General features: G+C 37.9%; 16 protein-coding genes, 1 long non-coding RNA gene and 6 pseudogenes across 25 annotated transcripts; 20 read left to right on the top strand and 3 right to left on the bottom strand.

Annotated features, from left to right (window-relative positions):
* The first annotated feature begins 1,217 nt into the window (after window positions 1-1,217).
* LOC148918542 (putative germin-like protein 2-1) lies at window positions 1,218-2,067 on the top strand. The gene is made up of 2 exons (XM_089049054.1): window positions 1,218-1,388; window positions 1,529-2,067. Exons 1-2 carry the CDS (start codon window positions 1,274-1,276, stop codon window positions 2,065-2,067), a joined length of 654 nt encoding a protein of 217 aa, XP_088905180.1. The 5' UTR covers window positions 1,218-1,273.
* A 740-nt stretch (window positions 2,068-2,807) lies between these two features.
* LOC148918541 (uncharacterized) lies at window positions 2,808-4,257 on the bottom strand. The gene is made up of 2 exons (XR_016125488.1): window positions 4,170-4,257; window positions 2,808-3,539 (listed from the first exon to the last, which is right to left on the bottom strand). It is a non-coding gene; the product is annotated as an uncharacterized LOC148918541 (long non-coding RNA).
* Window positions 4,258-4,315: 58 nt separating this feature from the next.
* Window positions 4,316-6,300, bottom strand: LOC148918540 (uncharacterized; annotated as a pseudogene).
* A 4,896-nt stretch (window positions 6,301-11,196) lies between these two features.
* Window positions 11,197-13,446, top strand: LOC103325269 (tubulin beta-7 chain). The gene is made up of 3 exons (XM_008227424.3): window positions 11,197-11,703; window positions 12,020-12,289; window positions 12,485-13,446. Exons 1-3 carry the CDS (start codon window positions 11,310-11,312, stop codon window positions 13,153-13,155), a joined length of 1,335 nt encoding a protein of 444 aa, XP_008225646.1. The 5' UTR covers window positions 11,197-11,309; the 3' UTR covers window positions 13,156-13,446.
* A 1,665-nt stretch (window positions 13,447-15,111) lies between these two features.
* LOC148918539 (putative germin-like protein 2-1) lies at window positions 15,112-16,189 on the top strand. Its single transcript, XM_089049048.1, has 2 exons — window positions 15,112-15,349; window positions 15,462-16,189. Exons 1-2 carry the CDS (start codon window positions 15,151-15,153, stop codon window positions 15,995-15,997), a joined length of 735 nt encoding a protein of 244 aa, XP_088905174.1. The 5' UTR covers window positions 15,112-15,150; the 3' UTR covers window positions 15,998-16,189.
* A 1,354-nt stretch (window positions 16,190-17,543) lies between these two features.
* Window positions 17,544-18,319, top strand: LOC148918538 (putative germin-like protein 2-1). The gene is made up of 2 exons (XM_089049052.1): window positions 17,544-17,655; window positions 17,784-18,319. The coding sequence occupies exons 1-2, from the start codon at window positions 17,544-17,546 to the stop codon at window positions 18,317-18,319; spliced, it is 648 nt and encodes a 215-aa protein (XP_088905178.1).
* Window positions 18,320-20,184: 1,865 nt separating this feature from the next.
* On the top strand, window positions 20,185-21,281 carry LOC148918537 (putative germin-like protein 2-1). Its single transcript, XM_089049051.1, has 2 exons — window positions 20,185-20,378; window positions 20,500-21,281. The coding sequence occupies exons 1-2, from the start codon at window positions 20,267-20,269 to the stop codon at window positions 21,033-21,035; spliced, it is 648 nt and encodes a 215-aa protein (XP_088905177.1). The 5' UTR covers window positions 20,185-20,266; the 3' UTR covers window positions 21,036-21,281.
* A 1,239-nt stretch (window positions 21,282-22,520) lies between these two features.
* Window positions 22,521-23,447, top strand: LOC103325265 (putative germin-like protein 2-1). The gene is made up of 2 exons (XM_008227418.2): window positions 22,521-22,635; window positions 22,744-23,447. The coding sequence occupies exons 1-2, from the start codon at window positions 22,521-22,523 to the stop codon at window positions 23,277-23,279; spliced, it is 651 nt and encodes a 216-aa protein (XP_008225640.2). The 3' UTR covers window positions 23,280-23,447.
* An 879-nt stretch (window positions 23,448-24,326) lies between these two features.
* On the top strand, window positions 24,327-25,476 carry LOC148918536 (putative germin-like protein 2-1). The gene is made up of 2 exons (XM_089049050.1): window positions 24,327-24,512; window positions 24,643-25,476. Exons 1-2 carry the CDS (start codon window positions 24,401-24,403, stop codon window positions 25,176-25,178), a joined length of 648 nt encoding a protein of 215 aa, XP_088905176.1. The 5' UTR covers window positions 24,327-24,400; the 3' UTR covers window positions 25,179-25,476.
* Window positions 25,477-26,087: 611 nt separating this feature from the next.
* On the top strand, window positions 26,088-27,089 carry LOC148918535 (putative germin-like protein 2-1). The gene is made up of 2 exons (XM_089049049.1): window positions 26,088-26,318; window positions 26,440-27,089. The coding sequence occupies exons 1-2, from the start codon at window positions 26,204-26,206 to the stop codon at window positions 26,973-26,975; spliced, it is 651 nt and encodes a 216-aa protein (XP_088905175.1). The 5' UTR covers window positions 26,088-26,203; the 3' UTR covers window positions 26,976-27,089.
* Window positions 27,090-32,685: 5,596 nt separating this feature from the next.
* LOC148918534 (wall-associated receptor kinase 2-like) lies at window positions 32,686-34,065 on the top strand. The gene is made up of 2 exons (XM_089048649.1): window positions 32,686-33,730; window positions 33,854-34,065. Exons 1-2 carry the CDS (start codon window positions 32,686-32,688, stop codon window positions 34,063-34,065), a joined length of 1,257 nt encoding a protein of 418 aa, XP_088904775.1.
* Window positions 34,066-34,119: 54 nt separating this feature from the next.
* LOC148918533 (wall-associated receptor kinase 1-like) lies at window positions 34,120-39,072 on the top strand. Its single transcript, XM_089048648.1, has 5 exons — window positions 34,120-35,317; window positions 35,429-35,486; window positions 36,343-37,239; window positions 37,330-37,373; window positions 37,639-39,072. Exons 1-5 carry the CDS (start codon window positions 34,181-34,183, stop codon window positions 38,917-38,919), a joined length of 3,417 nt encoding a protein of 1,138 aa, XP_088904774.1. The 5' UTR covers window positions 34,120-34,180; the 3' UTR covers window positions 38,920-39,072.
* An 8,593-nt stretch (window positions 39,073-47,665) lies between these two features.
* LOC103325359 (putative wall-associated receptor kinase-like 16) lies at window positions 47,666-51,251 on the top strand. The gene is made up of 3 exons (XM_089049053.1): window positions 47,666-48,604; window positions 48,722-48,901; window positions 49,911-51,251. Exons 1-3 carry the CDS (start codon window positions 47,749-47,751, stop codon window positions 51,131-51,133), a joined length of 2,259 nt encoding a protein of 752 aa, XP_088905179.1. The 5' UTR covers window positions 47,666-47,748; the 3' UTR covers window positions 51,134-51,251.
* A 1,474-nt stretch (window positions 51,252-52,725) lies between these two features.
* LOC148918532 (uncharacterized) lies at window positions 52,726-53,823 on the top strand (annotated as a pseudogene).
* An 11,087-nt stretch (window positions 53,824-64,910) lies between these two features.
* On the bottom strand, window positions 64,911-66,527 carry LOC148918531 (uncharacterized; annotated as a pseudogene).
* Window positions 66,528-68,582: 2,055 nt separating this feature from the next.
* LOC148918530 (wall-associated receptor kinase 1-like) lies at window positions 68,583-71,162 on the top strand (annotated as a pseudogene).
* Window positions 71,163-74,919: 3,757 nt separating this feature from the next.
* LOC148918529 (wall-associated receptor kinase 2-like) lies at window positions 74,920-76,152 on the top strand. The gene is made up of 2 exons (XM_089048647.1): window positions 74,920-75,823; window positions 75,962-76,152. Exons 1-2 carry the CDS (start codon window positions 74,920-74,922, stop codon window positions 76,150-76,152), a joined length of 1,095 nt encoding a protein of 364 aa, XP_088904773.1.
* A 99-nt stretch (window positions 76,153-76,251) lies between these two features.
* Window positions 76,252-77,480, top strand: LOC148918528 (wall-associated receptor kinase 4 pseudogene; annotated as a pseudogene).
* Window positions 77,481-79,437: 1,957 nt separating this feature from the next.
* LOC148918527 (wall-associated receptor kinase 5-like) lies at window positions 79,438-82,616 on the top strand. Its single transcript, XM_089049047.1, has 3 exons — window positions 79,438-80,615; window positions 80,761-80,925; window positions 81,182-82,616. The coding sequence occupies exons 1-3, from the start codon at window positions 80,210-80,212 to the stop codon at window positions 82,402-82,404; spliced, it is 1,794 nt and encodes a 597-aa protein (XP_088905173.1). The 5' UTR covers window positions 79,438-80,209; the 3' UTR covers window positions 82,405-82,616.
* Window positions 82,617-82,807: 191 nt separating this feature from the next.
* On the top strand, window positions 82,808-85,810 carry LOC148918526 (putative wall-associated receptor kinase-like 16). The gene is made up of 3 exons (XM_089049046.1): window positions 82,808-83,744; window positions 84,052-84,231; window positions 84,606-85,810. The coding sequence occupies exons 1-3, from the start codon at window positions 82,808-82,810 to the stop codon at window positions 85,778-85,780; spliced, it is 2,292 nt and encodes a 763-aa protein (XP_088905172.1). The 3' UTR covers window positions 85,781-85,810.
* A 16,736-nt stretch (window positions 85,811-102,546) lies between these two features.
* LOC148918525 (putative wall-associated receptor kinase-like 16) lies at window positions 102,547-106,239 on the top strand. The gene is made up of 3 exons (XM_089049384.1): window positions 102,547-103,952; window positions 104,164-104,334; window positions 104,866-106,239. The coding sequence occupies exons 1-3, from the start codon at window positions 103,088-103,090 to the stop codon at window positions 106,086-106,088; spliced, it is 2,259 nt and encodes a 752-aa protein (XP_088905510.1). The 5' UTR covers window positions 102,547-103,087; the 3' UTR covers window positions 106,089-106,239.
* Window positions 106,240-106,671: 432 nt separating this feature from the next.
* On the top strand, window positions 106,672-109,464 carry LOC103325261 (putative wall-associated receptor kinase-like 16; annotated as a pseudogene).
* A 1,042-nt stretch (window positions 109,465-110,506) lies between these two features.
* LOC103332555 (uncharacterized) lies at window positions 110,507-119,065 on the top strand. 9 transcript variants are annotated; one of them, XM_089048919.1, is made up of 9 exons: window positions 110,507-110,632; window positions 110,733-111,015; window positions 112,701-112,767; window positions 113,706-113,773; window positions 113,968-116,335; window positions 117,207-117,338; window positions 117,442-117,553; window positions 117,712-117,799; window positions 118,789-119,065. In XM_089048919.1, exon 5 carries the CDS (start codon window positions 114,776-114,778, stop codon window positions 115,862-115,864), a length of 1,089 nt encoding a protein of 362 aa, XP_088905045.1. In that variant the 5' UTR covers window positions 110,507-110,632; window positions 110,733-111,015; window positions 112,701-112,767; window positions 113,706-113,773; window positions 113,968-114,775; the 3' UTR covers window positions 115,865-116,335; window positions 117,207-117,338; window positions 117,442-117,553; window positions 117,712-117,799; window positions 118,789-119,065. The 9 variants fall into 9 exon arrangements, 3 of the variants coding, with proteins under 3 accessions (XP_088905045.1, XP_088905044.1, XP_088905046.1); XM_089048918.1 differs by having other exon boundaries at window positions 117,164-117,338; XR_016125401.1 differs by lacking the exon at window positions 113,968-116,335.
* Window positions 119,066-122,899: the final 3,834 nt, after the last annotated feature.

Genomic DNA, 122,899 nt, shown 5'->3' with positions numbered 1-122,899 from the left:
CCCAGATTCCATATACATCAATGATCATGGATATACATTTGTGCTAATCTACTCCAGAAATGGGAACATTGCTGGTCAAAGCTTCAACTGCGGTACAGGGATCGAATTACTTGGATTTTGCCCAATATGGTATGAGGAGATGGTTTCACTTTTCTCCTCTACTTTTCCATGTGATAAATTATTAAGCTCTATTCTCATTCCTCTAATGTTCGTTTGGAACAGCAATTGTAATCTCATTTTGAGCTCTTTCATTTTGTTCTTATTTGGGAATTGAGATGGTATCATGGTAAGCATGCATGTACTCTCAGTCTCAGTTTGTGGCACTTCATTGTCAAATAAAAATCAATCATCAAATTTCAGATTTGCCACAGGACCAATGAATACACCAAAGTGGAGAAAAACATTAAAAAGGGTAATTTCCTAATCCGGATTCCAGATGGAGAAAACACACTAAATAATGGCTGTGCATACATCACATAGTTCATACATCTATCTATCGATGAGGAATCGGTGGACCTTTTGAACCTTTCATTTCAAAAGAATTTGATCATCGTTTTTTCTGTATCCTCTAGCCACCGCACCATATGAAATAAATAATTCATGGTTTGAATTTGCCTTCGGAAGGAGTAGGCATTCATAGAGATGAAGATATATTTCATTACTTTACTATCATCCTTTTCACACTGTGACTTAGTCTTGAGGAGAAGCTGGCCAGAATCTGCAAGTGGATAGAGACATGGGCAATATAACTTATAATCTCACCATATATCAGCTTTTGCCGGAGCAAGGCATGTGCAAACAAACAAAAATAGATGCCTTATTATTATATGGTTTCAGAATTCTGTAAGCTGCTTCTGAATCCTACTTTTCATGGTTTGTTATTGATTTTTAAAGTTTATTTTATTATTACAAAATTAAATTGGGACCCGGTTAATTTAGCAGGATACTTTGTCTTGATACGTTTAACATATGCAGAATGAGCATTTACTCAAATCACAAGGAATAGAAAATTAATGAAGGAACAATTCTTAGCTGAAGTGTACGTTCAGTAGACTTATCCAGTGTCTATAATGCAGGGCCGGCATAGCTTTGTCTATTATATCTTTGTTCTTCATTCAGAATCATAACCAAATTACTACTACCTTCTCTATAAATAACCAAGTTTGTATTCAATTGCTTCACATCTCTCTCCCTCTCTCTCAATCCTTTCCGTTTCTCATTTCCAAGAACTTCACTTAAAATCCCATCCCATAGAAGAAGGTGAAAAATTAAGATGGCAAACCAAATGTTGCTATTGACTACTTTGCTAGCCGTGACATGTGCTCTGGTTATTGCTTTTGAGCCTAGTCCTTTGCAAGATTTCTGCGTTGCTGACACTACTAGCTCAGGTTTGGATCGAAATTACCGGTTTATGTATGCTTTAATTTGCATTTTGAAAAATAAGTATCCTTCTTCTTCTTCCTACTTGATTTTACAATGACTTTAATTTTATGTGTTTTGTGTTGTCAATTGAACTTGTGCATCACAGCAACAAGAGTGAATGGGCTACCTTGCTTGGACTCCAAGCTAGCACAGGCTGAGCATTTCTTCTTCAGTGGACTTCACATCCCAGGCAACACCTCAAACCCTGTTGGTGGGAAAGTCACCCCTGTCAATGTGGTTCAAATTCCAGGACTCAACACACTCGGCATCTCTCTGGCTCGCATCGACTATGCACCCTGGGGCGTTATCCCTCCCCACACTCATCCGCGTGCCACAGAGATTTTGACCGTCCTAGAAGGCAGCCTCTATGTTGGCTTTGTGACCTCAAACCCTGACAACAAGCTCATCTCAAAGGTCCTTTACAAGGGTGATGTGTTTGTGTTCCCAGTTGGGCTAGTTCACTTCCAGCAGAATGTCGGCAATGGAAATGCCATATCACTCTCTTCATTGAGCAGCCAAAACCCCGGAGTCAACACCATTGCTAATGCTGTTTTTGGAGCCAATCCTTCCATTCCAGATGATGTTTTGGCCAAGTCTTTCCAGGTGGACAAGTCCGTAATTAGCAGTCTTCAGGCAAAGTTTTAGATGTTTTCCCTGGAAAATAGTTTCTCATATTTCATATTATCCCTCTGTTTATTATTGTGAATTTGCATCTTGTGAGCTGGATTTGTAGAAGTGTGAATTAAAATCTCCATGAAATCGAATGGTTTTATGAAATTCTTTGATATCAATCTTGAAACATATCTGAATGCCCCTAAGTGAAAACATTCTCCCAGAAGTAATTTTTCATTAATTTTTATTTTATGGAAAAAAAAAAAAAAACTACCTGGACATTAAAAAAAATAGTCAAAAAAAAAACCCTGAATATTGGGTTTTCGTAGAAATTTTCAGCCACAGTTTTCCAACGAAGACAACGCAATAGACCCGGCAATCCGTGTGGTTCAAGACATTTGGACAGAGAAAAATTTGTTAGCCTTGTATTTGAAAACAGCAGTAATCCAACTACAAACCAGCAAATTCATAGGCTAACAAGAAGTTGTTACTTACTCACACACTCATGGCCAGAATTTTTCTTCCTCCTTGAATAACAAATAATAAATAAACTGTTCTTTTATATATTTCACTTACAACCCACATACCAAATCATGAAATAGGCACATTTGCGTTATGGAATCCATGAATAGAACTCTACAAATGTTTTCATTATTGTGTTTCCCTTTACTTCCTGATGAAGGCAAGAACCTTTGTGCCCTAGACCTGCCTGCATTTCTAACAACCTAAGAAGTGAGATTTTAGGACCAAAAACAGGACATAAGAGATAGATATATGTGTTTGTGTGTGTATACACACACTTGAATGTTTTTAAACTCAACAGAATTTAGTGGCTATAACTGGTTTTCATAACTTGCTTATGATTTGAAAGGCATTGTTTCATGGAATTTAATGGTTCATGCATTCACTAAGACAAGGTCTTTAAACAAGGTTTCGAGATTTTCTTGGATATTAAGAATGCATGTAACAGATATGATGAGAGCAGATGTTTTAACCCTGTTACTCTACCCCGCATGCTTGCATCCTCTGCTAGGAAGTTAAACCTGGACGATGGACCATCTCCTCAATATATCATCTACAACATTGTCTGTGTTTGTGTGTGCAATGACTGGGATGCACAACACCACTGATAGCATTAGCGTTAGCTTCATAGCTCAGTTAGTGATATCAACAACTTCTAGGTGAATGTGTTCGTGTGTGTGTAGTGCTCTACAAGTACCTGAAGCATGGAGTTTGGAGAATGCAAAATGAAGTCAATAGAGGCTGCAAATTGTTTAATGAGATGGTGGGAAGTTACCCCATGCTGTCTAGTTGATCTTCTGTGCAGAGCAGGGTTCGCATGTCAGGAAATGGAGTTCATAAGAGCATGCTTATCTTCCTTAGAAAAGACTCACAGATTAATCTGATTGAGAAGTAGGTGGCAAAACAAAATAAAGAGGTCAGGTACTCAAACTCATTGAGCTCATGCCCTGTTATCAACTTCTGTGGAAAGGCAGCTCAATAAACTGCGAATTGCAGAAACAAGAAACAAGAATCATCAAAAAAATGCAGAAATCAGTCACCAATGTAGTGTTATCATAAGAAAGGAATTGATGACAACATGGAAAGTGAGCAGCTAAATCAATATCTAAAGAATGGAATGAAAGACCACAGCAAATGGTACTAAATTAAAGAAGGTGGAGAATAGATCCAAGGTTTTTGAGAAGCTTCCAAATGCTGGGTCCCTGTTATTTTATTGTTTTCTTTTTAACCAATTAGATTACAAGTGCCTTGACATAAAGCATAAAGAAGAATTTCCAAATAGAACTGCAGAAATTAGAATAAAAGGTCGATACATTATTAAAAGCACTCAATGATGAGTTTTGATAGGTAAATCCATTGTCAACATTCCTGTTCAATAGAAGATAATGATTGTGTGAATCCCGTGATTGTATTTGAACAGGTGATCAACTATAAACGCGGTCGTCTTCTAGTATCATCATTTCTTTTTCTCACACTAACACTACTTAATTGCATTCAACTTTTCCAATCTTCTTCTAAAAGATTTCAACCTAATTAAAAGTTTCAATTTAGACTTCAGAAAATAAGAAAAAATGAGGATGATTTGAAAAATTAAGCTTATTGAAGTTTCTCACCATCTGTGTAACAAAGTCGCCAATACTTTCGGAGCAACTTTTGGGGCAAACGAGTGTCTTCTGGCCAGTATTTTCTGCACCCCAGTCTAGCAGAACAACAGATATAATGAAAAAATGATTTGGCTATCACAAATAAACGAAATCAATACAAGGAAACAAGAACTATGTACTATTGATTTGTATGTGTAACAATTTTACAGTTTTGAGTACAACACTTGCTGGGTATCCAACGAAAAGGTTGGAATTTCTATCACACTGAGCTTTCACATTCAGACTACAATTGAGACTTGAATTCAAGAACCCTATATCTGAAGGAACATCACTATAACAACCACATATATTCTAACTTGAGACTGGGACAGAACACCGGCATATTTTTACCGATCTCCTCAGGCTTCCAGCCAACTTCGGCATAAAGCAGCTAGTGATTGTAAGCATCAGGGCTACAATCCGACTCCGAAAAGTCCAGCAAGAACAATTAGAAAGAGAACCAGATACCCTAAATTCCCTTCTCTTCCCTTCCTTTCAACAATCAAGGGTGTTTCTCCCCCAGCCAATGATCCTTCGCCAAGATCAGAAACTCCATCAAATCCTTGGATTTCACTTTTCTCTTCTGCAGAAAACACTGACATGTTTTCGCTTTCCTGTTCCTCTTGTTTCACATCTTTATGGTCTTCATGTTCTTCACATCCCTCTACCTTATCATCTCCCATGTGACAAGAAACTTCACTGCTTAGGAGAGGCTCCAGCTCCGGTTCATTTTGCTTACCCTTTCTGCGCAACTTCTTAGGCACAAATTTCTTGATAAGTTTTGATTTAATGTTAGAATTTTTGCCACCCTTACTCTTCTTATCTGCTATAAATTCACCTCCATCTTCACCACCCTCCACTACCTTTATCTTCTTATAATCCTTACCAAGCAACTCAACCAAAGTTCTTTCACCGACTGCCTTTTCTGCACCCACTCTTCTCTTATCCACCACCGTCCTCTTCTGATAATCCATACCAAGCAACTCAACCAAAGTTTTATCACCAACATCTCTCTTATCCACGACCCTCTCCTTCTCATAATCTGCACCAAGTAAAGCAATCAAAGGTCTGTCTCCACCAGTTTCATCAACACACACACTTCCCTTCTTGTTAGACTCAACAATCTGAATCTCTCCAATAGCAGAGTCTGAATCACTCGTAGCATCAACCAATTCAAACACAACATCCCCAGTATTTTCACATATAATCACCCCCTTCAAATCCTCACTCTCATGAAAACCATTCAGAAACAATAAAAATGAAGACGCCCTCTGAGCCATGTTTTGCAAAACAGATTTCGCTTTCGAGCATGGTTTGAAGAAACAGGCCAAGTGCTTACCCGCGTATTCAAGAAACAGAAGCAGAAAAGCAGACAATGTGACCCCAACAGCGAGCTTCTTGGTACTCAAAGCCAAAACCACCACCGCGAACATCTTCAACACCGCCAGCAAAACCGCTCTCCAATTCCCACCGACGCATTGCTCATCATCAACAACAATCCGACTCTCAACTTGAGTCTCACCCAAAACCCGAAACTCACCAGCTTCAACACCGCGATCACCTTCTTCCCGGCTCAAACTCTTGACCTTTGGTGAACTGGGTTGCACCAAAATCCCGAAATTGCCCGAACCCAGTTCACAATTCGCCGTGATCCGATCGTTGACCTGGTCAGCCGACCGGTTATTCTTCTTCCTGTTCTTGTTCTTTTTCGACGGCTTTTTCAAGTGATCGCGGTTCTTGACGAAGAGGTCGACGAGGGAGGTCGGAAAACCAGTCTGGACCACGAGTCGAACCGCCCCGTTTCGGTGATTGGAGATCGGCGACGAATTGGGAAATTCGGTTCACCCGCATCTTCTTCCACGGAAGCGGCATGGTCAGTGAAAATTTGGGAACAAAAAAACAGAGCTTAAGAATTGGTTTCCAGAGGAAACTCAATTTCTTATTTAGATGTGAGGAAAAAAGGACTTTACTTTGGCTTTATTTTATAGCAGTCCGTCGTCCCTTGTTTCTGAAAAAGAATTGAACTTTAATGTTAACAATTTAAAAATTAATAAAAAAAATTCAGAAAGGGGTTTGCGAAAGTGAGAGGAAATTATGAGCAGAGTAGGGTAGTTGAAAGTTGAAAGGTTGAAACTTTGAACGCGGTGCGGCTTCTTATGAGTGGGGAAGAGAGAGAGAGAGAGAGAGACTTGAGAAATTCCTTTTCTGTCTTTTCTGTTTCTGCGTTTCGGGAATTTTATTTTGTTTTGTTTTGTTTTCGTCGTGGCTCTGTGGAAAATGGGATTGAATCCCCCAAATAATAAAAAGCTCTCGTTCGGTGACATTTCTGTTCCCGTCTTCATTTTTCAGTTAAAAATTTTGGTTTTCTGTTTTCCCTGGGTAAAAGAGAAGAGTGAGGATGGGATCAATAACAAAGAGAACTACAACAAACAAAACGGTTTCAAAATTGATTTTAGTTTTCATTGTAAAAATTATATGTATTTGTTATGTTGAATTGCAGTGAACCGTTAATTTAGTTATTTATTTGATCATAAACTTAAATTCTTAAAGTTCGATGATATACAAATGTTCGATTTGGAACCTTCATATTTACAGTGAACATTCACTTTAAGAAGTAAGTCCACTGGGCGGTTTGAATAAAAAGTCCATTGTAGTGGTTTTCTAAGTCATAGTTAGATTGAAGTTCTCTATCACCCTTTTTAATTTATGTTCTCAATATAATCATACTCCCAAAATCCGCTCCCCAACGTCGCTTATAGTGCTTATTATTTTAATAAAGCATCTATTAAAAAAAAAAAAAAACTTCATGTTCTCTAAATTTGATTATATATCATCTTTGAGAGGTTCCTGCATGATCACGATTGTTGTTTTTGTTTATTTGTTCTCTTATACTCAGGTAGATAGTATAAATCATATTTTTCCCGGATCTATTTTGGATGAGGTGATGGGTGTGGCCGCAGGTGCTTTTCCAAGTGGTGGTGGTAGGGTTCATCTAAGCTCATGGGTTGTGTTAGGGTATGTTGGGTTTGTGGACTTTGTTTGGGCTTATGGCTAATTGTGGTGATATGGACTAGTAGTTTTCATGCGGCTTTTGTCCCATATTAGTTTTGATTTTAGCATATTAGTTTGGCACCCTCTTGAGATTGATATTTTAAATGTCTTGTTGATGTCTTTAATTATATTGTTAAAGTTTATCTAATGAAGTTTCTATTTGATTTTTTTTTATATATTTTTTTTAAAAAAGGACACATATTAACCTAAGATGTAGTTTTTGAGTACTAGGAGGGCATGGATGTTAATACATGTCAACTTCAAAATATTAAATGAATTGAAATAGCACTTGAAATAGCAAAAGAAAAAATCTCTCTTGAAATCTCCCTTTGGCCAAGTGGCTAACAAGTGTAATTTGTAAATAAATATCCCATCCAATTGAACTTCCTGATTATTTTATTATTGTTATTTGTTTTGCTATCCAAGAGTGATCGACCTAACCTTTGTCTAATACGCAATTCCCATCTGGTGCTTAAAATGATAGAGCCCCAAAATTATAGAAAACCTTTGATAGGTTGTTTGTCTAGATAAGAATTTGCTTACCTCTTCTAAAACAAAAATAAATTATTAACAACAACAAAAACTCATCACATCATATAAAACTGGCATGTGTAGGAACAAATTTCACACCCAAAAAAAGCCAATTTTATCACCTTTTCAGCCTTTCTCATATGTCCCCCACTCCACACTGAAAACCACTTAATAACATTGTCGGACTAGGTTAAGATATTTCTTAGATGGGACCCCATTACCGTGTTGTGATTAGAGAAATTTAGAATCCAATGGCAGCCATGCTTTTGTCACACAAAGATAAACAATAAAAAGAAAAGGGTCAAAAGTGATAATGGCCAACAGAGTTTAGACTAATAGAGATGACATTAACTTATAGAAAAGAAGTCTCAGGTTCGAACGCTTCACAATCTTAATTGTATGTTTGTGTGTAAAAAATCTCACTCTCTTTTAGTTTAAACTATCGCGTGTATTAGAAAAAGACTAAAATGAGAATTGAAAAAAGAAATGAAACCAGGTCAATAATTCATCGTATAGATTCCATGCATTATTTACTAAAATAATGTAGTTTGTTACCATCAACTAAAGTATGACTACGATGGTTAGAAAACAAAACAAAAAATATAAAGTGTATGTGGTTAGTGTGCATGTATATTCTTATGTTTTTTCACAAAAAGCCATGGACTCTTTCTGAAAAAGGGTTGATCTTTCCTTGCACCAAAAAAAGCAAAAACAGCTCAATTGGTCTTAGCCTGTGATCGTGTAAAATGGGAAAATCTTACAAGTTTTGGTGGGATTCTAACTTTATCAAGTGCGTATTTGTTTATGGTTTTGCATTAAACAACAGATTAAATTTCCAAGTTGGGGTTTTCTCGTCGAACTTATGTGAAACGTGTGCTTAATTACCCGTTCAAAAAATTTACACAAGGGAGAGCTTTGAGAGAGTGTATACATAGACGCATCAAAAAAGAAAAACGCACGTTGAATTAATGATGATGTTTGACTGCATTTTTATTGTTTTTACTCATTTGGTCACATGCTTTTTGATTTGGGACAGCTTGTTACAACTAGTTTCCTTCTTTACTACTGCAAAGTACAAAACACAAAAGCAAAGTTGAAAGCGTGTAAATGAAAACGAGTTTGAAACTTTGAAAATAAAAACACATTAGAATGATGTTAGTTTTACATGCGTAGATAGGAGGTGGGTTTGTGGCTTACCAACATGATCAAATTTCAGATTGAGCTTGAATTAGGGGCTCAATTTATATGAATTCAACTTGGATCCGCTTGAATTTAAGTTCGTGACTTCAATTAAGCAAGCTGAGTTAGCTTAGGTTATCTATTCAACTTGCCCGACTTGTATTTTTAGATAGGAGAATTTTCATGCAATAAGTATAGCATTGTGATATCTCAAGCCGTCACACAATGTAACGTGAAAAAATTAAAATATATTACAATACATGATTGATTTGGGAATACTCCACAATGACATCCCGATATAGGCACGTTTCTCTACCTAAAGAGAGCTAGGTTGGTAATTTAGAAACTATACACCACATCAATCTAACACAAAATCAACAAAAGGGTTGTACCACCTAACCATGAACTCCCTTTATGGAAATCAAGCTGGAAAGCACACTTCACGGTGCCATTCTACATTGGCCTCTCCATTTTGTACTATAAGCCTACAAGTGGAGACGAGCTAAGTTCCATATCAAGTGGGAAAAGATATTGACCATCTTCAAGTGAACAACAAAATCTCTTTTGTTTAACAATATCATACATACGCATTCATCATCTGACATCTGTATTCACAATGAGATTATAATTCGAAAAAATAAAAAGAAAAACGAAGCCAAAATTATAAAGTCTGAAGCCCAAAACTTGTTAGGCCCATCAAGCAACAATGATATGGGCCTATAGCCTAAGCCCAAACTTCCAAGCCCAATATATTGAGCACGCATAGATTAATAAAGAGAGAAATCTAATAACTAGTAGGTCAACAAACTTCAATTTGAAGAGTTTGATTTGCTACTAACTAAGAACTAGTATGAAAGATCGGGTGTCAATTTCATATTTACACTTCAATTGCAATCCTATTAGTTTGTCCTCATATATTGGTTATATTTCCCTATCGTGTTTGTATAAGAACAGAGTTATGAATAAGATTGATTGGATCCCATCATCCATTGTTACAATGGCATCCATCAATTCCAGAACTAAAGCAACTAAGCTGGAATGGACCCCCTCAAATGATGGCAACCCTTAGCGTTCATGCCATTGTGGCTAGATCTTTGAGCAAATCCAATGTAAATTTTGAAAGGTATATTGTGGAAAGTGTGTGGGTTGGAGTTTTAAGTAAAGCTCTTTGGTTGCAATAGATGCTTGATGTTTGAGCATACAATTGGACATCTATGGTTTTTTTATATTATAAATATGGTTGGGTTCTAATCAAGGATAATCATGATATGATTCTCTCTATATGAATGATGTCTCTTTTAAGTTGTAAAAGATTGATTGGTTTTCTTTATAATGATGTAATCATTTGATTTTCAGATGGATGATGGCACTTTCATCTTTTATCATAACATTATAGAAATTCAATAAGCACAAATTGCATACATAGATAATTAGTCTTCCAGTAGATGAAGATATTTGTTGAGCCGTTACTGTAGAGGAAACATGTTTCGCTTTCTTTAACATTTTGCACTTTAGAAAACTTAATATGCACTATTATAGGTAGAAAGAGAACCAATTTCTCAGTGTAGCTCTAAGTAATTACCACCCATCACGATAATAGAATAGGAAATTACTTCTCCTAATTTGATCAATAAGATTTTCTGAATAATATTTACTAAACTATTTTAAGAATAACTTACATAACACGTATGCCATATATCGTGGGTCATTAGAATAGAACATTTACAAGATATTCTTACAAGATTCTGTATTGTCATTTGTTTTCATTGTTTCATCATATAACCAAATTTGCAATGTAATTTTCAATTACATAATTCAAATCTTACACACATTTGCAATCGAAATAGAAAGCACCAACTATAGCATATTAGGTGGCTCTCCCAAAATTCAGAAGAGAAACAATTGAAATAAATTACCCAAAAAAGCCACGTATCAAGCTTTTATTGCTTTTGCCCATTTTGTTTTGCTTGAAGCAAAGGCAAAAATTCGGTGGGCAGTGGGCACTCCCTAATAATTCTACAAAAATTCCAGCAATTCAATTTATTTTTAATATAAAAAAAATAAAGAATAAAATCTTAATTTCACTATGTCGGACAACACATCACCCAAAATTAGAAATTCCGAATCCCCACAAAAAAAAACATACCAATAATAATGCAGACACGATTTCCCCAAATACCCCTACATAGTCCCCATATTTCCACGCCACCCACCCTTTAAAATACAATCTGACGCCACATTTCCCCACTGCCCGCTCCTCTCCATTCAATCGCGGCAAAACCAAACCCCGTCTCGTAATATTTTCCCTCCCATTTTCCCGGAAACCAAACAGAACTCAGACCAGCAAAAATGAGAGAAATTCTTCACATCCAGGGCGGCCAATGTGGGAACCAGATTGGGGCCAAGTTCTGGGAAGTGATCTGCGACGAGCACGGCATAGACAGCACCGGGAGGTACAATGGCGACTCTGAGCTCCAGCTAGAGCGAATCAATGTCTATTACAACGAGGCCAGCGGCGGAAGGTTCGTTCCACGGGCGGTCCTTATGGATCTGGAGCCTGGGACCATGGACTCGGTCCGATCTGGCCCGTTTGGGCAGATATTCAGACCCGATAACTTCGTCTTCGGGCAGTCTGGGGCTGGAAACAACTGGGCTAAGGGGCATTATACGGAGGGTGCCGAGCTTATTGATTCTGTGCTTGACGTGGTGCGCAAAGAGGCCGAGAACTGCGATTGCTTACAGGGTATGATGAAAATGATTTCTGGTTTCTTCGAAATTTAGTGGTTATTTGATTTTACTTTTGCGAGTGTGATTGAATATGATATTGTGGTGCCTAATTATGTCCCATGTCTTATATGGGTTGGCTTGAATGTCTTTATAGCGCTTAATCATGGTTAATTTTTGGAAATTGTAGGCTTGTAGCAATAATAATTGTGATGTTACAATTAAAAATGCTTAATTTGTCTGACCGGATTGTGCTTCTGTTTGGTTTAGAATTTGAATGGCTGATTTGGATGTTATGATTCAAAATTTTAATATTTCCATTTTGTTTTGAACAGGATTCCAAGTTTGTCATTCTTTGGGTGGTGGCACTGGCTCTGGCATGGGAACTCTTCTTATTTCCAAGATCAGGGAAGAGTACCCAGATCGGATGATGATGACATTTTCTGTCTTCCCATCTCCGAAGGTGTCGGATACAGTTGTTGAGCCATACAATGCTACCCTTTCCGTGCATCAGCTTGTCGAAAATGCCGATGAATGTATGGTTTTGGACAACGAGGCTCTGTATGACATCTGCTTCCGTACTCTCAAGCTTGCCACCCCTACTTGTAAGTCCATATCTTAATATATATATATATATATAGAGTAGCTGACAATGGTTATATGATAAATTAGTTTTCCTCAGAAATTGGCATCTTATAAAGAAACGATATAAATTGTGTGTGCACATACGAATCTTAAGTGATAATTGGAAGATATGCTATGTGATCCTTTTGACATATTTCTTTGCATTGTGATTGCAGTTGGTGACCTTAACCACCTCATCTCTGCCACCATGAGCGGTGTCACATGTTGTCTTCGGTTTCCTGGACAGTTGAACTCTGACCTTAGGAAGCTTGCAGTTAACCTTATCCCTTTCCCACGGCTGCACTTCTTTATGGTTGGGTTTGCACCCCTAACTTCAAGAGGATCGCAGCAGTACAGTGCTCTGACCGTGCCCGAATTGACCCAGCAGATGTGGGATGCCAAAAACATGATGTGCGCAGCTGACCCACGCCATGGACGTTACCTTACTGCTTCTGCCATGTTCCGTGGTAAGATGAGCACCAAAGAAGTTGATGAACAGATGATTAACGTCCAGAACAAGAACTCCTCATACTTTGTTGAGTGGATTCCCAATAATGTAAAGTCCAGTGTGTGTGACATCCCACCCAAGGGTCTGAAGATGGCGTCCACTTTTATGGGGAATTCGACTTCTATTCAGGAAATGTTCAGGAGGGTTAGCGAGCAGTTCACAGCTATGTTCAGGCGCAAGGCTTTCTTGCATTGGTACACCGGCGAGGGAATGGATGAGATGGAGTTCACCGAGGCCGAGAGTAACATGAACGATCTGGTGGCTGAGTACCAGCAATACCAGGATGCAACAGTGGAGGAGGAAGAGTACGAGGAGGAGGAAGAGGAGCTTGGTGCTTGATGTATCTTTGTAGTTTCTCAGTTTGTCTAAAAATTGGTATGTTGTTGGCTTACTTTGAAAGGGTGATTGTCTGGTGCTCAGTCAATTTAGATTTGATATGATGTATGGATTGTGGGGGGTGAGGGTAAGAGATGGGTTTTTGGTAACAGCGCTTTTGTGTTGGATTTTGTGTAGGGCATATAATGTGAAGCTTATATTTCAATGATGGATTTTTCTGTCTTGTAACATATGGTTATTGTAATATCGATTCTCTTTTAAAGAGTTCTCTCTCTACAGAGATTTTAAAGGAAACCCCGTGACACCTATCTTTTCCTTTGCCCTATTATGAATGAGTTTGGTTTTGTTTTGCTTTTTGGAGGAGGGAAGTATACGAGAGAAAGAAGGGAGTAAGATGAGGGAGGTGGGCAAGAGACGACAGAAAATTTAAAAATAATTGAAATTGTCTTTACGTGTAATTTGTCTTTTTGGGTTAATTACTCAAATGACCTTCAAATTTATACCAAATTTACATTTTAGTTCCTCAATTAAATTATTCGTTCGGATGGCGTATGACCCATCAACTATATTATTATTGGTCCTATCATTACATTCTATCAATGTTGCCATTAAATGTAATAATCGTCATATCTTCCCCAAATAAGTGATAAAGTGGTAATAAATAGGTGAGAAAATAGTACAGTAGTGATATGGTGGTGATAAAGAGGTGATAGAAATTGCTGTTTATGTTTACATTTTGTTTCTTCTTTTGTTTCATTTCTTCTATCTTTCTTTACTTGTTTATAGTATCCTAATTGTATTTTACCATTGTCCTATTAAAATCTCTCTGTAGTCATGCATGATCTCCTCTGCAAATGCTAGAACTTTAGATTTGAAGTGATGTGAATGCAGCATGGAAGTTTCAAAGATTTTGTGACGCAAAAATGGAGGCAGACACTTGGTTTTGCTCTTGATAAGTCATATGGGTTAATTGCTCCTCTAAACCAGTGGAACCAAAATATTTTTGGACACTTGAAACGAAAGAAAGCTCTTATTCTAGCTAGATTGGCTCTTTTAATTGGAGGATTTCTTGGTACTAGATTATAATGCATTGCTTGATGTTGTATTAATAATTGGCAGGCACAAATTACTGTGCTAATCATCCAATTAAAAATACCCGTAAGTGTACAAATCTATTGGAGTATATATTTGTAAATATGGGATTGTTCCAACGAGGAACTGGAGGCTTATACAAAGTTCTAGTTTGAGTACATAAATAATACTTCTTTAACATAACACAAAGGTAAAATACAATTAGGATGCTAGAAATGAGTAAAGAAAAGTAGAAGAAATGAAACAAAACAAGAAACCGAAGGTAAAACAAACATCAATTTCCATCACCCCTTTATCACCACTGTATCATCTATGTATCACCATTTTATCACCTATTTGGGGAACATAAGATGGTTATGAACGGTTTTACCCTTACATTTGACGGCAACATTGACAGAATGTAACAGTAGGACCATTTGAATGAATAATTTAATTGAGAGACCAAAATGTAAATTGAGTATAAATTTGAGGACCATTTGAGTAATTAACCCTTGTGTTTCCTTAAGAAAAGTATGCAATTTGTAGTTTCTTTCTTCCAATCCTTGCTGGGCAAAAACGTAACACTAAAAACGAACAGCAAATACACAACTAAAAACATTGACAAAAGAAACTGAACTGGTCTCCTTAACTCAATCTCAAGAATAGGCCAAAGTAATTACTAAATTTTATGAGTAATACAAGCCTCCATTAACTTTGACTTGGCTATTCTTAATTTCTTCTCATAAACAGAAAGGGAATCATTTCAATGCCGGCACCGATGCCGTTGCCTGAATAAAACGAGGTAAAAGATGACAAGCCTTTAGTTAAACAAATTGTCACACACGGTTTCAAGCCTAGACTTTTTCTGTGCAGAGAAGAACACAAGAGGTACGAGCTAGCTACTTCTCTCCATAAAAGCAGCAACATATGGTGGTCTTTATCCACAGTTCAAGTTTATCCTTCTTCACAAAGTTTAAGTGTGATAATAGAGAGCCAAAGAATTTCCAAATTACAATGGCCTCTCAGTTTCTGTTGTTGGCATTCCTTGCCATAACTTGTGCCATTGCTTCGGCATCTGACCCGAGTTCTCTTCAGGATTTCTGTGTGGCTGATTCAAAAGCCTCAGGTACCTAGCTAGCTAGAATCATATTCATATATTATCTATATTATGAAGATAATATCAATCAGCTAGCTGTAATTATATATGGTTCTAATGTAATTTTCTCATTTGATTTCAGTACCAGTGAATGGCTTTGTCTGCAAGGATTCTAAGCTTGTTGATGCCAATGACTTCTTCTTCAGTGGACTTCACCTAGCAGGAAACACCTCGAATGCAGTTGGTTCACGCGTGACCCCTGTTAACGCAGTCCAAATTCCGGGACTTAATACACTTGGCATCTCCATTGTGCGTATCGATTATGCCCCGTGGGGTATTAATCCTCCACACACACATCCTCGAGCCACTGAAGTTTTGACAGTCCTGGAAGGGAGCCTCAAAGTTGGTTTTGTCACCTCCAACCCTGAAAACCGCCTCATCACCAAGGTGCTTCAGAAGGGTGATGTGTTTGTGTTCCCAGTAGGCCTTGTGCATTTCCAACAGAACGTTGGATATGGTAACGCAGTTGCCATTGCAGCTCTCAACAGCCAAAATCCAGGTGTTATTACCGTTGCAAATGCAGTATTTGGATCAAAGCCGGACATCTCTGCTGATATTCTTGCAAAGGCTTTCCAAGTGGATAAGAACACAGTCTACAACTTCCAGTCAAAGTTCTAGAGTCCAATTTGAAACCTCTGATTCAATCAAGAGGGACTAAAAAGGGTCATTTGAAGTGTGTATTAGTGTTTAGAGAATCGTTACGTTTCACTTAGGGGTGCAATCATGTTTGTCTTGTATTTTGTTTTTGTTATTTTAGGAACAAGGTCTGTTATTTTGTTTGATGCTGATACTTCATGAAGATAATTTGTTTGTGCTCATACACCAGTATAATCAAAGTTGATCTATTATTTTGTTTCATTCTATTGGTTTGAGTGATAATCATGGACATTGATACTAACTTACCACACCCGGAGGTCATGCCATGAAAATAATTTTGAGTAGATTTGATTATTAATGTAATAATTTTACCAAGGACTTGTAAATTTCCATTTTTGCTGATAAGAAACCTCAGTGCCCTTCTTTCAAGAATTGGGTAAATTTCCAATTTTTGCTGACAAGAAACCTCAGTGCTCTACTCTATAAATGAATGAAATCTGATGGTTTGAACTACAGCACATTGAGTTTTATACATAATAATATGGTGTAGCCTTGAGTTCGGCTCTCGACGAATTGAGAGTTGAATCATAAACCTTGATCCCTAAATCAGCAGGAGATGGTATATTGAAGTATTGTTTAATGGCCTGTTTTTTTACTCCTTTTTCTCTCTGTTTTAGGGATCAAGTTTTAATGGCTTGTTTAGACTTGTAACTCATAACTTGGAAACTAAGGCATTGCTAAGACATGCATGGATGCGTCTATTTGGTTAGAGGATGGTCCTGCAGCTTGGCTTAAATTAATGCATTTCTGATGTCTCATGTACAAGCATGACTGAATGATGCATGTTAACCTTTTTTTATTATAATAAAGTTTCATACTTTTGTGTGGAAACTACACCAAATTGAATGAGTCCACACCTGCTGTCCAGACATAATATATCCTTGTTCAAGTCAACGCAAGGCAACTGGATTTCAAACCAAATTTGCATGAAACAAAAAGAAGCCTCCAATAGATTATCTGATACTTCCCAGCTGTATATAGAATATTACCAATTGTGTAGTATATAACTATAACATAAATTCTGAATGACAATAAATCTATTCATTGCAGAAAGAGCAGAGAAATAGGTGCCGAGAGTTTTATAAAATTTATTCTAGAAGCCCTTTTAAATTTGTGAGTAATATGATACGGCCTCCATCAAATCTGATCCGGCTAAAGATTCTTGTCACAAAGAGAAAGGAACCCTTCCTCAATGGCAGCAGGCCAAGCACCAATGCCGGCACCAGAAAATTAAGGTGATCAGATAAGCGATGACATGCAGCTTTATATGAAAAACTTGTACTATAGGGTTTAAAAAAAGACTTTTTCAGAGCACAGGACAACAAAAAACACGTAGAGAAGAGATCCCTTCCCTCTATAAAAGCAGAGACATAGATATGGTTTCAATCCACAACTCAAGTTTATACATATCCTCACTTACAAAGTTTAAGCAGAGTTGCTCCATCTCTCCGCTTCCTGTCTTGAATCTTCGATATATAGTGTGACATTAAGATAGAGAGAATTTCCAATGGCCTCTAAGTTTCTCTTGTTAGCATTGCTTGCCATAACTTCCTCCATTGCTTTTGCATCTGACCCGAGTTCTCTTCAGGATTTCTGCGTGGCTGACGCAAAGAACTCAGGTAACTAGAATCATATTTTCATACATTTCTGCTTGTATTTGCAGAAAACATACATCTATAATATGATCAAATAGTCAACTATATCTGTATCTAATGTGTCTAATATAACTTTCTCATCATGATTTCAGTACTTGTGAATGGTCTTGTCTGCAAGGATCCCAAGCTTGCTGAAGCCAATGACTTCTTCTTCAGTGGGCTTCACCTATCAGGAAACACATCAAATGCAGTTGGTTCGCGTGTGACCCCTGTCAATGTAGCCCAAATTGCAGGACTTAACGCTCTTGGTATCTCCATTGCGCGTATCGACTATGCACCATGGGGTATTAACCCTCCCCACACACATCCTCGAGCAAGTGAAATCTTGACAGTCCTGGAAGGGAGCCTCAAAGTGGGTTTTGTCACTTCCAACCCCGAAAACCGTCTCATCACCAAGGTACTTGAGAAGGGTGATGTGTTTGTGTTCCCTGTCGGTCTTGTGCATTTCCAACAAAATGTGGGATATGGTAATGCAGTTGCCATTGCAGCTCTCAGCAGCCAAAATCCAGGTGTCATTACCATTGCAAATGCAGTATTTGGATCAAAGCCCGACATCTCTGCTGATATTCTTGCAAAGGCTTTCCAAGTGGAGAAGAACACAGTCTACAATTTCCAGTCGAAGTTTTAAAGTCCCATTTGGAACCTCTATAGTTCACTGAAAAGGGATGTAAAATTCATTTTAAGTGTGTATTGTAGTGCTTAGAAAATTGTTTGTTACAGTTTATTTCGCTTTGCAGTCGTGTTGGTCTGTCATTGTGTCTGGTTCAGAATCATTTGTTTGTGCTCACTTAGAAATGTACTCAAGTTGATTTGTTTTTTGTTTGATTCTATTGCTCCAAGAAATAAAAATTATGGAAGTTTGCTACCATATCTGGAGGCCATGGTTGAAGTATAGTAAATGAAATTTAGCCTGCTAGCAAACGTCCATGCATATCTAACATCTCATGAACAATTGGAAAGAGGTCAGGAAAAAACCTTTTTAGATTCCTGCCATGCCATAAAAGATTTAAGGGCTTAAACCAATCAAATGATGATCTAGAAATGAAAAGACCAATGCAATTAAAGGAGAATAGAATTTCTGCTGAATGGAAAAGTGAAGTAACAAGCCTAAAATCAAAGAATGAGAGCAATTGGGAATCCTGAAGGTTACAAACTAAGCTAGGTAACTGGTAGGTTGGCGGATCATGAACATGCCTCCAGCTATGAGACTGGAAGATAAGGCGGCGACAAAGTGGTTTGTTGCTAATTAAAACACTTTTACTAATGAAATTCTGTTTTGTTGTGTCAGAATATACCTGTAGAGATGATATGGTGAATTCTTCTCTACGGATCATTAGTCCAAAAAAAAATAAAATTATCATGAGGTATGTGGTCACTAAAAGAATTTGTCATTAAAAATCTATGCAGGAAGTAAGCCTTTTGAAATAACTTTAGCAAAGTTTTAGCCGCATGCTAAATTCTTTGTCCGTTTGGGTAAGGGTGGATTTGGACTTGGGATCCTAACTCCAAATCCAATTGTTCAGTTGTGTATTAATTGACTGGATTTGGATTTAGGCCAAATCCTCATAGAATTTAATAAGCCAAAGTGTTTCAAATACGTTTTAAAATTAGTTATTTGACAAATCCTCAGCCCATCTCGACTCACCGATTCTCTCTTCTTAACCCTTCAGATTACATTCAATTGTGTAAAAGGATTTGCATGGTTGTCTGATGCAAATGTTGACAGATTTGAAGTCTGGGATGAACTTCACTATTATTGGTCATGCATGCATATTTACCTACTTTTGTGCCTATACAGTTCAAGGTACCAGTCCTACTCTTTTCAAAATTCATGTTCTTTTAGCGATCATTTAGTTTGTTTATAAAGAATGGTTTGCTGCTCAACAAAATTAATTAGAACAAGGGCAAGCTTTCTCAGGCTCTGATGATTTAATCTGATAGACAGGGGATTTCGGAAATCCTCAAGATAAAGCAATTTGGTGGAGCTGATTGCAATCGTGTTATTATGATGGAGTGATTTCCGAAATCCTCTGTCTATCATAAATCATAAAATAATATTTAATGATACAGCAGTTTAACAAATTTTTAAATGTTTCATACTTTTGTGTGCAGAACTACACCAAATTGAATAAGTCCACATCTGCTCCAGACATTATATATCCTTGTTTAAGTCAAAGCAAGGCAACTGGCTTTGCCTCTCATCAAATCTGACCCAGCTAAAGATTCTCGTCACACAGAGAAAGGAATGCTTCCTAAATGACATCAGGCCAAGCACCAATGCCGGCACCTGAAAATTAAAGTGATCAGATAAGCGATGACAAGCAGCTTTCTATGAAAATTTGTACTACAAGGATAAAAATGAAGACTGGACTTTTTCAAAGCATAGGACAACAACAAACACGTAGAGAAGAGATCCCTCTCTCTATAAAAGCAGAGACAGAGATATGGTGTCAATCCACAACTCAAGTTTATATATATCATTGCTTACAAAGTTTAAGCAAAGTTGGTCCATCTCTCTGTTTACTGCCTTGAATCTTTGATATATAGTGTGACATTAAGATAGAGAGAATTTCCCATGGCCTCTAAGTTTCTTTTGTTGGCATTGCTCGCCATAGCTTCTTCCATTGCTTTGGCATCTGACCCGAGTTCTCTTCAGGATTTCTGCGTGGCTGATGCAAAGAACTCAGGTAGCTAGAATCACAATTTCATATATTTTTTGTTGTATTTCTGCAAAACAAATACATGCATACTATGATAAAATGGTAAACTATATCCGTGTCTAATGTAATTTTCTCATCATGATTTCAGTACTTGTGAATGGTCTTGTCTGCAAGGATCCTAAGCTTGTTGAAGCCGGTGACTTCTTCTTCAGTGGGCTTCATCTAGCAGGCAACACATCAAATGCAGTTGGTTCGCGTGTGACCCTTATCAACGTAGCCCAAATTGCAGGACTTAACGCTCTTGGTATCTCTGTTGCCCGTATCGACTATGCACCATGGGGTGTTAACCCTCCACACACACATCCTCGAGCAAGTGAAATCTTGACAGTCCTGGAAGGGAGCCTCAAAGTGGGTTTTGTCACTTCCAACCCCGAAAACCGTCTCATCACCAAGGTACTTGAGAAGGGTGATGTGTTTGTGTTCCCTGTCGGTCTCGTGCATTTCCAACAAAATGTGGGATATGGTAATGCAATTGCCATTTCAGCTCTCAGCAGCCAAAATCCAGGTGTCATTACCATTGCAAATGCAGTATTTGGATCAAAGCCCGACATCTCTGCTGATATTCTTGCAAAGGCTTTCCAAGTGGAGAAGAACACAGTCTACAATTTCCAGTCGAAGTTTTAAAGTCCCATTTGGAACCTTTATAGTTCACTGAAAAGGGACAGCCAATTCATTTGAAGTGTGTAATGTAGTGTTAAGAAAATTGTCACAGTTTATTTCTCGTTGCAGTCTTGTTGGTCTACCATAAATTTCGTCTGATTCAGAATCATTTGTTTATGCTCACTTAGAAATGTACTCAAGTTTATTTGCTATTTGTTTGATTCGAGGCTCCAAGAAATAAAATTATTATTGAAGTTTGCTATCATATAAGGAGGCCATGGTTAAAGTACTGGAAAACAATTTTAGCCAGCTAGCAAATGTCCATGCAATCTCATGAACAACTGACAAGAGGTTAGGAAATTTTATTTATTTATTTGTAGAATTCTTGCCTTGCCTTAAAAGATTTAAGGGCTTAAACCAATCAGTTAAAGCAAGAATGATGATCCAGAAAGCAAAAGACCAATGCAGTTAAAGGAGAACATAAATTCTGCTGAACGGAAAATTGATGTAACAAGGGTAAAATAAAACAATGAGAGCAATTGGGAATCCTGAAGATTAGAAACTAAGCTATAGGTAACTGTTAGGTTGACTGATCATGAAAATGCCTCCAGCTATGAGCACTGCAAGATAAGGTGGTTCGCTGCTAAACACCTTCAGTAATGAAATCCTGTTAGTTGTGGTTTCAGAAGATACCTGTACAGAGATGATATGGTGATTTCTTCTCTATGGATCATTAGCAAAAAATACTCGCTGATGGTATTTTACGTAGAAAATGTGGCCACGAAAAGAATTTGTGGCTAAAACTCCATGATGGAAGCAACCATTTTGAAATATCTTAAGCAAACTGTTGGTGGCTTGCTAAATTCCTTAATTTTTTCTCTTTATCTTCCAACAAGGTAAGTGACCCTTCATATTACACTCAATTGTGCAAAGGATTTGCATGGTTGTCTGATGGAATCGAAGAATAATTTACATAGAAAGAATTTCCTTTGTTATCGTTCGTAGTTTTTCATATATGAAAGAAACTTCTAGATTGATAAAATATCTCAAGACAGAGTTTGACAAAATCAAGTATTGTATAAATATAAAGGCATATAAGTTAGCTTCATAATGACCTGTTCAACTGAAGAAGTCTCCTGAAGCTCATCAAGTTGAGAATAGGGCCACAATTTCCACTATAAAATAATAAGATAGCCTCCGTTCATTAACTTTGACCTGGTTAGCTATTCTTATCATACATACACAGAAAGGAACCATTTAAAGGCCGGCATCTGAGATTTGAGTCAGGTAATTGATGACAAGCTTTCAGTACAGAACAAATTCACATACGCAGATACAAAGACTAATAGACATTTTCGGTGCATATAGGACAACCCACAAGCTCGAGCTCCCTCTCTATAAAAGCTGCAGCGGCATATGTTCTCAATCCACAATTCAAGTTTATACTTGCTTCCAAAGTTTACTGTCTTGACAGTGTGACAATATAGAGCCAAAGAATTCCAAATTCCAATGGCCTCTCAGCTTCTGTTGTTGGCTTTCCTTGCCATAATTTCTTCCATTGCTTTGGCATCTGACCCAAGTTCTCTTCAAGATTTCTGCGTGGCTGATCCGAAAACCTTAGATAGCTAGCTAGCTAGAATCATATTCATATGTACATATATACGAGGATAATGTCAACCAGCTAGTGGAATTTTTTTATGTTTCTAATGGAATTTTCTCATCATGATTTCAGTACTGGTGAATGGTGTTGTCTGCAAGGATTCCAAACTTGTTGATGCCAATGACTTCTTCTTCAGTGGGCTTCACCTAGCAGGAAACACATCAAACGCAGTTGGCTCACGCGTGACCCCTGTTAATGTAGCTCAAATATCAGGACTTAATACTCTTGGCATCTCCATTGCGCGCATCGACTATGCACCATGGGGAATTAATCCTACCCACACACATCCTCGAGCAAGCGAAATCTTAACAGTCCTGGAAGGGAGCCTCAAAGTGGGTTTTGTCACCTCCAACCCTGAAAACCGCCACGTCACCAAGGTGCTTCAGAAGGGTGATGTGTTTGTGTTCCCAGTAGGCCTTGTGCATTACCAACAGAATGTCGGATATGGTAATGCAGTTGCTATTGCAGCTCTCAGCAGCCAAAATCCAGGTGTCATTACCATAACAAATGTGGTATTTGGATCAAAGCCGGACATCTCTGCGGATATTCTTGCAAAGGCTTTCCAAGTGGATGAGAATGCGGTCTACAATTTCCAGTCCAAGTTTTAGAGTCCAATTTGGAATCTAATTCAATGAAAAGGGACTTAGAATTCATTTGAAGTGTGTAATGTAGTGTTAGAAAATTTGGACAGTTTATTTTTCATTGCAGTCATGTTGTTGGTCAATTATTTTGTTTGATTCAGAAGTTCGTTTATGGTCACTTGATATGTTATCAAGTTGATCTGTTGTTGTTTATGTTTGATTCTATTGCTCCGAGAAAGAATAATAGTTGTCGAAGTTTGCTACCAATCCTGAAGTTCTGCCATGACATAGAGTTTGAAGGAAAAGATGAGTGCTTTGAGTTTTGGAAACTGTTTCTATAGTAGTTTTCATCACCAGTGATTTAAAAATAGCTATTTTTGGGAACCCATCTACATGGCTTAAAAGATTTATAGACTGAAAACCAAGATAACCAAGCAACAAAAAACGATGATCTTGAAATCAAAGGACCAATGCAATGACACTAAAACATAAAGTTTGTTCTGTGTCGAAGAAAAAAACCAAAATTTGTTGAAACATAAAAAAATGAGTTAAAAAACGAGTCCACATCTCTGAATAAAAAACAAGTTCACATTTATTTCTGGTTCTTTCGGACAATATTAAAAAAAACCCGAACCGGCTTTCCATTTAAATTTGCTTAAAACAAAAAGAAACCTCCAATACTAAATGCTGTCTACATTCTAAATCATGACTCCTTTTAATACTCCGAAGGTTCCAGCTGCATGCATACTCTAAGTACATAGCAAGTATGTGGAACAGTTAATAACTAACACATAGAATCTGAATGACAAAAATCTATGCATTATAAACAGAGCAGCAAAAGAGGTACGTACGTAGGAAGATTTTATAATCTGCATGCCAACTGCCAACTGCCAACTTTGCAGTTCAAGATTTGTGAGTAATATATTCTTTATCATATATTCAGAAAAAAAAAAAACCATTTCAATGCCGGCACCTATAGATAAAGGGAGGTAAGTGATGACAAGCTTTCAATGATCACACACAAAGACTAGAAAATTTAACACTCTTAATCTCTATAAAATCAGAGACATGTAGTGGTCTTAATCCACAGTTCTTTCAAGTTCATCCTTAAAAAAAGTTTAAGAGAACTTGGAGTTGAATTATTTCCAATGGCCTTTCAGTTTCTATTTTTGGCATTCATCGCCATAACTTGTTCCATTGCTTTGGCAACTGATCCAAGTTCTCTTCAGGATTTCTGCGTGGCTGACCCAGTAAGATCAGGTAGCTATATATAATTACATATGTTACTGTATTTCCCAAAAAGGACTTCATATCAATCAGTCAGCTAGTGGTAAACTGGTAATTATATATATGTTTCTAATGTAGTTCTCTCATGATCATATGATTTCAGTACCAGTCAATGGCCTTGTTTGCAAGGACCCCAAGTTTGTTGAAGCCAATGACTTCTCCTTCAGTGGCCTTCACCTAGCAGGCAACACATCAAACACGGTCGGTTCACATGTGACCCCAGTCAATGTAGCCCAAATTGCAGGACTTAACACTCTTGGCATCTCCATTGCTCGTATCGATTATGCACCGTGGGGTGTTAATTCTCCACACACACATCCTCGAGCCAGTGAAGTCTTGACAGTCCTTGAAGGGAGCCTCCAAGTAGGCTTTATCACCTCCCACCCCGAAAACCGTCTCATCACCAAGATACTTCATGTGGGTGATGTGTTTGTGTTCCCAGTAGGCCTTCTGCATTTCCAGCGCAATATTGGATATGGTAATGCAGTTGCCATTGCAGCTCTCAGCAGCCAAAATCCAGGTGTTATTACCATTGCAAATGCAGTGTTTGGATCGAATCCTGACATCTCTAGTGATGTTCTTACAAGGGCTTTCCAAGTGGATAAGGACACAATTTACAATTTCCAGTCAAGGTTTTAGACTCCAAGATGGAATCTGCACTATTGAAGTCAAAAGGGACTGAGAGTTTATTTGAGTGTCTAATGTGTTTTTTTATTTATAAAGAAAACGCACGGTTCGTGTTTATTTTCAATAAGCAATCTAAACCAAGTTGATATATATATATGTTTTCTTGTTTTATTATTTTGCTTGCCTTGTGTGGCCTGGTCAATGTTTTTACTACTTTGTTTAGGCCTTTGCTGTGGAGTGATCTGCTCTGTCTTGGCCTGGTTGCTCTTTGGGCCCGGCTCTGCTTCATTTAGGTTAACTTTGTTCATTTTTTTATAGCTCAATATACAACACCGACCAGGCTCCACCAAAGATCTTTTGTTTCCACAACCCCTCATTATAGTATTTCCGTGATCAAATAGCCAAAGGCTTTTTCATGTGACAAAATAAGTAGATTCTCACACAACAAATAAACCACATGGAGAACAAATATCCCTGTTTTTATCTATACTTTTAAGAAAGTAATTAAATCACATCAATATATAAGCAGACTTTGGTGAATGGTAGGCCAACGATATCAGTTTTTAAAGCTAAACCAAAATGTGATTTCAAAGTGCGCATGGAAAAAGAGCTATAACTCTGTCCCTTGTACATAAAGACACCTTGGTGAATGGTAGGCCAAAGATACAAGGAGCCGACCACTTCAGCTCTCAAATTTAATTACACAAGAGAACGCTTGTCTGCATGAGAGCAAGCCATTATATCCCTTTGCTACTAGCTTGTCTGCATGAGAGCAAGCCATTATATCCCTTTGCTACTACTGTAGCACGCCGCTAGGCAACAAGCACTAATAAAAAAAGGAAAAAATGGAAAAGAAGGGGCCACAGACTTTATATATTTCAGTGCTTGAACTGCAGAGATATACACACACATATATATATATGGTTGTAGTTGTTTTAGACCCTTGCCGTTCCTCACTTTTGCACAATTTTTTCCCACAACTTTAATTTGACCCACAAATTAGACACAACTTCTAGAGCAGCATATTAAAATACCAAATGGCCTTTTATATTTTCTTCTTTGGGTTGGTCTTATCTTTTTCTTTGTCAGTTGTCATTGCATCTGATCATAGTCCGCTTCAAGATTTCTGCGTTGCAGACACAAGAAGTCGAGGTATATATGATTTTTTTTGCTTCTCTGCTTGTGAAAAAAACTAACCAAAACACTCAAATTGGTTTGAATTCTATGTAATATGATGTTATTACCAAACTAACTTGCAAGTTAAATGTGGCAGTGCTGGTTAATGGCCTAGCTTGCAAGGACCCCAAGACAGTTGAAGCTGCTGATTTTTCATTTTGTGGACTTCATTTAGAAGGCAACACATCAAACCCAATTGGGTCAAGTGTAACACCAGTAACTGTGTTTCAGCTACCAGGACTCAACACTCTCGGCATTTCTCTTGTCCGTATCGACTATGCACCGTCAGGTGTCAATCCTCCGCACACTCATCCTCGCGCCTCCGAAATTATCACAGTCCTGGAAGGCAGCCTTGAAGTTGGGTTTGTGACATCGAGCCCCGAAAATCGTCACATCACCAAGGTGTTGCAGAAGGGTGATGTGTTTGTTTTCCCCATTGGACTTGTGCACTATCAGAGAAATGTAGGATCCGGTCACGCTGTTGCTATTGTAGCTCTCAGCAGCCAAAATCCAGGTGTGGTGATAATCGCTAGTGCTGTGTTTGGGTCCAAGCCTAGCATTGCCAATGACATTCTTGTGAAGGCATTTCATGTTGATAAAGGTGTTATCAATTACCTCCATTCTATATTCTAAATAAGTGAACCAACCTCATTTGAATATAAGGGGTGGATTTTTCCACTGCTATTCAATTATTTTGTACTATGATCATGAAGAGGAAACTATATAGACAGTGATTAAAGAACTCTATCCCAAAGTTATTGATTGTATTGTTATGGCTAAACTAGAAATTGTGCTTTTACCTAGTGAATTAAAAAATAGTGTGAAGAAGATAGAGAATTATTAATACTGATAAGAACTATGGTATGTTACATGCATGGTTTGAATTGGACAGGACGGACATGACTATTTCGATTAAAATGGACTATTGTCGTCTTTCATATTTGGTGCTTGGAGATGGACAATTGTTCCACATATCATTGAAAACAAGTCCTATCCCCCATGACGTGAGGTGGGACAGGACCGGACCCAACCACAATCCTATCTTGGCCAGCTCACTAAATGATAGGCTGGATGGAGATGTTGGGGAGAGGGATTCCGAGCCTCTACATTTAGAAATGGTGCATTTACTCTCATTTCATAAAAATTGGACAATTCATCTAATCCAATGCTTGTAAATATGCCACATTGGCTACAATAAGTTTGTTTCATTTTTTTAAAACTAACGCTGTTAGTGGCTTTGACAACCAAAATAAAAATAAAAAAAATCCCTCCATCTCCAGTCTCGCCTACCGCTCTCTTGGTTCTTCCCTCCTGTGTCTTTGTAAGCTGATCTTTTCTTTTTTTCTCTTTCGGCTTTCTGCTCCAATCAATAGCATTTAAATTCCAAATACACTATTGCAATTGATTGTTATCGCAAGCTGTAGTTATCAGCAGAAATTGATAATAAAAACAACCCAATTGATTACTATATATTCTGATTGATGAACGGGCTTGGTCGTTTATTTTCTTCAATGTTGGGTTACACTACCCATCGTTAGCAAACCATGGAGTTAAAGACGTATGTGAGAAAGAGGAAGAAAGGGTTAATATCACAAAACGTTCCTAAGGATGATCTCAGGATGATCTCAGGAAGAGTATTAACCCTTTGAAAAATATTCCTGAATGATAAAGGATGATCTCATGATGATCTCGATCCCTTATCGGCTTGATTTCAACTGATTGGCTCTCAAGCAGTATATCTCTATAATACTTGAGGGACTTATACGGACTGGGAGGCATATAGTGGAAACAAGGAGGGAAGTAGTGCTTAGCAATGGCAACTGGATCAGAATGTATGGGGTACCTAATCCATTCTAAGACCGAATTAAGGGGCTTGTAGTTGATAACTAATCTGGGATCATCCTTTATCATTCCCTTTATATACACAGAGTCATAAGCCAAGAGTTTTTCAGTAGTCATCCCTATCAGTTGAAAACCCTCCAATCGTCAAAATTACAATATAATTATTCCGATTATATTGAAGCCTGATATTCTATCTTCCTCCACCAGTCCGAGGATTTTAGCCATTCCTGGTTCATTAATTTTGACAATAAGTTTAAAAGTCCTTTTCCCTATTGGTTCCTTCATTGGTGGGAAAAGCATGGTCAAGTGGCGGATTAACTCAAGAACTGCAACTGGGAGAATTTCATCAACTGGACCATACACGAACATCACTGACGAAGTCATTTTAGGTTTACCCTTCATCTCCTTGTTGTATCCTTTCCAGGTAGATTATGACGGTGTCATATCTACTTACCTAGGAGAAAAGGTTAAGTTTGAGTTTCTTTCTAAGCCTGAGTTGCATAACCTAAGGGCCTTGCAGAAACAGTCAGTCTCTAGGTCTGTCCAGTTATCAGAAAAGCCAACCAGTTGAACTTCCTAAAAGAAGAAATTAAGTTTAAAAGAGGGGTTGGGTTCCTGGGAGGACATCGTAACCTTTGGTCTTAATATTCAAAGTCAGGGCTTTTAGGATATGTGGATCACTAAGGCTTACAGTGAAATCTGGGTAACAATCAAGGTGAACTGGACCATTACACAGACTCGACTCAATAACTCCTAAAGTACTATCACTAAACTTAGTGAATCTAGCATCACGCAAACAAAGAAGGATAGAGGCTTGCAATCCTAGTCTTGTAAGCGGTTTGACAGCAACTTGAGATCATCCTTTATCATTCCCTTTATATACACAGAGTCATAAGCCAAGAGTCTTTCAGTTCATCCCTAGCAGTTGAAAACCCTCCAGTCGTCAAAATTACAATATAATTATTCCGATTATATTGAAGCTTGGTATTCTATCTTCCTCCACAAGTCCGAGGATTTTAGCCATTCCTGGTTCATTAATTTTGACAATAAGTTTAAAAGTCTTTTTCCCTACTGGTTCCTTCATTGGTGGGAAAAGCATGGTCAAGTGGCGGATTAACTCAAGAACTGCAACTGGGAGAATTTCATCAACTGGACCATACACGAACATCACTGACGAAGTCATTTTAGGTTTACCCTTCATCTCCTTGTTGTATCCTTTCCAGGTAGATTATGACGGTGTCATATCTACTTACCTAGGAGAAAAGGTTAAGTTTGAGTTTCTTTCTAAGCCTGAGTTGCATAACCTAAGGGCTTTGCAGAAACAGTCAGTCTCTAGGTCTGTCCAGGTTATCAGAAAAGCCAACTAGTTGAACTTCCTAAAAGAAGAAATTAAGTTTAAAAGAGGGGTTGGGTTCCTGGGAGGACATCGTAACCTTTGGTCTTAATATTCAGAGTCAGGGCTTTTAGGATATGTGGATCACTAAGGCTTACAGTGAAATCTGGGTAACAATCAAGGTGAACTGGACCATTACACAAACTCGACTCAATAACTCCTAAAGTACTATCACTAAACTTAGTGAATCTAGCATCACGCAAACAAAGAAGGATAGAGGCTTGCAATCCTAGTCTTGTAAGCGGTTTGACAGCAACTTGAGATCATCCTTTATCATTCCCTTTATATACACAGAGTCATAAGCCAAGAGTTTTTCAGTAGTCATCCCTATCAGTTGAAAACCCTCCAGATCGTCAAAATTACAATATAATTATTCCGATTATATTGAAGCCTGGTATTCTTCAAAGCCAAGTTCACCAGAGTTGATTTAATTTTCCTAAACAGATGCTATTTCTTGCGGTATAAGGTTCCTGGATTCTCAAGTGGTCTTACAGGTCACCATTGATACGAGTTCTTGCCCGCCAATTCTCGGTCAAATGGTGGGACAAATTTGAAGTTGTGAATTGCGAGATATGTCTACAATGATCTGCCGAGCTTGATCCGGTCCCACGCCATGTCCGATTCGGTCTCCCCACGGATCCGCCACATCTGCCTATTCATTGAAGGAAAGTCCAAATCTGAGATCGAGAAATTGCCCTCGATTGCTGAATCAAGCCTCTCAAATGGATGATGATGATGACAATGATTCTTCCTCGTCGTCTAGTTGCCAGCCCATGCAAGAGCCAGAACCATATAAGCCCAAGCCCAAGAAGAAATCTTGGTATGAAGACAGCTGTATGAAGACAGTCAACAGCCCTATGATGCCTACGACTTAGGGTCGACTAAGCATCCAGATTCCGACACAATAGTTGCCTTGGTGGAATTGATTGAAGCATCTTGGAAAATAGCCGCCTGCTTTCCCGTGCTGCTCCATCCATATTCTCAACATTTCACTGAAAGTTAAAGCAAAAGTCGCGAGTAAAAGTGAAAGCAAAAGTTGCCCGACACTTCACCATAAGTAAAGTTGCGAAACCAAAGTAAAAGCAAAAGTCACCTGAAGACAAAATTGAAAGCTGAATCGGGTTGTCCCCATGCTCTCATTATTGCCTTCACCTCCTGAGTTACTTTCGGTTACCATAGTTACTTTCTAGGTAACCATAGTTGCTTTTTTCTATATAAGTTGGCTTCGGCCTCAGTTGTAAGTAGAATACAATTTACATTTCAGTTTTTATAGATTCTCTCTAAACAATCTTAGAAGAATCATCTTTGTAAACACTGAGAGTTTTTATTCGAGAGTTGCTTAGTTGCTGTTGTGAAAAATCCTTTGTGAGTATAAATAAAATTGCTATTTTCAGTTATCTCTATTTTCATTAAGCATTATTTTAAGTTGCATTAGTTGCTTGCATTGCATTCCTTTTCCTAGTATATATATATATATATATATATATATATATATATATATATATTACAAAACATTCCTGAGGTTCACCTACCTATCATAAATGGTCATTGAGAAATTTTTTAATTTTTTAATTTAAAATTCATAAAATTATGGTTTTCTTTTTAAAAATATACATTGTATTTTAAATACACATGACACTATATTTTTGAAGATTCGGGCTCCACATATATGCCACATCAACAAACTAGTGAAGTTTTTTTATAAAAAATAAAAATAAAAATAAAATTCATAAAATTTAAAAATGAAAAAACCATTTGTAGAAGATTTTATCCTTCAGGACCATTTATGAACCCTAAACTCTTTGTTTTTTCAATTTTGAGTTTTATGATTTTTAAATTATTTTTAAAAAACTACATTAGTTTGTTGATTTGGCATATATGTGGAGCCCACATATCAAATAATGTAGTGTCACGTGTATTTAAAATACAATATATATTTTTAAATTAAAAAATTTTGCAAGGACCATTTGTGATAAGTGCATGAACCAGAAGAATGTTTGTGGTATATATATGTATATATATATATATATATATAAATGTAACGTCAGCAAACTAACGGAGTTTTTGACAGAATCTTGGACAATTTATGATTACACATACTAACTTTGGGACCACGAATGAGACAAAAAAAACATTAAGGATGCAATTTGATAATTTCGTAAACCTTAGGGACCTTTTGTGATATTAAGCCATTTTCCAAATTAACAATCCATCACTCTGTGGTACGACACTTGAACTTGGGAGGAAGGGATGGACTAGGAGGGCCTGCTTGTTGTTCAGAACAGTTGGATGTATTGCCTCCTAGCACAGGAAATTTCCTATCATAGTTTTCTGAAAACCTAGAACCAATTATGAGTCTACAACATCTTGGTTGACTCCTCTTGTAAGTCGAAGCTCTGAAATAAAGTAGAAGAAGAAGCCAAAAACCAAAAAAATATATATATATAAAGAAGAAGAAGAATAGATTACAAATACAGAGGAAGAACCAAGAGAGCGGTAGGCAAAACTAGAGAATTTATTATCAAAGGGATTGTTATTTATTTTTTCTATCAAATGCACTAAATAGGGTCAGTTTTTTTAAAAAGGAAACAAATTTATTGTAACTGATGTAGCATATTCACAAGCATTCGATTAGTTGAATGGTCCAAATTTTATGAAATGCGGGTAAATGCACCATCTCTAAATGCAGATGCTCGAGATCCTGGGGAGAGTATTAGACTTCAAATTTGGAAGGGGAAGTCAAACATTAAAACTGGTACTGACGGTTTTATATTTTGATTGAGATATCTTTTCAATTAAATTACTAAAGATATCTCCCTAATAATTAGTAAAGATCTCTTCCATTAAATTCCAAAAGATGATTATAGTAAGCCTTAGGATCAAAGCAATGGATTGGTCAACTCTTTCGTCAAATGGGAGATTAGGTCCCATCCCTCATTCCACATAAAGAATATATCCCTACTTGGATGAACTGATTAAAAGATTGAGAAAAATTAGGGGTTGCCATTAAAAATCCAGCTATTGGTTTGCTCGTGGGCTTGACATGAAAAATCCCTCTAATTTCTTTCCGCAATGTTCTAGTCTACATATTTGCCTAGGCAACAAGACATGGAAGGGATTTTCTTTCAGTCCTTACATGGGATGCCAATTATGCGACTGATCTCATTGCTAATAATAGTTTTAGAGCTAGTGCTTGTTTTACCAATTAGCACATCATCAACAACAGCAGCAGCACATGATCATCAAGCCCTCCTGCCTCAGGCCTTGCTTGGCTGCTCTGACCGCTGTGGTAATCTCACAATTCCATATCCATTTGGCATCGCTCCAGGTTGCTACCGCAGCCCTGAGTTCTTCATCAACTGTACTACTACTCACGATGACGAAAACCCGGTACCATATTTGACAAAGAGATCAGGCAGTGCTTATGATCTCATTCAGCTCCGTGTCACTAACATCTCTCTTGAGGAGGGTGATATGCATGTTTTGCAGCCTGTCACTCGATCTTGCGGTGAAGATCAGAATGACACTGACGGTGTGCTCCTCCTGCCCCCTCCTTTCACCTTCTCTGAAGACAAAAACTATTTATTCGCCGTTGGATGTGGCACTATTGCAGTATTTCAAGGTTCCCGTCCAGGCCAAGGCCTAGATGGAAACACTACCTTGCCCCATATATATCGCTATTGCGTCACCTATTGTGATGACAATTCTGATGGAAATAACACTGACCCAGTAATTAACGACGACTCTTGCTCTGGCTTTGCCTGTTCCCTAGCTCAACTCCCTGCTGGAGTGCAAAATCTTATGGTGATGTTGACTCCCATTAGTAATATTAGTCGAACTCGACATAGAAAATGGTACGCTAAGTACCCGTGCAGGTACGCCTTTCTTGTGGAACAAAGCAAGTTCACATTCTCCCCCGGAACGAGTTTTGAGCAACTCAACAACACAAACCACCTTCCAGTGGTTGTCAATTGGGAAATCGGGGGTCATGGGACATGTGATGCTGCTCGAAAGAGCAAGAAGGACTTTGCTTGCAAGGGAAATAGCAAGTGTGTGGATTGGCCTAATGATAACATCCATGGCTCTACAGGTTACATTTGCAAGTGCAAGAAAGGTTACCAAGGGAACCCATACCATCCAGATGGCTGCCAAGGTGATCAAATCACAATGCAGAACATACTTATATACATGTGTATATATAAATATTTAAATGTTGGGATCTTAGTTATCTGAGTAATTTGTGATGAAAGGGTTTAATTTTGTGATTTTGTTTCAGATATTGATGAGTGCAAGTCAAATCCCTGCCCTGTCGGAAAGTGCGTAAATACACCTGGGAGTCACTCTTGTTTATGTCCCAATGGCACCAAAGAAAGAAGTTGCAAAGAGAAATCTAAGACCCTTCTCATGGTTATGGGTATGTGTTATATGTGTTTGACTAATAACATGGGATATTGGTTCTATGGTCATAGCACAATAAACACGCTATAGAAAATTATAGAATGAATGAAATACATTATAAATTCCAATTTGATAATGTTTAAGTGCAGGTATCAGTCTAATCTTGGTTTTACTTGTTGGAAGTTCAAGTTACATATGTTGGGGAATGAAGCAACGAAAGTACATCACACTCAAGGAAAAGTACTTTCGAGAAAATGGCGGTTTGTTGTTACAGCAACAGCTTGCTCATCATGGAGGTGAGGCAACCAGAATCTTTACTGCAGTGGAACTTGAAAAGGCTACAAACAATTACCATGATAGTAGAGTCCTTGGCAGAGGAGCTTATGGAGTAGTTTACAAAGGAATATTACCAGATAACAGAACCGTTGCCATAAAAAGGTCGAAAGTTGCTGCCCCAACTCAGAGTGAGCAGTTTGCTAATGAGTTGACTGTTCTTTCTCAAATCAATCATAAAAATGTGGTGAGGCTATTAGGCTGTTGTTTAGAGGCAGAAGTGCCTTTACTAGTTTATGAGTTCATCACCAATGACACTCTTTTTGAGCACCTTCATGGTAAACAAAAGAAAGGATCATCGTTTGTATGGGAATTACGTTTGAAGATTGCAGCAGAAACTGCTGGAGCACTAGCATACTTGCACTCCTCCACTTTCATGCAAATCATACACAGAGATGTGAAAGCTATGAACATACTATTAGATGATAATTATACAGCAAAAGTGTCAGACTTTGGAGCTTCTGTATTGATTCCTCCAGATCAAACTCAAATAAAAACTTTGGTGCAAGGGACATTCGGATACTTAGACCCCGAATATCTTCATTCAAACCAACTAACAGAAAAGAGCGATGTTTATAGCTTTGGAGTTGTCCTAGCAGAGCTACTGACAAGCAAAGTGGCATTTTCTTATGACAGGTCTGAGGCAGAGAGAAGTCTAGCAAGACTTTTTGTTTGTGCAATGGAAGAAGAGCGCTTGGATCATATTCTTGATGGTGACATTGTCAATGAAGGAAATATTGAGACAGTAAGAAATGTGGCTCATCTCGCAAAAAAATGTTTAATGTTAAAAGGGGAGGAAAGACCTACAATGAAAGAAGTAGCTATAGAGCTAGAGGGAATTATGAGAACTTTAGCAAACCACCATCCACGGGGAAAAAATGTTCAATTGCGTCCTGAAGACCAGACTTCAAATTTTCTGGGGTCACCTTCAAATGCTTCTGTTGCTGAATTTAGAAGTGATTGTGTTTCTAGTGATCCTACTTTCTGTTGTCGAACGAATTCGAAGTCGTATTCAACCATTTAACTTGCAAGTTAATATGGCAATGCCAATCGTCACATCACCAAGGTGTTGCATAAGGGTGATGTATTTGTCTTTTCCATTGGACTTGTGCACTATCAGAGAAATGTAGGATCTGACTATGCTATTGCTATTGCAGCTCTCAGCAACCAACATACTGGTGTGGCTGCAATCTTTGGCTTTCTGTGCAGGCCTAATATGGCCAATTCATTCTTGTGATGCAAAGTCATTTTGGTACATGTATCAATTGCCTCCGTTCCCGATTCTAAATGAATAACTATAATTACAAAAAACATATGAAAGAAGACCAACCCCATTTAGTTATAAGGGGGTGTCATTTTAAGTTGATTTTGATTTTCCCCAGCTATTCGATTATTTTGTGCTATTGTTCATCAAGAAAAAAAATTGAGAGACAGAGTATAAGAACTCTATCCCAACATTAATTGTATAGTAAATGGTTGCACTAGAAACTTTGCTTTACAGTGGCTGCACTACTAATTCAGATATGTGTTAATTTGAGAAACTAAACATAAATCCCAGGACAAATGGTGTTGCATTTTGATTGTGATCACATCTTTTCCTTTTAATTACTCAAGATCTGTTTCTTTTAATTACTCAATATCATTTTCTTTTAATTACTCAAGATCGTTTCCTTTTAAAGATGCTTATTAAAGTCGATAAGGAGACTAGAACCATTTGATGGGATATTGAACATGTGTCTGGTCAGTATGGGTATATATTCTCCTAGGGGTTATATGGCTCAGCTTAATCACAGCCATTGATTTGATTTTGCGGTTGACACTCATTCCTACAGCCATTTAACCTCTTGCAACAGAGATGATCCTCTTCACATTTTTGCCCCAGCCACTTTATTTTGGCTAGTCCCAACTCAACTCCCAAACAAAACAAGACTATGAGGTTTTGCTTACATCCCTTACATGGGATGCTACTTATGCCACAGATCATCTCATTGCTAATACTAGGAGTACTAGTGGTGTTTGTATTACCAACAACAGCTGAAGCAGATCAAGCCCTCTTACCTCAAGCCCTGCATGGCTGCTCCGACCACTGCGGTAATGTCACAATTCCATATCCATTTGGCATGGCTAAAGGTTGTTACCGGGGACCTGAGTTCTTTATCAATTGTACGACGGGTACCACTCCCGACGAAGAACCAATACCATATTTGACAAAGAGATCAGGCACTGATAATCTCATTCAAATCCACGTTACTAACATCTCTCTTAAGGGTGAGTTGCATGTTTTGCAGCCCATAACCCGAGCTTGCGATGCAGATCTGAATGTCGGTTTGGAAACTGATCTCCCCCTGCCCCCTCCTTTCACCTTCTCCAATACCAAAAACAATTTTTTCACCATTGGTTGTGGCTCTTCAGGAAATCTTTTAGGCTTCCGTCCAGGCCTTGGCCTAGACGGACACACCTTGTCCAATATCCATCGCTATTGCTTCACCTTTTGTGACGATAATTCTTCAGGCAATGACACCGACCTAGTAATTACTGACGACTCTTGCTCTGGCTTTGCCTGTTCCCTGTCTTCACTCCCTAGTGGGGTGCAATATATTTCTATTATATTGAGTCGCAGTATTCCTACCAACTGGGACTCTAGCTACCCGTGTAGGTATGCCTTCCTTGCCGAAAAAAGCGAGTTCACATTCTCCCCAAACACAAGTTTTCAGCAACTCAGCAACACAAGTCACCTTCCAGTTGTTGTCAATTGGGAAATTGGGGATCATGGTCCATGTGATTTAGAACAAAGGAGCAAGCTTGTTGACTTTGCTTGCAAGGGAAACAGCACATGCATAAATTGGCCCAATGTCATCCGGCCTACAGGTTACATTTGCCAGTGCAAGGAAGGTTACCAAGGAAACCCATACCTTCCAGATGGTTGCCAAGGTGATGAGATGAGATCATCTTAGTGATTTTTTGTTGTTCTATTTTAAATATTTTATAAATTGGGATATAAAATGTGACATGTTTTTTCAGATATCGATGAGTGCAAGTCAAACCCCTGCTATGCTGGAAGTTGTGTAAATACACCTGGGAATTACTCTTGTATATGTCCCAATGGCATGAAAGGAAAAAGTTGCAAAGATAAATCAAAGACGATTGTTATCATTGTTATGGGTATGTATTGTTTATTTAACTAGTGAATTAATCTGAATATATTGCTTTTTTCAATACTTTGAGCTTAAAATAGAGGGCAGTACATATATACAGAAAAAGATAGATTAAGTAAAACACACTTCTTGCAACCAATCTTATTTTAAACATCCTGCCCCATGAAAAGTATAGAATGAAAAAAAAAAAAATTATGAAATCCAGTTGGGTATGTTTCACTTATGTGCAGGAATTAGTATCATCTTAGCTTTACTGGTTGGAAGTTCATGCTCTATATATTGGGGGATGAAGCAGCGAAGGTACATCAAACTCAAAGAAAAGTACTTTCAAGACAATGGTGGGTTATTGTTGCAACAAAAGCTTGCTAATCATGGGGTTGAGACAACCAGAATCTTTTGTGCAGAAGAACTTGAAAAGGCCACAAACAATTACGATGACGGTAGGGTCCTTGGCAAAGGATCTTATGGAATAGTTTACAAAGGAATTTTACCAAATAACAGAACTGTTGCCATTAAGAAGTCCAAAATTGGTGCTCCAACCCAGAGTGAGCAGTTTGTTAATGAGTTGGTTGTTCTTTCTGAAATCAACCACAGAAATGTGGTGAGGCTGTTAGGTTGTTGTTTAGAGACAGAAGTGCCGTTACTAGTTTACGAGTTCATCACCAATGGCACTCTTTTTGAGCATGTTCATGGTAAAGAGAACAAAAGATCATCGCTTACATGGGAATTACGATTGAAGATTGCTGCAGAAACTGCAGGAGCTCTAGCATATTTACACTCCTCCACTTTCATGCAAATCATACACCGAGATGTTAAAGCCACGAATATACTTTTAGATGAAAATTACACGGCGAAAGTGTCAGACTTTGGAGCTTCAGTATTGATTCCTTTAGATCAAACTGAAATTGTAACTTTCGTGGAGGGAACACTTGGATATTTAGACCCTGCATATCTCCAATCGAACCAACTAACAGAAAAGAGTGATGTTTATAGCTTTGGAGTTGTGCTAGCAGAACTATTGACAAGCAAAGTGGCATTTTCATACGATAGGCCTGAGTCAGAGAGAAGCCTAGCAAGAATGTTTGTTTGTGCAGTAGAAGAAGAGCGCCTAAATCATATTCTTGATGGTGACATAGTCAGTGAAGGAAATATTGAGACAGTAAGAAATGTGGCCCGTCTAGCAAAAAGATGTCTAAAGTTAAAAGGGGAGGAAAGGCCTACAATGAGAGAAGTGGCTACAGAGCTCGAGGGAATGAGAATTATGGCAAATCATCCTCGGGGAACTAATGCTGATGACGATTTGGGTCCCGAAGATCAGACTTCCCTTTCGCTGGGGTCACCTTCAAACACTTCCGATGATGACGTTAGAGGTGATTGTGGTCCTTGTACCACAACTACTACTGGTACAACTAGCAGGTGTGGCAGAATGCAAGTTGAGATGTTAATGAATTGTTGATTTTTATCTATATGAAAACTTTTTCCGGGTGTACATAAATACCAGATATATCCTGTTCAAATTAAGTTTTTCTTTTGGTATCAGTTGTAAATTTTTGAAGGAAAAATTAACATTAACTATAGAGATTTGAAGGAACATGAACTAGTTGCTACATTGTTGATGTTAGGAGGTACTATTGTGTTTAAGTAATTTTTATATAAACTCTGATTCTTGTTGCTGCTGCAGGAGTATGTAGAAGACACTGTCTATATGCATAAAGGGTGTGTTTGAGATGTTGGATTGGTAGCTAAGCATGACAAAAACAGCCCAACGAATTGAAACCGCTAAAATTTGTTGAAGCCCCAAACACAAAAGATAGGAACACGCAAAGACTGCAGGTACCATGCCCATCTCTGGCGAAGACTTTTCGAATTGACTTGTTCCTGGTGATGTAGTATTATATGAATTGTAAACGCATATGTGGTGTTATTCATTGCAATTTTTCTTTGCGTGTTGCAATAATATAATGTATATGGTTAGAAATATATATATTATGCATCTGAGGTCTTGATCATAATAAAGATGCCCACCACGCCTCCAAAGTCTCACCGTGGACTTAGACTCAGCCAAGTAGGTCAGGAAAAATAAACATTAATAGATGTAGCAATCAACCTTTTTCCTGTAATTTGCACTTATTATTAAAGAAAAGCTTTCCTTTCACCGGTTGTCTACAACCATGGGTCTATTGAACGAAACGAGACGAATATCTATAGCCTTCTCATCGCCAATACTGGCGGACCCAATCAAAGACAACTGTGGGCAGCTGCCCACACTTACCAAAAAACCTTCAGCCGTATAGTCCCACTTAAATTCACAGTTTTTAATTATTTTTAAGTCCTTTCCAAGTAAAGCCCCTACATAGTTCATTCAATACACACTTAAAGCCCAAAACTTATATTAAAAAAGAAAAATTCTAAACCTTATGTTAGAAAAGAAGGATAGAGATCCCACCAAGTCCACTCATTCTGTAATTTTGAGGAGAACTCAATTGCCAAACTCGTTATTTGACAAAAGTCTGCAGCCCAACAAATCAAACTCGCTACTTTAATTGATTTTACAACGTTTTCAGAATATAAAAAGTCGTCAAGGACAATTGTAAATTTACTTATTAAACAATGCTATTAATATTCAAAGTTTGAAATATTTTTTGTTTGATTATATAATGGTTAAATTTTTTTAAGGCCCCAGATAAACGGAAGGCTGGGTCCGCCTATCAAGAATGTAGTCATGTAAGCTTGTCATTGACTTTGACCTTAATTAGTAATATGCTGGATGTGACTGCTCTTATAATTACCATATAATTAAGAAAAGAGTTTGCCACTTGGCTTATTGACCATAACCACGTGGGAATATTGAGTAACACAAAGTGGGATTTCTATCCTATGAATATTAAGAATTCATAGGATAGAATGCCAGATCATAATTAATTAATTATTATTATATTAACCACGCTTGTCATTGACTTTTCTGGTGGATGTGACTGCGCTTATTTACCACATATAAAAAAGACTTTGCCCCTTGGCTTATTGACTAGTATCAAGTGGGATTATTCATCAATAAAAAGTGGGGCTCATTTTCAATTGCATTTTGCTAAGAAGAAAATAATAGATACTATTAGAAGACTCTGCCCATTTCACTTGCCTATTGACAAATAAAAAAGACAGATGATAACCATAGGTAGAGGAAGACGTTTCCCCTAACCCCATGAGATCCTCTATCTATAAAAGGCCATGCAGGGTACCACTTACTTTTATCACAAGCAATACAAATATTTGTGCTAGAAATAATTATTGAGTGGTGCATATACAAATATTGTGCCATGGCCTTACATGAGAGGATGCTTATTGAGCAACTCTCATTGGTAATATTAATGGTGGGAGGGTATATGTCACGCCTCGGACTCGGGGGTGGGTGGAAACCCCACGTCCGGTGCGTGAGAAAAATAAAATGTAAAACAAAATAAAAAGAAGATGAAACATGGGTTTAAAATAAACTTCTCTTATAAAAATAGCTTCAAAAATCTTACAACTTTACAATAAATAAATAAAGCTCTACTACTCTCATCTAATTCAGCATCAACTTATTTAGTCATTGTCTTGCCCACTAATTCATCTGAAAAATGAAATAGGGTGAGGGGTGAGCAACAACAGCTCAGTAGGGACATGAGACCTTATCACAGTAGATTGATATAACTAAATTAAGTGACACACAATCACACAACCAAATATCACATTAATAATAATAATAATAATGCATGAATGCTCTTCAATTCTATTCCCGTTAATTCATATAACTGGACAAGCAGACCTGCACGTCTCATACCATGCTTATACCACTTGGTCCCGAATGCCCATTTATATGAACTAACACCCATTTCAATCATCTCGTAATTCCCCTTTTGTTAGTCATCTTGTCTAACTCCCTTTCGCCAGTTCCGAATCACCCAATAAAAATCATATGCACTGTGGGATCCCTGAGACCTGGTACCTATCAAGAGTTAGACTCAACTACACAAAAGATCCTTATCCATTACCCTCTTTTCCATTATTATCTTCTCCACCCAACAACTCCAACCAATTACCATGATATGATATAATTATGCCAACATTATTCAAATAGTTCACAATACGTAAATATAGTATATCAAGAAACATTATACAATATCACACATAATATAAAGCTCATGAAATTTAATTAGATCAATCCCTGTAAAGGCTCCCAAGGAATCCCTACCTCGTTTTCAAAGCTAATTCCAAGTTTAAGAAAATACACAAGTTGTGACCTCTACTCTTCCAGGAACTATATCACCACTAGCTCTCTCTCTCTCTCTCTCTCTCCAAGAACTCTTACTTTGCATGCAATGCATGCAGTGTGTAACCTCAATTAATACACAAGGTTTGTGTGTTTTTCACAAGATGCAATGGATAGGCCTATTTATACTAGAAGAAGTCAGTTGCTACTAGCTTTTTATTAGTGTAATAACTGAAGCAACTATTAAACAATTAAAAGATATCCTGCATACTTATTCTCCAAGGAATTGAACCTACTTATTCTCCAAGGAAATACAAATATCTACTATATTTAAATACTAAGTATTTGCATGTGTGTGCATGTGTCAATAGGATGAATTTGGACTTGCCACCTTAAGTTAAAATGAGTTCCTACGTGTTGCTCTACCAAAATTCTATTACTAAGAATGCATGTAAAACCTCCACATGCTAACTCCAAGTCATGGGTTGTTGATAAGGAAAACGTAGCTTGATAAAACACAAACTACACGTCCACTTTAGAGCTAGTTAATACATATAAGTATATAAAGCACCCAATAACCATCCAATGGCATCTCAAGCAATAATAAATAAATATATAATTTAAATAAACCTTTTTTATTCAAAAGAACATATATATATATATAATAGAATAATATATATAACTATTGAAATGGTATTATAAAAGTAAAACAACTATAAAGAAAACGGACTCTCACAATCTTACTAAGATAATTACTTAAAAATATATAATAACATTTTTTTTTCTTCAACATTTAAGAAAACGGATTCTCACAGTATATGATGTTAGGTCTGTAATTACAACAACAGTAGCACAAGCCTTGCCTCAAGCCCTGCCTGCTGCCCAGACAAGTGTGGCAATCTCACAATCCCGTACCCTGTTGGCATTGGTGTTAATTGTCACATGGGAGGCTTTCACATCATTTGCAACACATCTGCCGAACCCCCAACAAAGACTCTGGGGCAACATCATTGTCACTGCCTTTTCCCTTGATGAGGCTGAGATGCAGTGTACTGCGAGACATAGCCCGAGATTGTTACGACAAGCAGGGTAACAACACGTTCAACAACGACCCTTGGCTCGAGTCTGCACGCCTCCTTTCACCATCTCCGACACCAAAAACAAGTTCATTGCTGTTGGTTGTGACCAATGTTTTCAAAGGCGAGGTGTATAGGCGAGGCGTTTTTAGTAGCGCTATGCGAGGCGTAAGCCTTGAAGCGTTGAGGCGTAAGCATTTTGAACATTAATTTATTTTAATAAGAAAATTTATGAATAATACAATACGATTAAATTGTACAACTAATTCTTATTCAACCATAACAATCTTTTAAATATAAGCAAATATAAGTACTAATTGTCATTCAAAGCATAATAATCAATCCCAAAACATAAAATATTTATTCAATATCAAAACAAAAATATAATTCACTCATCCCACTCCTCAACACTAATATCATTCAAACTAGCATCACTATCATATTGATCAATCTGTATCAATATGAAAAGAATATTTCCCACTATCAAATGTTGAAGGATCTTTATCTATGTCATCATCTTCATCCATAAGCATTGCTCTTATGGACTTGCTTTTTCCCCCACTATTTCTTTTGCACGCTTCCACGCAGGATCTTTTCGATTCATAACTATAAAACAATACCATTAATATTTCTAAGATACAAGTATGATGCATGTACGCAAATTTCTATTATATCACATAAACGAATAAGATAACTAGTATATTTATATATCAAAAATTGAAAAAAAAATTATACGAAACTTCAAATTACAGTTTATTACAGTCAAATTATACAAGTATGATGCATGTACGTAAAAAAAAAGACTTACTTGCAGTCGAAAGATGAAGAGAATTCTTGAAATTGATGGAGTAAGGGTAGAAATTAGGGTTCTACATGTACTATACAATATATATATAGTCCATGTGTTAATATATTAATTTAGAGAAAGGAAGAAGGAAAAAAAAAAAGGTAAGTAGAAAAGCTACAGCGGGTTGGAGTTAGAAAGAAAAAAAAAAGTTATTAATTCTTCCAATAAGTTTATTACAATAAAGGTAAGTTTAAAAAACTGAAACATCGTTTTTTTTTCAACATCAAGTGAAACGACGTCGTTTCACCTTAAGATTTTTTTTTAAAAACACTTCAATCAAAACACGCTTCATTACAATAAACCTAAAAAGGGTTCGTCCTCCTCGCGACGCCGTCTTCCTCGCAGAGGACGACCTGAAAATTTCTTCATGTTCGAAGTTTCTAGATATGGTGCGCTTGCAACGCCTCCCTCCGCTTGGCCACGCCTTTGCAACGCCTTCACGCCTTACCGCGCTAACGTGCAACTCGCGAACAGCCGACCGCTCGCGTTTTCCTCCCGCCGCTCCGACGCTTCTTCATGTTCGGTTTCTAGATATGGTGCGCTTGCAACGCCTCCTCCGCGGCCACGCCTTGCAACACCTTCTCACGCCTTACGGCGCTAAACGCGTGCAACTCGCGAACGCCGACCGCCTGGGCGTTTCTCCGCGCTCGCTCCGACGCGCTCCGGCGAGAAGGCATGCCTTTGAAAACACTGGTTGTGACACGTACGCACTTTTCAAAGGTTTTCGTGGTGAAGAAAGGTACATAACGGGTGCATATCCTTTGTGACACCAAGCAGGTTGATCGACTCTTGCTCCGGCGTTGGATGCTGCCAAACGAACATCCCCAGTGGGATGAAAAATCGCACCGTGGAATTGACAAGCTACAACAACCATTTGGATATATGGGGCTTTAACCCCTGCAGCTACGCCTTCATTGTTGAAGAAGGCGAGTTCAAATTCTCCAATAAAACTTTTCAACAACTTGATAGCTTGGAAAATGTTCCAATGATTTTTAATTGGGCAATTGGGGTTGAGGAAGACCCATGTGATGAAGCTCAAAAGAGGCAGGACTATGTATGGAAGGGAAATAGCACGTGTGTCAACCCCATCAGTCGGTCTGGTTACGTTTGCAAGTGCAAGAAAGGTTACGAGGGCAACCCTTACCACCCAAATGGTTGCCGAGGTGATATATCCACCCACACATATATATCTACTACATATTATATATAATATATATGTAATTTAAATAATAAAAAAAATTAACTGATTGAATTTCCTGATTTTCTTTTCAGAAATTGATGAATGCAGCTTTCCAAACATTAATCCCTGCACTAATGGAACGTGCTCCAATTTACCTGGAAGTCACACTTGTTGATGCCCCACAGGGTACACAATCGACAGCGTGAATGGAACTAGTTGCTTAAAAAACCCTCCTACTTCAAATAATAATTCCCTGAAAATATCGTAGGTATGCAAGTGGTGAAGTCAGGATTTCATGTGTGTGGGGGCTCTTACAAATTATAAAAAATCAAAAATTCGAACTCATAATACATACAAAAAATAATGTGTATATATATCACATATGTCAAGAATTATATTGCTTATTGGTTGAAATCATAATTGTTCTCGACAAATGGATAGACAAATACATTCTAAACAAGAAAAATTGCAAGAGATAGACAAAGAGTAGCAATTTAACAAATATCTTTGAAGCTTTTTCCCCCATTAAACCCAATAGAAAGAAAAAAAAAATCAAAATTTCCCAAATTAAAAACAACCTTAGGCCCCTTTATGCATTCATATCATACATGAAAAAATATTGACTAAGTATGAAGAATGGTTTTTCGGAATAATAATTTTCTCAAGATAATTTTTGGCGGTTTTTCTTCCTTACACATGAAATAAGAAAACTTGATTTTATGAGATTTTAGTATGAAGTATATATTGACTTAATGAGCTATCATTTTTAGCCTAAATCGTATTTTACACTAAAACCGATTTTTCATATTTTGATTTGGTGGGAATTTGATTTTCTAGTATTTTTATTTGAATCCAAATAGGGGTACTTCCTTATTTACATTGTAAACTTAAGTAAATGGAGTAATATAAAAATAAATTAAAGTCAAAGGACAAAGACATTTACTTAAATGTTGAAAATGGAAATAAGGTAATCTGTACACCTGGAGTGCATCACCACTAGCTGAGCAAGGGCGCAATTTGAACTACCTTCTTGTGCCTTAATAAGTCCGCCACAATACATGTGGATACATATCAAAACGTAAAGTATTTGAAATAATATACATATACAAATACATAATAGTATATTACTTTCAAAATATTAAAAAACTTGAGTGGGGCCCGGGACCACACTGGTCCCAGTGTGGCTTCGCCCCTGTAGGTATGTATGACTAGCTACCTATTATATTAATATGCAGCCTATAACATGAAATAGCTATCTGCTTGCATTCCTGCTTAGTAAAACCAACATAAAGGATAAATAAAAGAAAAATAATAATTTTCTCAAAGGAAAAAAGTAAAAATCTCCCAAGTTTTTGTTTAAACAGACCAAATGTAAAATTAATAAATAACTTCACAGTCATATATACATATTATAATTTATGCTATTATTTAAGAGAACCCCTTTGTCCCTTTGCCTCCGATTTCCGTATAAAGTAAAATAACTCTAATATTATATTAGTGCTGTTATTTTCACCCCTGTCCTATATTTCTCCAGATCCACCTTGTTTTTTCGAAGTTAATTTCATAACATATTGATATACTTGTCCTAAGCCCAATTTTCCTATAATACCCTTGAAATCTAGAGTCATTAAAATTTTAAAACAAACTTATTTAATTTCAATGGCTATGACCATGCCATGATATGAGCTTACGATCTTTTCCAAATAATTGTAATTAAGTTGATTGTGATTTTTCAACTATCTATCTGGCTGTATTTTTTTGCCTACACTGCGGAAGGAAGAGAAGACAGTTCAAGAAACAACAAGACAAGTTCTTTAAACAAAATGGTGGCTTATTTTTACGACAACAGTTGGCTAGTTACAATGGATCCGTGGATGCGGCCACAATCTTTACTGAAGAAAACTGAAGAAGGCCACAAACAATTACAATGAAGAGAGAAAAATTGGTGAAGGTGGCTATGGAGTAGTTTACAAAGGAAATTTGTCCGCAGATCATCATAATAAAGTGGTGGCCATAAAAGAGTCCAAAGTCAGTGCCCCAATTACTGAGACTCAGAGTCTAGAGTTTGTAAACGAGGTGATTGTTCTTTCCCAAATCCACCATAAAAATGTTGTGAGGCTCCTTGCCAGGTTTAAATACCAAAAAAATTAATTAAAAAAACCAAAAAGTTCAGAATTTTTTTTATATAAATATCTAGCCATGTTCTTCACTTTCCACACCAAAATCCATACAAATTACTCTCCTCATATCTAGTAGTTGCCCTTGGATTGCCATGACAATTGGTGGGAATGCATCAAAAAATTATTAGGGCAGTCACTATAAAATATTTAATTTCAGGCACTTCAAAGTTGACCAAGAAATTCATATTAATTCATCATGAGTTTTGAATTAATTTCTTCTTATTTTCCGGTTACATGATTAATTTCTTTCAAATAGAAAATAATTACAATTGGCCCATGACAAAGGTTAGTCTGAATGATCAACCTCCTGACTTAATCAACTCCACTATTTCTCAAGTTTCCAGAAACCAATCAAGGTCGATAATTTCTCGTTCTACACCACTTGATTATTGCAGTGACTCTTGCATAAAAAATTACAACAAAAGAAAAATTCCTTTCTTGCAAAAACATAATTCACAAATATCTTTGGTCATTACCACATCGCCAATCTTGATGAGCATGTGAACTGGTCTTAGCTTAAGCCATCGTTTTCACAACTTCCTTGTGCGCTTTGACTTTGCCCACCACGCCATCGCTTATTTGACTGAGTATTTGCAAAAACATAATATGCCTACAAAAAGGCCAGGCTTGTTAGCAGTTTCTTCATTCATAATTCAACAAACATACACAAACATATAGTTTGTAGAATATACAACATTCGTGCCATCATATAATTCCTCCTAAGTTCTACAAGGAATTAAGTGGGATATATATGCCATGGCAATATTCTTATATGAGAGGATGCTTATTGCGCAAGTCTCGACCGTAATGGTGGTGGCGGCCGGGGCAGCTGCTGCAGCTCAATTAGCCCTGCCAAACTGCCCAGACCACTGTGGTAGTGTCACAATTCCATACCCGTTTGGGGTTAATGAAAATTGTTATATGAACAGAGACTATTTTATCAACTGCACTGAGGGAACCGCATATTTGAGGAGAGGCAACATCCGTGTTACAAACATATCCGTGGATCAAGCTGAGCTCCAAGTACAGCAGTATTTAGCGTATGATTGTTACGACGGGCAGGGCAACAATGACTACAATATCCCTGAGTTTTCGGTGTTTCCTCCATACACCATCTCTGGCGCCAAAAACAAGTTCATGGCCGTTGGTTGCGACACTTACGCCAAATTCGAAGGCTTCCGCTCGAACAATGATCAGCCCTTCATTGCCGGGTGCTTGTCTCAGTGTCTCGGCCTCGACAGCGTTGATCAAAACTCTTGCTCCGGCATTGGGTGCTGCCAAACTTCCATCCCCGACGGACTCAAAAATCGTACTGTGCATTTGGATAGCTTTAACAATCATTCCAGTATATTGGACTTTAATCCCTGCAGCTACGCTTTCATTGTACAAGAGGGCCAATTCAACTTCTCCGGTAATAGAAGTTTTCAACAACTGGCTAGCATAAGCCAGCTTCCCATGGTTCTTAATTGGGAAATTGCAGCTCCAAATAAGAGCCAAAACTTTGCCTGCAAGGGAAATACCAAATTTGACTACCCCCTCCATCGTTCTGGTTATATTTGCCAGTGCGAGCGAGGTTATGAAGGAAACCCATACCACCCCAATGGTTGCCAAGGTGATCTTTACACAAAACTTATGTGTAAATATTCCCCTATATCTTATATAACATATATACAAAATTGGGATTGGGATTTTACATGATGCTGTTATATGTGTTTTCCTTCCTTTGCAGATATTGACGAGTGCAAGGATTCAAACCCCTGCAGTATTGGAGCGTGCGTAAATTTACCTGGAGATTATTCTTGTGAATGTCCCAAAGGGTACCAAAACGACAGCATGAATGCAAAGAGTTGCATCAGAGACGATTTCAACAATGGATCAAAGACCATTCTCCTGCTTATCATTTCATTGGGTACTGTATATGCTTCATTTACATGTCAACATGCACCCTATATATGATCATACCCAAAATATTTAATTCTTAATTTTGTTAACAGCATATTTTTACTTGAGCCACTTTGGATATCCAAAAAAATTTCAATGTATTATTATTGTGCTCTATATTTTTATTATTTATCAATCTATCTTTATCTCCCCACCCACATAAACCAGTGTTTTCAAAGGCATGTTTTCAAAGGCATGCTTCCTCGGAGCGCGAGCGGTAGGCGGCGGAAAACGCCCGAGGCGGTCGGCTATTTCACGAGTTGCACGTTTAGCGCGAGGAAGGCGTGAGGAGGCGCAAGTCGTTGCAAGGCGGAGCGAGGCGGAGCAAGGCGAGCGAGATCTGGACACTCTGAAATGGAAGGAATTTTCAGCTTCTACAAATTCGGTGGCTCTGCGAGGAAGATGATACCGCAAGAAGACGACCTTTTTTGTTTTACTAACGAAACGATGTCGCTTTGATTGAAGTGTTAAAAAACTTAAAGTGAAACGATGTCGTTTCACTTGGGAAAACACGCTCTTTTTTTTTTTCCTTCGCTTCCCTTTTTTTCCCTCACTTGTTGCTTCCCTTCATCCAATATTCCTGCCTTTTCTATTTCCAGCCGTTTTTTACTTACCCTTTTTTTTTTCTTTCCTAAATTAATATATTAACACATGGAATATTATATATATATATATATATATATATATGTATGTATATTGTATAGTACAACCCTAATTTATACCCTTATCAAATATTTAATTATATTTAAAAGATTGTTATGGTTCAATAAAAATTAGTTGTACAATTTAATTTTATTGTATTATTCATAAATTTTTCTTATTAAAATAAATTAATGTTAAAAAAACTTACGCCTCAACGCTTCAAGACTTACGCCTCGTATAGCGCTACTAAGAACGCCTCGCCTATACGCTTCGCCTTTGAAAACATTAACATAAACACGTACATAAAAAGAACTTATAAATTCAATTATGTGCAGGTGTCAGCGCAGGGCTATTGATTTTACTGGCGGCAATTTCATGGTTATATTGCGGTCTGCAAAGAAGAAAGTTCATCAAACTCAAAGAAAAATACTTTAAAGAAAATGGTGGTTTATTGTTAGAACAACACCTCGCTAGCCAAGGAGGCTCTATGGAGACAACCAGGATCTTTACTGCAGAAGCACTTGAAAAGGCCACAAACAATTACCATGAAAGTCGAGTCCTTGGCGAAGGAGGCTATGGAACTGTTTACAAAGGAATATTAGCAGATAACAAAGTGGTTGCCATAAAGAAGTCCAAAATTGGTGCATCAACCCAGAAGGAGCAGTTTGTTAATGAGATGATTGTTCTTTCTCAAATCAACCATAGAAATGTGGTGAGGCTATTGGGTTGCTGTTTAGAGACACCAGTTCCTTTACTAGTTTACGAGTTCGTCACCAATGGCACTCTTTTCGCCCACATTCATAATATCAAGGACAAAAGATCATCACTTCCATGGGACTTACGAATGAAGATAGCAACAGAAACTTCAGGAGCACTAGCTTACTTACACTCCTCCACTTCCATGCCAATCATACACCGGGATGTCAAAACAACGAACATACTGTTAGATGAAAATTACACAGCAAAAGTGTCAGACTTTGGAGCTTCAAAATTGATTCCCGTGGATCAAACTCAACTAACAACTTTAGTGCAGGGGACATTCGGATACTTAGACCCTGAATACTTCCTTTCAAATCAACTAACGGAAAAGAGTGATGTTTATAGTTTTGGAGTTGTCCTAGCAGAGCTACTAACAAGTAGAGTAGCACTTTGTTTTGACAGGCCTGAGGCAGAGAGAAACCTAGCAAGCTTGTTTGTTTGTTCAGTGAAAGAAGATCGCTTGAATCAAATTCTTGACGATGACATAGTCAACGATGGAAATATTGAGACTCTGAAAAATGTGGCCATTCTCGCGAAAAGATGCTTGAGGTTACAAGGGGAGGAAAGGCCTACAATGAAAGAGGTAGCCTTGGAGCTAGAAGGCATGAGAATTATGGCAAAGCATCCATGGGGGAAAGCTGACTGTCCAGAAGAGACTGAGCACTTGCTTGGTTCACGCAAGTCAGATGCTTATCGTGTGGATGTTACAGCAGCAGATTGTGGTAATCCTAGTGGTACAAGTAGTGGCTATGACAGCATGCAAATCCAGATGTTAACTTCGTATGGTGATGGGCGATAATCGATTGCTAGGGTCTAGTTGCGATGTATATGCTAGAAATAAACCAATATGTTGTTCTTTGTTGGTCTTATTGGTTATGTTATGAATTCAAGATGTGTTTTCTGTCAGTGATATATAATTTGTTGAGAAATTATACTTTTTCAAAAATGACCCCAGACTGAATCAAATCTACCATTTTTTTAAGTTTCTAGAAACCAGTAAAGGTTGATAAGTTCTTGGAGGTTTACCGGTCAACCTTTTCCTTCATTTATAAACATCACAAAAACTTTTCAGCAATTCTTATTTCTAATTTTAAAAGAAAAAAGAAACCAACTCTAATAAAATTACTTGACTTGACTTGACTTCGCCCCCGCCGTCGCATGTTGACTATTTATCGAGCCAGATGTTTTATTGCATTTATTTATACTAATTCTTGAAAAATAACGAGTCGGGGTTAAAAAAAGGGAGTTTCACTAAAACACCCAAAATGGAGGTTGAAATTATAAAAAAACCCAACACCCAAAACACTTTATAAACACACCCAAAACCCATCATTACACACACTCAAAACCCATTTATAAACACACCCAAAAAGTTGACTTTGGGTTGATTTTGGGTGTGTTTCTATGTTTAAATAGTGCTTGGGTTTTTTTATAAATACATGTCTAGGATTGGGTTTATTTATAAATTTGTATTAAAAAAAAACATTAACAGAGACAAATGAGTTAATTAGAAAGACCGCTTTCCACATAAGCCGAAATGCCACCACGCGGCTCTTAATTCCTTCCACATAAAAAGCGGGCGAACTGCAGGCGCAGGAGGCTTTGCTTTGCACCTCCGGTGGCGAAAATAGCCATTACAGACGATGGAGTTGCACTCTGTCTTCGACTGCGATGCACACAACGCGCGTCGATGAAATGCGCAAACCACTCACTTGGGGAGATATGCGCGCAGCGCCGAGGTTCTTTTTTTAACGAGCTCGCCAAACGACATCGCTTTGGACCAGGTTTAATATACGCTGCCTTTTTTGTTTGAAAACTGCCAAAACGACGCCGCTGCTGGACCGGGTTTTGAAATTAAAAAAAAGGAAACAAAGGAAACTGACGTGGGCTTTTGTGGGCTTTTGAAAAAGGGCTTCTATTTCCTTACTTAATTGGGTTTTAATTGAAAGTTCTCTTTATACAATTGGGTTTTGAGAATTCCTTAATTAAATAGAGTTGGGAATTCCTTAATTAAGTAGAATTGAGAATTCTCTTTATAAAAGACCAATAACATCACCCAATTTCATCAAAGTGTGTGTGCATCACAAGAATCCTGCAATTTTTTTTCTTCTTGAGTACGCCAATCCAAAGTAAGTCGAATGCTTTTTTTTCTTGAGCAAACACCAATTTTGTTTATTCTTTTTTTAATAATTTTTTTCTTATTTAGCTCTTTCTATATTAGTAAGATCAGTAGCAAACTCGAGGAGAAAGAGGCTACGTGACACGTTATTCGAGGTATAATTAATTTTTATTTATTTATTTAATTGATAATTATTTATTTAATTGATAAATTATAGTCAATTAGTCATAATAATATATATAAAACCCTTATTTTGTTTCAATTGTACAGTTATGGAACGGTACTTTCAGAGAAAGAGTTTAAATCTTCCTTCAAATAATCTGGGTAGCTCAAATCCTCCTTCGAATCATCTGTCTAGTTCCAACCCTCCTTCAAATAATCCGGCTAGTTCCAACCCTCCTTCAAATAATCCGGCTAGTTCAAATCAACCTTCAAATAATCCGCCTACTGAGTTGGATGAAATATTAGCTAATCTTCCTGCAGACCCTGGCCTTAGACCTCCAATGACTTATTATAATCCCAATTTTCAAGAACAAATCCGAAGAGCCTATCTCGCAAAGGGGTCCTTGTCAGCCTAAAAGCCAAAACGATATGCCTCAAACACTTATGGGGGAGAGTAATCGACGTTTTCTTGTGAAATGGTTTGATTCATTTGTTTGGTTAAAGTATAGTAAAGAGAAAGATGCTGCATTTTGTCTTCATTGTTATCTTTTTAAATGCGACTTTGATAAACAAGGAAAGGCTGGAAGCGATGTCTTCACTGAGAAAGGGTTTAAAAATTGGAGGAAGGGACCTGAGAATTTTAGGGATCCATGTTGGACAAGTTGAAAGCCTTCACAATAAAGCTACACAACATTGTACAGATTTAATGAATCAGAAGCAACACGTTGAAACCATTGTGATCAAGCAGACAGACCAAAGCTCGTGTTAATTATCACATTCTATTAACTGCCGCACTTGATTGCACTAGATATTTATTACGACAAGGTCTTCCTTTTCGTGGCCATGATGAAAGTTAAACATCTAGCAATAAAGGTAATTATGTGGAGCTTTTGCAATTTCTTGCCGATCATGATGAGAAAGTTCGTGCCGTTGTGTTTGAGAATGCTCCAGGGAATCTCAAGTATATTGCTCCTAACATTCAAAAAGAACTTGTCAATTCTTGTGCTGTTGAAACCATTGATGCAATTATTAGGGAGCAACAACAAAAAGATATTATGAAAGCTCTTGAAATTGATGATCTTGAAACAGGGCAAGGGTTAAATCAAGAGACTACTCTCAAACGTCCTTGTGATACACATTGGAACTCACATTATGATACTTTACTGAGTATTAATTACTATGTTTCACCCCGTGGTGAAGGTGCTTGAATGGATTGTTGATGATGTCAACCAAGATAATTTAGGTGAAGCAAATAGGTTATTGAAAGAAATACAAACTTTTGACTTTGTGTTTCACCTATATTTGATGAGATTTATATTGGGAATCACAAATGATTTGTCAAAGGCATTACAAAAGAAAGATCAAGATATTGTGAATGCAATGATGTTGGTCCAAAGATGTAAGCAAAAGCTACAATCTATGAGGGATGATGACTTTGATGATCTGCTTGGCAAAGTATCAATATTTTGTGGCAACAATGATATTGATGTTCCTAACATGGATGATTTATTTGTACCACAAGGGAGATCACGTCCGTAAAGCTGTGAAAATCACAAACCGCCATTATTATCGTGTGGACCTATTTCTTACTATCATTGATAAGCAACTAGTGGAATTGAATAATCGCTTCACTGAGGTAAATACTGAATTGCTTCTTTGTATGGCATGTTTGAGTCCGCTTATAATTTTGCAGCTTTTGACAAACAAAAATACTTCGCTTTGCTCAATTTTACCTCAAGAATTTAATGACCGAGACCTCATGAAGCTTGAAGATCAACTTGGGCTTTATATTGTTGATATGCAGAGCAGCACTGTGTTTTCATCATTGAAAGGAATTACTGATCCGGCAGAAAAATTGGTGAATACAAGAAGGAGTAGAATATACAACTATGTATATTTACTTCTTACATTGACTTTAGTTTTACCCGTTGCTGTAACAGCTTCAGTTGAGAGAGCTTTTTCAGCTATGAATATTGTGAAAACACCATTGCGTAACAAAATAGGGAATCAATGGTTGAGTGATAGCTTGGTTGTTTACATTGAGAAAGATGTTTTTTCTTGTATTAGTAATATAAATATAATGCGACGTTTTCAAGATATGAAATCTCGTCGGCAACAATTGTAGGGTAATTGTAATGATATTTTTTTAATGTATTATGAATAACATTAGTATTGTTTAAATTATAAGGATGTTTAGTTTTTTTTTTTTGGGAGCTCTTAGCTTTTGAAAATTGCACCTCTGCTGAAAATTCTGGATCCGGCCGGTGAAAGGAGGCGGTGATCGAGCCAAAGGTCGTTGTTGCACGCGTTGTTACCCCGCTGTCGAATAATCTCGGCTTTGTACGCAGTACTGTATCTCAGCCTCATCAAGGGAAAAGGCAGCGATAATGATGTTGCGCCGAGTGCCGCTGGGGTTCGGTGGATGTGTTGCAAATGAAGGGAAAGCCTGCCATGTGACAATTAACACCAATGCCAAAAGGGTATGGGTTGTGAGATTGCCACACTTGTCTGGGCAGCCAGGCGGGCTTGAGGCAAGGCTTGTGCCATGTTGTTGTAATTACGACCTAACATCACACACACTCCCACCATTAACATTACCAATGAGAGTTGCTCAATAAGCATCCTCTCATGTAAGGCCATGGCACAAATATTTGTATATGTACCACTCAATAATATTCTTTCTCGCACATATATTTGTATTGCTTGTGATAAAAGTAAGTGGTACACGGCATGGCCTTTTATAGATAGAGGGTCTCACCATCTCCGACACCAAAAACAAGTTCATTGCTGTTGGTTGTGACACGTACGCACTTTTCAAAGGTTTTCGTGGTGAAGAAAGGTACATAACGGGTGCATATCCTTTGTGACACCTGCAGCGCTGATCGGACTTTGCTCAAATTGGATGCTGCCAAACGAACATCCCCAGTGGGATGAAAAATCGCACCGTGGAATTGACAAGCTACAACAACCATTTGGATATATGGGGCTTTAACCCCTGCAGCTACGCCTTCATTGTTGAAGAAGGCGAGTTCAAATTCTCCAATAAAACTTTTCAACAACTTGATAGCTTGGAAAATGTTCCAATGATTTTTAATTGGGCAATTGGGGTTGAGGAAGACCCATGTGATGAAGCTCAAAAGAGGCAGGACTATGTATGCAAGGGAAATAGCACTTGTTTGTGTGTGCTTCATGGAGTCTAGATACATTGTCATGCATTTGCACCTTGTTCTTTTGTTTGATTAGGATTCATTTGTTTAATTTTTTTTTAAAATGTGGTCATTGCATGCACGTCTTTTAATCATCTCTCTCACAGTGCTTGAATCTTGGGTGATCAATAAAATTTCATGTTCTTTTGAACTTGGTCACATTTATCTTGTTGGTATTATACAAACCTTTTCCCTTGGTGGCAAGGAATACATCCTAGCCATTGTAGATGATTTCTTTGGGTTTATTTGGGTCTCATTCTTACTTGGAAAATCTGAAACCTTTCAAAGTTTTAAATATGCTCACCTTTTATAAAAAGTTAAGATGACTAGTCATCTGCCTCTTGTTAGAATTACAACGGATCATGGTTATGAGTTTGAGAATTCTCGTTTCTGAAATTCTATGAGGAGATGGGAATTAAGCATGAGTTTTCTGCATCTACTACACCTCAACAAAATGTTGTTGTGGAGAAAAAAAAAATAGAGTTCTTGTTGAGATGGATAGGGTGATGCTCAACAACAAAAAATTTGCTAAACATTTATGGGTTGAAGCTGTAAATACAGCTTGTTATATCTTAAACAGGTGTTTTTGTGGTCTTTTATCTCCTATGCTTGAGAGAGAATCTCCAGGTATGGATCTAGTGGTTGACCTGTCAACTTTTAGCAAACCGATTGCCCTGTCAACTTTTGACAATTCTATTCCAGTTGACCTGTCAACTTGTCATAATCCCTCATAATCTCAGCTCATCTGTCCCTATTGAAAACTCTCTATGGAAGCATGATAGGAAGCCTTCTCTACTTGATTGCAAGTAGACTTGTCATTTCTTATAGTGTAGGAGTTTGTGCTAGGTTCCAAAGTGATCTCAAAGAGTCTCATTTGTTTGCTGTCAAAAGAATAATAAAATATGTGAGTAGAACTTTTGAGTTTGGGTTATGGTATACCTATGACACTTGTGTCAATCTTGTTGGGTATAATGATGCCAATTGGGCAGGTTGTAGTGATGGTAGGAAAAGCACTTGGGGGGATCTTTTATGAAGGCAACAACCTAGTTGCTTGGCATAGCAAAAAATAGAAATCTATCTCTTTATCCACTGCAGAAGAAGAGTATTTTGCAGCTGGGAGTTGATGCACTCAACTCCTTTGGATGAGACAAATGTTGGAAGACTATGGTCTTACTCAATCATGCTTTCTAATCTATCGTGACAACATGAGTGCTGTAGATATTTCTAAAAATCCTGTTCAACACTCTAGGACTAAGCATATAGACATTAGGCACCATTTTATTAGAGATCTTGTGGAAGACAAAATTCTATCTTTGGAATTTGTTCCCTCTGAGAAACAGCTAGCAAATATACTCACCAAGGCCTTGGACTTTCAGAAACATGTCACACTTAGGTAGTCCATTGGCCTTTGCTCAATTGATTGATTAGCTTGTATGTTCCTTATCTTCAGCACATTGTAATCAGAACTGTTGACTAGTCATCTTCGTTTTAGTTGACTAGTCAAATATAAATTTTTGTTTACTTGGTGTGCAAATGTCAAAAACATCTGTTTCTTCTGATCTCTCATGGTGTGAAGTTTGAATCATTTTATGCTTTGCCTGATTTGTGCATAATTCCCCCATTCTAGTTTGAAGTCATTAGATGAAATCTTTTTTTTGTGGGTGTTTTTTTCGTCCTCTTGGTGAGACAAGTGTTGTGATCCATTGTGGACAATCATTGTTATAATCTCCTATCTTATCTCACTCTCTTAGGCAATTTGTTTAAATTTTTTTTTTTTTTTAAAAAAGGGAAGTGTGACCAATGTAGTCACGACTCTAGGAAGGTATAAGGTGATATGATTGAAGAATCTAGAGCAAGAGCCGCAAAATTGGGCCACTCAAGCACTTAAGTCTGGGATGTGCAAATAAGAAACATAATAAATGGCTAGATTGAGTGATGAAATTCAAATAGGTTGAGTCTATGCTTTGAGTTTGTCTTGAAGGTTCATTATATACTTGTCTCTCCAAGAGTGATATTTCTTCATCTCTTGTGTTTTTCTTTTGGCTCTGAACCTCCTCTGTCAATCTTGCCTTATCTCTAAGCATGAAATCTAATTCATATTCTATCTATTAGAGTTAGTTGCAATTGTTTTGTTTGCACATGTGGTTATCTTCTCTCTCTTACTTACTGTGCTTGAAGACTTGGACTAGGCTATAGTAGCTAACACATTTGATCACTTGATATATTTGCTAGTTCATGTTTGTGTTTTTAAAACCAAAATCTTGTCTTCCACAAGGTCGATACTAAACATGCTGCTTATTGTGGTCACTGCTCTAGTTGACTAGTCACTATATACATACGTTGATTGTGGTTGACTAGTCATCATGTTCTTTTTTCGTTTCTGACCGTGTCTCTGGTCTTGTCTCTTATTCTTTAGCTATGTCTCTGGCCGCCAAGTCATGTTGTATATGCTTAATAGGGATCTTGTGCTTTTTTGGAGAAATTAATTTTCACTCTCTAAGAAAGACCATTGGTTATGAAACAAAGCACAAAGGCTCATCTGTCTTCTCCTTGTCTCATTTACACCTTTTGTTCGAACATTGGTATTGTGTTTATGTATGGTCGTGTTTGGATGACGCCACTTTGGTCTATGACCAGTCATCTTAATAAGGTGTGTTCCCACATTCAATGATTTAGCATAACATAATTCTTGAAATCCTTACGAGTCTGCTATGCTATATGAGTTTTGGATTGTTGGCTAATTTATTTTGTTGGGGGAGTTTCTTTGAGATGCATGTGTTTTGGCAACATTCTTGCTGGTTGTTTTTATCATTTTCATACACCAATGTTGCCTTCCTAAGCCTTCTCTCGGTTGATTTGCTCTCTTTTGTTCTTGGTTGTGTCTATGAGGTTGTTGGTCTTTTGATGCCACCTCAAATTTAGACATGCATGACTAGTCCGTTTCACTAGTCCACTCTCTTTTTCTTGGGCTTTTTGGAAAGCTATGTTGTGTTTTTTGACAACCTAGAGACTTATGTCTTGTGTTCTTTCTCACTTGTCCTCAATCTTAAACAAAAATTTAGGGTTCATCTTGCTTGGTGCTTTCTTCAAATTGACATTGATTGATGCCTTAAATTTTGAAATCTAGTGCGTTGTCTTGATTTTGCACTATGGTGTGTAAAGAAAAATTCATTGCTTATCTCTTGTTTTGATAAATATGTTGCTAAAACTATATCTTTTTGGGGGAGTTTCTTTATGTGTAATGTGTACACATTGAAATTAAATTCAGCCATTTGATTTTAATTGCTTTAGGTATGATTCCTTGCAACTTGTGCTCCATTTCTTATTCTCTTTAGCCTCATGCACTTTTGTGTTTGTTGGCTATTTATGGAAAGTTTGCTGAATTAGTACATCAAAGGTTAATTCCTTTATGCTATATGATACTCAGGGGAGTATGTTTTCTAAGTATTGCTTTAGGTAGGAGTTTCTATTTGTGTAGTGGTTTTACTCTTGTACCCTCTATAGGTTGATAGGGGGAGTTGTCTTGTATTGTTTTGAACAAATGCTGTTTTGCTTTGTAATCAAACTGTGTCATGTGCATATTGTTCAAATCTGCTTATGTGCCTTGTGTTTAATTCACTTGATTACTGCTTTTCTCTATATTTGCCTTTTTGCTCTTTCCTTATCAACAAGGGGGAGAACACTCTCAACCCCATACTGCATGTATTGCATATTTCTTCAAATTTTTATGATATAATATGCTTGTCTTGTGCCTGGGAGTTTGGTTGTTGTTTTGCAGGTACTTCATTTCATTATCTCCTTAGGTTTGGTTTTGGGTTGAGTGTATTTAGAGAGTGTTGTCAAGGAAAGCCAAAAAGGGGGAAATTGTTAATGTATGCATTTTGAGTTTTTCTTTTGGCTTCCTTGACAACTTTGTAATAGGATTTCTATTGTTTTTTATCAAGCTCAAGTTTAGTTTAAGAATAGCTTCTCTAGGTGTTCTTAACTACATCTATCCTATAGAGGTTCAAGCAAATTGACAAAGATAAATTGTGCACTGCATAACATTGCATTAAACTGTTTTCATAAAATGATGACTAGTCATCTGTTTCACGTATGACTAGTCATCTGTTTTGCTCTGTAGGATTTCCAGCTGGATAACAAACTATTTTGGCTTATTCTATTTTCTCTCTCTACTGCCTTGTACGATTCTAACCTAGGAATTTTGGTATAACAACAGCCACATTCCTCATTTGGCAGCTGTGACTTTGGGGGACAAGTTTTGGAAAGTTTCATAGCAAACTTTCGCTTCTTCTTCCTCAAGAGTAACCTTCATATTTTTCATCTTTGAGTTTTCCAAATTGTTTCTTTTTGAAAACTGCATTTGAAATATGAAAACTTCATCTTGCTAGATCAAACACTCTATCATATATATCTAGGTTAGATTCAAGATTGATTTCTTCAAGAGTATGGTTTCTTGAAGAAATTGGTCATTTTCTTCATGAATCCAAATTTCATTTTTGTCCTGAAAGTTAGAGCTTGTGTTGGTGCTATGGGATGAATGAGCTGAGAAGGAGTTGCCATTGCCATGAAGAACTAAGCTTCAAGCTTTGCTAAGTTGGAGAAGAAGATTGCACAAAGGAGGTATAGCTCATCTTCCTAAATAGATCTAGGTTTTTCTTGAGCTTGCTTGTGTTCTTTGTAAGAATCTTTTTCTACTTAATGGATTGCCTGGTCGGTTGATGACCCCCAGTTTTTCCCAATGGTGGGTTTCTGGGTGAACAGTTTCTGTTTCCATCTCTGTAAATTTTCTGGGTTTGTGTTCTTGATAGTTGACTAGTCATCTGGGTTTGTGCGGTTGACTAGTCATCTTTTTCTGCTATTTGGTGTTTGCTTGATTATGTTGTCTTCACACACTTTCACCATAGTTGTTGCTAGCACAGAGGATGTCTAGATTGATGGGTCCTTCTGAGTGCCTAGGTTGTCACTAGTAATTCTCTAGGCTTGCAGGTACATCTTGGTATGCCTGTGTATGGTATTGTTTGGTATAATTCATATCTGATAGTTGACTAGTCATAAGAGTATTTGGTTAAGGTCTAGAGTGTGTGAAGTTTGCTGCGTTCTTGGTTGAATATCTTTTAAATTTACCCCTCTTCACCTTAGTACCAATTTCACACTCTCCTATCAAGTTTATATATATAGGAATAACTATCATTCTTACACCTCATGCTTTAATTGGTTTTGAGGACACTACATTGCAACACGTCAGTCTTCAACAATGCTTAGTAAGCATAAATGTGTTTCTAATAGTTTTTGTAAAGTAAGTATATATATCTATATATAATAATAATAATAATAATAAATAATGCTGAAATGAATTGAAATAATTAAAGCTATGCAATAACATTTGATAGGCTATACTAGTTAATAGCTAACTTCACGTAACTTGCCATACAATTTATATTTATATATATAGATATATTATTAATTATATAGTTTTGAAGATTAATAATTGTAAATATTTAGTTTTATGAAATATTAATATACGTATTTAAAAATATGGGGTTTCACAATCTATCCTCCTTAAAAGAAATTTCATCCTCGAAATTCTGAAACTTACCCGAATCAAAGAAAAAGTTCTGGATATTTTTCTTTCATCTCAGCTTCTAATTCCCATGTAGCCTTTTTTGTATTTCCGTGTAACCAAAGAATTTTGACTAGTGGAATAGTCTTCATTCGCAACACTTGTTTTTTATGATCTAATATCCAGATTGGTCTTTCCTCAAAAGATAATTTTTCATCTATGTTTAGTTCTCCCCAATCTAAAATATGTGCTGGATCCGGTTCATATTTTCGAAGCATAGAGACATGAAATACATTATGAACATTCGAAAATTGAGGTGGTAGTGCTAACTTGTAAGCTACTTCCCCAATCCGTTGTAGTACTTCAAAAGGTCCAATGAATCGTGGGGCTAATTTTCCAGACTTTCCAAATCTTTTAACTCCCTTTCGAGGTGAAAATTTAAGGAATACATGATCCCCAATATTAAACTTCAATGGCCTTGTTCTTCAGTCAACATAATTCTTTTGCCGACACTGAGCTGTAAACAAGTGTTGTCTGATAGTTTTGATCTTCTCTGTTGTTTCTTGTACCAAATCAGGTCATAATAACACAGTTTCACTTGCTTCCGCCCAACATAAAGGTGATCTACATGGTCTACCATAGAGTGCTTCATATGGTGCCATTCCGATGCTGGATTGAAAACTGTTGTTATAAGCAAATTCTGCCAAAGCAAGATGATCTTCCCAAGTTCCATGAAAATCCAAAACACAAGCTCTTAGCATATCTTCTAAAATCTGAATAGTCCTTTCTGATTGTCCATCAGTTTGGGGATGAAATGCACTGCTAAAATTCAATTGACTTCCTAATGCTTTTTGCAAAGCACCCAAAAACTGAGAAGTAAACTTTGAATCTCTATAAAAACAATAGAAATATGAATTCCATGTAATCTCACTATCTCTCGAATATATAATTTCCCAAGAGTTTCTGTGGAATCTGTCGTTTTGACTGATATGAAATGTGCAGACTTGTTTAAACGATCTACAATAACCCATATTGCATCTTTACCTCTTGGTGATCGTGGTAAACTTGTGACAAAATCCATTGCGATATGATCCCATTTCCATTGTGCAATAGGTAAAGGTTGAAGAGGCTGGTTTCGATGTTCAATTTCACTTGCTGACAGGTCAAACATTTTGATACAAAAATGGCTACATCTCTCTTCATACCATTCCACCAAAACTGACGACGTAAATCCTGATACATTTTTGTACTTCCAGGATGAATAGTGTAGGACGAGTAATGAGCTTCATGAAGAATTTCATTCTTTAATTCTGGAATTTCAGGTACATATAATTTACCTAAATACCTTAAACCATCTTCTTCATGAAAGGTCCAACCTTCTATTTTATCTCCATCCAAAATATGTTCTTAAATTGATTTACAGGAGTTATCCTCTTGTTGTTTTTCAACAACTTTTCCTAGTAAAGTTGGTCTTGTTACTAGGTTATAAAGATAAGCACCATGCTCATGTACGTTCACATGTAAATTATAATCTTGAATACAATTCATCATCTTCCATTTCTGAATTTGTAGTCCTGCTACAAATCCATGTGTATTTCTACTTAGAGCATCTGCCATTATATTAGCCTTTCCAGGATGATAATGTAGACCGAAATCGTAATCTTCTAAGTATTCCATCCAACGTCTTTGTCTCAGGTTAAGCTCTTTCTGAGTGAAAAGATATTTCAAACTTTTATGATCAGAGTAAAGCTCAAATCTTTCACCATACAGATAATGTCGCCTAGTTTTTAAAGCATGGACAATTGCTGCTAACTCCAAATCATGTGTTGGATAATTTCTTTCATGATTTTTCAGTTGACGAGAAGCATAAGCTACTGCTCTGTCAGATTGCATCAAAACACATCCTAGCCCTTGTTTAGATGCATCAGTGTAAACCACATACCCTATGTCCCGCTCAGAATAATCGAGACAGCAGAGAGTCAATTGAGTTTTCAATTCTTGGAATGACTTTTCACATTCTTGAGTCCATATGAATTTCACTCCTTTCTGGGTCAGCTTGGTCATTGGTGCAGCTATTCGAGAAAAATCCTTGATAAATCTTCTATAATAGCCACTAATCCAAGGAAACTACGTATCTCCGAGATATTCTTGGCTGACTCCAATTCAACACTACCTAAACTTTGGAAGAATCAACTGAAATACCTTCATTGGAAATTACATGTCCTAAAAACTTTACTTGTCTCAACCAGAATTCCCACTTATTCAACTTTGCATACAATTGATTTTCTCTTAATGTTTGTAAAATGATTCGCAAATGTTCCTCATGTTCTTCCTGAGATTTGGAATATATTAGAATATCATCAATGAATATGATGACAAACTGATCTAAATAAGGTCGGATAATTCGGTTCATCATATCCATAAATGCTGCTGGTGCATTTGTCAATCCAAAAGGCATAACTACAAATTCATAATGCCCATATCGAGTTCGAAAAGCTGTTTTGGGTATATCTTCACTTTAACTCGAAGTTGGTGGTAGCGATCGAAGATCAATCTTTGAAAAGAAATGAGAACCTCTTAACTGATCGAATAAATAGTCAATTCTAGGTAAATGATATTTGTTCTTTATGGTGACCCTATTTAATTGACGATAATCGATACACATTCGAAGAGTTAAATCTTTCTTTTTCACAAAGAGAGCAGGTGCACCCCATGGTGAAGTACTAGGACGGATATATCCTTTTGCTTGTAATTCTTGGAGTTGTATCTTAAGTTCTTTTAGTTCAGCTGGGGCCATGCGATGAGGAGGTATAGAAATAGGTGTTGTACCTGGGTATATTTCTATAAAACTCTACTGCGCTCAGGAGGTGAGCAATTCTTCCTGGAAAAACATCGCTAAATTCCTTTACCACAGGAATAAGTTGTATTGGAGATTTTTCTACTTCTTCAGTTCCGATTCTAGCTATCTGACTCAAATATTTATAATCTCCAACACCATATTTCTGGCTTTCCTTTTTCACAAAGAAACTAAAGGTTTCTTCCTTATGAGTATTGATGGTAATTCTCTTTTTACCACAATCAATTGTAACTTGGTAACGTGTAAGCCAGTCCATTCCTAAAATAATATCATATTCCAACATTTCCAATACCATCAAATCAACAACAATTTTATGGCCCGACATCTCTGTCATACAAGATCTACATACTTTATCAACTTCTAGACTACCACCCAAAGGAGATCCAATTAACAAGGAAGGTTTCATATTTTCAAAGTCTAACTCAAGCATTGATGCAAAAGATGTGGATATAAAAGAGTGTGTAGCTCCACAATCAAATAACATTTTAGCCCAAGAGTTGAATACCAAAAACATACCTTCTATTGTCTTAGGCTCATCTGTCACATTTCCCATAACATATACTCTTCCTTGTGTGAATGGTCCAAATTTCTTTCCAGCTACAGGGACCCTTGGTCTAATTTGAGAAGATTGTCCTCCTGGATGTTGTGGTGATTGACTAGTAACTGGCCTTACCCAGTTAGACTGAGGTTGAAAAGTAGTATAACTTTGAGGTGGCGGTGGAGCACGAAAAGGTACTTGTGGAGGCGATATAATGTCTGCTGTACTTGAGGTCCTTGATAACTTTGTATTTGTGGACAAAATCTCTTTACATGTCCCACTTGTTTGCAGTAATAACATAGTGGTGGTCCGAACTTTTCTTGTGATTGAGGAGTATTAAATCTTGTCCGTTTATTTACTTGTCCACTACTTGAATCCCAAGTTCTCTTAGTTTCGGGTCTTTGCTCTGCTATATGTGCTCTATCAACCACATCAGCATACTTGCTTAATTTCAAAATGTCAATCTTTTCCAAAATTGATGGTCTCAATCCTTCTTCAAATCGTTTTGCTTTTGTTGCATCATCAGGGATCATATATGGTGCAAAACGCATGAGTTCTTCAAACTTAGATTGATATTGATCAACAGTTAAGTTGCCTTGAACAAGGTTAACAAACTCCCTTGCTTTCATTGCTTTCATAGTACTTGGAAAATATTTTTCCAAGAAAACACTTTCGAATGCCTCCCAAGTTGTAATTTCAGATCTGGCATACTCAGAATTGACTCCCACCAAAGGTATGCTTGTCCTTCCATATAGGTACAAGCAATAACAACTCTAATGTCTTCAAAAATTCTTTGATTATCCATCTTTCTCTTAATTTGCCTCAACCATTCTTCAGCTGCCATAGGATTTGGTTCACCTTTAAATATTGTTGGTTTCGTCTTATGGAATTGTCCTTGTATCCTCATAACTCGATCTTCTTCAGTTTCATGATGGTGATCTTGGTTACTATTTTCTCTAATTGCTGAAGCCATATCCTGAATGGCTAAGATTACTCCAGCATTTCCATTGAACTCATTTCAGATTCAGCCATCTTAAATGAATAAAAAGGAAATTATCTAAAAACAATATCATAAAATAGTAAAATATAAATTTAAGAGAAAGAGTAAACAAAACACTCATTTATTATATTTCACAAAATATTTACAAAAGTACACACAATTTTACAAACACTTAAACTTATCTTACAAAACCTGAACGGTTTATTTCTACAACTATAAACATTTATACAATTCTCTTTCTTCAGTACTAGTTTTCTTCATCCGAACTGATAATAATCACTTCGGGTGGTGACCGAACCTCTATAGGCCTAGTGATTGATCCGATTGACTCAGTAGGCTCCCAAGTAGGCTCATTAGTAGGTTCCTGAGCAAATTCCTCATTATCACTTGGTGGATTTGGGACCTTTTATGGTTGGTAATTACATGGTGGCCACTGATTACCACTTTCTTCTAAAATTTCTACTATTGCAGAATTATAAATATTGTCATTCTGTATGTTCTCATACGCACCATCCCAGAATTCTCTCCTTGACCAGATACTATGCATTGCTACCTGTCGCTGCATTGGGAGAGGGTAATGATGTCTCTTTATGGCAGTACTCCTTATCTTTTCTTTCATACAAAATTTTGCGCCATGTCTCAGGTTGTTGTTATAGTTTTCTAGGTTTAATGGTATCAGTCCCTCTGGGCATACATGGAAACCTCCAAAGGTATCGTCACTTTCTATTGACTCCATAGAATCTGTCATTACCAAAATATTAGTATCTAAAATACAAATGAAAGTATATTAGAAACTCAAAAGTTTTTATACTTCTAAATCTTAATTTCTAAACTAAAAATAACTTAAATGATAACTTCTATTCTACAGAATTGTATACCTAATGCTCTGATACCAACTTGTCACACCCCAATTATTATTATTATTTTTATTATTTGGGAATGTGAGGTAAAAGAAAAACTAAAACTAAAAATTTAATAATCAAGAAACATGAAGATTGAACGTAAACTTCCATTTAAGTCAAAGTAATTTACATTGTATTATTACAAGCAAAATAACAAGAAAGTAACAAACTTTCAACAAAACACTCAAAACTATCCATAATCCGTTCTTCTTGTTTCCTCAGCAAAAACTACACTTCGGTTTCAAAGCCTGCAATAGATTCAATAAGGGGTGAGCATTACATGCTCAGTAGGGGTCCTATGTCTTATGTGATTAGTGAGATTTATAATGTACAATTTATACAATGCATGAATGAACTTCAATTCTACCCAACCCGTTAATCTATATAATAGGGCAAGCAAATCTGCATGTCCCATACCATGCATTTTACCACTGTGATTCCAAATGCCCCATTATATAAACTAACACCCATTTCAATCATCTCATAATTCCCCTTTTGCTAGTCATCTTGTCTACACCATTGATCTCCAAGCCCAAATCACCCAATCTACAATTATATCGCTGATTTCCTAATCTACTGTGCACACGAGCTTGCCTGAACTTGGTCCCTACAATGGTTAGACTCAACTACACAAAAGATACTTCCCATTATCCTCTTCTCCATAATTTCTTTATCAACCCAAAAATTCCAATCACCACCGACAACATATGAATATGTCAAAATTCATCAAATTATAATGATAATTGACAACATGTATACATCTAATATCAAGGATAACAATCAAACAATATAACCAAGCATAACAACAATCAAATATTATCAATCCTAATGTAGTATTTACAATATTTAATTAACTCAATGTATGCAAAACAAAACTTCCCCAAGAAAAACCCCTACCTCAAATCCAAAGCTATTGTATAACTCCCAATTGTAAGTCCAAACACTTTGAGCTTCTCCAAAATCTCACCACACTTCACTCTTTCTTTCTTCTGTCTATGATTTTTAGGGAGACTAACACACTTGAAGTACCTATGATCAAAGAACTATTGAGTAGACCTATTTATAGTAAGCTAGAGTCGGTTAGATGAAGCTTAATGTTGTGCCACCTAATTAGTCTATAGGTTCCTAGACTCTCAAATAGCCTTTGTGTTGGCTTTGTAGAGTGCTTAGTGAGCACTCTCCTATCAAGTTTATATATATAGGAATAACTATCATTCTTACACCTCATGCTTTAATTAGTTTTGAGGACACTACATTGCAACACGTCAGTCTTCAACAATGCTTAGTAAGCATAAATGTCTTTCTAATAGTTTTTGTAAAGTAAGTATATATATCTATATATAATAATAATAATAATAATAATAATAAATAATGCTGAAATGAATTGAAATAATTAAAGCCATGCAACAACATTTGATAGGCTATACTAGTTAATAGCTAACTTCACGTAACTTGCCATACAATTTATATTTTTATATATAGATATATTATTAATTATATAGTTTTGAAGACTAATAATTATAAATATTTAATTTTTTGAAATATTAATATACGTATTTAAAAATATACAAATTTATAAATAAACCCAATCCTAGACATGTATTTATAAAAAAACCCAAGCACTATTTAAACATAGAAACACACCCAAAATCAACCCCAAAGTCAACTTTTTGGGTATGTTTATAAATGAGTTTTGAGTGTGTGTAATGATGGGTTTTGGGTGTGTTTATATGTTTAAATAGTGCTTGGGTTTTCTTATAATTTCAACTCCCATTTTGGGTGTTTTAGTGAAACTCCCTTAAAAATATGGGGTTTCACAAAATTAACCGTGGAGCTCCAGGGATTAGTAGCGGATCTAGAATTTTTTCGTGAATCACTATATTAGGTGGTGAACATATGCCATGGCCTTACGTGGGGATGGGATGATGCTCGTAATGCAAGTAATGATATTGATGAGACTGGTTGTAAATGCAACAGCAGCAACAGCTCAAGCCCGGCCTAATTGCCAAGACAAATGTGGTAACCTCACAATCCCATACCCATTATTTGGCATTGGTGAAGGCTGTTACCTCCAACCAGAATTTCAACATGACTTGTGATCAATCCACCCAACTGCCGTCAGCCTACTGGACGGGCGGTATGAACAGGATTACTGACTTTTCTGTCGCTGATGGCGAGTTGCAAATAATGCTAGATGTAGCCACGGATTGTTATGACGATTCGGGTGAGGAAACAGAGGACAGCTCCTCTACTTGGCTAGAGCTGCCTCCTCCTTACAGCATGTCCCATACACGAAACAATTTCACCACAGTAGGCTGTGACACTATAGGAATCTTTGTAGGTCAGCGCTCAGGGGATGGAGGCCCAAAGAAAGAAAAGGTCAAAGCCGGCAACAGCGTCACCTTGTGTGATGATATTCTTGGCGACGCACTTCCAGACTCTTGCTCTGGATTTGGCTGTTCCCAAGCTTCCATCCCTGGAGGACTGCGAAACATTTCCAGTTTTCTTCTAAGCCTGACTGTCGGCAATCGAACGGGATTTATAATCCGTGGTACGCTAAGTACCCTTGCAGCTATGCCTTCATTGTGGAACAAGGCAACTTCTCATTCAACCCCAACACAACTTTTCAAGAACTCAACAACTCAAGGCAGCTTCCAGCCGTTCTGAATTGGGCAGTTGAGGGTGAGTCATGTGATGCAGCTCGACAGAACCCCAACTTTCCATGCAAGGAAAATGCCAAGTGTGTCGAACGGACGACCATCGGTGGTCCGCCTGCTTACATTTGCCAGTGCTCGTCAGGTTATCTAGGAACCCGTACCTCCCAGAGAGTTGCCAAGGTCATCTCTATAGCGCGCGCACACACACACGAAATATATAGATATGTGTCTAATGAATTAATAATGTTCACTCGCCTGACTATGTTTTGTTAAACTATGAATATGAACCATTGATAAGGCTCATCCCTGAATATGTGACCTAAATTCACAGTTGTCCGGCAACATAAATTTGACAAGAGAATAATTTTACTGTCTTATAATAACATGTGAATGTGTGTGTTAGTTGTTTTTACTGGAAAGCTAAAGATTGGAATTTTGCATGATGTTAATTGTGATAAATTTGGTTTCCTTACTATTCAGATATTGATGAGTGCCAGGATTCAAACCCCTGCAGTATTGGAACGTGCATAAATTTTTCTGGAGATTATTCTTGTAGATGTCCCAAAGGGTACAAAAACGACGACAAGAATAAAAAGAGTTGCATCAAACACAATCCCAGCAATCGATGGAAGATCATTCTCCTGCCTGTTATTTCATTGGGTATGTTTTATGTACATGTTAACATCCACCCCAAGTTAAACTGAATAAATATCCTTCATTGTGACACATATATATAATCTTATTTCGTCTCAACGTATTCTTTCTCAGAAGCATTTTATCCTAGAAAGTAAAGCACAAGGTAGACAACAAAAACAACATCTATTAATATTTTTCACCAATCTATATTTAACACTATTTTTTTCCTTTCTAATTTTATTTGTATGACTAGACTTGCATAAAAACTTACGACAATTTTCAATTATGTGCAGGTGTCAGTGCAGGCCTCTTGGTTTTACTAATTGGAATTTCATGGATATATTGGGGAATGCATAGAAGAAGGCTCATGAAACTCAAAGAAAAATACTTCAAAGAAAATGGTGGCTTATTATTACAACAACTCAGTAGTCAAGGAAGTTCCATGGAGACAACAAAAATCTTTACGGCAGAAGAACTTGAGAAGGCCATAAACAATTACCATGAAAGTCGAGTCCTTGGTGAAGGAGGATATGGAACGGTTTACAAAGGAATATTACCAGATAACAAAGTGGTTGCCATAAAGAAGTCCAAAATTGGTGTCTCAACTCAGAAGGAGCAGTTTGTTAATGAGATGATTGTTCTTTCTCAAATCAACCATAGAAATGTGGTGAGGCTATTGGGTTGCTGTTTAGAGACACCAGTGCCTTTACTAGTTTACGAGTTCATCACCAATGGCACTCTTTTTGAACACATTCATAATACAAAGGGCAAAGGATCACCACTTTCATGGGAATTACGATTGAAGATAGCAGCAGAAACTGCAGGAGCACTAGTATACTTACACTCCTCTACTTCCTTGTCAATCATACACAGAGATGTGAAAACAACTAACATACTATTAGATGGGAATTACATAACAAAAGTGTCAGACTTTGGAGCTTCAAAATTGATTCCTCTGGATCAAACTCAACTAACAACTTTAGTACAAGGGACACTCGGATACTTAGACCCTGATGTTCAAGTCAACTAACAGAAAAGAGTGACGTTTACAGCTTTGGAGTTGTCCTTATGGAGCTACTAACAAGCAAAGTGGCACTTTCTTTTGACAGGCCTGAGAAAGAGAGAAACCTAGCGAGCTTCTTTGTCTGCCGCCTCCTTTCAGCATGGTCCGGGGAAGAGACATCTTAATTACCGTGGACTGAGGTCTCCAACAATACCACATATAATAGAGACGACCTCTCAAGTCTCACTGCAGACTCGAGTTCAAAGTCCTCTACTCTCTGTTGATTGTAATAGTGACTCAGCGAGATATAAAGAATAGGAAGATCAAATGATAACCTTACAAGTAACAATATCAGAATCCACCAACAAACTGAAATCCATCAAAGAAATTGAGAAAACCTCAAATATATTGATTGAAAATAAGATAATTAAACTGACAAATACAACGCCATGAGTTGGCTTTAATAGAAAACAAAGAAACCCTAATATCGTAGGAAACCTTAAGTTTTAGAATATTCCTAAACTTAGCTAACAAGAAAATAATAAAAATTATAGCTAAAATTATATTAGGAAAATAATATCCTAATAGATAAATTATTCTTAAAAATATAAAATAAAATAATAAAAAATTGACAGACTCATAATTGCTTTAAACTTCCTTAATCAATATTCAGAAAATTCCAACGACTTCCTTCTTTTCCTAGCGCCATAATTGACATTTAATTGGAATTTTCCTCTCTTGCATGATTTCCTTCCAACTTTGAGCCACTTTATTTTAATTAATTTTTCAAGCCATAATTGACCCATATTTCGTCCTACATCAAATAGAAAAAAAAAAATGACAACGGAGTAGGCATTTAAATAAGAATATGAGACAATTAAGTAAATAAATTTACATCTTTGTACTTACTTAATTTTAGAGTTCATTTAGCAACACTCATTATATATATATATATATATATATATATAAAGGATAGAAAGTTCTGTTGGAAAATTGTTCTCTGGTAAATCCTTATTCTTTTTTAGTTAATGAGAGTATTAATTGTTGGCAAAATAATCCAAGTTTCATTTTCTTTAGGTAGTAGGTTTGATTTGGAGAAGGGTTAGAGAAATTACCTAATCAAGTCACCACTATTTCTAACTTTCTAGAAACTAATCAAGATCGATATATTCATTTCATTATGGTATTGAATATTTTAGAAACACGCTCATAAAAAGTACAACATAAAAAAAAATTCCTTTCTTGAAAAACCAAAATTCAACAAATATAATTTGTTTAATGATTTGGTCATTGCATGGTATCAAGTAAGAAAAAGACACATGAAGGAGAAATATTCTATATTTATTTGACTGAGTATTTACCAATTATTAAAGAATACAAGGACTATCTAAAAAGTTTAAATGGAAAATGAGAAATAGAACCAACGACAACAACCATTTTCTTTTCAATTTTCTGTAGATTCCATTGAACCAAAAACATCGAAGATACTTAAATGAGGATGTGAAACAATTAATCTATGTTTAACCATATGCATTTTTTAATTTATTATTAATTGTTATACACGAATCATAATTTTATTGGATTAATAACATAATTCTTACAAAGAAAATTATATATATCCCTGCTTGTCATTGGCTTTGCGTTGGCTTATTTGTGGCTGGATGTGACTGCGCTTGTTTCCCCCTTGGCTTATTGACTATAACCAAGTGGGAGTTTTCCATTGCATAACATGGAAAGGAACATTTTTTTGGGTCTAACAAATAAACTTATAAGCTTGTGGACATAGCTTTTTGTTTCTTTTTTGCAATCTTTAATTTATTTCTGATGCGCCCCTCTCAATTAAGTCCCATTTGTTTCAATGACAGGTCCAGCAATGCATGAGCATTTTGAGAATGCAGGTGAAAATGTCCCACATATTAGAAAATTAACAAAAAATAAAACGGTTTATAAAGAGTTGGACTACTCCTGTTATTGCCAATTAATTTTGGAGTGGAACCGCAACTTCCTTCAAACATAACAAGGTGTAGATGGTGACCCTCATGTTTGTGGTGGTGGTTACAAGTCTGCATTGAGTATTATTAATTGCTTTCTAGCTACCTCAACATAATAGAGAAGACTCAAACTCCAGATCAATAAGGCAAAATGAGCTTATAAAAAGAAGCCCAAATACAAGCGTAGACATGTATGTATGAGTGATTTCTTTCATCTTACTTGGTTGATTTTTATTTTATCACTTGCGCATACTTATTTAACTACCAACTGGTACTTTTTTAAACAAAGAAGATTCTATATATATATATGTACTTACTTACTATCAATTTGTTTCTTGCATAGTGAAGTCACCATCGTGGCTTGCCCTAGTGACAATACAAGGACTATCTAGAACGTTTAAATAGTGCATATATATATATATATATATATAATTCACATATTTCTTATTAAACAAAAATCCACTCGTCTAGTTGCCAGATCGTAAACTCGATAATAAATCAGGAGTAAGAATTCATAGGATAGAATGCCAGATCATAATTATTTATTTATTATTATATTAACCCTGCTTGTCATTGACTTTGCTGGTGGATGTGACTGCGCTTATTTACCATATATAAAAAAGACTTTGCCCCTTGGCTTGTTGACTAGAATCAAATGGGATTATTCATCAATAAAAAGTGGGGCTCATTTTCAATTGCATTTTTCTAAGAGGAAAATAATAGATACTATTAGAAGACTCTGCCCATTTCACTTGCCTATTGACAAATAAAAAAGACGGATGATAACCATAGGTCGAGGAAGACGTTTCCCCTAACCCTATGAGACCCTCTATCTATAAAAGGCCATGCAGGGTACCACTTACTTTTATCACAAACAATACAAATATTTGTGCGAGAAAGAATTATTGAGTGGTGCATATACAAATATTTATGCCATGGCCTTACATGAGAGGATGCTTAGAGCACTTCGAGCAATTTGAATGCAAGGACTATCTAGAACGTTAATTAAATGAGAAATAAAATGGGATGAGACCAACTACAACCACCATTTTCTTTTCAAATTGCAAAAATCTTTGTAGATTCCAAGTAAACCGAAAATAGAGAGGGCATTTAAATGAGAATATGAAACAATTAATCCAGCTTTAAGCATATGGATGAAAAATCATTATGTGTCTCGGGAACACAATGTGCCATGCAATGGGGTATTCCAATTAAATTAACGAGTATATACGAGGCATAATTTAGATGAATTAATAACATAATATCGCCACAAATTAAGAAGTAGAAAATTAAATGTGAATGAGCAGCTCGACCTATGTGAATGGGTGTATAAACAAATCAGAAGTAAAAGCTGAATGATATGAACAGATGAAGTTAATTTAATAAATGAAGAGTAATTGTTTAAATGCAACTTTGCTAAAAACCCAAAAATTTATGTCAAGCTGATCAAGTTGTGTTATTAGTTTTATTTTGGCAAAGGCATGACGAGGTAGATGTTTAGGTGGGAATCAAAGACAAATAAAACACCACTTGCCTTCTCATCGCCAATCATATGCACGTCCGAAGTCCAATCTATCAGGAATGTAGTCATGTAAGCTTGTCATTGACTTTGACCTTAATTAGTAATATGCTGGATGTGACTGCTCTTATAATTACCATATAATTAAGAAAAGAGTTTGCCGCTTGGCTTATTGACCATAACCAAGTGGGAATATTGAGTAATACGAAGTGGGATTTCCAACTACATTTACTAAGAGGAAATAATAGACACCACCCCAACATGGAGAGGAACATCACCATTAGCGGTAGGTAAAGAGGTAGACATTTCCCCTAATTAACCCCATGCACATGCTGATTATAAAAGACCATCCTGGGTAGCACTTAATTTTCTCATCACAAGCAATACATGCAATTTTTAGTTTTATTAATTAAATCCTCGGAAAGTACTACCATGGCCTTCCATGGGAGGGCTCTTATTATTCTGCAACTGATCATCTCTTTGGTTGTAATTGTATTATTAGGGATGGAAAAATTAAAAACAGCAAGAGCTCAGATTTCCAAGCCCAGCTGCCTAGACCACTGTGGCAATCTCACAATTCCATATCCATTTGGGCTCACCGATGAATGTTGCATGGAAATTGAATTTCGTATCAACTGTACGGATGACGGAAAAGCATATCTGTGGGACAGTAACATTCGTGTTACTAACATATCGGTTGACCTGGGTGAGATCCAAATTCAGCAGCGTTTGGCCCGCGATTGCTATGACGAGGAGGGCAACAATGACTACAATGTTCCTGAGTTGAGGGTGACGCCTCCTTACACCATCTCCGGTGCCAAAAACAAGTTCATGGCCGTTGGTTGTGACACTTACGCCACATTCGAAGGCTTCCGCTGGAAAGATGAGAATCCCTTCTTTGCCGGGTGCTTGTCTCGGTGTCTCGCCCTTGACAGCGTTGATCAGACCTCTTGCTCGGGCATCGGTTGCTGCCAAACTTCCATCCCTGACGGGCTGACAAACCGTACGGTGGTCTTGGGTAGCTTCCAAAATCATACCCGTATATTGGACTTTAACAAGTGCAGCTACGCTTTCATTGTGCAAGAAGGCCAGTTCAGCTTTTCCAACAAGAGCTTTGACCAACTGGCTCAAATAAGCAGGGTTCCCATGATTCTTAATTGGGATATTGGGGAGCAGTCATGTGAGAGTGCAGCTCAAAACAAGAGCCACAGTTTTGCATGCAAGGTAAATAGCAAGTGTGTAAACCGGACCATGGGCAATGCGGCCCCGTCTGGTTACATTTGCCAGTGCTCGCCAGGTTATCAAGGGAACCCATACCACCCAGATGGTTGCCAAGGTACGAACTTATCATATAAAAATATGATATGTAGACCTCTTATATGTAATATGCATGCTATAGTTGTTGTAGCTGGAAGTGGGAATTGATTAACTAATTAATTAATGTGTGTAACATTTGTTTTCCTATTTCTCTCAGATGTGGATGAGTGCAAAGACCCGAACGCCTGCGAAATGGGAAAGTGCGTAAATGCACCAGGAAATTACACTTGCACGTGTCCGAAAGGGTACAGAAATACTGAAGACCTGAAGAAATGCATTAGCGCATCAAAGAACACTTCCCTCAAAGTTTCATTGGGTATGCATTACGCCTTGCTACTTACATACTAACATCCTATAACATGAAATAGTTTAGGCATATGCCTGCTTAATATATAAATTGTATGTCAAGAAAGTTGATCGCAATTTTTCGATTTATATATGCAGGAGTCATAGTTTTCCTCGTTCTAACTTGTTGCCTATATTGCGGAATGAAGAGGAGAAAATTCAAGAAAGAGAAAGAAAAGAACTTTAAACAAAATGGTGGCTTGTTTTTGCGACGAGAACTAGCTAGTTACAATGGCACCATTGACGTAGCCACAATCTTTACTGAAGAAGAATTGAAGAAGGCCACAAACAATTACGATGCAAAGGTAAAAATTGGTGAAGGTGGCTATGGAGAAGTCTACAAAGGAAAGGTGTCCGGAGATCGTAAAAAAGTGGTTGCCATAAAGAAGCCTAAACTTAGCGCCCCAATTACTGAGAGTCAGCAATTTGCTAACGAGATTATTCTTCTTTCTCAAATCAACCACAAACATGTTGTGAGGCTCCTTGGTTGTTGTTTAGAGACCCAAACGCCTATACTGGTTTACGAGTTCATCTCAAATGGCACTCTTCATGATCACATTCATGGAAAAGACAACAAACACTCACCACTTTCATTAGAATTACGGTTAAAGATAGCAGCAGATACAGCGGAAGCGCTGTCGTACTTGCACCACTCTACCTACCCACCAATTGTACACAGAGATGTGAAGGCGATGAATATACTGCTAGATGAGAACTACAGGGCAAAAGTAGCGGACTTTGGAGCTTCAAGGTTGGTTCCTCAAGAGGATCAAAACAACATATCAACTTTAGTTCAAGGGACGCTCGGGTACTTAGACCCTGAATATCTTCAGACGCACATACTAACAGAAAAGAGCGACGTCTATAGTTTTGGAGTCGTCCTGGTGGAGCTACTCACAAGCCAAAGGGCACTTATAAGTAAAAAGAATGAGGCACATACAAACCTAGCAAATGTCTTTGTTTGTGCAATGAAAGAGGGGAGCTTGGATCAAATTCTTGATGCTGAAATAGTGAGGCAAGGACTTAACTCTGAGAAAATCATAGAAAAAGTGGCCGGTCTGGCAAGGAGTTGCTTGAGCTTAAGAGGGGAAGAAAGGCCTTCCATGAAAAATATAGCCATCGAGCTCGGGGTATTATTGCAGGTCATGGGAGTTCATCAGGCTGATTTCAAACCATCTCCGGAAGACACCGACTACTTGCTTGGGTCACCTGCTTACGTTGTAGATGTTAGAGGTGACGATGGTAATATTATAAATAGTGCAGAGTACGACCAGAGCATGCAATTCATTCAACACATCCAACTGGTAAAGCCTTATGGTGATGGACGATAGTTAATTAGCTCCTTAATTCCTAGTCACATTTATCGTCTATTGAATTGTAGTTTGTTTCAATTCCAGTCATCAGTACGTACTGCTGTAATATGTTTGTCATAAAGTTAATTCTCTGGTATTTGATTATGTAACCCTGTGATTATGAATTTCTTTAATTTGGTTGTAACCTTGTGATTACTGTCTATTTAGTCGCGTCTATATTCTTTTGATCTCATTTCAATAGAATAGAACAATCTTTTGTTGATTGGAGCCGGATGTAAATCTTAAGGATCATTAATGACTCCAAAAGAAAAAAAAAACATAAAGAATTGAATTTGATAATTTCATAAACTTACGTTTTCATGATAAAAACCTATATTATTATTGTTTTTCAACATCTGTATATGATAATTTAACTTATAAGCACGCATCCCAAATAAACTTATAAGCTTTTTGTTTTTTGGTCCAACAAATAAACAAGGGCAGATGATAACCATAGGTAGAGGAAGACGTTTCCCCTAACCCTATGAGACCCTCTATCTATAAAAGGCCATGCCGGGTACCGCTTACTTTTATCACAAGCAATACAAATATTTGTGCGAGAAAGAATATTATTGAGTGGTACATATACAAATATTTGTGCCATAGCGTTACATGAGAGGATGCTTATTGAGCAACTCCCATTGGTAATATTAATGGTGGGAGTGCATGTGATGTTAGGGTCTGTAATTACAACAACAGTAGCACAAGCCTTGTCTCAAGCCCTGCCTGGCTGCCCAGACAAGTGTGGCAATCTCACAATCCCATACCCTTTTGGCAGGCTTTCACATCACTTGCAACACATCCACCGGAACCCCCAACAGCACTCTGGGGCAACATCATTGTCACTGCCTTTTCCCTTGATGAGGCTGAGATGCAGGTACTGCAGTACATAGCCCGAGATTGTTACGACAAGCAGGGTAACAACACGTATGACAACGACCCTTACCCACCCAAATGGTTGCAAAGGTGCAAAAAGTATCACCTTGGCAACCTTTACTATTTGTTATGTCAGATTTAATCTTAATCATTAAAAATTGAGTAATTTAATAGTCCAAAAATTGTGTCAAAACTAAATATAGTGCCACGAATCCGCCTCCTATATATATTATAATATATATGTATTTTGTTTTTTTAAATTTAACTGATTGAATTTCCTGATTTTCTATTCAGATATTGATGAATGCAGCTTTCCAAACATTAATCCCCTGCACTAATGGAACGTGCTCCAATTTACCTGGAAGTTACACTTGTTTATGCCCCACAGGGTACACAATCGACAGCGTGAATGGAACTAGTTGCTTAAAAAACCCTCCTACATCAAATAATTCCCTGAAAATTTCAGTAGGTATGTATTACTAGCTACCTATTAATTAATGTGCAGCCTATAACATGAAATAGCTACCTGCTTGCATTCCTGCTTAGTAAAACAAACATAAAGTATAAATAAAAGGAAAACAATAATTTTCTCAAAATAAAAAAGTAAAAATCTCCCGAGTTTTTGTTTAGACAGACTAAATGTAAAATTAATAAATAATTTCACAGTGATATACATATTATAATCTATGCTATTATTTAAGAGAACCCCTTTCTCCCTTTGCCTCCGATATCCATATAAAGCAAAATAACTATAATATGAGATTAGTGCTGTTATTTCCACTCCTGTCTTATTTCTCCAGACACACACTGTTTTTCCACCCTCTAGTTAATTTCATAACATATTGATATACTTTTCCTAAGCCCAAATTTCCTATAATACCCTTGAAATCTAGAGTCTTTAAAATTTTAAAACAAACTTATTAAATTTCAATGGCTATGACCACGCCATGATATGAGCTTACGATATTTTCCAAATAATTGTAATTAAGTTGATTGTGATTTTTCAACTATCTATCTCGCTGTATTTTTTTGCCTGTACTGCGGAATGAAGAGAAGACAGTTTAAGAAACAACAAGACAAGTTCTTTAAACAAAATGGTGGCTTATTTTTACGACAACAGTTGGCTAGTTACAATGGATCCGTGGATGCGGCCACAATCTTTACTGAAGAAGAACTGAATAAGGCCACAAACAATTACAATGAAGAGAGAAAATTTGGTGAAGGTGGCTCTGGAGTAGGTTACAAAGGAAATTTCTCCGCAGATCATCATAACAAAGTGGTGGCCATAAAAAAGTCCAAAGTCAGTGCCCCAATTACTGAGACTCAGAGTCTAGAGTTTGTAAACGCGGTGATTGTTCTTTCCCAAATCCAACATAAAAATGTTGTGAGCCTCCTTGCCATGTTTAAATACCAAAATATTTACAACAATAGCAGCAGCTCCAGCCCTGCCTCAAGCCCTGCCTGGCTGCAGAGACAAATGTGGTGATCTAACAATTCCTTTCCCATTTGGCATAGGTGATGGCTGCTACCTTCGACCCGAATTCAACCTCACTTGCGACCAATCCACCACGCCTCCATCGGCAAACTTGACGGGCCACACAATCCGCATTTCTGACTTTTACCTTGCTGAGGGAGAGTTGCAAGTAATGACCTTCACATCCAGAGATTGTTATGACACCAAAGGTCTCAGAACCTACAGGAACACCCCCATACTCTGGCTGCCTCCTCCTTATACCATCTCCGACACCAAGAACAAGTTTGTCGCCATTGGTTGCGACACATAAGCGCTTTTCAAAGGATACAGAGGCGAAGAGAGGTTCATAACCGGGTGTATGTCCTTATGTGACAGCCTAGGCAGCGTCGAATACCAGGACTCTTATTGCTCCGGTATTGGGTGCTGCCAAACTTCCATCCCCAGTGGACTGAAAAACTGTACTGTCCAATTGAGTAGCTATTACAATCATACTTTCATAATGGACTTCAACCCCTGCAGCTATGCTTTCATTGTGGAACAGGGCCAGTTCAAATTCAACAGTACAAGTTTTCAACAACTCAACAGCATAAGTCAAATTCCAATGGTTATAAATTGGGAAATTGGGGATGAGACATGCGATTTTGTATGCAAGGCAGATTATAGCAAATGTGTCAACAGGAACACTAACATCAATGGGTCTGGTTACATTTGCCAGTGCTTGCCGGGTTACCAAGGGAATCCATACCTCGCACATGGTTGCCAAGGTAATTGATTTTCTATATCTTCGCTTCGCATATAATTTATATGCACACAATCTAATAAATATTTGTAAATGCTAGTTTAAGTTACTGGTAAGCTTAAACTTTGCATTTTTACCTGATGTTCATGGATTTAATTCCTTCTTCTCAGATTTTGATGAGTGCAAGGCTTTGAACCCCTGCAGTATTGGATCCTGTGAGAACTTAGATGGAAATTATTCTTGTAGATGTCCCAAAGGGTACAAAAACGACGGCATGAATAAACAGAGTTGCATCAAAGACGACCCCAACAATCTCCTGCTGATTATTTCATTGGGTATGTTTCATTTACATGTAACAGGAATGATCATTTTAATGGTAATATATATTTGATCATATACTTTGTCAAAAACCATTCTGCTTAAAAAGAAATCACCAGCTAGACAACAAAAACAAGACCTATTACTATATATATTCTTTCTGATCAATCTATCCTTTCCTTTACATCTTACCCCAAAAAGGTTGCATAGATTATATACGTATATAAGCAAATTATAAAGGCAACTTAGTTGTGATTTTTCAACTATATGCAGGTGTAAGTGGAGGTTTCTTGGTTTTACTGGTTGGAATTTCACTGATATATTGGCGAATGCAGAGAAGAAAGTTCACCAAGCTCAAAGAACAATACTTTATACAAAATGGTGGCTTATTGTTACAAGAACAACTTGCTAGTCAAGTAGGTTCTGTGGAGACAACGAAAATCTTTACTGCAGAACAACTTGAGAAAGCCACAAACAATTACCATGAAAGTAGAATTCTCGGTGAAGGAGGCTACGGAATAGTTTACAAAGGAATATTGCCGGATAGCAACAGAGTAGTTGCCATAAAGAAGTCCAAAATTGGTGTCCCAACACAGAAGGAGCAGTTTGTCAATGAGTTGATTGTTCTTTCTCAAATCAACCATAGAAATGTGGTGAGGCTATTCGGTTGCTGTTTAGAGACATCAGTGCCTTTACTAGTTTACGAGTTCATTGCAAATGGCACTCTTTTCGAGCACATCCACCATATAAATGGCAGAGGATCATCTTTTTCATGGGAATTACGATTGAAGATAGCAGCAGAAACTGCAGGAGCATTAGCATACTTACACTCCTCTGCTCTCATGCAGATCATACACCGAGATGTGAAGGCAACAAATATACTATTAGATGATAATTACACGGCAAAAGTGTCAGACTTCGGAGCTTCACGACTGATCCCTCTAGATCAAAATCAACTTACAACATTAGTGCAAGGGACATTTGGATACTTAGACCCTGAATACTTCCTTACAAATCAACTAACGGAAAAGAGTGATGTCTATAGCTTTGGAGTTGTCCTTATGGAGCTCCTAACAAGCAAAGTGGCACTTTCTTTTGCCAGGCCCGAGGAAGAGAGAAACCTAGCAAGTTTCTTCGTTTGTTCAATTGATGAAGGTCACTTGTATCAAATTCTTGATAATGGCATAGCCAACGAGAGAAATATTGAGACACTACAAAACGTGGCCGAACTCGTAAAAAGATGTGTAAGGTTAAAAGGGGAGGACAGGCTTAGCATGAAAGAAGTAGCAATGGAGTTAGAGGGAATGAGAATTGCAGCAAAACATCCATGGGGAAAAGATGATATCTGTGCAGAAAAAACTGAGTACTTTCTCGGCTCACCTAATTCAGACACTTATCTTTTGAATGTTAGAGCTGATTGTGGTCCTAGTGGTACCAGTAGTGGATATGACAGCATGCAAAACCAACTGTTGATGCCAAATGATGATGGCCGATAACTAATAACCTATTGCTAGGGCCTTTGTAAATATCAAACAGAGCTTGTAGGATTCTTCTTTGTAAAAGAGGATAAGATGGTTATGGCAAAAGAAGTTAAATTATAAAAACAATTTGTGTCACTGCTAGAATTTTTTCGTGAATCACTATGTTGGTCCGCTTGGACTTCCTGGAAATAGTGATTACAAATCTCATTTTTTATTGTCTGACACGACATTTTAATTATTATAATCTTCTATTTTTGGTTGGCCGGACTTCAATTAGTTATAATATTTGTTTTAATCTCGCCGGACTTAACAGAGAAATAAACCAGTAAATATGAGGACGGCAAATTAAACCAGTACTATCTCCTTACTTCATTCCTCTTAATTACTCAAAAGTTTAATTAAGTGGTGAACATATGCCATGGCCTTACGTGGGGATGGGAGGATGCTCGTTATGCAAGTAATGATATTGATGAGACTGGTTGTAAATGCAACAGCAGCAACAGCTCAAGCCCGGCCTAATTGCCAAGACAAATGTGGTAACCTCACAATCCCATACCCATTTGGCATGGGTGAAGGCTGTTACCTTCGACCAGAATTCAACATCACTTGTGATCAATCCACCCAACCGCCGTCAGCCTACTGGACGGGCGGTACGCACAGGATTACCAACTTTTCTGTCGCTGATGGCGAGTTGCAAATAATGCTAGATGTAGCCATGGATTGTTATGATGATTCGGGTGAGGAAACAGCAGACAGCTCCTCTACTTCACTACAGCTGCCTCCTCCTTACAGCATGTCCCATACACAAAACAATTTCACCACAGTGGGCTGTGACACTATAGGAATCTTTTTGGGTGAGCGCTCAGGGGATGGAGGCCCAAAGAAAGAAAAGGTCAAAGTCGGCAATAGCGTCACCTTGTGTGATGATATTCTTGGAGACGCACTTCCAGACTCTTGCTCTGGATTTGGCTGTTCCCAAGCTTCCATCCCTGGTGGACTGCGAAACATTTCCACTTTTCTTCTAAGCCTGACTGTCGGCAATCGATCGGGGATTTATAATCCGTGGTACGCTAAGTACCCTTGCAGCTATGCCTTCATTGTGGAACAAGGCAACTTCTCATTCAACCCCAACACAACTTTTCAAGAACTCAACAACTCAAGGCAGCTTCCAGCAGTTCTGAATTGGGCAGTTGAGGGCGATTCATGTGATGCAGCTCAACAGAACCCCAACTTTCCATGCAAGGAAAATACCAAGTGTGTCGAACGGACGACCATCGGTGGTGGTCCGCCTGCTTACATTTGCCAGTGCTCGTCAGGTTATCTAGGGAACCCGTACCTCCCAGATAGTTGCCAAGGTCATCTCTATAGCATACACACACACACACACACGAAATATATAGATATGTGTCTAATGAATTAATAATGTTCACTTGCCTGACTATGTTTTGTTAAACTATATGAATATGAACCATTGATAAGGCTCATGCCTGAATATGTGAACTAAATTCACAGTTGTCCGGCAACATAAATTTGACAAGAGAATAATTGTACTGTCTTATAATAACATGTGAATGTGTGTGTTAGTTGTTTTTACTGGAAAGCTAAAGATTGGAATTTTGCATGATGTTAATTGCGATAAATTTGGTTTTCCTTACTATTCAGATATTGATGAGTGCAAGGATTCAAACCCCTGCAGTATTGGAACGTGCATAAATTTTTCTGGAGATTATTCTTGTAAATGTCCCAAGGGGTATAAAAACGACGACAAGAATCAAAAGAGTTGCATCAAACACAATCCCAGCAATCGATGGAAGATCATTCTCCTGCCTGTTATTTCATTGGGTATGTTTTATGTACATGTTAACATCCACCCCTATGAGAATATATCCAAAAGTTCCAACCTACGTATGTTTCCCCCTTCTCAGTACTAATTACCGTTTTTTAAAGGCTTATAAACATTGATTAATCTCACTAACAAGACCCAAGTTAAACTGAATAAATATCCTTCATTGTGATACACATAATCTTATTTCGTCTCAACGTATTCTTTCTCAGAAGCATTTTATCCTAGAAAGTAAAGCACAAGGTAGACAACAAAAACAACATCTATTAATACTTTTCATCAATCTATCTTTAACACTTTTTTTTTTCTTTCTAATTTTTTTTTTATGACTAGACTTGCATAAACACTTACGACAATTTTCAATTATGTGCAGGTGTCAGTGCAGGCCTCTTGGTTTTACTAATTGGAATTTCATGGATATATTGGGGAATGCATAGAAGAAGGCTCATGAAACTCAAAGAAAAACACTTTAAAGAAAATGGTGGCTTATTGTTACAAAAACAACTCGCAAGTCAAGGAAGTTCCATGGAGACAACAAAAATCTTTACGGCAGAAGAACTTGAGAAGGCCACAAACAATTACCATGAAAGTCGAATCCTTGGCGAAGGAGGATATGGAACGGTTTACAAGGGAATATTACCAGATAACAAAGTGGTTGCCATAAAAAAGTCCAAAATTGGTGTCTCAACTCAGAAGGAGCAGTTTGTTAATGAGATGATTGTTCTTTCTCAAATCAACCATAGAAATGTGGTGAGGCTATTGGGTTGCTGTTTAGAGACACCAGTGCCTTTACTAGTTTACGAGTTCATCACCAATGGCACTCTTTTTGAGCACATTCATAATACAAAGGGCAAAGGATCACCACTTTCATGGGAATTACGATTGAAGATAGCAGCAGAAACTGCAGGAGCACTAGCATACTTACACTCCTCTACTTCCATGCCAATCATACACAGAGATGTGAAAACAGCTAACATACTATTAGATGGGAATTACATAACAAAAGTGTCAGACTTTGGAGCTTCAAAATTGATTCCTCTGGATCAAACTCAACTAACAACTTTAGTACAAGGGACACTTGGATACTTAGACCCTGAGTACTTCTGTTCAAGTCAACTAACAGAAAAGAGTGACGTTTACAGCTTTGGAGTTGTCCTTATGGAGCTACTAACAAGCAAAGTGGCACTTTCTTTTGACAGGCCTGAGAAAGAGAGAAACCTAGCGAGCTTCTTTGTTTGGTCAATGGAGGCGGATCTCTTGAATCAAATTCTTGATGATGAAATAGTCAAGGAGGGAAATATTGAGACACTAAAAAACATGGCCGATCTCGCAAGAAGGTGTGTAAAGTTAAAAGGGGAGGATAGGCCTACCATGAAGGAAGTAGCAATGGAGCTAGAGGGAATGAGAATTATGGCAAAGCATCCATGGGGGAAAGCTGATTGTCCAGAGGAGACCGAGTACTTGCTTGAGTCAGCTAAGTCATATCGTGCTAATGGATATGACAGCATGCAAATCCAGATGTTAATGCCATATGGTAATGGTCGATAGTCGATAATCTATTGACTTGTTTCTGTAGTGTTGTAGCCTAGAAAATGTAAACCTATGTCCTCTTCTTTGTTGGCATTTTCACTTTATTTGGATGTTTTTAATTCAAGATGTCTCTCTGCCAGTGATATATGATCAGTTGAGAATTGAATTGATCTTTTTTTAATTAGAGATGTCTTTGCATGCATTTAATTGCAAAATGTCTAGAGTGAGTTTTGTCTGAATTTTTGTTTGCAAACATATCTTCTTAACATTGCAACCAAGACAAACAGAGAAATTATTTCAGCAGCCCTAGACATGAACAACAACGACACAAGGTTTTCACTGTATTGCAATGCTATTATCAAATCCTTGTAGAAATTAATGCACATTTGTGCTAAAAAAAATCTAGAAAAATCTAGATGCTTCAAGAAAGTGCCATAAGCTTGATGGGAAGTCAGCAGCTACATGCAACCTTGGAGAACTATCTATAGAAAAATATGTGGCTGGAGTAAGAGACCAAGTCAGTGGACTTGGTGATGTCGGCAAAACCAATGTGAAGAATGAAGATTATTCTAGAGAAAGCCACACATATGTGGCTGGGGTTGATCTTACCAAGTCGGTGGAACTTGGGCAATGGCGGCAACAATTAGCCTATAAATAGGCATGCAACCACAATGCAAAGTGGAGTCTAACAAAGAACTCCCAAACTATTAGGGTGCTACAAGCTACCCGACCCAAACTAAGTCATGCATGTGGGGGAGTGAAACAAAAGAACTCCCAATCTAAGGGAGCTACAAGCTACCCGACCCAAACTAAGTCATGCATGTGGGGGAGTGAAACAAAAGAACTCCCAATCTAAGGGAGCCAAGAGCTCCCCAAATCAAACTATGTTGAGAGCCAATAAGCTCATTAATCTAAGTGTAAGGGCCAAATAGCCCAAACTAATTTAAGTGAAGGGCCAAATAGCCCAAAACTATTCTAAATCAAGTGTAGTGGCCAATAAGTCAATATGCTAAGTGTAGAAAGTCAATTAGCCTACACCATGCTATGTACTATTCTCCTCCAATCTAATAAAATCACTTTGTTGTTTCCCCTACAATTCTAACAATCCTCATGCAAAGAGTGTATATGTAGCTGTATCATAGATCAACACAAGGCAATATTAAATGGGCTCTTAGGGTTCCGTTTGGTCTTAGATGATGATGTGACTGACAATCCCAACTTATTGTTTCCCCCTTCTAATTAAATTAGAAGCAGACATAGGTTGACAAGTACAAAGAAGAACCAGAAATAGACTTTTATCACAACCAGAACTTCCTGTGAAAATAATTGAATCAACCAGATGCCATAGTAAAAGGACATACAAATATCAACCAGATGCCGGTGGTGACAGGACCCACCTCGAAATTTCCCCTGAAACCGGGGCGGACCCTGTCTTGGTGCCGACATCACACCGATGCCGGGCCCACTTACTAAACACCCAAGACATCCTATCAAAAATTTTGGCAGAGTCTTCCCTGTAAAATGCTCAAACCCAACAACATTCAACCTGCATAATTTACATAATATAAATCTCAACTGCCAGCATGCTTTCAACACTACGACAATTCAAAGTAAAGTGGTCTCCGGCCTCAAGTAACAACCTAACATGGGCGATAACAGAGCATCTAACAGAATTTGTTTACAACAAACCGTTGAGTAGAAGGAATTTACACAAGTCCTATATACGGATGAAATGTTTTGAGCTCTCGACCTGCTCGAACGCTTCCAAGAGCAACTACTGCCTGGGGGGCGCAAAACAGAAATATGTGAGTGGACAAAAATAAAGTTTGCATTTTAAAACAACATAATAACCCCACCGTGTAAAAATAATGCTCTAGCATGCAGTTTCACAATTCATAAACCAAATGCTCAAAACACATTAATCCTAAAGTCCAATAACTCTCAAAATCTCAAACCACTACTCTATTCCCAAAGATATGCAACTCTCATCAACCCATATACACATATATATATATATACATATATATATATATATCTATAACTATAACTATAATATAACATATACTTCTCTCTATACTAATGTACTGGGAAACAATCCAACCGGGATTGTTTGGTGGTACTCAGATTTCGAGCACTAACCCGGCGTCCGGGATGAGTAGTCCAACTGCGGGGACGGAACTCCATAGCTCACACGCCGGCACTGCCAACGACACGTGTCGCTCACATATCTCATAACAAGTCCTACGCGCGCAGACAATATCATCACCCCACCGGCACTGCCAACGACGTGTGTGATAATACTAAGCAATATACATACTCTTCCCATATGCCGGCACTGCCAACGACATGTGCGAGACCCACAATCTCATGGCCTTCTCACCCCACCGGCACTGCTAAGGACGTGTGTGGGAAGTTTAGTAACTAGGGAATGGTACTCACCTAACATACTCATACATCTCACAACCAACCCTCAAACTCATATCTTTCCACAATCTCACCACAACAACTCCTCATACTCTATACATAGGCAATATAGATAGACATCCCAAAACCCATATAAACATATTCATCATACTCAAATATATCCATACTCAAAATATATTGTCAATACGTAGAAGAATATTCAAATCCATCAACCAAATAATTAAATCAAAATCACCATTTAAAAATATATGCACAAATATTTTATCAATAAAACCATGCGAATGCTAGAAAACAAAGTCCACTCACAGATAATCCCAAGCTGCCCGCCCCGAGAGGTCCTGCTGCGAATGATCGACCGAAGTACCTATTTCGAGATACGAACTCTTGATTAATATAACGCACTTCAAAACGGAAATTCACAAAAGGAAATACTTAAATCCCCAAGTTCCCGGTGCGTGTACGTCCAATGGAATATCCTAAGGTCTGGTTACAGGTTTGGGAATCGCTTCCAATCGTACGGTTATCGCTAATCCCCAAACTTCGAATTATTGAATCGGAACATCCAGGGATCCGATTCACGATCCGCGAATTCCTATAGGTTTCTAAGAGTACCTAGATCAACATACTTCAATTTGGAAACGATCCAACGGTTAGAACCTATCGAACCTGGATAACGTACAATATGCGAAATCATTCGATAGTCAAACGACATCCAAATTGAGATCCGTAAAATCCTATGCACTCATGACAACCTAAGGATTACAACAGGACGCAAATGTGACCTCACTACCTTGCCCACGCGCTGCCACACGCGCCGGCAGAGGGTGGGTGTGTAGAGTAATTTTCGGCGACGGAAAAACTCCACACCACTGCTCACCCTTCCTACCCGAGCTTCTTCTCAAGGTCAGGATCACTTTCTTCAACTACCACAAGGTCCAATTCGTACGGGAACTGGCGGAATTTCAATTGAAAACCGGCCAAAACCTAGCTTCCAAAATCAACTTCCAAACTTCAAAATCGTTCTAATCCAACCCCATAAACAGCTAAAGTAGATAAAAGGAGAAGAAACCTCACCTGTTCACCGGAAATGGACGCAGCGGAGATGGCGGTGCGATAGCGCAAAACCTCCGGTTTGAACCAGTCAATATCGTGGCGAATTTCAAGCTTTCGGTCGGGATAACGGTGGGTTTTGATCGGGACTTCACGGCGAGTCGAACGGACTGGTCTCGAGTGAGGTGGCGAACGTGGCGGTGTAAGGGTTTTTCCGGTTCGGTGAGCAAGATGAAACATGGGGAGTTCGCGCAGTGAGAGAGTGTGTGAGGTAAAAGTGAAAAATCTGATTTTTACCAAACTTTTCGAAATAATTACGGTTCCGCCATCGAACTTAATTTGATCGCCAAAACTTCGTTACGACTCCGATTCAAGCCTACCGCATGTCTACGGATTCGTCTTAGTACCACCTACGCAACCAAACCACTCGTGGTCCCAAAATCTTTCCGGATAAGAAAATGACCAAAATTACCCTTAACCTGTCACACCCCAACCCTCGGATTTACAAAACCTTGGGTTACAACGTGATTCACACCTTAATTATAGAATTTAATAAAAACTATAACTAAAATGTGAAGAAGACATTTAAATAAATAAAATAGATATTTCACATAAAATATTCAGCAAGAACGCAGAAACGATAACGTTTGAAACTATAAGAATTTTACATTATTTTACAAGTTAGAACTACTCGAGAGTTCACTTAAAGAGTAGCTCATTATTCAACCACAAGCTATGTTACATTCTATAGACATGCCAAAAATCATCACAAACTCTAGATTTTAGGTTCAGTACCTGCAAAATCTATTAGGGGGTGAGCGAAACCACAGCTCAGTAGGGACATAGACCTTTTTACTATAAATTGATATAATTAAATTAAGTGACAAATAATCAAGCAACCAAATTTCACATTATTAGTAACAATGCATGAATGCTCTTCATCTAATCCCGTTAATTTATATAACTGGACAAGCAGACCTGCACGTCCCATACCATGCTTATACCACTTGGTCCCGAATGCCCATTTATATGAACTAACACCCATTTTAATCATCCATAATTCCCCCTTTGGTTAGTCATCTTGTTTAACTCTCTTTCGCCAGTCCCGAATCACCCAATAAAAACCATGTGCACTGTGGGATCCCTGAGACCTAGTACCTGCCAAGAGTTAGACTCAACTACACAAAAGACCATTCCCATTACCCTCTTTTTCCACCATTATCTTCTCAACCCAAGAACTCCAAATAATTTCCATGAAATTATATAGTTCACATATCTCATAAAAATAATGTAATCATTTAAATATCACCAATGTACATATAATCATGCCCACATTGTTCAAACAGTTAAGAGTACGTAAATCAAACAGTACCATGTATAATGTAATGCTCATGAAATTTAATTAAATCAATCTCTGAAAAAGGCCCCCCAAGAAACCCCTACCTTGATTCTAAAGCTAGCTCCAAATTACGAAAACACAAGCTAAGTATCTCCTCCAAGAATTTCCTCACTGCTCTCTCCCTCTACGTTTTTCTCTCTTTGTAAGAACTTTCATGCAGGTAAAAATGCTTTCAAAAAAACAAAGGAAGTGTCCTATTTATAGTAATACTCAAGAGGTTTCAAATTGTTCTAATTGGTGGAGAGGTGATGACCACGTGGGAACTTGATCTCCAAGTTTAGGATAGCTATTTATCAAATTGCCAACACCTCATGCTAAATAAGGCTTAGTCATCTCAATAGATTGACACTTGGAGTCTTAAAGTGTGTTTGTACAAATTATCTAGGCCACTTCAACTTGGTCGGCAAGGAAGAGATAAAGTTAAAAGCAATACATAAACTTATTTCTAATATTACTACTATTTTTTTTAATAACTAAGAACAAAATCTCAAAGTATAACACCTAAAACAAAACAATTATATATATATAAGTTATTATTGTAGTAGTATAATAATTAGTAAAAAATTATAACAACAAAGTTTACATTTATGTACCAAGATAATTAAAAATATAACCAATATATATATTTATATATTTTAAAATACGGGTCTTCACAATTAACCCAAGAGTAAATTCATAATTCTCTTAATTTAATTAAAATAGGAAATAATTGGAGTCGGGGTATTACAATCTACCCCCCTTATAAAAATTTCGTCCCTGAAATTCACGTACTGTCAATGGAAGAGGTAAGGGTACTTGGCCCGCATCGCTCCTCGGGTTCCCAAGTAGCTTATTCAACAGTTTGGCTTCTCCACAAAACTTTCACTACCGGGATGGATCTAGAACGCAACCTTTGTTCTTTCCTATCCAAGATTTGTACTGGTTGTTCCTCATACGACAAATCTTCTTCTAACTTCACAGGTTGATTTTCTAATACATGAGAAGGGTCTGACATGTATTTCCGGAGCATGGATACATGGAATACATTATGAACTCGAGATAGTTCTGGGGGTAAAGCAAGTCTATAAGCAACAGGTCCAATTCGCTCTGTGATCTCATAAGGTCCAATGTAACGAGGGCTTAACTTCCCACGTTTCCCAAATCTCATCACACCCATCCAAGGAGATAATTTCAGGAACACCCAATCCCCAACTGCAAACTCAAGATCCTTAGACCTGTTATCTGCATAACTCTTCTGTAGGTCTTGTGCAGTTTTCAACTTCTCTTTTATTATCTTCACTTTCTCATTTGTTACTCGGATACTATCCAATTTTTCAGTTTCTTGTCACCCACTTCATTCCAACAAATAGGAGTCCTGCACTGCCTCCCATACAACGCCTCATAAGGAGCCATCCCAATACTCGAATGATAACTGTTATTATAAGCAAACTCCACCAAGGCAAGGTGAACATCTCATGCATCCTTAAACTGTAACACACAGGACCTCAACATGTCCTCCAGAGTCTGGATAGTTCTTTCCGATTGTCCATCGGTTTGTGGGTGAAAAGCAGTACTGAATTGCAATATAGTACCCATAGCTTCTTGTAAACACCTCCAAAATTGAGAAGTGAACCTAGGATCCCTGTCCGATACAATGGACACAGGTGCTCCATGGAACCTCACAATCTCATCCACAAAAAGTTTTGCCAACCTTGTAAAAGGATAGGTCTCCTTGATGGGTAGAAAATGAGCAGACTTGGTGAATCTATCCACTATCATCCAAATTCCATCATGACCCTTTGAAGTACGTGGAAGCTTGAAAACAAAATCCATGACAATACGCTCCCACTTCCATTCAGGAATCTGAAGTGGTTGCATGAGTCCCGATGGCTTCTGTCGCTCCGCCTTCACTTGTTGACAGATCAAGCATCTACTCACATACTTGGCAATGTCTCCCTTCATATGCGGCCATGAATAATATGCCCGTAGCGTCCGATACATCTTCGTGCTACCCGGATGCATAGTGTAAGTGGAACAGTGAGCTTCCTCCATGATTTCTCTTTTCAACTCAGCATTCTTACTAGGTACACATAGACGAGCTCCTTTTACCAAGGCTCCGTCTCCCCTTATGGCATAATCCTTCCGTGTTCCATTTTCTACTTCTCCCCTTATCCTACAGAGTGTAGGATCTCCCAACTTGGCCTGCAATTACCCGCTCCACCATAATGGGTCTCACATGCAAGCTAGCAAGGATTCCACCTTGTTGAGTCATCTCCATTTCTACTCCATCCTTCCGTAGTTCCACCAACAACGGAAGATAGGCCGTCCTAATATGAACTAAGTTTGCAGTAGTCTTCCTACTCAATGCATCTGCAACCACATTAGCTCGGCCTGGATGATACTCAATCGTACAATCATAGTCCTTGATCAATTCCAGCCAACGCCATCGTCTCATATTCAACTCCTTCTGAGTGAAGAAATACTTAAGGCTCTTGTGATCAGTGAAAATCTGACATGTCTCACCATACAAGTAATGCCGCCAAATCTTCAAAGCAAACACCACTCCAGCAAGTTCCAAATCATGGACTAGATAATTTCGCTCATGCTTTTTGAGTTGCCTCGAGGCATAAGCAATCACCCGATTATGTTGCATCAGAACACATCCAAATCCTTGCAAAGATGCATCACTATAGATTACGAAGCCCCCTGAGTTATCGGAAGAGCCAAAACAGGTGCGGTGGTTAACCGCTGCTTCAACTCTTGAAAACTCTGTTCGCACTCCTCCGTCCACTCAAATGCGACGTCTTTCCTTGTCAACCTCGTGAGAGGTGCTGTTATTGAAGAGAACCCTTCCACAAATCGACGATAGTAGCTGCTAACCCGAAAACTCGTACTTCCGTCACACTTGTGGGTTGTACCCAATTCACAATAGCCTCAACTTTCTGTGGGTCCACATAAATCCCTTCCATTGAGATTACATGTCCAAGGAATACCACTCTATCCAACCAAAACTGACACTTGCTAAACTTGGCATAAAGCTGCTTCCTCCATAAAGTCCTCAATACCAACCTTAGATGCTTCTTATGCCCTTCCAAAGTCTTAGAGTAAACCAAGATATCATCTATGAACACAATCACAAAGTGATCCAAGTATGGTCGGAACACTCTATTCATGAGATCCATAAATGCTGCTGGAGCATTCGTCAGTCCGAACGGCATCACCAGAAATTCATAATGACCATACCGCGTTCTGAATGTAGTCTTGGGGACATCTTCTTCTCTAATCCTCAACTGATGGTATCCTGACCTCAGATCAATCTTAGAGAAATACTTGGCATCTTTCAACTGATCAAACAAATCATCAATCCGAGGCAAAGGATACCGGTTACGTACTATCACCTTATTCAACTGCCGGTAATCAATACATAACCTCATGGTCCCATCCTTCTTCCTCACAAACAACACCGGTGCACCCCATGGGGAAACACTAGGTCGGATGAATCCCATATCCACTAATTCCTGCAACTGAATCTTCACTCCCGGAGCTCAGCTGGTGCCATCCTATAAGGAGTTAGATAAATAGGATTGGTGCCCGGAAGAAGTTCGATAATAAACTCGATTTCCCTTTCAGGAGGTAACCTAGGAAGATCATCTGGAAAGACATCAGGGAACTCACTAACAACGGGAATATCTTCCAGATTCAAGGTAATCTCTCGAGTGTCGATGATATGAGCTAAGAATCCTTCACACCCTTTCTTGAGTAACCTCTTGGCTGTAATAGCAGAGATAAGACAGGTAGGGAGGATTCTACGTTCTCCCAGAAAAATCACTTTAGGCTGTCCTGGACTCCGGAGTGTCACTTCCTTCCGGAAACAATCCACGGACGCATGATGCCTCTCTAGCCAAAATAATATCCAAATCCCCAAAATAATATCCAAATCCACCAATTCTAAAGGAATCAAATTGGCTTATAACTACGCATCGTCTACTTGGACATAACATTCTCTGAACACTCGGTCCGCATACAAGACTTCCCCCGTGGGTAGAGAAATACTAAAGCTTCCTATCATGGGTGTCGGTCTCACACTGACATAAGGTACGAAGTTGTGTGCTACGAAAGAATGTGTGGCCCCCGGGTCAATTAAAACACGAGCAAGATAACCAAAAATAGGGATCATACCGGTAATCACGTGCAGTGGCATGTGCCTCCTGCTGGGTCATAGAGAACACCCTAGCTCGAGTGGTAGAGCGCCAGGGCTGACCCTTGAATTTCTGCCACCTCTTCCCTAGAAGATGACGATGCCTGCTCTTTGGAAGATCCTGCTGCAGAGGAAGTAGCACCACTCGACTCGATCTTGACCCATATTCCCTATTCTGCTGGGCTCGGTCCCACTGCCTTCTTTGTATCCAGGGTAGATCGGTGGGCAGGTCCTCTTAGTATGCCCCTTTGTCCACAAAAGTAGCATATTGGGCCGTGTTCGGCCTTGTTTACCTCCTTAAGTGGAACTAGGGCAATCCTTCACAAAGTGCCCCACTTGCCCGCAACTGTAGCATGTCAACCCAATTTTCCGGAGGGAGTTCTAGCGATGCTAGATGCAGGCTCGCTCAATATCGAGTCCATGTTGGACGAGAACCAGATCTCCCACTACCAGAATGGATCCCCGTCTCACGACCATCCACCACTAGCGAGCTAGAACTAGATCCTCCTCTCTTGGATGGGCCCGACTCGGACCACCAATCCTTGCGCATCTCTGCGGCGTCTACTGTACCCATAACACATCTCCTAGATACTCTGCCAGCTCACCAAAGCCCTCATGTTGGGATAAGTGTTGGTGTGACCACACTAATTTCCCACCACAAACCGCCTTCAAAGCGTCGCACCGATCCTCTTGGTAGCCACTAACTCTGTGCAAACCTTGACAGATTCATTAAACTTATGTTCATACTCGCCACCGTCATTGATCCTCGCTTGAGATATAGGAACTCGACTTCTTAGCATACCGGTAAGAAGGTGGATAAAATTGATCGGAGAAGACCCTCTGAAATTCCTCCCAAGTAATAGCAATTGATTCTCATAGCCCCTTTTTACAGCTTTCCACCAATGATAAGCATTCCCCTTAAGCAAAAAGGTAGCCAAACGGACTCTATCTCCATCTTGGCACTCCAGACCTCAAAGATCCGTTCCACATCGTAATCCAACATTCAGCCTCTGCTGGGTCTGGGCCACCCATGAACTCTTTTGCTCCAAGTTCCTTCACCCTTTTAATTTCAGAACTTTTTGTACTACGCCTCCTCCGCAAAGTTGTAGTCATCATGCGTGTGAATTAACTTAGCACATGGCGTAAGTCCAAGGCATTATCTCCGGCAGGTGGAGATGGTGGAGGAGATGGAGCTGGTGGCGAAAGAGGTGGTGACGAAGATGGTGGTGGAGGATTTGGCCCCCATCTCTGACCACGACCTCGCGTTCTTGCTCGGCGAGTTGACATGGTTCTACACAAAGAAACCATAAAATCATTAGATCAACAATGCAGCAAAAGTGCAAAAGTCGAAGGAAAATGAATCTAATGCTCGATACCAAGTCGAGGACCCTGAAATTTCCCAAACCGGTGGACCTGTCATGGTGCCGACATCATACCGATACGGGCCCACTTACTGAACACCAAAGACATCCTACCAAAATTTTTGGCAGAGTCTCCTCTGTAAAATGCTCAACCCAACAACATTCAACCTGCATAATTTACATAATATAAATCTCAACTGCCAGCATGCTTTCAACATACGACAATCCAAAGTAAAGTGGCCTCCGGCCTCAAGTAACAACCTAACATGAGCGATAACAGAGCATCTAACAGAATTTGTTTACAACAAACAGTTGAGTAGAAGGAATTTACACAAGTCCTATCTACGGATGAAACGTTTTGAGCTCGCGACCAACTCGAACGCTTCCAAGAGCAACTCACTGAGGCGCAAAGCAAATATGTGAGTGGACAAAAATAAAGTTTTTATTTTAAAACAACATAATAACCCCACCGTGTAAAAATAATGCTCTAGCATGCAGTTTCACAATTCATAAACCAAATGCTCAAAACACATTAATCCCAAAGTCCAATAACTCTCAAAATCTCAAACCACTACTCCATTCCCAAAGATATGCAACTCTCATCAACCCATATACATATATATATATATATATATATCTATAAATATAACTATAATATAACATATACTTCTCTCCATACTAATGTACCGGCGAAACAATCCAATCGGGGAATTGTTTGGCTGGTACTCAAGATTTCGAGCACTAACCCGTCCGGGAATGAGTAGTCCAACCGGGGACCGGAACTCCATAGCTCATACGCCGGCATCGCCAACGACACGTGTAGTTCACATATCTCATAACAAGTCCTACGCGCCTGCAGACAGTATCATCACCCCACGCACGCCAACGGCGTGTGTGATAATACTAAGCAATATACATACTCTTCCCATACGCGCCGCCAACGACACGTATGGGAAGTGTCTCACACATCGGCATCGCCAACGACATGTGTGAGTGATGGACCGTCCCGAATTTCCCGTAACCCGAGACCTGCGGAGACCCGGCATCACACCCAAGCCGGGTTCACTCCTTAAATCTATGTCCCGTTTACGTAGAGGACTAAGGGCACGAGACTTTCTGCCGAAAATTCGTGAGTCTCCTATAAATTGAACATTTCCCCAAAATTTCCACCTGCATAAAACGCATTTTATAACCCAACCGGCAGCAAGCACAATAAACTCTCATGCAATTTACATAAATGGCCTCCGGCCTTCAAATGCTTCTAGCAGAACAGCCCACACTGCTTTTAAAATAACTTAATGCATTAAACATGCATATAACAATTTCAAAATCTACTCACGCGCACCCTCATTCACTTAGTCCCCAGGACAAGCCTCAATTCAACCAAGTTTTGGGACCAACAATGAGGCCCAAACCAAACTCAATAAGACCACCTAAGTGGGGTCTAATCTGTGGCTGCACCTAGTAACTTCAAGTGCCTACGTACCTACTAAGGGATCAAGCCACACGTAGCTCTTTCATATCTATCCTGGCTACTAACATCAAATGAACCATTACCACCACACAAATACATACATTCTAATATTTATCCATCACAACCCATCAGTCACAATCACAGTATCACCCTTCATACGACGGACGCACCCTCGTGATGGGGCACATCAACACGCTGCTAATCCAAAGACGCGTGCGACCTCACTACATTCTCACCAGCCCTCACACAACCATATCTCCTCATACGTCGGGGCACCGGCCACGTATGGGTCAACACGCCGGCTAATCCAAAGGCGCGTGCGACCTCCGGGGCACGGCTACATTCTCACCCCTCACACAACCATATCTCCTCATACGTCCGGGGCCACCCGGCCACATATGGGGCTGTCAACACGCCGGCTAATCCAAAGACGCGTGCGACTCACCACTGGGCCTGGCTACATTCTCACCAGCCTCACACAACCATATCTCCTCATACGTCGGACGCACCCGGCCACGTATGGGAGTGCATCAACACGCCGGCTAATCCAAAGACGCGTGCGACCTCACTGGGCTCGCTACATTCTCACCACCACACAACCATATCTCCTCATACGTGGGGCCGGGCCACGTGGGGCCCAACTCGCCGGCTAATCCAAAGGCGCGTGCGACCTCCACTGGGCTCGCTACATTCTCACCAGCCCTCACACAACCATATCTCCTCTCATACGTCGGGACGCACTCGTGGGGTGCTCAACACGCGGCTAATCCAAAGGCGCGTGCGACCTCACTGCTGGCTCAAGCTCGTTCTCACGACCCTCAACATGATCACAATATGGGGCGTGGGGTAGTGCGTATAGCACTGTAAGCTAACATTCGATCGCTTTATTTACTTTTAAACATCCACACAATTAATTATATAAAATATAAATTCTACTTCTATACAAGCCTCAACCCTGGCAAAGCATCTGATAATTCTGCAATTTAAATTATATAATAATATCCTAAAATCACGCATAAACCATTTAACTCAACAACGCCCAAGACCTGTCACTAAGGTCATTCTAACCCTCCTGGGATGATAGAACTACACAACGAAAGTCTAGAGGTCAACCCGCGGTCAAACTACCCAACTTGGTCAAACAGGCCCGCGGGGCCCACGACCTCCAAATCATGATCCGACAGTTCCTATAGGTTCTACAAGGTCTAGGACACACGTCCTGCAAGTTTGGTCCAGATCGGACGGTCGGATCGCTCACGATCGCACGATCGGACGATCGCTAAAACCCTAACCCTAGGGTTAGCATTTCTGGAGTATCCGGGACTCCATTTTACGATCCGTCGAATCCTACATGATCCTGGAAATACCCAGATCAACATATTATAATTTCAGGACCATCCAACGGTCCAAACCTAGCGAACCGGAAAATCGTGATATGCGATATCCGTTCGGAACTCTAACGGTATCCAAAATGAGATCCGAGCACACCTACGCGCTCGTGACATCGAGAGGATCATAATGGGACAAAAATGCCCTCAGCTACGGTGCCCACGCCGCCACCGCGGCGGTGCGTGGGTGTCTAAAGCGATATCGCATCGCCGGAAATCCTCCAAATCATGAGCCAAGACTCCTACCCTAGGTAATACACCTAATTTGGAGTCACTTTTGTTCTTGGACATACCCCAAAAACTGACCGGAAGTGGCCGGAATCGCGATCGCAAAACCGGCCGAATTTCAACTCGTAGATCGAGCTACCTAGCCTCAAAATTTATGAAATCCTACCCAACCATCAGCTAGAGCATGCAGAAGGGATGAATTTCCATACCTTGATTGCCAAAAATGGCGGCGGACGACGGAGAAGCAAGCGGCGGTTGGCGGCCGGCGGTTTTCTTCAATTTTCGGCGAGACCTGGCGAGACCCATTGGGTAGGAAGAGGACGGCGGCGTCATTTAGTCTACCGTCGACTTTGGTGGCGGACGAGCACGGCCAAAGCGTGGCATGTTCCATTGAAACCGAGGAGAGAGAGAGAGGAGACGCCTTGGGAGAGAGAGAGAGAGAGCGGGGCATTTCCGTCTTTTAACCAAAAATCAATTTCCAAATATTTACGATTATGCCACTGAGCTTCTTGACCATATCTCTCTCGTTACAACTCGATTCGAGCCCACTACGTGTCTACGGACTCATCTCACCGTGCTCTACGCAACGGTACAACCGCGAATTCCCAAATTCCTTTCGGGTAAGAAAATGACTAAAATACCCCTATCCCACGGGTAATTTCTCAATTCCATTTAAATTAATTAAACATGGGATAAATTTGGGGTCGGGGTGTTACAGTGAGACCCACAATCTCATGGCCTTCCCACCCCACCGGCACTGCCAACGACGTGTGTGGGAAGCCTAGTAACTAGGGAATGGTACTCACCTAACATACTCATACATCTCACAACCAACCCTCAAACTCATATCTTTCCACAATCTCACCACAACAACTCCTCATACTCTATACATAGGCAATATAGATAGACATCCCAAAATCCATATAAACATATTCATCATACTCAAATATATCCATACTCAAAATATATTGCCAATACGTATAAGAATATTCAAATCCATCAACCAAATAATTAAATCAAAATCACCATTTAAAAATATATGCACAAATATTTTATCAATAAAACCATGCGAATGCTAGAAAACAAAGTCCACTCACAGATAATCCCAAGCCGCTCGGCCCAGAGAGGTCCTGCTATGAATGATCGACCGAAGTACCTATTTTGAGATACAAACTCTTGATTAATATAACGCACTTCAAAATGGAAATTCACAAAAGGAAATACTTAAATCCCCAAGTTCGGTGCGTATCGTCCAATGAAATATCCTAAGGTCCGATTACTGGTTTGGGAATCGCTTCTAATCGTACGGTTATCGCTAATCCCCAAACTTCAAATTACTGAATCGGAACATCCGGGGCTCCGATTCACGATCCGTGAATTCCTATAGGTTTCTAAGAGTACCTAGATCAACATACTTGAATTTGGAAACGATCCAACGGTTAGAACCTATCGAACCTGGATAACGCACAATATGCGAAATCCGTTCGATAGTCAAACGACATCCAAATTGAGATCCGTAAAATCCTATGCACTCGTGACAACCTAAGGATTACAACAGGATGCAAATGTGACCTCACTACCTTGCCCACGCGCTGCCACACGCGCCAGAGAGAGTGGGTGTGTAGAGTAATTTCCGGCGACGGAAAAACTCCACACCAATGCTCACCCTTCCTACCCGAGCTTCTTCTCAAGGTCAGGATCACTTTCTTCAACTACCACAAGGTCCAATTACGGGAACTGGCGGAATTTCAAATTGAAAACCGGTCAAAACCTAGCTTCCAAAATCTACTTCCAAACTTCAAAATCGTTCTAATCCAACCCCATAAACAGCTAAAGCAGATAAAAGGAGAAGAAACCTCACTGGTTCACGAAATGGACGACGGAGGCGGCGGTGCAATAGCGAAAACCTCGGTTTGAACCAATCAATATCGTGGCTGGATTTCAAGCTTTCCGGTCTGGATAACGGTGGGTTTTGATCGGGACTTCACAACGAGTCGAACGAGACCGATCTCAAGGTGAGGTGGCGGACGTGACAGCTGTGAGGTTTTCAGTTCGGTGAATAGTGAAACACCGGGAGTTCGCGTAGAGAGAATCGGAGAGAGAGAGAGTGTGTGTGTGTGTGAGGTAAAAGTGAAAAATCTGATTTTTACCAAACTTTTGAAATAATTACAGTTCGCCATCGAACTTAATTTGATCGCCAAAACTTCGTTACAACTCCAATTCAAGCCTACCGCATGTCTACGGATTCGTCTCAGTACCACTGACGCAACCAAACCACTCGTGGTCCCAAAATCTTCCCGGATAAGAAAATGACCAAAATTACCCTTAACTCAAGAGTAAATTCATAATTCTCTTAATTTAATTAAAATAGGAAATAATTGGAGTCGGGGTGTTACAGGTGGAATTGGGAAGCCATATGGGAAAGGAAGCAAAAGACTTACACAACTAGTAAGTTTAAGCAGCCCCATTCATACATATCAAACACTTCACTAGCTAGATCCTTGGATGAACTTGTTGCCTTTGTAAATATCAAACACTTTGGGTGGCATCTTTCTTCAGCATGCAAAATGCAGAAGGAAATCTTGTCAAAATAACTGACCAGCAGTGGAAATTAAGACTCAAAAAAGGTAAGAATTTCCATTTGCACGAGTGTATTGAAGTATTCAAATTTCATGAAATTCCACAAACAAGTAAACAAGCTCGAATTCTTTGAAATTTAATCACGAACCAGTTAATTAAATTTTTAGGAACTTAATGGGACAGATGGAGCCCAAATACAATATACAATTTAGTCAGAGTTAAGAAAATCTTTGGGTTGAAAACAGAAACACGGCAAAATAAGCAACCAATTAAACAGAATCTGTCCTTTTCTTGCAATCAGTTCAGTCTACTGACTACTATTGAAGGTTGGAGCCCCACCTTACTCTTCTCCTGGCCCAAAAAGAAGCGTGTTCATATTGATTCTGTCTAGAGACTCGTCAAAAGAATCTCCCAAACGTGTGTTAGCTTGTGTGTGAAAGCAATAAATGTTGGAAGTGTGAAAGCAGGAAATATTGGCTTGACTTTGGTAGCTAGTAGGCTACTGTTTGGTAGTTATTGACATTAAAGAGGTTGGCTGTTTTAGTTGGCTGTTGGTGAAGCTATGAGGTACAGCTGCAATCTCCAGGATTAGGAGACAAGACCACCTGCTGTAACTAATGTAAAGCTTGAATAGCAAGTCCTCTCCTTGCATATATTCTGCTGTATTACAAAACTAATCAAGTTGAAAACCAGAAAAATTATCTTCTCTCATTCTCATATTCTAGCTTCTCATCTTTTAGCAACGTGCAGGTTGGGGCAGCCAGATGCTTTCAAATTCCATCTCCATGGACCATGCATCGTCCAAAAAATAGACACAATCAATGCGTAAATTTTCCACGGCATGTGACCATGGACTGCAACATTAAATTGGAACCCGCCATATGACTCTCGATGGGCCAATGCCATGCGCACCAGTCTTTACTGCACAAGAATTTGACATGCACATATCCTTTTCAAAGCTCCACTTTTAAGTAATTGGAAATTATACAGACGACTTCAACATAGAAAAACGGGAATGGGAAATTTGCATCCACGGACAAATTACTAAAAATGAGAAGGAAATTTCCTCTAGGCTAGCCCCCTGAGCCACGGCGTGACCCTACCAGTCCTCATTCCTTACATGGATAATATGCCTACAAAACTCCAGGCTTGTTAGCAGTTTATTCACTCATAATTCAACAAACATATAGTTTTGTAGAATATAGACCATACTACACGGAATTGAGTTGTGCATATAGTATGCAATGCCATTCTTACATGAGAGGATGCTTATTATGCAAGTCTCCTTGGTAATGGCGGCGGCCGCGGCTACAGCAGCTCAATTAGCTCTACCAAACTGCCCGGACAAGTGCGGAAATGTCACAATTCCATACCCATTTGGCGTTACTGAAAAGTGTTCCATGGCACCTGAGTTTTTCATCAGTTGCGCGGCTAACGGAACAGCATTCTTGAGGACATCCAACATTTCTGTTACCAACATATCCGTGGATCTCGGTGAGATCCAAGTACAGCAGTATAGAGCCTATGACTGCTACGACGAGCTGGGCAACAATATCTTCAACACCCCGGAGTTCTGGGTGGCTCCTCCTTACACCATCTCCGGTACCAAAAACAAGTTCATGGCCGTTGGTTGCGATACTTATGCAACTTTTAGAGGCTACCGTGCAAACCAAGAAAGATTCATCACCGGTTGCATGTCCTTGTGTGACAGCCTCAACAGTGTTGAGCAAGACTCTTGTTCTGGCATCGGGTGTTGCCAAACTTCCATCCCCGACGGTCTTAAAAATCGTACTGTGACGTTGAGCAGCTATTACAATCATACGTATATTAGGAGCTTTAACCCCTGCAGCTACGCCTTTGTTGTGCAAGAAGGCCAATTCAAATTCTCCAATACAAGTTTTCAACAACTCAACCACACAGCGCAGCTTCCAATGATCCTTAACTGGGAAATTGGAAATGGGCCATGCGATGCAGCCCAAGAGGCGACCCAGAATTCTTTATGCAAGGCACGTAGCAAGTGTGTCAACCCCAATAATCACTCTACAGGTTACATTTGCCAGTGCTTGCCAGGTTATGAAGGGAACCCTTACCACCCCAGTGGTTGCCAAGGTATGTACCAGATTTTGCAAAGAAGGGGATCCCTCTTCTAAAGCTCTATGTAATATTTACATAAATAGTTTTGCAGGGTGTACACGTTGTCCTTTAAGTATGAACTTAAATATAGACGGTAACGCAGTATGGGCATCCTGAATATAGAAAAACTCTATCGGATGTTATAGCTCAAATTGGGATGATGCAATGGGTTTTATTTTCTTCTCAGATATTGATGAGTGCAAGGCTTCAAACTCCTGCAGTATTGGAGTGTGCGTAAATTTCCCTGGAGATTATTCTTGTAAATGTCCCAAAGGGTATAAAAACGACGGCATGAATCCAAAGAGTTGCATCAAAGACAATCGATCAAAGACCATTCTCCTGCTTATCATTTCATTAGGTACGTATGCTTTATTTACATGTTAACATGCACCCTATATATGATCATTGCCAAAAATTCGAACTTTAATCTATTTTATTTTTAACAGCTAGCACCCATATTTATGTTATTTATCTTTTTTATCCAAAATTCTAACCTAAGCACTATCTAGACTACAGAAGCAACATCTATCATTGAAAGTTGAAACAGCCCAATTAATGTGCCTCATCAAAAGTTGATTATTGGATTCCTAAGATTTTTTCAATTTGTTTGGTGATTCGGTTTAGATTGAATTCAAGCTGAGTCTAAGTCCGTTCTAAAGTCTCACCCTTTTAGGTGGGACTTGTAGACACAACATGTTGGCATGCATGACTCTTGCCTATTTTAAGTCAAGTCCAGTGCCACAACATGGAGTATCTCAATTAATATATGCTCTGTATGTATGTGCTTTTCTTATTATCAATCCATCTTTAATTCCCCACCCTCAGAAATATTAGATAAACACGTAAATTAATAAAATCAAATTTAGTTGTGATTTTCAATTATGTGCAGGTGTCAGCACAGGGTTATTGATTTTGCTGGGGGCAATTTCATGGTTATATTGCGGTCTGCAAAGAAGAAAGTTCATCAAACTCAAAGAAAAATACTTTAAAGAAAATGGTGGTTTATTGTTAGAACAACACCTTGCTAGCCAAGGAGGCTCTATGGAGACAACCAGGATCTTTACTGCAGAAGCACTTGAAAAGGCCACAAACAATTACCATGAAAGTAGAGTCCTTGGCGAAGGAGGCTATGGAACTGTTTACAAAGGAATATTAGCAGATAACAATGTGGTTGCCATAAAGAAGTCCAAAATTGGTGCCTCAACCCAGAAGGAGCAGTTTGTTAATGAGATGATTGTTCTTTCTCAAATCAACCATAGAAATGTGGTGAGGCTATTGGGTTGCTGTTTAGAGACACCAGTTCCTTTACTAGTTTACGAGTTCGTCACCAATGGCACTCTTTTCGCCCACATTCATAATATCAAGGACAAAAGATCATCACTTCCATGGGACTTACGAATGAAGATAGCAACAGAAACTTCAGGAGCACTAGCTTACTTACACTCCTCCATTTCCATGCCAATAATACACCGGGATGTCAAAACAACGAACATACTATTAGATGAAAATTACACAGCGAAAGTGTCAGACTTTGGAGCTTCAAAATTGATTCCTGTGGATCAAACTCAACTAACAACTTTAGTGCAGGGGACATTCGGATACTTAGACCCTGAATACTTCCTTTCAAATCAACTAACGGAAAAGAGTGATGTTTATAGTTTTGGAGTTGTCCTAGCAGAGCTACTAACAAGTAGAGTAGCACTTTGTTTTGACAGGCCTGAGGCAGAGAGAAACCTAGCAAGCTTCTTTGTTTGTTCAGTGGAGGAAGATCGCTTGAATCAAATTCTTGACGATGACATAGTCAACGATGGAAATATTGAGACTCTGAAAAATGTGGCCATTCTCGCGAAAAGATGCTTGAGGTTACAAGGGGAGGAAAGGCCTACAATGAAAGAGGTAGCCTTGGAGCTAGAAGGCATGAGAATTATGGCAAAGCATCCATGGGGGAAAGCTGATTGTCCAGAAGAGACTGAGCACTTGCTTGGTTCACGTAAGTCAGATGCTTATCGTGTGGATGTTACAGCATCAGATTGTGGTCATCCTAGTGGTACAAGTAGTGGATATGACAGCATGCAAATCCAGATGTTAACGTCGTATGGTGATGGCCGATAATCGATTGCTAGGGTCTAGTTGCGATGTATATATATGCTAGAAATAAACCAATATGTTGTTCTTTGTTGGTCTTATTGGTTATGTTATGAATTCAAGATGTGTTTTCTGTCAGTGATATATGATGAGTTGAGAAATTATACTTTTTCAAAAATGACCCCAGACTGAATCAAATCTACCATTTTTTTAAGTTTGATAAGTTCTTGGAGGTTTACCGGTCAACCTTTTCCTTCATTTGTAAACATCACAAAAACTTTTCAGCAATTCTTATTTCTAATTTTAAAAGAAAAAAGAAACCAACTCTAATAAAATTACTTGACTTGACTTGACTTGACTTCGCCCCCGCCGTCGCCTGTTGACTATTTATCCAGCCGGATGTTTTATTGCAATTGTTTATACTAATTCTTGAAAAATAACGAGTCGGGGTTTAAAAAAACATTAACAGAGACAAATGAGTTAATTAGAAAGACCGTTTCCCACATAAGCCGAAATGCCAACACGCGTCTTAATTCCTTCCACATAAAAGGCCAGCGTTGTTGGCTGTTTTCTTCACTCAAAAATCATCCCAAAACATTAGCACAATTTAATTGCTGCAGCCTGCATGCATACAATATGAAGAGGATGCTAATTATTTTGCAGCTCTCTTTGGTCATGGTGGAATTGGTTGTGATATTACTATTAGCAACTCCAATTGCAACAGCAGCTCAAGCCCTGCCTGGCTGCCAAGATCATTGTGGCAATCTCACAATCCCATATCCATTTGGCATAGGCCCTGGCTGCTACCTCCAACCTGAATTCAACATCACTTGCAACCAATCCACCCAGCCCCCAACAGCAAATTTGAAGACAAGCAATATCAAAATCACCAACATATCCCTTGAAGAGGGTGAGCTCCAAATTCTGCAATATGTAGCCGAAGACTGTTACAACGCTCAGGGCAACCGGACCAGCGGAATCGTCCCCAGGCTGCAGGTGTCTCCTCCCTACACCATCTCCCATACCAAGAACAAGTTCTACGCCCTTGGCTGCGACACTTTAGCGTATTTTACTGGCTACCGGGGCAACCAACGGTACACGACGGGGTGCGTGTCCATATGTGATAGTCTAGATATGGCTGTTGACGAGCAGGACACTTGCTCCGGCGTAGGCTGTTGCCAAGTGTCCATCCCTAGCGGACTGAAAAACCAGACTGTCATGTTGACAAGCCCTACAAATCGCACGGGCATATGGGACTCTCACCCTTGCAGCTACGCGTTTATTGTGCAAGCTGACCGCTTCGAATTCAGTCGTACGAGTTTGCAACTGATGAACAACAAAAGTTTGCTTCCGGCGGTTCTTAATTGGGAAATTGGGAATCAGTCATGTGACGCAGCTCAAAAGAGCGAAGGTTTTGCATGCAAGGGAAATAGCACCTGTACTACTGTTGGGTCGGCAGGTTACACTTGCAAGTGCATGCCAGGTTACCATGGGAATCCATACCACCCAGATGGTTGCCAAGGTATATATATATATATATATGTTTCAATATTTCCTGCTAAATATTCGAACTTTTTTTTCTTCTAAGAATACTACATTCGGTTTTTACCTACGTTACGTTGATGCTGGAAAAGCTAAAATTGGCATTTTACCTGATGTTTGGCTTTCCATACTATCTTTCAGATACTGATGAGTGCAAGGATTCAAACCCCTGCCCTATCGGAACGTGCATGAATTTACTGGGAAATTATTCTTGTAAATGTCCCGAAGGGTACAAAAATGACGTCATGGATGAAAAGAAATGCATCAAAGACAACAATCGTTCAAAGATCATTCTCCCGCTCGTTATTTCATTGGGTATGCCTCTTAATTTACATGGTAACAAATCCACACATAAAAAATCCACACATAAGTCATGCTAGCTAGCCTGTTCCAATTTCAGTCTTTTTAATATAATATATATTGGAAGTTTTCCCGTTTTAGTACTAAACATTTTTAACAACTTATACATATTGATTAATCTCAGTAAGAAGACTTATGAAATTTTCATTGTGATATAACATATCACTTTGACTAAAACATTAATTTGTGCTAAAAAGAAAGCTCTAGCTAGATAACAAACTCTTAAATCAAATGACGTAGTTGTAATGTTATTTAATTATCTGCAGGTGCCAGTGGAGGCTTCTTGCTTTTACTGGTTGGAAGTTTATGGATATATTGGGGTATGCAGAGAAGAAAGTTCCTCAAACTCAAAGAGAAATACTTCAAAGAAAATGGCGGCTTATTATTACAACAACAACTCGCTAGTCAAGGAGGCTCTATGGAAACAACAAAACTCTTTACAGCAGAAGAACTTGAGAAGGCCACTAACAACTACCACGAAAGTAGAATCCTTGGTGAAGGAGGCTATGGAACGGTTTACAAAGGAATATTACCAGATAACAGGGTGGTTGCCATAAAGAAGTCAAAAGTTAATGGTGCGCCAGCTCAGGTGACGTTTTTATTAATGAGGTGATTGTTCTTTCTCAAATCAAGCACAGAAATGTGGTGAGGTTATTAGGTTGTTGTTTAGAGACACCAGCGCCATTACTGGTTTACGAGTTCATTGTTGAGGCACTCTTTCTGAGCACATCCATAAAAAAATTGACAAAAGATCATCACTTTCGTGGGAGCTGCGATTGAATATAGCGACAGAAACAGCAGCAGCACTAGCATACTTACACTCCTCTGCTCTCATGCAAATTATCCACCGAGATGTGAAAGCAACAAACATACTATTAGATGAACATTACACGGCAAAAGTGTCCGACTTTGGAGCTTCAAGATTGATCCCTCTAGATCAAACTCAACTAACAACGTTAGTGCAAGGAACACTTGGATACTTAGACCCCGAATACTTCCTTACGAATCAACTGACGGAAAAGAGTGACGTCTATAGCTTCGGAGTTGTTCTTATGGAGCTATTGACAAGCAAAGTGGCACTTTCTTTCGCCAGGCCCGAGGAAGACATAAACCTAGCCAACTTCTTTGTTCGTTTCATGGAGGAAGATCGCTTGAATGAGGTTCTTGATAATGACATAGTCAACGAGAGAAACGTTGAGACACTAAAAAAGGTGGCAGAAGTCGCAAAAGATGTGTAAGGTTAAAAGGGCAGGACAGGCCTAGCATGAAAGAAGTGGCAATGGAGCTAGAGGGAATGAGAGTTACACCAAAGCAACCATGGGGAAAATCTGAAGTTTCAAGTCCAGAAGACACTAAGTACTTACTTGGTTCAGCTATGAATTCAGACGCTTATTTTGTGGATGTTAGATGTGATTTTGGCTCTAGAGGTGCAACTATTGGTACAACCAGTGGGTACGATAGCACGCAAATCCAAATGGTAATGCCGTACGATGGACGATAGTTGACTGATTTAATAATGTCGATAGTGTCTAATGATCATGTAGTTTAAGGAATTTAAGTGTATGTTTGACATTCCTTATTTTGAGCTATAATTACTTGCTTTAAAAGTTTTAGATATCCACACCGTTTGGTAAAAGAGAAAAAACCTGCTTTTTGGAGGAAATTGCTGCCACACACAGCAGTTTGGAGAAGCTGGAAGGCACCTGCTTTCAATTTCCACTTTCACGGAAATCAGACGCGGAACCGGTGTGGGTTAATGAGTATTTTTGTAATACCTATACTATCCTTATATCTCTTACGTCACATATCCCTTCATTCCAGTCAATCTTTAATTCAACCATTCTGTCCACTTCTTCTTTTTTCCTCTTCACTTGTTTATCATTTCACTCTTTACTAAATAAATAAATAAATACCTTGGTGGGTGTGCTTTTTTCATTCTCCAGGAGCTGCATAGATAAGACAGGATGCAGCAATTGTCTCCTTTCCCTTACAAGTATTTTTTTGTACTTTTTTTTTTTTTCTGTACTTATTCTTGATGTTTATGTTTATTTATTTTTTCTGAATTTTCTTGACTTTCTCCTCTGAATCGTTTGGAACATTGTACTTCAAAGACAAATAGTTTAGAGCATTCAAGGACAATTATTTAACTTTCAACATGATATTTTGTTTATTTTATGACTGAAACAATTTTTTGGGTGTGTTGGTTAAGAAATATATTTGACAAAAGAATTGTTTAAGTCAAAGTAAAAATGCTAATAAACAATTGAGAGAAAAATTCATTTCAACATTATGTATTTTTTAGTCATTATACACGTACCACAATACTTTCACACAAAATTTTACCAAATACTCAGAAATTGATTTTTATACTAACAGCAATTTTAATATTCAGTTTACCAAACACTAAACTACTTTCATTCACAGTTGATTTCTCTTACAGCAAATCTGAAATTGATTATATTCACAGCACAACAATGCTAAAGTGGCCCTAAACCACTATTAATTTGTTCATTGTCTCTTGTAAATATTTTTTGTGTGTGCATAAATTATATATATACTAAAGCCCAATGCAACCAGATACTATTCATAAGCACTGTTCCTTGAACAGTGAACTGCCATAAAAACCCCCGCTTCACTGTTACGCAGCCTTATACTTTCCTAACAATACAGTAAATTGTCGATTTTACCCTTTTAAAAATTTTCCCTGATGTTCCCTTTTTGCCCTTCTCTCTTTGGATGCTAACTCTGCTCACTGTTGCTTTTCTACAGACAGATCGTTTGCTTCCAACGAGCTTGGTTAGGCTGTTTGGGGGGCAGCCATGGGATGCACGGCTTTGATCTTCAGGATTCGTTTGAGGCGTCGATTTCCATTTGGGATGGCGCTTTGCAAATCTCACCGTTCGCTTAGTCTTCATCTCATCTCTCCTGTCGTTGGTTCAGCCATTCCAAAGTTCATCTGAGAGATTTTCAATCTGCAAGTTTTTCCATCCTCTGTCCAACGTTCGTCTGATAGATTTTCGATTTCGCAAGTTTTTCCATCGTTTCTCTTCAGGTTTGCATCCCCTCACCTTTTTAATGAATTAATGATTTCTTGATGGGTTTCTGAGCATACTGTCGAATCCCTTGATTCCTTGACCAAATTGATTATGCTGAGTATGTTGGTGATCAATATTTTGGACATGGTTTTCTTTTGTTTGTTGTAAAATAAAACAGAAGCAAAAAACCATGTTCAACAAACATCAATTTCTAGGGTTAGGGTTTTCGTTTCATTCTCAGATGATTTGATGGGCAACACGATTTGTTCAGGATGACTCTGCATGTATATTTTTTCTGATTAATTGAGGGTCGAGATTATGAATGAGAACTCTCAGATGAGTTTTTGAAATTCTCTGTTTTTTACTTTACAGGAAGAAATGGAAAATTGTTATTGATTATTAGTATAAATTGTTTAGGCACTGTCTTTCTGGGATTTTATTGCTTGCAGAGTTTATTCTCTATGTTTTTCTTTTTGATTCATTGCAACTGAGGTATTTGAGCTATCTCAGCCTTTGATTGTTGCTTTTGATATGTGTGAATGATGTGCAAATTCATAAAAACAATTGTATTAATTCATCAATCAATATAATGAATGATGTTAAAAAAGCCAAGTAGTTAGTCTTTCACCAAAAGTTGATATATTAAAGCTAATTAACTAATCAACCAAAAACTGACGCATAAAAGCGTGCTCAGGGACCAATGTTGCTTTTCATATTTGATTTTCAAGTCTACTGGTGCTCAGGTACCAATCTTGCTTCTGATATTTTATTTTCAACTGATTTGCTTAGGAAAAGTAGAAAACAAGTTTGATTTTTCGCAATCTCTGTTCATAATTGAATAATTGTTGATGACACTTCTTTTATTTTTCTTTCATTTGGCCTTTTTGGGTTGTTTCTGTGTTTTGTCTGTTTGGTTGCAGATGCCTTATCCACCTTTTCAATATATCGTTTCTCTTTAGAAAAGAAAATCAATATTCAAGACATCTTTGCTCCAAAATAATGTATGCATGCATTAAATTTCATGGCGTAAAATAAAATTTGAATTTGACTTGCATCTCATGATCTAAACTCTCATATGGTTGTCCGCATATGAGAGTCTATTTTATGTGACTCTATAGGCATTACCTATTAAGGATGATTTCTACTTTAGCCTCAATTGTAAACATGAATAGATTAACGTTAGCTTCAGATTATCGACTTATTTATTGTGGTGCTAATTAATTAAACTCAAGTTATTTGTGCCTAATGAACCACAACTATAATATATATGTGTTTGTGTGTCTATTTGTTTTTTGGTATATAAGCAGACTGTTGTCTTGCATTCTACATGCTGAGGCTGATAGATAATTTTCATGAATTAGAACTTAATGACACAAGGACAAAGAGATGTAGGAACTGTCTTTACTCACAATTAAGATGTCATTTTCCTCTGAATGAATTTGAAAATAAACCAATCTTTGCTTCATATCCTCATATTTTCATGTTTCCATTTGTTTGTATGAGTGTAACAAATGAAGTGATTCTCTTGGGGTCCATATTTTTTATATTCCTTCATATCTAAAACAGTGTTGCAATGGATTAATTAATTGAGACTCTGTCTTATCTCACATGGAAAACAGAAATTATATTTATCAAACAAATATTCAAGTTTTTGGTTCTTTGTTGTTTTGACACATATATATTTTTTGTCTTTGTATTTTAGATAGCTGCTGTTATCCTGCTTTTGTGTACCTGTTTTTGCAAGTGGTTGATAGTTTCTCGCATTACAGGTTAGTGTTTTGTCCCTTTTTTAAAAGACTCTGTATAGCACCTATAGTTGATTAATTGTCACATTATGCTATTTGAAAATTCTCATTTACATGGTTCTGTCATGATCATTGTGCATTTGTTTCACTTAATTACAATTTAGGTGTGAGTGATAATCTAAAATTTTATTTATGCCTTCTTTTTTTTTTTGGGTCTTTCCAGTCATCAATTTGTTGCTTTAGACATCTTTGCTCCAAAATAATGTATGCATGCATTAATTTTCATGGCGTAAAATAAAATTTAAATTTGACTTGCATCTCATGATCTAAACTCTCATATGATTGTCTGCATATGAGAGTATTTTATGTGACTCTGTAGGCGTTATCAATTAAGGATGATTTCTACTTCAGCCTCAATTGTAAACATGAATAGATTAACGTTAGCTTCAGATTATCGACTTATTTATTGTGGTGCTAATTAATTGAACTCAAGTTATTTGTGCCTAATGAACCACAACTATAACATATATGTGTTTGTGTGTCTATTTGTTTTTTGGTATATAAGCAGACCGCTGTCTTGCATTCTACATGCTGAGGCTGATAGATAATTTTCATGAATTAGAACTTAATGACACAAGGACAAAGAGTTGTAGGAACTGTCTTTACTCACAATTAAGATGTCACCGTCCTCTGAATGAATTTGAAAATAAACCAGTCTTTGCTTCATATCCTCATATTTTCATGTTTCCATTTGTTTGTATGAGTGTAACAGGGGAGGTGATTTCTGTTGGGGTCCATATTTTTTATATTCCTTCCTATCCAAAACTGTGTTGCAATGGATTAATTAATTGAGACTGTCTTATCTCACATGGAAAACAAAAATTATATTTATCAAACAAACATTCAAGTTTTTGGTTCTTTGTTGTTTTGACACATATATATTTTTTGTCTTTGTATTTTAGGTAGCTGCTGTTATCCTGCTTTTGTGTACCTGTTTTTGCAAGTGCTTGATAGTTATCTCGCATTACAGGTTAGTGTTTTGTCCATTTTTAAAGACTACTGTATAGCATGTAGTTGATTAATTGTCACATATTATGCTATTTGAAAATTCTGATTTACATGGTTCCGTCATGATCATTGTGCATTTGTTTCACTTAATTACAATTTAGGTGTGACTGATAATCTAAAATTTTATTTATGCCTTTTTTTTTTGGGTCTTTCCAGTCATCAATTTGTTGCTTTAGGGGTTTTAAATTTCTATGCATAATGGCCAAGAGGACTAGAAATAACAGACAAAATCAGATGATACATGAAGCTCATGGTTTGATCATTGCAAATGACATAAAAATCTCATATGAAAATGTTGAACATATTGGTGATAAGCATGGCCATCAAGCGAACCAAAATTGTAGAAAAAGTCGCAGAAACAATCCTCGAACTCATATGTTGCCTAAAAGCCCTACATCCACCAAAGAAAGTTTCATCATGCAACAAGGGTGTGGTGCTAGCATTTCAGCAGACACAGAATTTCCTACTCGAAATGTCTATCATCCAAATGATCAAAATAAGCATTCGGCCGAAAAAATTCTACCACCAGCCATAAAAATATTCCTCACACCCATAACAAAAAACAAAAAAGTGTTGAAAATATGTCATCCAGCAATATGGATGCAATTCAAACAACTGCAAATCAGATCGAATTTGGCCATTTTGATGGAGTCAGTAAGGGCCAGGCCTTCTTCGAAAACAGGCAGGGTGGGTTTTTTCCTTTGCTTAAAACCTTCACTTAAAATTTCTTATAAATTTGAACTATAGTCCTATTCCTAATAGCCTCCATTTGTGTCTTCTATTCTCCCTATTCTGCATCTTTTTTCTTATATGAATCATTCAAGGATATGCGGATTTCGGAGACAAAATTATAAGTGCATTCTTGTGGTGCACTTTTTGGTTAAAAGAATCCATTAAGCAAAAGTTGAAAAACAATAAGCCTCTTTTTACTCTTTGTTGCCAACAGGGAAAGATCAAACTTCAAATGCCAAAACCAACGCCCTTTTTTTTAGAAAATTTGCTTGATCCAAATAAAGGCCACAAAAGTGTTTTGTTCAGAGAGAATATCAGGGTCTATAATTCTATGTTTGCATTTACTTCAATGGGAGCCAAAGTTGATCAATCAATTAACAATGGATCAAGCCCTTACATTTTTAAAATTAGTGGTCAAGTTCATCATTTAATGGGCTCTTTGTTGCCTCCTGAGGGTCAATCTCCAAAATTTGCCCAGCTTTATATATATGATACTCATAATGAGGTAATGAATCGCCTTGATGCAGTTAATTGTAACCAAAAGAATGAAAAGCTTGATCAGAGCATTGTGCAAGGTTTGATTCAAATGTTTGATGAATCAAATGAACTGGTTAAAAATTTTCGAACAGTCAGAGATAAATTTGAAGAAGGTTCTCTCGCTCCTTTAAAAATTACATTGTTAGGCAGGCAACCAAATGATAATAGACAATATGAACAGCCAACATGTGATGAAATTGGCGGTTTGATAGTGGGAGATATAGGCCTTTATGATTCGAATAAAGATATTGTTATAGAGTTTAAAGATGGAGGGTTAAAACGTGTCGCAAAATTAAATCCAAAATTCATGTCTTTGCAATATCCTATTCTTTTTCCTTATGGTGAAGATGGATACACAACTAATTTGAAATGGAACAATGGTTGTAGAGGTCATGAATCTAAAAGAGGAAGAATTCCCATGAGAGCCTTTATAGCTTATCAAATACAAGAAAGGATGCTTCAACTGGACACGTTATTAAAAGGCGGAAGATTGTTCCAACAATTTTTAGTGGACGCTTATGCTGCACTTGAAGAGGATCGATTGGATTACATAAGAAAAAATCAAAAAAATTTAAGGAGTGAGGTTTATAAAGGCATTTATGATGCAATTTCAAATGGTGACAATGATGCCAATAACATAGGCCAAAGAGTCATATTGCCTAGCTCATATACTGGAAGTGCTAGATACATGCTTAATAATTATCAAGATGCTATGGCAATCTGTAGACAATATGGACATCCTGATTTGTTCATAACTTTCACTTGCAATATCAAATGGCACTGAAATCGCAAGAGAGTTTGATGCAAAACCTGGATACAAACCGGAAGATAGGCCTGATATAGTTTCGAGATTATTTAAAATGAAGCTTGATGATATGATTAGTTATATCAAATCAGGAAAACCATTTGGAGAAGTTGAGGCAGGTGAATTTTAAAAACCCGTAATTTCTGGTGTTCTCAATTTTATCATTTTTTAAGATGATAAAAAGCTGACTAGGTATTTTTTGGTTTTCTCCCCCAATCAACAACAGAAGTTTACAGTCAAATTCGAGAAAAGAGGATTGCCACATGCACACATGTTGATTTGGTTGAAGCGAAGTTATAAATGTTTTTCAGCAGTTGATATAGACTCCATCATTTCTGCTGAATTACCGGACAAGACTGTGGATTACTGTTCTTTATGATATTGTCAGTCAGTTTATGATCCACGGTCCTTGCATAGAAATCAATCCTAATTCTCCATGCATGTGGGAAGGTAAATGTTCTAAATCTTTCCCCAAACAATATAAGAGTGAAACAATTTTTGAAACAAATGGTTTTCCTGTGTATAGACGTCGTGACGATTCAACAAAATTTGTGTTAAAAAATGGAATACAAGTTGATAACATCTTTGTAGTGCCTTACAATTCTGAATTACTACTGAGATACAATGCTCATATAAATGTTGAATCCTGTTGTCAATCAATGCCTATCAAATACCTTTTCAAATATATAAACAAAGGTTCAGATAGAGCTAGAGTGGTTTTTCAAGAGAACAAAGAGGATGAAATACTAGCCTATCTTAATTGTAGATATATATCTCCGTATGAAGCTGTTTGGAGGTTGTTTCAATATCCTATTCATTCTAGAAAACCCTCTGTTGAACGATTGCCAATACATCTACCTTTAGAACAAAATGTTGTTTTCAATGGTGATCGATCACTTCAGTCAATTGTTAGTCAAAAGGTATTGAGCATACAATGTTAACAAGTTGGTTTGAAGCCAATAAAACTTTTGTTCAAGAGCGAACTTTAACTTATGCAGAATTCCCCTCAAAATTTGTGTGGGATTCTCGCACTAAGATGTGGAAGCCTAGGAAAAAAAAGGGATCCATAGGTAGAATAGCTTATGTGCATCCTGCATCTGGTGAGTTATATTATTTAAGGATGCTTTTGAATTTTCAAAAAGGGGCCTTTCATTTTGATGACATAAAAACTATTAATGGTATCATACAACCATCATACCAAGCTGCATGCAAGTCCCTAGGTTTGTTAGGAGATGATAAAGAATGGATTGAGGCTTTAGTGAATGCTGTACAATTTAGATCAACCTTTCTTGAAGCAACTAAATCACCAAGGAGGTTTTAGGTCATTAAACACCAGTGAAAACTTCAAACATGTTGGTCCAATTTTATCAAGTGGAAGCTCTGATGGGGTATCATCTCATGTTGCATACAAATTGAGCAATGAAAAGAGGAAAGATCAATCATAGACAAACAGGTGGTGCAAATGTTACATTTGTATTTTTTTCGTTTCATTCTTTTGTTGTACTAATGTCTCATTGCCTTTTTTTTTTCCTTCTATGATGTGTCTATGGAACCAGCAAAAGTTCCCTCTTTGGACTTGCTCCACTTGAAGCAGTGCTATTTGATATTGATACAACTCCGTGTGATTTAGATCCCATTCATTTCAATGCCTTCCACAAAATGCAGAAGGTTTGTTCTAGAAAATGCAAAATCCAAATATTATGAAGTGTGCACCAAAGAAGATCCTCCTTTTGCTTTTCCAAAATATAAATAGTCTATTATATTAATCTGATGTTTCATACCCCCAACTTATCTTTTATAGTTAATGTTCCATTTGTGTTTTGCAGGCCTGAGTCATTGGGTATTGTTGTTGGAATTGTTTTCTTGGTCTTGGGAATCTTATTCCAGTATTTCAACTTCACAGCATATTCAAATGTAAGTTTGCTCTCTTTCATTGAATACAGGAACATAACTTTATTTCTGTTTGCAATTTCTGCAATTTATTGTTGCTCAGAGGTGAAACTGTTTGCTTTTGGTGAAACATGAGAATTCCTGTTTGTTTATTATCTGTTTGCCTACTTTTTAAATGTGGTTATTTACATAGTTAAAGGCGTTAGTGGAAAAACTGTTCCCACCAATTGAGGGGTAGGTGATGAGTACATCTTTGTCAAACCCATTAGAGTTTACAAACAAAAGAGATGGAAAAAATTTATTTCAGCCTTTATTCTGCTTATATAACCTATAAGTATTTATAGGTTATTTATGCTTTTATAGCTTACTTTACATTAACTTAGCCTATAAATGGCACATGTATCAATTTTGACTATAGGTGTCTATAGATTGTCTCTGCTTATGTACAACAAACTTGCTCATGCTCTGATTCTCTTATGAGTATTTGGTTTGATTCTACTAAACTTTGGGTCTTTTGGTTTCATTCTGTTATAGATATTTAATAATTTGTGGCAATGATGGAGATTATACCTTATTCACTAGATTTCGAGAATGCTTGGCGTGTTTAAATTGTGGTTTTGTGCAATTGATTTTGTGGCCATAATTCTATAATAATAGTCATTGCCTTTGCTCAAATTTTCCTATTTGTCTACACTAACACCTACCATTTTCCAAAATTGTAACAACATAATCAACACCCTTTGATTTGATTCTATTAAAGCTTGGCTGTTTTGGCTTAATTTTCTTATACCCATTTAATAAATGTCACAATTGTTCTAAGTTTGTTATCAATTGATTAAATAGAATAAGGTTATACTTTTGTCCATCAGATTAATAGAATGCATGATGTATTTAAGCTATTGTTTGTCCGTTGGATTTTTGAACTTAACTCTATGATAATAGTTATTACCCTCACTCAAATTTTCCCATTTATCTACACTAACACCTGCCGTTTTCCAAATTTGTTTCAACAGGGTTGAAACCCTTTCAAAGAACAAGAAAGACAGAAGCCACCACTCAGTGGATCCCTTCCAATAGACATCAAAGCATAATAATCTCCTTCCACCACTCAGTGGCATATAAAGCATGTTATTAGTGTATTTTTGTAAGTTGCTAAACAAAGCATGATGCCACTGTTTAGATCTCCATGTCTATAGAAATAGTACCATCTTCCCTGCATATTTTAACGACTTTGTACAAATTTCACACAATTTTAAAACCCGCAGCATCGCGCGGGCACCTTTACTAGTATATACTAGATGTATATCCTGTCTCTTTGTTGGTCTTATTGGTTTATTGATTCTTTGAACTCAAGATGTCTTGCACACAGTATTTACATGTTATATCAGTTGGGAATTTGTCACTTGTCAATTGAAGATGATTTTGCATGCTTTTGATTACAAATGTCTATAGAATGAGTTGGATCTGAATTTTTGGTTGCAAAAATATCTTCTTAAGATTGCCTTGAATTAAGAAAGACGAACTTTTGGTAACCTATATTATTCGTATGAATACACCATGTAGCAGTATTTCCGCTATAAACCCACATTCTTGATTGGACTGTGGACTTCGGACCCAAGTCAGAATTAGATTTACAGGTGGAAAACAGTTCAATCTGCAAAAACTAGGTAATCTAATTTTAAACCACGGTTTGAGGTCTCTTGCTGCGACTTGCAGCGTTTTATTGACATTTCGTGATGAAATTAAACATCATTTAGCGGTGATGTTTTTCGCCCCTAGCCATCGCAAAATTACCCTTTAGAAGCGGCTATGAAAATCGTCGCTAAAGATTCCTGGAATAATTTAAACAGCCCTCCGCCCATGCCTTTACAGTGTTTTTCTTTATCCAAAACACATTAATTTGGGTAGTCTTGATGGTTTATTTCTGTACAGATTTTACTCAAGCTAATTTTTTGATTTTATGAAAAGATTGTGCATATATAAAATACTTAGCTAGGCTTGATTTCTAATGCTGAATTCCCTCGACACCCTTTCTCATTTGGGTAAGTTTCACTACAATACATGGAATAAACACTATTTTCAATACTACACGGAATAAACACGTTGTAAATTAAGCGAGAAACAACTAAATTGCCACCCATCCGAAGCTTTAGGAATTAAGTACTGTTAAACACCATAACATTTGCTTTGGTTCGGTCAGTGTCTTGCATATGCTGCTGATTCGGAGTAGAAAGCCTGCTGAAAAACTTCACCATTGAAACGCAAATGTAAGTTCTATGACATTTTCTATATGAAAATAAACTTAAATCACCTTAACCTTTCTTTCAAAATCCACTGGGCAAACCTAGCAAAAGTCCAGGAACAGCTACAAAGGCATTTTAAAAACCTCCCTTCCCCCTTTTGCCAAGGAAAGCCTTTAAAGCAGGAAAACATTTCAGGAAGCAGTTACGAATTTACAAAATTGGACTGCATTCTCTTGGATTAAGAGCTAATTATGACTTACCATTGCTTATATGGCGGCCTGATTAGTATGGTTCACACACCCCAACCCACACGAAACCATTTCCATGGCTAAGAGATTTTCAAGTTCTACAGTTTACAAATACTGTAGGGACAGTGAAATGGTATTCCAAAAGTAATTTCATGCTTTAGTGCACATGAACAATCAAGACTGAGGTAGGACATGCTTTTCGTTTTAAACATGATGCACAAAGAATTGAATTTGTGCAATGTGAACTTAAGAAGCTAAACATGTTGACTTTGTTTTGTCCCCTACAATGCACAAGTAATATCCCTCCCCCTTCTCAACCAATGACACTTAATGCCATGTTCTTCCCCTTTCATGCAACCAGTGGCAACTCTTGGCATAAATTTTCAGATATACAGGTCACCAAGACATGATTAATTTCATGTTTTCCTAAATGACAAAGGCATGTAGATCCAATAACAAAATAATTGAAATACCAATCATCAAACTAAAAGAGCCAAGAGGTCATCCAAAAACTATATTAGGGAATAAGCTTCTTCGTTTCATCAAACATTCTTAAACTCCATTAACATGTGAACAAAATTGATATTGGGTAATCCAATCTTGAACCAGGGAACTTCAAAAAAGGGCAAAGTTAAGGGTCTATCACCAAATTTTAATTGTTCATAGGGAGCAACGTTCCTCTTCACAGTACTTCAGTGCTAAGTCGTAACCCCTAGCTTCTTTTATCTCTATTTCCATTCAACCAAGTAGGTCATTTTCGAAACGTCCAACTTAACTGAAATTGAAACTCAACTTCATTGAATTAAAATGCTAAAGATCGAACCATAGGATTGAAGTTTCCACAAAACCCAATTAGCAACGACACAACACAAGTGGAGGCTGGAGCCCATAGAATCTCATACCCACAATATTCAAAACCAAGTTTAAAATATATCAAAAACATACTGAAACTCTATTCAAATGTGAACAAAATTGACAATGGTACTCCAATGTTTAAATAGGGAACTTCCAAAAAGGGAAAAATTAAGGGCCTCTAAAACAAAACTAAATTCATGAACGACAGCATAAAGTGCAGCACAAATACTATCACCCAAAAAAAATTATGTTCAAAGGGATCAACTTTCCTCTTCACAGTAGTATTTCAGGGCTAATTTATAACCCCTACCTTCTTGTATCCTAATATTGGTCCAGACACAGATGAAATTCCTCCGTTAACTTATCATCTAATTAGCTAATTAGATGGTGACTTTAGCAATGGGACATATAAATAATTTCAATTTTAATTGAAATTGATATTCAACTTCACTGAATTAAGATGCTCAATATTCAAAATGAGATTTTACCTGAGAGATTAACCGCTGAAACTCGCAGGCCAGAAACCCTCGAACAGGATGCTCGCAATTTTCCCCATAAAAAGTTGAAAACGGTTCGTTTTGAATAGGAAAAGAATATGTGAGAGAGAAATTGGATTTTCTTTGTTTGGGCCCAAATATCTAGTTGGACTCGGTAACGAGCCCATTATTTGTTTGGTTTTGGACTTTAGGCCCAGCTTTTTGAAATACAGACTCTCTCTCTCTTTGTTTATATTTTGGCGCTTTTTAATACATACCCAGCAAATGTCACCAAATAATAGTGACTATTGCTACTTTTTTCTGTAGTGTGTGTTGCAATGCCAATGTCACACACGTGTCCCAACAACGTGTCAAGTTGTAACAACATATACAAGGGAGGCAATACTAAAATGGGCTGTTAAGGCTCTTTTGGTTCTTAGATTCTGTGACGCCTAATTATACTCAATCAAATGAGTTAGTCTTATCCAACGGTTAAGATATAAGACCTCACCTAAGTACCATAGATAAAACCCTCACTATAGAATGACTCTTGTTGGCAAACACACATATATGCCACCGAGGCCATGCCACACATATGGCTCAAATGTTTTGTTTTAATTATCTTTTTCTTTGTCTTTTTTTTAACTTCAGAGTCGTTGGTAGGGTTTGATTTGAAGTCACCATTCCGACTTAATCAAGTCCACGATTTCTAACTTTCTTGATTATTGCATGGACTTGGTCATATATTTGTTTAATGACTTGGTCATTACACGGTACCAGCATGCAAATCCAGATGTTAATGCCATCTCCAAGGACCATGCATCGTCCAAAAAATAGACACAATCAATGCGTAAATTTTCCACGGCATGTGGCCATGGACTGCAACATTAAATTGGAACCCGCCATATGACTCTCGATGGGCCAATGCCATGCGCATGCACCAGTCTTTACTGCACAAGAATTTGACATGCATATGTCCTTTTCAAAGTTCCACTTGGTAATTGGATATAATACAGACGCCTTCAACATAGAAAAACAGGAACTTGAAATTTTCGTGTTTTTAGACCATTGATATTTTCGATACCATCAATATTTTAGACTTTGATTGGGATATATATGTCACTTTTCAATTCAAGGGGATTTGTATGTTTTATTATTATTATTTTTTAAACTTTAATTGCAAATGTGTAGAATAAGTCGTTGGATCTAGAATTGTTGTTTGTCACATCCTCGTTTAAAAGTATTTGTCCCTTATATGTACGGAGTTACGGAGTCATTTCTCCATCCGCATATATTATAATT

Source organism: Prunus mume, linkage group LG3, assembly GCF_029339155.1.
Source record: "Prunus mume cultivar Tortuosa linkage group LG3, ASM2933915v1, whole genome shotgun sequence".
NCBI classification, from domain to species: domain Eukaryota; kingdom Viridiplantae; phylum Streptophyta; class Magnoliopsida; order Rosales; family Rosaceae; genus Prunus; species Prunus mume.
This window is presented reverse-complemented; position numbering and strand designations above follow the sequence as displayed.

Bases quoted from the DNA above. Each gene is read 5' to 3' on its own strand.
- LOC148918533 (XM_089048648.1), top strand. From the start codon at position 34,181: ATGAAGCAACGAAAGTACATCACACTCAAGGAAAAGTACTTTCGAGAA. The intron at 35,487-36,342 runs GTGTGGCTGCAA...TACCAACAACAG, and splicing joins TCTCAGCAACCAACATACTG to CTGAAGCAGATCAAGCCCTC. The intron at 37,374-37,638 runs GTAAATACACCT...TGAAAAGTATAG, and splicing joins CCTGCTATGCTGGAAGTTGT to AATGAAAAAAAAAAAAATTA.
- LOC103332555 (XM_089048919.1), top strand. From the start codon at position 114,776: ATGCCAAAACCAACGCCCTTTTTTTTAGAAAATTTGCTTGATCCAAAT.
- LOC103325359 (XM_089049053.1), top strand. From the start codon at position 47,749: ATGGCAATATTCTTATATGAGAGGATGCTTATTGCGCAAGTCTCGACC. The intron at 48,605-48,721 runs GTGATCTTTACA...CTTCCTTTGCAG, and splicing joins CCACCCCAATGGTTGCCAAG to ATATTGACGAGTGCAAGGAT. The intron at 48,902-49,910 runs GTACTGTATATG...AATTATGTGCAG, and splicing joins CCTGCTTATCATTTCATTGG to GTGTCAGCGCAGGGCTATTG.
- LOC103325265 (XM_008227418.2), top strand. From the start codon at position 22,521: ATGGCCTCTCAGCTTCTGTTGTTGGCTTTCCTTGCCATAATTTCTTCC. The intron at 22,636-22,743 runs GCTAGCTAGCTA...TCATGATTTCAG, and splicing joins TGATCCGAAAACCTTAGATA to TACTGGTGAATGGTGTTGTC.
- LOC148918542 (XM_089049054.1), top strand. From the start codon at position 1,274: ATGGCAAACCAAATGTTGCTATTGACTACTTTGCTAGCCGTGACATGT. The intron at 1,389-1,528 runs GTTTGGATCGAA...TGTGCATCACAG, and splicing joins TGCTGACACTACTAGCTCAG to CAACAAGAGTGAATGGGCTA.
- LOC148918525 (XM_089049384.1), top strand. From the start codon at position 103,088: ATGCCATTCTTACATGAGAGGATGCTTATTATGCAAGTCTCCTTGGTA. The intron at 103,953-104,163 runs GTATGTACCAGA...TTTTCTTCTCAG, and splicing joins CCACCCCAGTGGTTGCCAAG to ATATTGATGAGTGCAAGGCT. The intron at 104,335-104,865 runs GTACGTATGCTT...AATTATGTGCAG, and splicing joins CCTGCTTATCATTTCATTAG to GTGTCAGCACAGGGTTATTG.
- LOC148918527 (XM_089049047.1), top strand. From the start codon at position 80,210: ATGTCCTTATGTGACAGCCTAGGCAGCGTCGAATACCAGGACTCTTAT. The intron at 80,616-80,760 runs GTAATTGATTTT...CCTTCTTCTCAG, and splicing joins CCTCGCACATGGTTGCCAAG to ATTTTGATGAGTGCAAGGCT. The intron at 80,926-81,181 runs GTATGTTTCATT...AACTATATGCAG, and splicing joins CCTGCTGATTATTTCATTGG to GTGTAAGTGGAGGTTTCTTG.
- LOC148918536 (XM_089049050.1), top strand. From the start codon at position 24,401: ATGGCCTTTCAGTTTCTATTTTTGGCATTCATCGCCATAACTTGTTCC. The intron at 24,513-24,642 runs GTAGCTATATAT...ATATGATTTCAG, and splicing joins GGCTGACCCAGTAAGATCAG to TACCAGTCAATGGCCTTGTT.
- LOC148918538 (XM_089049052.1), top strand. From the start codon at position 17,544: ATGGCCTCTAAGTTTCTCTTGTTAGCATTGCTTGCCATAACTTCCTCC. The intron at 17,656-17,783 runs GTAACTAGAATC...TCATGATTTCAG, and splicing joins GGCTGACGCAAAGAACTCAG to TACTTGTGAATGGTCTTGTC.
- LOC148918526 (XM_089049046.1), top strand. From the start codon at position 82,808: ATGGCCTTACGTGGGGATGGGAGGATGCTCGTTATGCAAGTAATGATA. The intron at 83,745-84,051 runs GTCATCTCTATA...CTTACTATTCAG, and splicing joins CCTCCCAGATAGTTGCCAAG to ATATTGATGAGTGCAAGGAT. The intron at 84,232-84,605 runs GTATGTTTTATG...AATTATGTGCAG, and splicing joins CCTGCCTGTTATTTCATTGG to GTGTCAGTGCAGGCCTCTTG.
- LOC148918535 (XM_089049049.1), top strand. From the start codon at position 26,204: ATGGCCTTTTATATTTTCTTCTTTGGGTTGGTCTTATCTTTTTCTTTG. The intron at 26,319-26,439 runs GTATATATGATT...TAAATGTGGCAG, and splicing joins TGCAGACACAAGAAGTCGAG to TGCTGGTTAATGGCCTAGCT.
- LOC148918537 (XM_089049051.1), top strand. From the start codon at position 20,267: ATGGCCTCTAAGTTTCTTTTGTTGGCATTGCTCGCCATAGCTTCTTCC. The intron at 20,379-20,499 runs GTAGCTAGAATC...TCATGATTTCAG, and splicing joins GGCTGATGCAAAGAACTCAG to TACTTGTGAATGGTCTTGTC.
- LOC148918534 (XM_089048649.1), top strand. From the start codon at position 32,686: ATGGAAGGGATTTTCTTTCAGTCCTTACATGGGATGCCAATTATGCGA. The intron at 33,731-33,853 runs GTGATCAAATCA...ATTTTGTTTCAG, and splicing joins CCATCCAGATGGCTGCCAAG to ATATTGATGAGTGCAAGTCA.
- LOC148918529 (XM_089048647.1), top strand. From the start codon at position 74,920: ATGGCCTTCCATGGGAGGGCTCTTATTATTCTGCAACTGATCATCTCT. The intron at 75,824-75,961 runs GTACGAACTTAT...TATTTCTCTCAG, and splicing joins CCACCCAGATGGTTGCCAAG to ATGTGGATGAGTGCAAAGAC.
- LOC148918539 (XM_089049048.1), top strand. From the start codon at position 15,151: ATGGTGGTCTTTATCCACAGTTCAAGTTTATCCTTCTTCACAAAGTTT. The intron at 15,350-15,461 runs GTACCTAGCTAG...ATTTGATTTCAG, and splicing joins GGCTGATTCAAAAGCCTCAG to TACCAGTGAATGGCTTTGTC.
- LOC103325269 (XM_008227424.3), top strand. From the start codon at position 11,310: ATGAGAGAAATTCTTCACATCCAGGGCGGCCAATGTGGGAACCAGATT. The intron at 11,704-12,019 runs GTATGATGAAAA...TGTTTTGAACAG, and splicing joins GAACTGCGATTGCTTACAGG to GATTCCAAGTTTGTCATTCT. The intron at 12,290-12,484 runs GTAAGTCCATAT...TTGTGATTGCAG, and splicing joins CAAGCTTGCCACCCCTACTT to TTGGTGACCTTAACCACCTC.